Source organism: Procambarus clarkii, chromosome 75, assembly GCF_040958095.1.
Source record: "Procambarus clarkii isolate CNS0578487 chromosome 75, FALCON_Pclarkii_2.0, whole genome shotgun sequence".
NCBI classification, from domain to species: domain Eukaryota; kingdom Metazoa; phylum Arthropoda; class Malacostraca; order Decapoda; family Cambaridae; genus Procambarus; species Procambarus clarkii.
In genome coordinates, this window is record NC_091224.1 from 2,381,991 (window position 1) to 2,526,169 (window position 144,179).

The 144,179-nt window shown below is 46.7% G+C and overlaps 2 protein-coding genes across 2 annotated transcripts; one reads left to right on the forward strand and one right to left on the reverse strand.

Annotated features, from left to right (window-relative positions):
• Window positions 1–19,517: 19,517 nt before the first annotated feature.
• LOC138356927 (coiled-coil domain-containing protein 86-like) lies at window positions 19,518–87,371 on the reverse strand. The gene is made up of 3 exons (XM_069313460.1): window positions 87,230–87,371; window positions 86,797–87,039; window positions 19,518–20,386 (listed from the first exon to the last, which is right to left on the reverse strand). The coding sequence occupies exons 1-3, from the start codon at window positions 87,369–87,371 to the stop codon at window positions 19,518–19,520; spliced, it is 1,254 nt and encodes a 417-aa protein (XP_069169561.1).
• A 48,053-nt stretch (window positions 87,372–135,424) lies between these two features.
• LOC138356928 (mucin-22-like) lies at window positions 135,425–138,262 on the forward strand. Its single transcript, XM_069313461.1, has one exon. It carries the CDS (start codon window positions 135,425–135,427, stop codon window positions 138,260–138,262), a length of 2,838 nt encoding a protein of 945 aa, XP_069169562.1.
• The last annotated feature ends 5,917 nt before the right edge of the window (window positions 138,263–144,179 follow it).

Below are 144,179 nucleotides of genomic sequence, written 5' to 3' on the forward strand. Positions count from 1 at the left end.
CCTCACTACCAGTCACTGTGAGTACTGTGAAGTATGGTACATCACTACCAGTCACTGTAGGTACTGTGAAGCATGGTACATCACTACCAGTCACTGTGGGTACTGTGAAGTATAGTACATCACTACCAGTCACTGTAGGTACTGTGAAGTATGGTGCCTCACTACCAGTCACTGTGGCTACTGTGATGTATGGTGCATCACTACCAGTCACTGTGGGTACAGTGAAGTATGGTGCATCACTACCAGTCACTGTAGGTACTGTGAAGTATGGTACATCACTACCAGTCACTGTAGGTACTGTGAAGTATGGTACATCACTACCAGTCACTGTGGGTACTGTGAAGTATGGTGCATCACTACCAGTCACTGTAGGTACTGTGAAGTATGGTACATCACTACCAGTCACTGTAGGTACTGTGAAGTATGGTACATCACTACCAGTCACTGTGGGTACTGTGAAGTATGGTACATCACTACCAGTCACTGTAGGTACTGTGAAGCATGGTACATCACTACCAGTCACTGTGGCTACTGTGAAGTATGGTACATCACTACCAGTCACTGTGGGTACTGTGAAGTATGGTGCATCACTACCAGTCACTGTGGCTACTGTGAAGTATGGTACATCACTACCAGTCACTGTGAGTACTGTGAAGTATGGTGCCTCACTACCAGTCACTGTGGGTACTGTGAAGTATGGTGCCTCACTACCAGTCACTGTGGGTAATGTGAAGTATGGTGCCTCACTACCAGTCACTGTGAGTACTGTGAAGTATGGTGCATCACTACCAGTCACTGTGGGTACTGTGAAGTATGGTGCCTCACTACCAGTCACTGTGGGTAATGTGAAGTATGGTGCCTCACTACCAGTCACTGTAGGTACTGTGAAGTATGGTACATCACTACCAGTCACTGTGGGTACTGTGAAGTATGGTGCATCACTACCAGTCACTGTAGGTACTGTGAAGTATGGTACATCACTACCAGTCACTGTAGGTACTGTGAAGCATGGTACATCACTACCAGTCACTGTGGCTACTGTGAAGTATGGTACATCACTACCAGTCACTGTGGGTACTGTGAAGTATGGTACATCACTACCAGTCACTGTGGGTACTGTGAAGTATGGTGCATCACTACCAGTCACTGTGGCTACTGTGAAGTATGGTACATCACTACCAGTCACTGTGAGTACTGTGAAGTATGGTGCCTCACTACCAGTCACTGTGGGTACTGTGAAGTATGGTGCCTCACTACCAGTCACCGTGGGTAATGTGAAGTATGGTGCCTCACTACCAGTCACTGTGAGTACTGTGAAGTATGGTGCATCACTACCAGTCACTGTGGGTACTGTGAAGTATGGTGCCTCACTACCAGTCACTGTGGGTAATGTGAAGTATGGTGCCTCACTACCAGTCACTGTAGGTACTGTGAAGTATGGTACATCACTACCAGTCACTGTGGGTACTGTGAAGTATGGTGCATCACTACCAGTCACTGTAGGTACTGTGAAGTATGGTGCCTCACTACCAGTCACTGTGGCTACTGTGAAGTATGGTGCCTCACTACCAGTCACTGTGGCTACTGTGAAGTATGGTGCCTCACTACCAGTCACTGTGGGTAATGTGAAGTATGGTGCACCACTACCAGTCACTGTGGCTACTGTGAAGTATGGGGCCGGACACTGTAGTGAGATAATACTGTGACCCATATATAATCAGCCTCAATAAGTACAGTAATATATATTGTAATATCCGTATTAAATAATGTTTGTCGGATGTGTAATAATTTGAGATTTACCAAAACTGTTATTGAGCAACTAATCGGTATGTAATACAGTCAACCTTTAGAATTGTTCCCATTTGTCAATAATGAACTAATTATGTGTAAATAGATGGCAGTCAAAATGAATAAATTAACGTGTTTTTATACACTGTCCCAGTGAAGAAGTATTTGTTATATAAATGAACATTAATGTGAAGTTCAAGCATGTTTATATTCTTTATTTAGTCCGTCCTCCTAAGGTTTCCCAACGTCAAGAAACTGTCGTACTAAAGTGCCCTTATCCTAGCCTACCAGAGGACCCAAAACACAAAACGGGACAGTATGTCAATTTCGGGAGCTGGTGCCATTTTCTAGTACGACAACTTTTAGCCTTAGGGCGAGTATACGTCAAAATGCGACGTTCTGTTAGGAGGACGGCTTGCTTTATTACCTCTGAGAAATTACAATAATACAATTATTAAGATTTTGTCTTCATTATTATACCTGGTTACCTGGTTGATGGGGTTCTGGGAGTTCTTCTACTCCCCAAGCCCGGCCCGAGGCCAGGCTCGACTTGTGAGAGTTTGGTCCACTAGGCTGTTGCTTGGAGCGGCCCGCAGGCCCACATACCCACCACAGCCCGGTTGGTCCGGCACTCCTTGGAGGAATAAATCTAGTTTCCTCTTGAAAATGTCCACGGTTGTTCCGGCAATATTTCTTATGCTTGCTGGGAGGACGTTGAACAACCGCGGACCTCTGATGTTTATACAGTGTTCTCTGATTGTGCCTATGGCACCTCTGCTCTTCATTGGTTCTATTCTACATCCCTCATTGGGATGAGGGATGTAGGGATGTCTTATCCCTCATTGAGTTATATATATTTAAAAATACTATTTTATCATGTTATTTTATCATGTTATTCTTTCATAATTATGTTTCCAAATATAAATCAGGAATAGTTTGAGTATGCTTCAATATTACGGCCTTAATGACTGGCGTGTTGGTATACTTTTATTGGCATTGTTTCATTCTGTGTATTGAAACATTATTATTGCTGGCATTGTGCTAGTAAATTGTTAGTGAGTTGAGGGATCAACTTTTGTAAATATTCTTACGTGGGAGTTGAGGGAGCAGATGGGTTTACTCTGAGTACTTTGGTGTCTCTAAGTTTACGACCGTAGGTGTAAACCTCTTGCCCCGGGGCCAGACTCACGAAGCAGTTACGCAAGAACTTACGAACCTGCACATCTTTCCTCAATCTTTGACGGCAATCTTACATTTATTAAACAGTTTACAAGCATGAAAACTTGCCAATCAACTGTTGTTATTGTTATAAACAGCCTCCTGGTGCTTCGCAGTTCATTAACTGTTTAATAATTGTAAACAAAGCCGCCAAAGATTGAGAAAAGATGTACAGGTTCGTAAGTGCTTGCGTAACTGCTTCATAAATCTGGCCCCTGGCGCCTAAAAATCTTCAATGTACATTATCTTGAGGTTATCTTGAGGTGATTTCGGTGCTTGGCGTCCCCGTGGCCAGGTCCTCGACCAGGCCTCCTTTTTGTTACACACCCTCCCCAGGCCCGTAGCAGCTGTCTAACTTCCAGGGGCCAGATTTACGAAGCAGCCACGCAAGCACTTACGAACCTGTACATCTTTTCTCAATCTTTGGCGGCTTTGTTTGCAATTATTCAACAGTTAATGAGCTCCGAAGCACCAGGAGGCTGTTTATAACAATAACAACAGTTGAATGGGACGTTTTCATGCTTGTAAACTGTTTAATAAATGTAATCAAAGCCGTCAAAGATTGAGGAAAAATGTACAGGTTCGTAAGTTCTTGCGTAACTGCTTCGTGAATCTAGCCCCAGGTACCTATTTACTGCTAGGTGAACAGGTACATTAGGGTGAAAGAAACTCTGCCCATTTGTTTCCTCCTCTGCCGGGTATTTAAATGAGTGTGGGAGCGATAAGTGCCAACTTACTAAGGGTAAGCATGTCGTGGTACAGGGGCTAGGTGGGCGGCTGGGAGCATCCAGATCGCTGGTTCGAGTCACCCTGTCATTACACACCAGGTCAAGGATGATGGGCCATATAAGCGGGATATTGTTCACAGGTCTTTGGGTCTCCAGAGGTAATAAATAAATGACAGGACGCGTCTTTGCGTTTTCACTGCAAGGTTTGCAGTTCCTGTCAGTGTAATCCTGTAGTGTATTATAAAAATACATTCACTCAGGCATACAAGAATTATAAGAAGGTGATACGACACATAATTGACTGGACTTGCAAACCTTGCAGTGAAAACGCCAGGATGTGTCGTGTCATTTATTATAACAACCCTCGCACATCTTCCCTCATTATGAGGAATAACATCTCTGCCTCCTCTGACACACTGAGGTGTGCTAATGTAATGTATCATTACAAAGGCAACTCTGGACACTGTGCACTGCCAAACATAATCTACATTGTACACTCGACGAACACATTGAGTAGAAGTCTTACACTTCATTTGCAACACGGAGGCATTAAGCAACATCATTCTCAATACCACAACACCATCCTTAATCGTGAAGACATGGTGAAAGATACGACACTAATCGCACGCACCGACGACCGTAGGAGGCTTCATATGCTTGAAGCCGTGTTCATTCTGGAGCTACCACCAGTAATCATCATCCAGATGAATTCGGCATCGAGCATACAACTGTTCGATGGTCCTCCATTGACCCAGAAGGAAGATGTAGGACCTGGCGGACAGCTAGAAGCCGGAGTCAGGCAACAATCACGTTACCTTATCCTTCGCCGCTCTCTACGAATAATGGGAGTAGGTGAATCGTAGAGTGAAGTGTCCTCGGCCTTATAAATGTCTTGAGTTCTCCTTGTAAGTTTAGGGGCTCACTATAGCCCGTGCTACATGGACACTTCATTCTGAGTGGCTAAATCTAGAGCAACAACAACTTTGTAAGTTCAGTATAGCTGTGTTAGTGCAACATAATGTACTCCTGAAGATGTCACATTGTTGACGAAACGTCGAAATAATAAAAATGGAAAGATTAAGTGATCTAATGTTTCTTCACCCCCTAGATGGTAGAAGATATTTGCGTAGAATGGAAAATATCTAAATGAAAATTAATAATGTCACTATTAAAATTATTAGTCAAAATGCTGTTGTGTTTAATGGCATGTGTATTAGAAAAAAAACGGCTCCCAAAATATTTATATAAATAAAAATGTAAATGTTTATTTACATGTGATTTTTTTTTAACTGAAAAAATAATCTCTTCTCACAACCAGACCATCACCACAGAAATCTTAACAAACAACACAGAAATCATCGATAGATACAGCGATAACAGGCGGCTCGACATCAGCGAGGCACTACACATAAAGTCAACACCCGCAATCAATACCCAATTAATGCACAACTAAATTCTACCCACTTCAAGACTCCGAACCAATATAGAAGGATCAAGAGGAAGTGGTGATGCTATAGGTCAATAGGCCTTCTGCAGTTCCCTTCGTATGTTTTTATACCCATTGGTTTGTGTTCTGTCTTGTGTAAATGTCAATCACCTTACTCAAAACTTTTATATCACCTTACCCAAATGCGAGTATAAGTATAGATGTGTTTACAGGTTACAGTTGTGTGTGTAAACTAAAGGCTTTGAAAATGTAATAAGTTATTAGGAAACGCGTTCAGGCGTCACTTCAGACTAGAAATAAAGATGAATTTTGGAGAACTGATTTTTCAATTACCATCGACAGTGAAAAGAAACATTAGAAATATTGAGAAAATTCGTGTTAGAATTATTAATCTTACTTTTTCGGTCATATTCCACAACATATATTTACAAGAGAGACTACAATATACAATATATTATATTATATATATATAATATATATAATATTATATTATATATATATATATATATATATATATATATATATATATATATATATATATATATATATAATATATTATATATATATATATTATATATATATATATATATATATATGTCGTACCTAATAGCCAGAACGCACTTCTCAGCCTACTATTCAAGGCCCGATTTGCCTAATAAGCCAGGTTTTCATGAATTAATGTTTTTTCGTCTACCTAACCTACCTAACCTAACCTAACCTAGCTTTTTTTGGCTACCTAACCTAACCTTACCTATAAATATAGGTTAGGTTAGGTTAGGTAGGGTTGGTTAGGTTCGGTCATATATCTACGTTAATTTTAACTCCAATAAAAAAAAATGACCTCATACATCGAGAAAAGGGTTGCTTTATCATTTCATAAGAAAAAAATTATAGTAAATATATTAATTCAGGAAAACTTGGCTTATTAGGCAAATCGGGCCTTGAATAGTAGGCTGAGAAGTGAGTTCTGGCTACTAGGTACGACATATATATATATATATATGTCGTACCTAATAGCCAGAACGCACTTCTCAGCCTAGTATGCAAGGCCCGATTTGCCTAATAAGCCAAGTTTTCATGAATTAATTGTTTTTCGTCTACCTAACCTACCTAACCTTACCTAACTTTTTCGGCTACCTAACCTAACCTAACCTATAAAGATAGGTTAGGTTAGGTTAGGTTAGGTAGGGTTGGTTAGGTTCGGTCACATATCTACGTTAATTTTAACTCCAATAAAAAAAAATTGACCTCATACATAATGAAATTGGTAGCTTTATCATTTCATAAGAAAAAAATTAGAGAAAATATATTAATTCAGGAAAACTTGGCTTTTTAGGCAAATCGGGCCTTGCATAGTAGGCCGAGAAGTGCGTTCTGGCTACTAGGTACGACATATATATTATATATATATATATATATATATATATATATATATATATATATATATATATATATATATATATATATAGGGGGGTACCACCTCTGGTGCAATTATAGGGACCTACAGCCTCAGAGAAGGGAACACAGAGCATTCTGGGAAAAACTTGCCATTTAACTCTGAATACGTAAGAGTGTTCGCTTCTCCTACCACCCCCCTTTTTTATGGTGTACACTTTATTATGCAAGGTTATACAATTACATATCTGATTTTATTAAAAAAATTAACATTAAGAGGACAAAAAAAAAGTTCGCTTTCTAGAGGCTGTAGATTTCCTCGAACTCCTCCGACGCCGGGCAGGAACCGAGGATGCAGCGAGCATTCCCCCTCTGGATCGCGACACTGAGGCGCTGAAAGAGAAAACTTGCTGCTCTAGGGTCTCTTGTGGTGTCAATGAGCTTGGAACCAAGATCCTTAAGAAACCTTCTTGCACTCTCTCCCCATGGGCCTAGGGTCTCAGACCCTATTGGAACAAAGTTGTACTGATGATCTAATTGCCTGTACTTGGCTGAATTGTCTCTTTCTCTGCGTGTCGCCGCGGCTCCTGCTGTGCCGGCAGAGAGGTTGATGTATGTGGTTGTCAGGGTGGATACACAAGTATAGTCCCATGCCAACTGTCTGCCACCATTCCACGGTCGCAGTGTGATTCCGTCTGGTCGGCCGACAAAGCTAACAGAGTCATGGTTCAGTAGGTTGCGGGGCTCTCTCTCCGCTGGACACTGAGCAGAGGCAAGGCTTCTTTTAATGATGTCAGTGACTTCGTCATGTCTAGTGTGCCAACCACCAGATTTTCCACAGTGCAGGCCATGCAATCCATATTCGTCAGCATCTGCCTCGCCGCAAATACACCTGTGAACAGTGTGGATAGGGGCAGCAAGGCGGAGAGCGACTGCAATACGGAACTCCTGCGGATCAAGACGTGTGCCTGTCGCAGACATAGGGACTGCTAAAAGGAAGTCCCCTGCATGGGGAGCCTGCACAGCTGTGAGGCGTGCACGATCACTGGGGGTTGATGCTGCCTCCAGCAAAGCTGTGGATGCTTTGTCTACAATGGGGCTGTCCCAACTGGATTGTTTCTTGGCTTTCGGCATGGCTGGTCTGAGTGCTGGGTCTGTCATGGCACCCCATTTCGTGTCGCATTCCGTGTAGAGGGGGTCCTGTATCCCCGCTACATCACTCAGGGTGTCAGGTAGAATTTCCTTATCCAGGTCATCTGATGCTGAGGAGGAAGACAGAAAGGCTGGGACAGCAATATATATATATATATATATATATATATATATATATATATATATATATATATATATATATTATTAAATATGACCGAAAAAGTAAGATTAATAATTCTAACACGAATTTTCTCAATCTTTCGTACATTACGCTTCACTGTTGGAGGTAAATCAAAAATCAATTCTCCAAAATTCATTTTTATTTCTAGTCTGACGCGACACGGGCGCGTTTCGTAAAACTTATTACATTTTCAAAGACTTTAGTTCACAAATACACAACTGAATAGAACTTATGTATCTCCGATTTTATATCTACATTTGAGTGAGGTGGAAGGGGTGATGTGGCATTAACACAAGACAGAACAAAATGTGGTATTAATTTCATCAACACAAGACAGAACAAGAGTATTAATAGGGTATTAATTTCATCAACACAAGACAGAACACGAAACAATGGATATTGAATAGAAGTGTTTGTAGAAAGCCTATTGGTCCATATTTCTTGATGCTTCTATATTGGAGCGGAGTCTTGAGGTGGGTAGAATATAGTTGTGCAATAATTGGCTGTTGATTGCTGGTGTTGACTTCTTGATGTGTAGTGCCTCGCAAACGTCAAGCCGCCTGCTATCGCTGTATCTATCGATGATTTCTGTGTTGTTTACTAGGATTTCTCTGGCGATGGTTTGGTTGTGGGAAGAGATTATATGTTCCTTAATGGAGCCCTGTTGCTTATGCATCGTTAAACGCCTAGAAGGAGATGTTGTTGTCTTGCCTATATACTGGGTTTTTTGGAGCTTACAGTCCCCAAGTGGGCATTTGAAGGCATAGACGACGTTAGTCTCTTTTAAAGCGTTCTGTTTTGTGTCTGGAGAGTTTCTCATGAGTAGGCTGGCCGTTTTTCTGGTTTTATAGTAAATCGTCAGTTGTATCCTCTGATTTTTGTCTGTAGGGATAACGTTTCTATTAACAATATCTTTCAGGACCCTTTCCTCCATTTTATGAGCTGTGGAAAAGAAGTTCCTGTAAAATAGTCTAATAGGGGGTATAGGTGTTGTGTTAGTTGTCTCTTCAGAGGTTGCATGGCTTTTCACTTTCCTTCTTATGATGTCATAAGAAGGAAAGTGAAAAGCCATGCAACCTCTGAAGAGACAACTAACACAACACCTATACCCCCTATTAGACTATTTTACAGGAACTTCTTTTCCACAGCTCATAAAACGGAGGAAAGGGTCCTGAAAGATATTGTTAATAGAAACGTTATCCCTACAGACAAAAATCAGAGGATACAACTGACGATTTACTATAAAACCTGAAAAACGGCCAGCCTACTCATGAGAAACTCTCCAGACACAAAACAGAACGCTTTAAAAGAGACTAACGTCGTCTATGCCTTCAAATGCCCACTTGGGGACTGTAAGCTCCAAAAAAAACAGTATATAGGCAAGACAACAACATCTCTTTCTAGGCGTTTAACGATGCATAAGCAACAGGGCTCCATTAAGGAACATATAATCTCTTCCCACAACCAAACCATCGCCAGAGAAATCCTAGTAAACAACACAGAAATCATCGATAGATACAGCGATAGCAGGCGGCTTGACGTTTGCGAGGCACTACACATCAAGAAGTCAACACCAGCAATCAACAGCCAATTATTGCACAACTATATTCTACCCACCTCAAGACTCTGCTCCAATATAGAAGCATCAAGAAATATGGACCAATAGGCTTTCTACAAACACTTCTATTCAATATCCATTGTTTCGTGTTCTGTCTTGTGTTGATGAAATTAATACCCTATTAATACTCTTGTTCTGTCTTGTGTTGATGAAATTAATACCCTATTAATACCACATTTTGTTCTGTCTTGTGTTAATGCCACATCACTCCTTCCACCTCACTCAAATGTAGATATAAAATCGGAGATACGTAAGTTCTATTCAGTTGTGTATTTGTGAACTAAAGTCTTTGAAAATGTAATAAGTTTTACGAAACGCGCCCGTGTCGCGTCAGACTAGAAATAAAAATGAAGGCGATGAGTCACAATAACGTGGCTGAAGTATGTTGACCAGACCACACACTAGAAATTGAAGGGACGACGACGTTTCGGTCCGTCCTGGACCATTCTCAAGTCGATTCAATTTCTAGTGTGTGGTCTGGTCAACAATCAATAAAAATGAATTTTGGAGAATTGATTTTTGATTTACCTCCAACAGTGAAGCGTAATGTACGAAAGATTGAGAAAATTCGTGTTAGAATTATTAATGTTACTTTTTCGGTCATATTTAATAATATATGTCTACAGGAAAGACTGCTACCAAAATATACTAATATATATATATATATATATATATATATATATATATTGTCGGAAAATCCGACACCATTTAATATATCATACAGATAATAGCTGTGTTGTATAAACAAGTTACCCATAGAAAACGTAACTTGTAGTGGAATTACCGTCTATAGAAAACGGGATATCATCACCACATACTATTATAATTCACCAGCTATTCTGCTGGGAATTATTCTTAAATACATTAGTCTTTGGACTTTACCATCATAAAAACATCTTATATAAATTAACTTAATTATCAATATTAAAGTAGAGTAAATGTGACCCTTCTATCACGTTCTGAAATCTGGACAATGTAAGCCAGGCGTCGGAGGGAGGAAGGAGGGGCCATTGTTGTGTCACCTCCGAGACGTGTGGAGCAAATTTGGCTCCTATCATTCTGGACAATGTCGGCCAGTAACGTCAATAGTATGGAGTGTTAAACAGCCATTGTTTATATTGAGACCAGAGGCTCACACGGGAGCAAATTCGGCTCCTGTTAAATTTACTTGGACGTAGTGTTATGGAAACCAAAGGTGTACCATTTTTCAACACGCTGTCTACATATCAAGTTAAGTGTTCTTTCCGAAACCCATTATCTATCATTAGTGGCCATTAATGTCATTATATAGGGTGACTCGGTTAGAACGCGAAATCGCCTCATACTAAAGGTAATTAAGCCAGGTCTTTATTGTTCCATGTACTGTATAGTGTTTTCTCTGAAATACTTGTCATATATAGGATTCTGGCTTCACAGCTAGCGCACTTTTGACAGGTCAAGACGAGGAAGCAAGATTTGTGCACCAGTTACTGGGTGATATGGAAGCTACCTCAAAGAGGATAATTTGGTGTCTACACCCTAGTTATACCTGGTGGACTAGCCTGCTGTACTATAAGATAAGGAACCTCTTCAATGTATGTAGTTAATTCTGTAGTTTGATTGGCTGCATATATATTAATTTATAAACCCCCCCCTAATGTGTAGAGGATCGATTTGTGAGATTATGAGATTATTGCAGAAATACAGTCCACTCATTATTATACAAATTGCTATCGAAGTATATAAATTAACGTAAATATAAATTCATATAAATTAAATAAATATAAATCTCACAAGTCGGTCCCCACATTATTTGGACCTTCGGAACCGGAATATTCGGTCCTATGAACCCACATTTGGTCATCTTAGTACCGGATGAATCAGTTAACCAGTGGATTCATTAAATATACTAGTGCAGTGTTATTTAAACAAAGCCAGCAGTCAAGACGGCAGCGTAGCCTCGAGGGAGCTCAGGAGCCTCCCTCAGCCCAGTTCAGCTTCGTCAGCGGTTTCATGCACACCCACAGATATTTGGTGGCGTGTTATTTCGTGAAATGACAGCGCTAATATTGAAGCCAGCCTAATTAGTGACTGTGTCTTCGCGAGATTGTTCACGGATTTCGTGGTGTTACATTTCGCGAGAGATTATCTACGAATTTTGTGGAGTTTATTTCGCGAGGTCACTAATAATATTTAATACTTCTAGATAATATTAGAAGTTTCATAGAGGCTAATTAAGAGGCTATTATCAATAATTGTGTATATTATTTCTCCAAAATAGAGAATTATTTAATATATATTGCACTAGTGATCACAGTATAATATTTACTAATTGCCAACCCACAACAGGGTAGGATATTAACCATTGACTAGTTGAACTATTATCGTTCATCCTAGTCCCATTATTACCATAGTCAGTTGTACTATATTGAACAACCTACACCATTAATGAATGGTCCAGACCCTATTTTGGGTGTAATTTTTATCAACTCGAATTGAGTTGTGTATATATAATAATTTACTTATGATCATTACACCTTTGAGTGATTAATTAGTGTCTCTACCATCCTAGGGTGATATAGAAGAGCTAACCTAAAGGTACTTCCATGACACTGGTTTATCACTCAAATCATTAGTGTGTATGATTGTATATATATAATGTGTATTAATTTTAAGTGCTAACCTCTAGTAGAGGTAGGATTATTGCCTAGTGAGTGCAGAATTTGACCCTAGGCTATCATTAGAGTTTGTTCAGTATTATGAGCGACCCAAGTACAAGTCCCACAAGGCTTCACCAACTAGCCAGTATGGATAATGCAGGGAGAATGAAAAGAACCCTTGCAGGTCTTAAAGGCCACTTAACAAGACAGATCAAGAAATGTGAAGATTTGTCACAACAATCAACAGTTGATTATGCTGACCTGGAAAGCTATTATCAAGCAGCTGCAGGTAAATTTAAGCAAATCAAATGTCAAATAGCAACATATGTGGCTGAACTTGCCAACACCAATTTATCAGAAACAGAAATAGACGACATTATGGTTGATCTTGCGAATTATGAAGAAGAAACTCAAGCCAGGTTGGAACATTTACACAGGATAATTGAATCAGAACAAATAGCAAGTACACCAAATAAAGTAGATAATGTTATGGATGATCTGGATCTTTTTGAGAATAAATGTAAAGCCAGATTAGATCCTTTAATCAACAAGGATAAAGCTTCACCCAGTAAAGCTTCACCCACTACAGCTTCACCCAATATTATACCACCAGAAATTAAGCAGTTCTCAGACAATTTATCCACAGTCTCTGTGGTTTCTGAAAACCCAATACCTGAAGCTACTAAGTTAACATGCCTCCAAACTAGAGGTGAAGCTGAACCAGTAGTAGAAAATGTAAATGAAAATAGCGACAGCACTAATTTCCCAGTCCAGCCTCCTAGGAATAATGCTGGCAATGAGAAAACTGTCATACATCTAGTACTACAATTGCTGGATTTACCTCAACCTGATCAGACTGCTGACTCATTACAATCCTTCAGCATGGAGTTTGAGTCACTACTAAGAATATTCAGTCTTAAGGTTGATATAACTACTAGTGAATGGATGACCAAAGTAGTCCTTCAACGAAAATTGTCCAGCGATATACTAGATGAATTATATGCACATCAACATAACACCATCCTGACAGTACAGGACATCACTGAAGGTTTACATTCCATCATAAACAAACGACGAGCAAATGAGGAAGTTAAAGCCTCTTGCAAGCCTTCAGAAATAGAAAATAAGAGTCAATTAAAGGGTAAAACAACTACCCTAAATAAACATCAGTCAATTACTCAAACATCAATTTGCAGAAAATCTGACAATGCAGCAGCATCCTCCAAGCCTACTGTTACTAGTTCACCCAAACCGGTAACTTCCAAACGTGCAGTAGGCTGGGGGACATGTATGTTCTGCAAAAAGAAACATTCAACATACTGTTGTGCTAATTATCCAACCAGAGACACTCGTATGGAGCGACTCCAGGAATTAGGGAGATGTGCAAGGTGTCTCAAGTCACACAACATAGACTATTGTGATACCCAATTCAACACCTGCAACAGGTGTAGAAGAGGTAGGCACCATGCAGCACTGTGCAAATATACGAAATTAACGTATTCAAGACCCAAGGTGGAAGATAGCATTCCCACCACAGTACAGTACTGCAAGGTGCAACAAACAAAGAGTGTCCAATCGGCAAAGTCTAAAGGTAATACGACTTTGCCTACTGCCCAAATTACCATCCTGAATAAGAGGGCCAAGGTCCATACCCGTGGGTTGTTTGACCAAGGATCCCAGAGAACATATATCACTAAAAAGCTGGCAGATGAACTACAATTAAGGCCTGTAGCCCAGATGTCATTCAACATCTCAGGGTTTGTAACAGATGCAGGACCTCAAGTCTACCAGGTGGTACAGCCATCAGTACGCTTAGGCAGGTACGTCTGTCGAGTACAAGCCATTGTGGTGGACAAAATACCAGTAGACCTACAAGTTCAAGGTCTGAGAGCAACAGCCAAATTCCTGAGAAATAGAGGAATAAAATTGGCAGATAATATTAAGTCTGATCACCTCACTGACTTCGGTCTCCTTGTTGGGACAGACTATTGCCATCGATTCATTGGTAGCCCTACTAAATATCAGGGTATAACCATGTTAAACTCTGCAGGAGGTAAATTACTCTCAGGCCCAGTATCAAGCCTGAGGAGACCTATGCCTGCAGATAAACAATACCAATAGAAATCTAAATTTGTCAGCTGATTATATTTCTCCAGTAGCATTATACTAAGGAGATTACAGCTGACTATAGTAACAGAGGTTGATGTTAGTATCATCATTTGAAGCTGGAGATGAGTTCATGAGGCCTCAGTGGCAAATCAGTGAACAGTAGCTTAAACAGCTACAAGTCACTGCGACCAATGTCACTGAACCCACTGCAGTCTCAGAACCATACTTTACTTTAATGATGAGCTATTCAATCTTCTGAATCAATTAACTAAATTAAAACCCAATAAATCTGATGACTGATTTGATACATTTATTATTTAATCAAGATGTATTCCATGGGCCTCAGTGTTTATATATCAGTGACCAGTTACCTGAAGAAACTTCAAGTTATATCTAAGGTCACTGATCTCACTGCAGTCCCTGAATCATACTTGACTGTAGTACTTGATCACATTCAGTCTTCTGGGTTAAATAATATGTAATAAGGCTTGAATATTAGCCTTTCAAGAGTTAACAGGGAAATGAAATCGCATTAGACTTCTAACCCCTGCAACTCTAGTACGGGACATCCGTCCTGTACGAACAGACACACAAATGTGTGATTATTAACTACTAACATCAAATTAATCTAATAATTCAAAGGAGGAGTATCGGTGTGCGTCTGTTCTAATTAGGACTTCGACCCGTGAGCAGCCCCTGGGGAATTATGTCGGAAAATCCGACACCATTTAATATATCATACAGATAATAGCTGTGTTGTATAAACAAGTTACCCATAGAAAACGTAACTTGTAGTGGAATTACCGTCTATAGAAAACGGGATATCATCACCACATACTATTATAATTCACCAGCTATTCTGCTGGGAATTATTCTTAAATACATTAGTCTTTGGACTTTACCATCATAAAAACATCTTATATAAATTAACTTAATTATCAATATTAAAGTAGAGTAAATGTGACCCTTCTATCACGTTCTGAAATCTGGACAATGTAAGCCAGGCGTCGGAGGGAGGAAGGAGGGGCCATTGTTGTGTCACCTCCGAGACGTGTGGAGCAAATTTGGCTCCTATCATTCTGGACAATGTCGGCCAGTAACGTCAATAGTATGGAGTGTTAAACAGCCATTGTTTATATTGAGACCAGAGGCTCACACGGGAGCAAATTCGGCTCCTGTTAAATTTACTTGGACGTAGTGTTATGGAAACCAAAGGTGTACCATTTTTCAACACGCTGTCTACATATCAAGTTAAGTGTTCTTTCCGAAACCCATTATCTATCATTAGTGGCCATTAATGTCATTATATAGGGTGACCCGGTTAGAACGCGAAATCGCCTCATACTAAAGGTAATTAAGCCAGGTCTTTATTGTTCCATGTACTGTATAGTGTTTTCTCTGAAATACTTGTCATATATAGGATTCTGGCTTCACAGCTAGCGCACTTTTGACAGGTCAAGACGAGGAAGCAAGATTTGTGCACCAGTTACTGGGTGATATGGAAGCTACCTCAAAGAGGATAATTTGGTGTCTACACCCTAGTTATACCTGGTGGACTAGCCTGCTGTACTATAAGATAAGGAACCTCTTCAATGTATGTAGTTAATTCTGTAGTTTGATTGGCTGCATATATATTAATTTATAAACCCCCCCCCTAATGTGTAGAGGATCGATTTGTGAGATTATGAGATTATTGCAGAAATACAGTCCACTCATTATTATATAAATTGCTATCGAAGTATATAAATTAACGTAAATATAAATTCATATAAATTAAATAAATATAAATCTCACAAGTCGGTCCCCACATATATATATATATATATATATATATATATATATATATATATATATATATGTGTGTGTGTGTGTGTGTGTGTGTGTGTGTGGTGTGTGTGTGTGTGTGTGTGTGTGTGTGTATGTGTGTGTGTGTGTGTGTGTGTGTGTGTGTATTAGAATATTTTGGTAGCAGTCTCTCTTGTAAACATATGTTGTTGAATATGACCGAAAAGGTAAGATTAATAATTCTAACACGAATTTTCTCAATATTTCTTGTTTTTCTTCACTGTCGGTGGTAATGGAAATATTAATTCTCCAAAATTCATTTTTATTTTTGGTCTGACGCCTGAACACGTTTCGTAATGGCTTATTACATTTTCAAAGACTTAATTTACAGACAATTTCATCGTACTTATACTCTATTTTGTGAGGTGATATGGTACAAATGTTGTGGGTGAGGTGAACAAACTTGTGACAAATACCAAACAGAACATGTTACAATAGGTATAACTTGGATATGAGAACATAAGAATGTAAGTAACTGCAAAAGGCCTATTGGCCCATACTTCCTCTTGCTGCTTCCATAGTGGTTCGGGGTCTTGAAGTGGGTAGAATATAGTTGTGCATTAATTGGCTGTTGATTGCTGGTGTTGACTTCTTGATGTGTAGTGCCTCGCTGATGTCGAGCCGCCTGCTATCACTGCACCTATCAAAGATTTCTGTGTTGTTTGTTAAGATTTCTCTGGTGATGGTCTGGTTGTGAGAATATATTATATGTTCCTTTATGGAGCCCTGTTGTTTATGCATTGTTAGTCGCCTGGAAAGAGACTTTGTTGTCTTGCTTATATACTGAGTTCATTGGGGCTTACAGTCCCCAAGTGGGCATTTGAAGGCATAGACGACGTTGGTCTCTTTTAAGGCGTTCTGCTTGGTGTCTGGGGAGTTTTTCATGAGTAGGTTGGCCGTTTTTTGGTTTTATAGTAAATTGTCAACTGTATTTTCTGATTTTTGTCTGTAGGGATAACGTTCCTATCAACAATATCTTTTAGGACACTTTCCTCCGTTTTATGAGCTGTCGAAAAGAAGTTCCTGTAAAATAGTCTACTAGGGGGTATAAGTGTTGTGTTGGTTGACTCTTCAGAGGTTGCATGACGTTTCATCTTTCTTTTTATGATATCTTCAACAAAATCTTTTATCTTATATCTATCTTTTGTTGAAGATATCATAAAAAGAAAGGAAAAACGCTATGCAACCTCTGAAGAGGCCACCAACACAACACCTGTACCCCCTATTAGACTATTTTACATGAACTTCTTTTCGACGGCTCATAAAACGGAGGAAAGTGTCTAAAAGATATTGTTGATAGGAATGTTATCCCTACAGACAAAAATCAGAAAATACAGTTGACAATTTACTATAAAACCTAAAAATCGGCCAATCTACTCTATCTTACATAATTGTCACTATGTGAGGGAAAAATGGACTCAGTCAAAAAACATACATAGGGAATATGGTAAATAAAGTCAATAAAGGGTTTGATTGCAAATATAAAGAATAGAGTATTAAAGGGGGACGATGCAAGAGATGTGGACGCCATCTTGACGTGAGGGGAGCTGGATACGTTGACGACCAGACCTTGCTATCGGGGGGGGGGGATTTTCTCCGTCTGTATAGTCAGATAAGTCATCATTACTTGTTATCAGGGATGCAAGATATTGTAGAGTAGTTATGCAGACTTTGGAGATGTTTTATAAGAGAGTCCAGGTTTCCCAGAGGTGTAAATATATGTGAAATTGGTTGACAGCTGTGGTGGGTGTGTGCACGGTTCCAGGTTTGGCACGATGAGCCTCAGGGTATCTAGAGCCCCGCTAGGGACTTATATTAATTCATAATGACCTTGTGTAGTAAGGAACAACATTTAATGTATGTAATATAGTTTGTCTTATACATATAAATTTGTCTTTGAACTAGGCTGTTTTCCTTACTCCTTGATGTTCTCCGAGGCTCAAGTAAAATCATATATTTTCCCTAGACAACATTTAAAGGTCCACCACCACCAAATTCTTGACAGGTCTCTGAGACAACAAAATCATCTTCTCGAGGTTATCTTGAGATGATTTCGGGGCTTTAGTGTCCCCGCGGCCCGGTCCTCGACCAGGCCTCCACCCCCCAGGAAGCAGCCCGTGACAGCTGACTAACACCCAGGTACCTATTTTACTGCTAGGTAACAGGGGCATAGGGTGAAAGAAACTCTGCCCATTGAGTTTCATGACACAATTGATGACAAAAATAAGACACAACACGTGACACCCCCCCCCCCCCACAGTACACGTCTGCAGAAGGCGTAGATTACCTTGATGATATTCTTACCTCTTACCTTGATGATATTCTTACCTCTTACCTTGATGATATTCTTACCTCTTACCTTGATGATATTCTTACCTCTTACCTTGATAATATTCTTACCTCTTACCTTGATAATATTCTTACCTCTTACCTTGATAATATTCTTACCTCTTACCTTGATGATATTCTTACCTCTTACCTTGATAATATTCTTACCTCTTACCTTGATAATATTCTTACCTCTTACCTTGATAATATTCTTACCTCTTACCTTGATAATATTCTTACCTCTTACCTTGATAATATTCTTACCTCTTACCTTGATAATATTCTTACCTCTTACCTTGATAATATTCTTACCTCTTACCTTGATAATATTCTTACCTCTTACCTTGATGATATTCTTACCTCTTACCTTAATATTACTGTAGACAACACTAACACCATTCCCTAAACATGAGTCACCACTCTCCTCTCACAACTCATCATTTACTCACTATTCACTTCTCAGTTATTCAGTTTTTAACTCATAACATCTTACAAGCATCGCAAGTGTTCTTAATATGTATAATGTTATAAATACTCCAACCCTTCCATAAGTGCATAATGCCTGCAGGTGCTTGAGGTAATCCCAGGATTAATATACTGGGAGTAATGAACATTACTCCCAGGATTAATATACTGGGAGTAATGAACATTACTCCCAGGATTAATATACTGGGAGCAATGAACATTACTCCCAGGATTAATATACTGGGAGTAATGAACATTACTCCCAGGATTAATATACTGGGAGCAATGAACATTACTCCCAGGATTAATATACTGGGAGTAATGAACATTACTCCCTGGATTAATATACTGGGAGCAATGAGCATTACTCCCAGGATTAATATACTGGGAGTAATGAACATTACTCCCAGGATTAATATACTGGGAGTAATGAACATTACTCCCAGGATTAATATACTGGGAGTAATGAACATTACTCCCAGGATTAATAGACTGGGAGTAATGAACATTACTCCCAGGATTAATATACTGGGAGTAATGAACATTACTCCAGCAGCTTATGAACACTTATATATAATTGTGCTTTAATACACACTTGAGAAGCTCATTTGGGGGAATATTTTGTTTCTTCAGAATATTGGTGGTGACCGGAGGAGTATACGGCCCTCATACCTGAGCCCTCACTACCAGAGATGGTGAGGCGACCCTTGTGAGGCCTTGGCTGGTTGTGAGGCGACCCTTGTGAGGCCTTGGCTGGTTGTGAGGCGACCCTTGTGAGGCCTTGGCTGGTTGTGAGGCGACCCTTGTGAGGCCTTGGCTGGTTGTGAGGCGACCCTTGTGAGGCCTTGGCTAGTTGTGAGGCGACCCTTGTGAGGCCTTGGCTGGTTGTGAGGCGACCCTTGTGAGGCCTTGGGTGGTTGTGAGGCGACCCTTGTGAGGCCTTGGGTGGTTGTGAGGCGACCCTTGTGAGGCCTTGGGTGGTTGTGAGGCGACCCTTGTGAGGCCTTGGGTGGTTGTGAGGCGACCCTTGTGAGGCCTTGGGTGGTTGTGAGGCGACCCTTGTGAGGCCTTGGCTGGTTGTGAGGCGACCCTTGTGAGGCCTTGGCTGGTTGTGAGGCGACCCTTGTGAGGCCTTGGCTGGTTGTGAGGCGACCCTTGTGAGGCCTTGGGTGGTTGTGAGGCGACCCTTGTGAGGCCTTGGGTGGTTGTGAGGCGACCCTTGTGAGGCCTTGGCTGGTGGTGAGGCGACCCTTGTGAGGCCTTGGCTGGTTGTGAGGCGACCCTTGTGAGGCCTTGGGTGGTTGTGAGGCGACCCTTGTGAGGCCTTGGGTGGTTGTGAGGAGATGGTGAGGCGACCCTTGTGAGGCCTTGGGTGGTTGTGAGGCGACCCTTGTGAGGCCTTGGGTGGTTGTGAGGAGATGGTGAGGTGACCCTTGTGAGACCTTGGGAGGTTGTGAGGAGATGGTGAGGCGACTGTTGTGATGTAGAGAGTTGGTTGTGAGGGAGATAATGAGGAGAAACAGTAAACTTTAACCCCCTAGATCATGTCACTTGGTCAACGGTATATGTGACTCTTATCAGGGCTCTGACATTACACAGTTAAACAATGGGGTAAATGTGAGACATTTAGGAAACACATTACAGTTGCATGCACAAGGTAATCCCAGTAACGTGAGGTATCTGTGAGAAGATCATTAGGAGCCGTGACCAGGGTTCGAGCCTATGTTGTGGGTACTCCCCAGCACACGCCCTAGACCACTGCCCCACGACATGGTACTGGAAACACGGTACTTATGGGTTTGGTGGTGATGGGGGAAGAGCAGGGGATGGTAATAGAGGAAGAGCAGGGGGATGGTGATGGGGAAGAGCAGTGGGATGGTGATGGGGGAAGAGCAGGGGGATGGTGATGGGGGAAGAGCAAGGGGATGGTGATGGGGTAAGAGCAGGGGGATGGTGATGGGGTAAGAGCAGGGGGATGGTGATGGGGGAAGATCAGGGGATGGTGATGGGGAAAGAGCAGGGGATGGTGATGGGGAAATGCAGGGGGATGGTGATGGGGGAAGAGCAGGGGGATGGTGATGGGGGAAGAGCAAGGGGATGGTGATGGGGTAAGAGCAGGGGGATGGTGATGGGGGAAGATCAGGGGATGGTGATGGGGGAAGAGCAGGGGATGGTGATGGGGGAAATGCAGGGGGATAGTGATGGGGAAGAGCAGGGGGATGGTGATGGGGGAAGAGCAAGGGGATGGTGATGGGGTAAGAGCAGGGGGATGGTGATGGGGGAAGATCAGGGGATGGTGATGGGGGAAGAGCAGGGGATGGTGATGGGGGAAATGCAGGGGGATAGTGATGGGGAAGAGCAGGGGGATGGTGATGGGGGAAGAGCAAGGGGATGGTGATGGGGTAAGAGCAGGGGGATGGTGATGGGGGAAGATCAGGGGGATGGTGATGGGGGAAGAGCAGGGGATGGTGATGGGGGAAATGCAGGGGGATAGTGATGGGGGAAGAGCAGGGGTGTGGGGATGGGGGAAGAGCAGGGGATGGTGATGGGAAGAGCAGGGGATGGTGATGGGGGAAGAGCAGGGGATGGTGATGGGGGAAGAGCAGGGGATGGTGATGGGGGAAGAGCAGGGGATGGTGATGGGGGAAGAGTAGGGGATGGTGATGGGGGAAGTGCAGGGGATGGTAATGGGGTAAGAGCAGGGGGATGGTGATGGGGTAAGAGCAGGGGGATGGTGATGGGGGAAGAGCAGGGGATGGTGATGGGGGAAGAGTAGGGGATGGTGATGGGGGAAGTGCAGGGGATGGTAATGGGGTAAGAGCAGTGGGATGGTGATGGGAAAGAGCAGGGGGATGGTGATGGGGTAAGAGCAGGGGGATGGTGATGGGGGAAGAGCAGTGGGATGGTGATGGGGTAAGAGCAGGGGGATGGTGATGTGGTAAGAGTAGGGGGATGGTGATGGGAAAGAGCAAAGGCATAGTAATGGGGGAAGATCAGGGTGATGGTGATGGGGGAAGAGCAGTGGGATGGTGATGGGGTAAGAGCAGGGGGATGGTGATGGGGTAAGAGTAGGGGGATGGTGATGGGAAAGAGCAAAGGGATAGTAATGGGGGAAGAGCAGGGTGATGGTGATGGGGGAAGAGCAGGGGATGGTGATGGGGGAAGAGCAGGGGGATGGTGATGGGGAAGAGCAGGGGATGGTGATGGGGGAAGAGCAGGGGGATGGTGATGGGGGAAGAGCAGGGGGATGGTGATGGGGGAAGAGCAGGGGATGGTGATGGGGGAAGAGCAGGGGGATGGTAGAAATGATCCATGGTATACATTACTGCAACATGACAAATATCTTAGCAGTTAAATGACACAAATAAGGTCACAAAACCCGGACCGTAGCGCCAACACACGCGCTCGACTGAGACGATCAAAGAGTGAGACCGCCCAGAGCCAAGCTGGCCGGGAGCGTCACTAACTCTGAGTCAGCTGACTCCTCTCTCTCAAATATCTCAAACTCATATACAGACATATATCTCGATCAAGAACTTATAATTCAATATATAACTACACAAAGATTATAATACACAAACTTACATAATAATACATATCAATAATTCAGTACATTAAAGATTATATCATGATATATAAATATGTGAACAAAAAATTCATATGAGCACGACATGGTAACACTGGCGCGAGTCGGTACTCAGGGGGGGGGGGCTAAGGGAGGATTTCAAAACGCCCTCCAGCCGTTATACATAAGTATACATGGATACAATATAAAGTATATATACATACAACATGAGTATCAAAACCTTGTCTACGTGGAATACATCTCACAATGCCATAATCTAATTTAATGTCATGACAAGACGACAATGCAATGAACAATCATGAGATGGATATTACACAGTATATGTGAATAATACATCAGAGACCTAAATGTATACATTCTCCATCATAGTTCACATAATATTTCCTATACAGCATTATGTAGCATTCCACACTATAAGTATATAAGGATGTTTCTTTAAGCTACATGACATTAGGCTACTGCTATTCACTAGACTTCTAATATATATCCACAAATACATGGCAAGGACCTATTGTACATAAATATAATATAAGTAGATATATGTGTCATACATCAGCCAAGATATCACTATGCAGTTTGAGCACAGATGTTTGTTTGTTTGAGATGTGCAGTTTGAGATGTGCCATACTGTGGCACATCATACACCAGCCACAGTATGATCATATTGGTGTATGTGTGGTCATAACACCACGTAACCCAGTATCATACACAGCACCATGACACCAGAGCTGCCAGGTAACACAGTATCATACACAGCACCATGACACCAGAGCTGCCAGGTAACACAGTATCATACACAGCATCATGACACCAGAGCTGCCAGGTAACACAGTATCATACACAGCATCATGACACCAGAGCTGCCAGGTAACACAGTAACATACACAGCATCATGACACCAGAGCTGCCAGGTAACACAGTATCATACACAGCATCATGACACCAGAGCTGCCAGGTAACACAGTATCATACACAGCATCATGACACCAGAGTTACCAGGTAACACAGTAACATACACAGCATCATGACACCAGAGCTGCCAGGTAACACAGTATCATACACAGCATCATGACATCAGAGCTGCCAGGTAACACAGTATCATACACAGCATCATGACACCAGAGCTGCCAGGTAACACAGTATCATACACAGCATCATGACACCAGAGCTGCCAGGTAACACAGTAACATACACAGCATCATGACACCAGAGCTGCCAGGTAACACAGTATCATACACAGCATCATGACACCAGAGCTGCCAGGTAACACAGTATCATACACAGCATCATGACACCAGAGTTACCAGGTAACACAGTAACATACACAGCATCATGACACCAGAGCTGCCAGGTAACACAGTATCATACACAGCATCATGACACCAGAGCTGCCATGTAACACAGTATCATACACAGCATCATGACACCAGAGCTGCCAGGTAACACAGTATCATACACAGCATCATGACACCAGAGCTGCCAGGTAACACAGTATCATACACAGCACCATGACACCAGAGCTGCCATGTAACACAGTATCATACACAGCATAATGACACAAGAGCTGCCAGGTAACACAGTATCATACACAGCATCATGACACCAGAGCTGCCAGGTAACACAGCATCATGACACCAGAGCTGCCAGGTAACACAGCATCATACACAGCATCATGACACCAGAGCTGCCAGGTAACACAGTATCATACACAGCATCATGACACCAGAGCTGCCAGGTAACAGAGTACCATACACAGCACCATGACACCAGAGCTGCCAGGTAACACAGTCATACACAGCACCATGACACCAGAGCTGCCAGGTAACACAGTATCATACACAGCACCATGACACCAGAGCTGCCAGGTAACACAGCACCATGACACCAGAGCTGCCAGGTAACACGGTATCATACACAGCATCATGACACCAGAGCTGCCAGGTAACACAGTATCATATACAGCATCATGACACCAGAGCTGCAAGGTAACACAGTATCATACACAGCACCATGACACCAGAGCAGCCAGGTAACCTAGTATCATACACAGCACCATGACACCAGAGCTGCCAGGTAACCTAGTATCATACACAGCACCATGACACCAGAGCTGCCTGGTAACACAGTATCATACACAGCACCATGACACCAGAGCTGCCAGGTAACACAGTATCATATACAGCATCATGACACCAGAGCTGCCAGGTAACACAGCATCATGACACCAGAGCTGCCAGGTAACACAGCATCATGACACCAGAGCTGCCAGGTAACACAGTATCATACACAGCATCATGACACCAGAGCTACCAGGTAACACAGTATCATACACAGCACCATGACACCAGAGCTGCCAGGTAACACAGCATCATGACACCAGAGCTGCCAGGTAACACAGCACCATGACACCAGAGCTGCCAGGTAACACAGCACCATGACACCAGAGCTGCCAGGTAACACAGTATCATACACAGCACCATGACACCAGACCTGCCAGGTAACACAGCACCATGACACCAGAGCTTCCAGGTAACACAGTATCATACACAGCACCACGACACCAGACCTGCCAGGTAACACAGTATCATACACAGCACCATGACACCAGAGCTGTCAGGTAACACAGTATCATACACAGCACCATGACACCAGAGCTACCAGGTAACACAGTATCCTACTCAGCATCATGACACCAGAGCTGCCAGGTAACACAGTATCATACACAGCACCATGACAACAGAGCTGCCAGGTAACACAGCATCATGACACCAGAGCTGCCAGGTAACACAGTATCATACACAGCATCATGACACCAGAGCTGCCAGGTAGCACAGTATCATACACAGCACCATGACACCAGAGCTGCCAGGTAACACAGTATCATACACAGCATCATGACACCAGAGCTGCCAGGTAACACAGTATCATGCACATCATCATGACACCAGAGCTGCCAGGTAACACAGTATCATACACTGCATCATGACACCAGAGCTGCCAGGTAACACAGCATCATGACACCAGAGCTGCCAGGTAACACAGTATCATACAAAGCATCATGACACCAGAGCTGCCAGGTACCACAGTATCATACACAGCACCATGACACCAGAGCTGCCAGGTAACACAGTATCATACACAGCATCATGACACCAGAGCTGCCAGGTAACAGTATCATACACAGCACCATGACACCAGAGCTGCCAAGTAACACAGCACCATGACACCAGAGCTGCCAGGTAACACAGTATCATACACAGCACCATGACACCAGAGCTGCCAGGTAACACAGTACCATACACAGCACCATGACACCAGAGCTGCCAGGTAACACAGTACCATACACAGCATCATGACACCAGAGCTGCCAGGTAACACAGTGTCATACACAGCAACATGACACCAGAGCTGTCAGGTAACACAGTACCATACACAGCACCATGACACCAGAGCTGCCAGGTAACACAGTATCATACACAGCACCATGACACCAGACCTGCCAGGTAACACAGTATCATACACCGCACCATGACACCAGAGCTGCCAGGTAACACAGTATCATACACAGCACCATGACACCAGAGCTGCCTGGTAACACAGTATCGTACACAGCACCATGACACCAGACCTGCCAGGTAACACAGTATCATACACAGCACCATGACACCAGAGCTGCCAGGTAACACAGTATCATACACAGCACCATGACACCAGAGCCGCCAGGTAACACAGCATCATGACACCAGAGCTGCCAGGTAACACAGTATCATACACAGCACCATGACACCAGAGCTGCCAGGTAACACAGTATCATACACAGCACCATGACACCAGAGCTCCCAGGTAACACAGCACCATGACACCAGAGCTGCCAGGTAACACAGTATCATACACAGCATCATGACACCAGAACTGCCAGGTAACACAGTATCATACACAGCACCATGACACCAGAGCTGACAGGTAACACAGCATCATGACACCAGAGCTGCCAGGTAACACAGTATCATACTCAGCATCATGACACCAGAGCTGCCTGGTAACACAGTATCATACACAGCACCATGACACCAGAGCTTCCAGGTAACACAGCATCATGACACCAGAGCTGCCAAGTAACACAGTATCATACACAGCATCATGACACCAGAGCTGCCAGGTAACACAGTATCATACACAGCATCATGACACCAGAGCTGCCAGGTAACACAGTATCATGCACATCATCATGACACCAGAGCTGCCAGGTAACACAGTATCATACACTGCATCATGACACCAGAGCTGCCAGGTAACACAGCATCATGACACCAGAGCTGCCAGGTAACACAGCATCATGACACCAGAGCTGCCAGGTAACACAGTATCATACACAGCATCATGACACCAGAGCTGCCAGGTAACACAGTATCATACACAGCACCATGACACCAGAGCTGCCAGGTAACACAGTATCATGCACATCATCATGACACCAGAGCTGCCAGATAACACACTATCATACACTGCATCTTGACACCAGTGCTGCCAGGTAACACAGCATCATGACACCAGAGCTGCCAGGTAACACAGCATCATGACACCAGAGCTGCCAGGTAACACAGTATCATACACAGCATCATGAAACCAGAGCTGCCAGGTAACACAGTATCATACACAGCACCATGACACCAGAGCTGCCATGTAACACAGTATCATACACAGCATCATGACACCAGAGCTGCCAGGTAACACTGCATCATGACACCAGAGCTGCCAGGTAACACAGTATCATACACAGCATCATGACACCAGAGCTGCCAGGTAGCACAGTATCATACACAGCACCATGACACCAGAGCTGCCAGGTAACACAGTATTATACACACCATCATGACACCAGAGCTGCCAGGTAACACAGTATCATACACAGCACCATGACACCAGAGCTGCCAGGTAACACAGAATCATACACAGCATCATGACACCAGAGCTGCCAGGTAACACAGTATCATACACAGCATCATGACACCAGAGCTGCCAGGTAACACAGTATCATACACAGCATCATGACACCAGAGCTGCCAGGTAACACAGTATCATACACAGCATCATGACACCAGAGCTGCTGCGAGGTAACAGAGTACCATACAAAGCACCATGACACCAGAGCTGCCAGGTAACACAGTCATACACAGCACCATGACACCAGAGCTGCCAGGTAACACAGTATCATACACAGCACCATGACACCAGAGCTGCCAGGTAACACAGCACCATGACACCAGAGCTGCCAGGTAACACGGTATCATACACAGCATCATGACACCAGAGCTGCCAGGTAACACAGTATCATATACAGCATAATGACACCAGAGCTGCCAGGTAACACAGTATCATACACAGCACCATGACATCAGAGCTGCCAGGTAACCTAGTATCATACACAGCACCATGACACCAGAGCTGCCAGGTAACCTAGTATCATACACAGCACCATGACACCAGAGCTGCCTGGTAACACAGTATCATACACAGTACCATGACACCAGAGCTGCCAGGTAACACAGTATCATACACAGCATCATGACACCAGAGCTGCCAGGTAACACAGCATCATGACACCAGAGCTGCCAGGTAACACAGCATCATGACACCAGAGCTGCCATGTAACACAGTATCATACACAGCATAATGACACCAGAGCTACCAGGTAACACAGTATCATACACAGCATCATGACACCAGAGCTGCCAGGTAACACAGTATCATACACAGCACCATGACACCAGAGCAGCCAGGTAACACAGCATCATGACACCAGAGCTGCCAGGTAACACAGCACCATGACACCAGAGCTGCCAGGTAACACAGCACCATGACACCAGAGCTGCCAGGTAACACAGTATCATAAACAGCACCATGACACCAGACCTGCCAGGTAACACAGTATCATACACAGCACCATGACACCAGAGCTGCCAGGTAACACAGTATCATACACAGCACCATGACACCAGAGCTGCCAGGTAACACAGTATCCTACTCAGCATCATGACACCAGAGCTGCCAGGTAACACAGTATCATACACAGCACCATGACACCAGAGCTGCCAGGTAACACAGCATCATGACACCAGAGCTGCCAGGTAACACAGCATCATGACACCAGAGCTGCCAGGTAACACAGTATCATACACAGCATCATGACACCAGAGCTACCAGGTAACACAGTATCATACACAGCACCATGACACCAGAGCTGCCAGGTAACACAGCATCATGACACCAGAGCTGCCAGGTAACACAGCACCATGACACCAGAGCTGCCAGGTAACACAGCACCATGACACCAGAGCTGCCAGGTAACACAGTATCATACACAGCACCATGACACCAGACCTGCCAGGTAACACAGCACCATGACACCAGAGCTTCCAGGTAACACAGTATCATACACAGCACCACGACACCAGACCTGCCAGGTAACACAGTATCATACACAGCACCATGACACCAGAGCTGTCAGGTAACACAGTATCATACACAGCACCATGACACCAGAGCTACCAGGTAACACAGTATCCTACTCAGCATCATGACACCAGAGCTGCCAGGTAACACAGTATCATACACAGCACCATGACAACAGAGCTGCCAGGTAACACAGCACCATGACACCAGAGCTGCCAGGTAACACAGTATCATACACAGCATCATGACACCAGAGCTGCCAGGTAGCACAGTATCATACACAGCACCATGACACCAGAGCTGCCAGGTAACACAGTATCATACACAGCATCATGACACCAGAGCTGCCAGGTAACACAGTATCATGCACATCATCATGACACCAGAGCTGCCAGGTAACACAGTATCATACACTGCATCATGACACCAGAGCTGCCAGGTAACACAGCATCATGACACCAGAGCTGCCAGGTAACACAGTATCATACAAAGCATCATGACACCAGAGCTGCCAGGTACCACAGTATCATACACAGCACCATGACACCAGAGCTGCCAGGTAACACAGTATCATACACAGCATCATGACACCAGAGCTGCCAGGTAACAGTATCATACACAGCACCATGACACCAGAGCTGCCAAGTAACACAGCACCATGACACCAGAGCTGCCAGGTAACACAGTATCATACACAGCACCATGACACCAGAGCTGCCAGGTAACACAGTACCATACACAGCACCATGACACCAGAGCTGCCAGGTAACACAGTACCATACACAGCATCATGACACCAGAGCTGCCAGGTAACACAGTGTCATACACAGCAACATGACACCAGAGCTGTCAGGTAACACAGTACCATACACAGCACCATGACACCAGAGCTGCCAGGTAACACAGTATCATACACAGCACCATGACACCAGACCTGCCAGGTAACACAGTATCATACACCGCACCATGACACCAGAGCTGCCAGGTAACACAGTATCATACACAGCACCATGACACCAGAGCTGCCTGGTAACACAGTATCGTACACAGCACCATGACACCAGACCTGCCAGGTAACACAGTATCATACACAGCACCATGACACCAGAGCTGCCAGGTAACACAGTATCATACACAGCACCATGACACCAGAGCCGCCAGGTAACACAGCATCATGACACCAGAGCTGCCAGGTAACACAGTATCATACACAGCACCATGACACCAGAGCTGCCAGGTAACACAGTATCATACACAGCACCATGACAACAGAGCTCCCAGGTAACACAGCACCATGACACCAGAGCTGCCAGGTAACACAGTATCATACACAGCATCATGACACCAGAACTGCCAGGTAACACAGTATCATACACAGCACCATGACACCAGAGCTGACAGGTAACACAGCATCATGACACCAGAGCTGCCAGGTAACACAGTATCATACTCAGCATCATGACACCAGAGCTGCCTGGTAACACAGTATCATACACAGCACCATGACACCAGAGCTGCCAGGTAACACAGCATCATGACACCAGAGCTGCCAGGTAACACAGCATCATGACACCAGAGCTGCCAGGTAACACAGTATCATACACAGCATCATGACACCAGAGCTACCAGGTAACACAGTATCATACACAGCACCATGACACCAGAGCTGCCAGGTAACACAGCATCATGACACCAGAGCTGCCAGGTAACACAGCACCATGACACCAGAGCTGCCAGGTAACACAGCACCATGACACCAGAGCTGCCAGGTAACACAGTATCATACACAGCACCATGACACCAGACCTGCCAGGTAACACAGCACCATGACACCAGAGCTTCCAGGTAACACAGTATCATACACAGCACCACGACACCAGACCTGCCAGGTAACACAGTATCATACACAGCACCATGACACCAGAGCTGTCAGGTAACACAGTATCATACACAGCACCATGACACCAGAGCTACCAGGTAACACAGTATCCTACTCAGCATCATGACACCAGAGCTGCCAGGTAACACAGTATCATACACAGCACCATGACAACAGAGCTGCCAGGTAACACAGCACCATGACACCAGAGCTGCCAGGTAACACAGTATCATACACAGCATCATGACACCAGAGCTGCCAGGTAGCACAGTATCATACACAGCACCATGACACCAGAGCTGCCAGGTAACACAGTATCATACACAGCATCATGACACCAGAGCTGCCAGGTAACACAGTATCATGCACATCATCATGACACCAGAGCTGCCAGGTAACACAGTATCATACACTGCATCATGACACCAGAGCTGCCAGGTAACACAGCATCATGACACCAGAGCTGCCAGGTAACACAGTATCATACAAAGCATCATGACACCAGAGCTGCCAGGTACCACAGTATCATACACAGCACCATGACACCAGAGCTGCCAGGTAACACAGTATCATACACAGCATCATGACACCAGAGCTGCCAGGTAACAGTATCATACACAGCACCATGACACCAGAGCTGCCAAGTAACACAGCACCATGACACCAGAGCTGCCAGGTAACACAGTATCATACACAGCACCATGACACCAGAGCTGCCAGGTAACACAGTACCATACACAGCACCATGACACCAGAGCTGCCAGGTAACACAGTACCATACACAGCATCATGACACCAGAGCTGCCAGGTAACACAGTGTCATACACAGCAACATGACACCAGAGCTGTCAGGTAACACAGTACCATACACAGCACCATGACACCAGAGCTGCCAGGTAACACAGTATCATACACAGCACCATGACACCAGACCTGCCAGGTAACACAGTATCATACACCGCACCATGACACCAGAGCTGCCAGGTAACACAGTATCATACACAGCACCATGACACCAGAGCTGCCTGGTAACACAGTATCGTACACAGCACCATGACACCAGACCTGCCAGGTAACACAGTATCATACACAGCACCATGACACCAGAGCTGCCAGGTAACACAGTATCATACACAGCACCATGACACCAGAGCCGCCAGGTAACACAGCATCATGACACCAGAGCTGCCAGGTAACACAGTATCATACACAGCACCATGACACCAGAGCTGCCAGGTAACACAGTATCATACACAGCACCATGACAACAGAGCTCCCAGGTAACACAGCACCATGACACCAGAGCTGCCAGGTAACACAGTATCATACACAGCATCATGACACCAGAACTGCCAGGTAACACAGTATCATACACAGCACCATGACACCAGAGCTGACAGGTAACACAGCATCATGACACCAGAGCTGCCAGGTAACACAGTATCATACTCAGCATCATGACACCAGAGCTGCCTGGTAACACAGTATCATACACAGCACCATGACACCAGAGCTGCCAGGTAACACAGTATCATACACAGCACCATGACACCAGAGCTGCCTGGTAACACAGTATCGTACACAGCACCATGACACCAGACCTGCCAGGTAACACAGTATCATACACAGCATCATGACACCAGAGCTGCCAGGTAACACAGTATCATGCACATCATCATGACACCAGAGCTGCCAGGTAACACAGTATCATACACTGCATCATGACACCAGAGCTGCCAGGTAACACAGCATCATGACACCAGAGCTGCCAGGTAACACAGTATCATACAAAGCATCATGACACCAGAGCTGCCAGGTACCACAGTATCATACACAGCACCATGACACCAGAGCTGCCAGGTAACACAGTATCATACACAGCATCATGACACCAGAGCTGCCAGGTAACAGTATCATACACAGCACCATGACACCAGAGCTGCCAAGTAACACAGCACCATGACACCAGAGCTGCCAGGTAACACAGTATCATACACAGCACCATGACACCAGAGCTGCCAGGTAACACAGTACCATACACAGCACCATGACACCAGAGCTGCCAGGTAACACAGTACCATACACAGCATCATGACACCAGAGCTGCCAGGTAACACAGTGTCATACACAGCAACATGACACCAGAGCTGTCAGGTAACACAGTACCATACACAGCACCATGACACCAGAGCTGCCAGGTAACACAGTATCATACACAGCACCATGACACCAGACCTGCCAGGTAACACAGTATCATACACCGCACCATGACACCAGAGCTGCCAGGTAACACAGTATCATACACAGCACCATGACACCAGAGCTGCCTGGTAACACAGTATCGTACACAGCACCATGACACCAGACCTGCCAGGTAACACAGTATCATACACAGCACCATGACACCAGAGCTGCCAGGTAACACAGTATCATACACAGCACCATGACACCAGAGCCGCCAGGTAACACAGCATCATGACACCAGAGCTGCCAGGTAACACAGTATCATACACAGCACCATGACACCAGAGCTGCCAGGTAACACAGTATCATACACAGCACCATGACAACAGAGCTCCCAGGTAACACAGCACCATGACACCAGAGCTGCCAGGTAACACAGTATCATACACAGCATCATGACACCAGAACTGCCAGGTAACACAGTATCATACACAGCACCATGACACCAGAGCTGACAGGTAACACAGCATCATGACACCAGAGCTGCCAGGTAACACAGTATCATACTCAGCATCATGACACCAGAGCTGCCTGGTAACACAGTATCATACACAGCACCATGACACCAGAGCTTCCAGGTAACACAGCATCATGACACCAGAGCTGCCAAGTAACACAGTATCATACACAGCATCATGACACCAGAGCTGCCAGGTAACACAGTATCATACACAGCATCATGACACCAGAGCTGCCAGGTAACACAGTATCATGCACATCATCATGACACCAGAGCTGCCAGGTAACACAGTATCATACACTGCATCATGACACCAGAGCTGCCAGGTAACACAGCATCATGACACCAGAGCTGCCAGGTAACACAGCATCATGACACCAGAGCTGCCAGGTAACACAGTATCATACACAGCATCATGACACCAGAGCTGCCAGGTAACACAGTATCATACACAGCACCATGACACCAGAGCTGCCAGGTAACACAGTATCATGCACATCATCATGACACCAGAGCTGCCAGATAACACACTATCATACACTGCATCTTGACACCAGTGCTGCCAGGTAACACAGCATCATGACACCAGAGCTGCCAGGTAACACAGCATCATGACACCAGAGCTGCCAGGTAACACAGTATCATACACAGCATCATGAAACCAGAGCTGCCAGGTAACACAGTATCATACACAGCACCATGACACCAGAGCTGCCATGTAACACAGTATCATACACAGCATCATGACACCAGAGCTGCCAGGTAACACTGCATCATGACACCAGAGCTGCCAGGTAACACAGTATCATACACAGCATCATGACACCAGAGCTGCCAGGTAGCACAGTATCATACACAGCACCATGACACCAGAGCTGCCAGGTAACACAGTATCATACACACCATCATGACACCAGAGCTGCCAGGTAACACAGTATCATACACAGCACCATGACACCAGAGCTGCCAGGTAACACAGAATCATACACAGCATCATGACACCAGAGCTGCCAGGTAACACAGTATCATACACAGCATCATGACACCAGAGCTGCCAGGTAACACAGTATCATACACAGCATCATGACACCAGAGCTGCCAGGTAACACAGTATCATACACAGCATCATGACACCAGAGCTGCTGCGAGGTAACAGAGTACCATACAAAGCACCATGACACCAGAGCTGCCAGGTAACACAGTCATACACAGCACCATGACACCAGAGCTGCCAGGTAACACAGTATCATACACAGCACCATGAAACCAGAGCTGCCAGGTAACACAGCACCATGACACCAGAGCTGCCAGGTAACACGGTATCATACACAGCATCATGACACCAGAGCTGCCAGGTAACACAGTATCATATACAGCATAATGACACCAGAGCTGCCAGGTAACACAGTATCATACACAGCACCATGACATCAGAGCTGCCAGGTAACCTAGTATCATACACAGCACCATGACACCAGAGCTGCCAGGTAACCTAGTATCATACACAGCACCATGACACCAGAGCTGCCTGGTAACACAGTATCATACACAGTACCATGACACCAGAGCTGCCAGGTAACACAGTATCATACACAGCATCATGACACCAGAGCTGCCAGGTAACACAGCATCATGACACCAGAGCTGCCAGGTAACACAGCATCATGACACCAGAGCTGCCATGTAACACAGTATCATACACAGCATAATGACACCAGAGCTACCAGGTAACACAGTATCATACACAGCATCATGACACCAGAGCTGCCAGGTAACACAGTATCATACACAGCACCATGACACCAGAGCAGCCAGGTAACACAGCATCATGACACCAGAGCTGCCAGGTAACATAGCACCATGACACCAGAGCTGCCAGGTAACACAGCACCATGACACCAGAGCTGCCAGGTAACACAGTATCATAAACAGCACCATGACACCAGACCTGCCAGGTAACACAGTATCATACACAGCACCATGACACCAGAGCTGCCAGGTAACACAGTATCATACACAGCACCATGACACCAGAGCTGCCAGGTAACACAGTATCCTACTCAGCATCATGACACCAGAGCTGCCAGGTAACACAGTATCATACACAGCACCATGACACCAGAGCTGCCAGGTAACACGGCATCATGACACCAGAGCTGCCAGGTAACACAGTATCATACACAGCATCATGACACCAGAGCTGCCAGGTAGCACAGTATCATACAAAGCACCATGACACCAGAGCTGCCAGGTAACACAGTATCATACACAGCATCATGACACCAGAGCTGCCAGGTAACACAGTATCATGCACATCATCATGACACCAGAGCTGCTAGGTAACACAGTATTATACACTGCATCATGACACCAGAGCTGCCAGGTAACACAGCATCATGACACCAGAGCTGCCAGGTAACACAGTATCATACAAAGCATCATGACACCAGAGCTGCCAGGTAACACAGTATCATACACAGCACCATGACACCAGAGCTGCCAGGTAACACAGTATCATACACAGCATCATGACACCAGAGCTGCCAGGTAACAGTATCATACACAGCACCATGACACCAGAGCTGCCAGGTAACACAGCACCATGACACCAGAGCTGCCAGGTAACACAGTATCATACACAGCACCATGACACCAGAGCTGCCAGGTAACACAGTATCATACACAGCATCCTGACACCAGAGCTGCCAGGTAACACAGTACCATACATAGCACCATGACACCAGAGCTGCCAGGTAACACAGTACTATTCACAGCATCATGACACCAGAGCTGCCAGGTAACACAGTGTCATACACAGCAACATGACACCAGAGCTGCCAGGTAACACAGTACCATACACAGCACCATGACACCAGAGCTGCCAGGTAACACAGTATCATACACAGCACCATGACACCAGAGCTGCCAGGTAACACAGTATCATACACAGCACCATGACACCAGAGCTGCCAGGTAACACAGTATCATACACAGCACCATGACACCAGAGCTGCTTGGTAACACAGTATCGTACACAGCACCATGACACCAGACCTGCCAGGTAACACAGTATCATACACAGCACCATGACACCAAAGCTGCCAGGTAACACAGTATCATACACAGCACCAGGACACCAGAGCTGCCAGGTAACACAGCATCATGACACCAGAGCTGCCAGGTAACACAGTATCATACACAGCACCATGACACCAGAGCTGCCAGGTAACACAGTATCATACACAGCATCATGACACCAGAGCTGCCAGGTAACACAGTATCATACAGTGCATCATGACACCAGAGCTGCCAGGTAACACAGCATCATGACACCAGAGCTGCCAGGTAACACAGTATCATACAAAGCATCATGACACCAGAGCTGCCAGGTAACACAGTATCATACACAGCACCATGACACCAGAGCTGCTAGGTAACACAGTATCATACACAGCATCATGACACCAGAGCTGCCAGGTAACACTATCATACACAGCACCATGACACCAGAGCTGCCAGGTAACACAGCATCATGACACCAGAGCTGCCAGGTAACACAGTATCATACACAGCACCATGACACCAGAGCTGCCAGGTAACACAGTATCATACACAGCATCATGACACCAGAGCTGCCAGGTAACACAGTATCATACAGTGCATCATGACACCAGAGCTGCCAGGTAACACAGCATCATGACACCAGAGCTGCCAGGTAGCACAGTATCATACACAGCACCATGACACCAGAGCTGCCAGGTAACACAGTATCATACACAGCATCATGACACCAGAGCTGCCAGGTAACACAGTATCATGCACATCATCATGACACCAGAGCTGCCAGGTAACACAGTATCATACACTGCATCATGACACCAGAGCTGCCAGGTAACACAGCATCATGACACCAGAGCTGACAGGTAACACAGTATCATACACAACATCATGACACCAGAGCTACCATGTAACACAGTATCATGCACATCATCATGACACCAGAGCTGTCAGGTAACACAGTATCATACACTGCATCATGACACCAGAGCTGCCAGGTAACACAGCATCATGACACCAGAGCTGCCAGGTAACACAGTATCATACAAAGCATCATGACAACAGAGCTGCCAGGTAACACAGTATCATACACAGCACCATGACACCAGAGCTGCCAGGTAACACAGTATCATACACAGCATCATGACACCAGAGCTGCCAGGTAACACCTTCATACACAGCACCATGACACCAGAGCTGCCAGGTAACACAGCACCATGACACCAAAGCTGCCAGGTAACACAGTATCATACACAACACCATGACACCAGAGCTGCCAGGTAACACAGTATCATACACAGCATCATGACACCAGAGCTGCCAGGTAACACAGTATCATACACAGCACCATGACACCAGAGCTGCCAGGTAACACAGTATCATACACAGCATCATGACACCAGAGCTGCCAGGTAACAGTACCATACACAGCACCATGACACCAGAGCTGCCAGGTAACACAGTACCATACACAGAATCATGACACCAGAGCTGCCAGGTAACACAGTGTCATACACAGCAACATGACACCAGAGCTGCCAGGTAACACAGTACCATACACAGCACCATGACACCAGAGCTGCCAGGTAACACAGTATCATACACAGCATCATGACACCAGAGCTGCCAGGTAACCTAGTATCATACACAGCACCATGACACCAGAGCTGCCAGGTAACCTAGTATCATACACAGCACCATGACACCAGAGCTGAATGGTAACACAGTATCATACACAGCACCATGACACCAGAGCTACCAGGTAAAACAGTATCATACACAGCATCATGACACCAGAGCTGCCAGGTAACACAGCATCATGACACCAGAGCTGCCAGGTAACACAGCATCATGACACCAGAGCTGCCAGGTAACACAGTATCATACACAGCATCATGACACCAGAGCTACCAGGTAACACAGTATCATACACAGCACCATGACACCAGAGCTGCCAGGTAACACAGCATCATGACACCAGAGCTGCCAGGTAACATAGCACCATGACACCAGAGCTGCCAGGTAACACAGCACCATGACACCAGAACTGCCAGGTAACACAGTATCATACACAGCACCACGACACCAGACCTGCCAGGTAACACAGTATCATACACAGCACCATGACACCAGAGCTGCCAGGTAACACAGTATCCTACTCAGCATCATGACACCAGATCTGCCAGGTAACACAGTATCATACACAGCACTATGACACCAGAGCTGCCAGGTAACACAGCATCATGACACCAGAGCTGCCAGGTAACACAGTATCATACACAGCATCATGACACCAGAGCTGCCAGGTAGCACAGTATCATACACAGCACCATGACACCAGAGCTGCCAAGTAACACAGTATCATACACAGCATCATGACACCAGAGCTGCCAGGTAACACAGATTCATGCACATCATCATGACACCAGAGCTGCCAGGTAACACAGTATCATACACTGCATCATGACACCAGAGCTGCCAGGTAACACAGCATCATGACACCAGAGCTGCCAAGTAACACAGTATCATACAAAGCATCATGACACCAGAGCTGCCAGGTAACACAGTATCATACACAGCACCATGACCCCAGAGCTGCCAGGTAACACAGTATCATACACAGCATCATGACACCAGAGCTGCCAGGTAACAGTATCATACACAGCACCATGACACCAGAGCAGCCAGGTAACACAGCACCATGACACCAGAGCTGCCAGGTAACACAGTATCATACACAGCACCATGACACCAGAGCTGCCAGGTAACACAGTATCATACACAGCATCATGACACCAGAGCTGCCAGGTAACACAGTACCATACACAGCACCATGACACCAGAGCTGCCAGGTAACACAGTACCATACATAGCATCATGACACCAGAGCTGCCAGGTAACACAGTGTCATACACAGCAACATGACACCAGAGCTGTCAGGTAACACAGTACCATACACAGCACCATGACACCAGAGCTGCCAGGTAACACAGTATCATACACAGCACCATGACACCAGACCTGCCAGGTAACACAGTATCATACACAGCACCATGACACCAGAGCTGCCAGGTAACACAGTATCATACACAGCACCATGACACCAGAGCTGCCTGGTAACACAGTATCGTACACAGCACCATGACACCAGACCTGCCAGGTAACACAGTATCATACACAGCACCATGACACCAGAGCTGCCAGGTAACACAGTATCATACACAGCACCATGACACCAGAGCCGCCAGGTAACACAGCATCATGACACCAGAGCTGCCAGGTAACACAGTATCATACACAGCACCATGACACCAGAGCTGCCAGGTAACACAGTATCATACACAGCACCATGACACCCGAGCTCCCAGGTAACACAGCACCATGACACCAGAGCTGCCAGGTAACACAGTATCATACACAGCATCATGACACCAGAGCTGCCAGGTAACTGTATCATACACAGCACCATGACACCAGAGCTGCCAGGTAACACAGCATCATGACACCAGAGCTGCTAGGTAACACAGTATCATACACAACACCTTGACACCAGAGCTGCCATGTAACACAGCATCATGACACCAGAGCTGCCAGGTAACAGTATCATACACAGCACCATGACACCAGAGCTGCCAGGTAACACAGCACCATGACACCAGAGCTGCCAGGTAACACAGTATCATACACAGCACCATGACACCAGAGCTGCCAGGTAACACAGTATCATACACAGCATCCTGACACCAGAGCTGCCAGGTAACACAGTACCATACACAGCACCATGACACCAGAGCTGCCAGGTAACACAGTACTATTCACAGCATCATGACACCAGAGCTGCCAGGTAACACAGTGTCATACACAGCAACATGACACCAGAGCTGCCAGGTAACACAGTACCACACACAGCACCATGACACCAGAGCTGCCAGGTAACACAGTATCATACACAGCACCATGACACCAGAGCTGCCAGGTAACACAGTATCATACACAGCACCATGACACCAGAGCTGCCTGGTAACACAGTATCGTACACAGCACCATGACACCAGACCTGCCAGGTAACACAGTATCATACACAGCACCATGACACCAAAGCTGCCAGGTAACACAGTATCATACACAGCACCAGGACACCAGAGCTGCCAGGTAACACAGTATCATACACAGCATCATGACACCAGAGCTGCCAGGTAGCACAGTATCATACAAAGCACCATGACACCAGAGCTGCCAGGTAACACAGTATCATACACAGCATCATGACACCAGAGCTGCCAGGTAACACAGTATCATGCACATCATCATGACACCAGAGCTGCCAGGTAACACAGTATCATACACTGCATCATGACACCAGAGCTGCCAGGTAACACAGCATCATGACACCAGAGCTGCCAGGTAACACAGTATCATACACAGCATCATGACACCAGAGCTACCATGTAACACAGTATCATGCACATCATCATGACACCAGAGCTGTCAGGTAACACAGTATCATACACTGCATCATGACACCAGAGCTGCCAGGTAATACAGCATCATGACACCAGAGCTGCCAGGTAACACAGTATCATAAAAAGCATCATGACAACAGAGCTGCCAGGTAACACAGTATCATACACAGCACCATGACACCAGAGCTGCCAGGTAACACAGTATCATACACAGCATCATGACACCAGAGCTGCCAGGTAACACTATCATACACAGCACCATGACACCAGAGCTGCCAGGTAACACAGCACCATGACACCAAAGCTGCCAGGTAACACAGTATCATACACAACACCATGACACCAGAGCTGCCAGGTAACACAGTATCATACACAGCATCATGACACCAGAGCTGCCAGTTAACACAGTATCATACACAGCACCATGACACCAGAGCTGCCAGGTAACACAGTATCATACACACCATCATGACATCAGAGCTGCCAGGTAACACAGTATCATGCACATCATCATGACACCAGAGCTGCCAGGTAACACAGTATCATACACTGCATCATGACACCAGAGCTGCCAGGTAACACAGCATCATGACACCAGAGCTGCCAGGTAACACAGTATCATACACAGCATCATGACACCAGAGCTACCATGTAACACAGTATCATGCACATCATCATGACACCAGAGCTGTCAGGTAACACAGTATCATACACTGCATCATGACACCAGAGCTGCCAGGTAACACTGCATCATGACACCAGAGCTGCCAGGTAACACAGTATCATACAAAGCATCATGACAACAGAGCTGCCAGGTAACACAGTATCATACACAGCACCATGACACCAGAGCTGCCAGGTAACACAGTATCATACACAGCATTATGACACCAGAGCTGCCAGGTAACAGTATCATACACAGCACCATGACACCAGAGCAGCCAGGTAACACAGCACAATGACACCAGAGCTGCCAGGTAACACAGTATCATACACAGCACCATGACACCAGAGCTGCCAGGTAACACAGTATCATACACAGCATCATGACACCAGAGCTGCCAGGTAACACAGTACCATACACAGCACCATGACACCAGAGCTGCCAGGTAACACAGTTCCATACATAGCATCATGACACCAGAGCTGCCAGGTAACACAGTGTCATACACAGCAACATGACACCAGAGCTGTCAGGTAACACAGTACCATACACAGCACCATGACACCAGAGCTGCCAGGTAACACATTATCATACACAGCACCATGACACCAGACCTGCCAGGTAACACAGTATCATACACAGCACCATGACACCAGAGCTGCCAGGTAACACAGTATCATACACAGCACCATGTCACCAGAGCTGCCTGGTAACACAGTATCGTACACAGCACCATGACACCAGACCTGCCAGGTAACACAGTATCATACACAGCACCATGACACCAGAGCTGCCAGGTAACACAGTATCATACACAGCACCATGACACCAGAGCCGCCAGGTAACACAGCATCATGACACCAGAGCTGCCAGGTAACACAGTATCATACACAGCACCATGACACCAGAGCTGCCAGGTAACACAGTATCATACACAGCACCATGACACCAGAGCTCCCAGGTAACACAGCACCATGACACCAGAGCTGCCAGGTAACACAGTATCATACACAGCATCATGACACCAGAGCTGCCAGGTAACAGTATCATACACAGCACCATGACACCAGAGCTGCCAGGTAACACAGCATCATGACACCAGAGCTGCTAGGTAACACAGTATCATACACAACACCTTGACACCAGAGCTGCCAGGTAACACAGCATCATGACACCAGAGCTGCCAGGTAACAGTATCATACACAGCACCATGACACCAGAGCTGCCAGGTAACACAGCACCATGACACCAGAGCTGCCAGGTAACACAGTATCATAGACAGCACCATGACACCAGAGCTGCCAGGTAACACAGTATCATACACAGCATCCTGACACCAGTGCTGCCAGGTAACACAGTACCATACACAGCACCATGACACCAGAGCTGCCAGGTAACACAGTAATATTCACAGCATCATGATACCAGAGCTGCCAGGTAACACAGTGTCATACACAGCAACATGACACCAGAGCTGCCAGGTAACACAGTACCATACACAGCACCATGACACCAGAGCTGCCAGGTAACACAGTATCATGCACATCATCATGACACCAGAGCTGCTAGGTAACACAGTATTATACACTGCATCATGACACCAGAGCTGCCAGGTAACACAGCATCATGACACCAGAGCTGCCAGGTAACACAGTATCATACAAAGCATCATGACACCAGAGCTGCCAGGTAACACAGTATCATACACAGCACCATGACTCCAGAGCTGCCAGGTAACACAGTATCATACACAGCATCATGACACCAGAGCTGCCAGGTAACAGTATCATACACAGCACCATGACACCAGAGCTGCCAGGTAACACAGCACCATGACACCAGAGCTGCCAGGTAACACAGTATCATACACAGCACCATGACACCAGAGCTGCCAGGTAACACAGTATCATACACAGCATCCTGACACCAGAGCTGCCAGGTAACACAGTACCATACACAGCACCATGACACCAGAGCTGCCAGGTAACACAGTACTATTCACAGCATCATGACACCAGAGCTGCCAGGTAACACAGTGTCATACACAGCAACATGACACCAGAGCTGCCAGGTAACACAGTACCATACACAGCACCATGACACCAGAGCTGCCAGGTAACACAGTATCATACACAGCACCATGACACCAGAGCTGCCAGGTAACACAGTATCATACACAGCACCATGACACCAGAGCTGCCTGGTAACACAGTATCGTACACAGCACCATGACACCAGACCTGCCAGGTAACACAGTATCATACACAGCACCATGACACCAAAGCTGCCAGGTAACACAGTATCATACACAGCACCAGGACACCAGAGCTGCCAGGTAACACAGTATCATACACAGCATCATGACACCAGAGCTGCCAGGTAGCACAGTATCATACAAAGCACCATGACACCAGAGCTGCCAGGTAACACAGTATCATACACAGCATCATGACACCAGAGCTGCCAGGTAACACAGTATCATGCACATCATCATGACACCAGAGCTGCCAGGTAACACAGTATCATACACTGCATCATGACACCAGAGCTGCCAGGTAACACAGCATCATGACACCAGAGCTGCCAGGTAACACAGTATCATACACAGCATCATGACACCAGAGCTACCATGTAACACAGTATCATGCACATCATCATGACACCAGAGCTGTCAGGTAACACAGTATCATACACTGCATCATGACACCAGAGCTGCCAGGTAACACAGCATCATGACACCAGAGCTGCCAGGTAACACAGTATCATAAAAAGCATCATGACAACAGAGCTGCCAGGTAACACAGTATCATACACAGCACCATGACACCAGAGCTGCCAGGTAACACAGTATCATACACAGCATCATGACACCAGAGCTGCCAGGTAACACTATCATACACAGCACCATGGCACCAGAGCTGCCAGGTAACACAGCACCATGACACCAAAGCTGCCAGGTAACACAGTATCATACACAACACCATGACACCAGAGCTGCCAGGTAACACAGTATCATACACAGCATCATGACACCAGAGCTGCCAGTTAACACAGTATCATACACAGCACCATGACACCAGAGCTGCCAGGTAACACAGTATCATACACACCATCATGACATCAGAGCTGCCAGGTAACACAGTATCATGCACATCATCATGACACCAGAGCTGCCAGGTAACACAGTATCATACACTGCATCATGACACCAGAGCTGCCAGGTAACACAGCATCATGACACCAGAGCTGCCAGGTAACACAGTATCATACACAGCATCATGACACCAGAGCTACCATGTAACACAGTATCATGCACATCATCATGACACCAGAGCTGTCAGGTAACACAGTATCATACACTGCATCATGACACCAGAGCTGCCAGGTAACACAGCATCATGACACCAGAGCTGCCAGGTAACACAGTATCATACAAAGCATCATGACAACAGAGCTGCCAGGTAACACAGTATCATACACAGCACCATGACACCAGAGCTGCCAGGTAACACAGTATCATACACAGCATTATGACACCAGAGCTGCCAGGTAACAGTATCATACACAGCACCATGACACCAGAGCAGCCAGGTAACACAGCACAATGACACCAGAGCTGCCAGGTAACACAGTATCATACACAGCACCATGACACCAGAGCTGCCAGGTAACACAGTATCATACACAGCATCATGACACCAGAGCTGCCAGGTAACACAGTACCATACACAGCACCATGACACCAGAGCTGCCAGGTAACACAGTACCATACATAGCATCATGACACCAGAGCTGCCAGGTAACACAGTGTCATACACAGCAACATGACACCAGAGCTGTCAGGTAACACAGTACCATACACAGCACCATGACACCAGAGCTGCCAGGTAACACATTATCATACACAGCACCATGACACCAGACCTGCCAGGTAACACAGTATCATACACAGCACCATGACACCAGAGCTGCCAGGTAACACAGTATCATACACAGCACCATGTCACCAGAGCTGCCTGGTAACACAGTATCGTACACAGCACCATGACACCAGACCTGCCAGGTAACACAGTATCATACACAGCACCATGACACCAGAGCTGCCAGGTAACACAGTATCATACACAGCACCATGACACCAGAGCCGCCAGGTAACACAGCATCATGACACCAGAGCTGCCAGGTAACACAGTATCATACACAGCACCATGACACCAGAGCTGCCAGGTAACACAGTATCATACACAGCACCATGACACCAGAGCTCCCAGGTAACACAGCACCATGACACCAGAGCTGCCAGGTAACACAGTATCATACACAGCATCATGACACCAGAGCTGCCAGGTAACAGTATCATACACAGCACCATGACACCAGAGCTGCCAGGTAACACAGCATCATGACACCAGAGCTGCTAGGTAACACAGTATCATACACAACACCTTGACACCAGAGCTGCCAGGTAACACAGCATCATGACACCAGAGCTGCCAGGTAACAGTATCATACACAGCACCATGACACCAGAGCTGCCAGGTAACACAGCACCATGACACCAGAGCTGCCAGGTAACACAGTATCATAGACAGCACCATGACACCAGAGCTGCCAGGTAACACAGTATCATACACAGCATCCTGACACCAGAGCTGCCAGGTAACACAGTACCATACACAGCACCATGACACCAGAGCTGCCTGGTAACACAGTAATATTCACAGCATCATGATACCAGAGCTGCCAGGTAACACAGTGTCATACACAGCAACATGACACCAGAGCTGCCAGGTAACACAGTACCATACACAGCACCATGACACCAGAGCTGCCAGGTAACACAGTATCATGCACATCATCATGACACCAGAGCTGCTAGGTAACACAGTATTATACACTGCATCATGACACCAGAGCTGCCAGGTAACACAGCATCATGACACCAGAGCTGCCAGGTAACACAGTATCATACAAAGCATCATGACACCAGAGCTGCCAGGTAACACAGTATCATACACAGCACCATGACTCCAGAGCTGCCAGGTAACACAGTATCATACACAGCATCATGACACCAGAGCTGCCAGGTAACAGTATCATACACAGCACCATGACACCAGAGCTGCCAGGTAACACAGCACCATGACACCAGAGCTGCCAGGTAACACAGTATCATACACAGCACCATGACACCAGAGCTGCCAGGTAACACAGTATCATACACAGCATCCTGACACCAGAGCTGCCAGGTAACACAGTACCATACACAGCACCATGACACCAGAGCTGCCAGGTAACACAGTACTATTCACAGCATCATGACACCAGAGCTGCCAGGTAACACAGTGTCATACACAGCAACATGACACCAGAGCTGCCAGGTAACACAGTACCATACACAGCACCATGACACCAGAGCTGCCAGGTAACACAGTATCATACACAGCACCATGACACCAGAGCTGCCAGGTAACACAGTATCATACACAGCACCATGACACCAGAGCTGCCAGGTAACACAGTATCATACACATTACCATGACACCAGAGCTGCCTGGTATTACAGTATCGTACACAGCACCATGACACCAGACCTGCCAGGTAACACAGTATCATACACAGCACCATGACACCAAAGCTGCCAGGTAACACAGTATCATACACAGCACCAGGACACCAGAGCTGCCAGGTAACACAGCATCATGACACCAGAGCTGCCAGGTAACACAGTATCATACACTGCACCATGACACCAGAGCTGCCAGGTAACACAGTATCATACACAGCATCATGACACCAGAGCTGCCAGGTAACACAGTATCATGCACATCATCATGACACCAGAGCTGCCAGGTAACACAGTATCATACAGTGCATCATGACACCAGAGCTGCCAGGTAACACAGCATCATGACACCAGAGCTGCCAGGTAATACAGTATCATACAAAGCATCATGACACCAGAGCTGCCAGGTAACACAGTATCATACACAGCACCATGACACCAGAGCTGCCATGTAACACAGTATCATACACAGCATCATGACACCAGAGCTGCCAGGTAACACTATCATACACAGCACCATGACACCAGAGCTGCCAGGTAACACAGCATCATGACACCAGAGCTGCCAGGTAACACAGTATCATACACAGCATCATGACACCAGAGCTGCCAGGTAACACAGTATCATACACAGCACCATGACACCAGAGCTGCTAGGTAACACAGCATCAAGACACCAGAGCTGCCAGGTAACACAGTATCATACACAGCATCATGACACCAGAGCTGCCAGGTAGCACAGTATCATACACAGCACCATGACACCAGAGCTGCCAGGTAACACAGTATCATACACAGCATCATGACACCAGAGCTGCCAGGTAACACAGTATCATGCACATCATCATGACACCAGAGCTGCCAGGTAACACAGTATCATACACTGCATCATGACACCAGAGCTGCCAGGTAACAAAGCATCATGACACCAGAGCTGACAGGTAACACAGTATCATACACAACATCATGACACCAGAGCTACCATGTAACACAGTATCATGCACATCATCATGACACCAGAGCTGTCAGGTAACACAGTATCATACACTGCATCATGACACCAGAGCTGCCAGGTAACACAGCATCATGACACCAGAGCTGCCAGGTAACACAGTATCATACAAAGCATCATGACAACAGAGCTGCCAGGTAACACAGTATCATACACAGCACCATGACACCAGAGCTGCCAGGTAACACAGTATCATACACAGCATCATGACACCAGAGCTGCCAGGTAACACTATCATACACAGCACCATGACACCAGAGCTGCCAGGTAACACAGCACCATGACACCAAAGCTGCCAGGTAACACAGTATCATACACAACACCATGACACCAGAGCTGCCAGGTAACACAGTATCATACACAGCATCATGACACCAGAGCTGCCAGGTAACACAGTATCATACACAGCACCATGACACCAGAGCTGCCAGGTAACACAGTATCATACACAGTATCATGACACCAGAGCTGCCAGGTAACAGTACCATACACAGCACCATGATACCAGAGCTGCCAGGTAACACAGTACCATACACAGAATCATGACACCAGAGCTGCCAGGTAACACAGTGTCATACACAGCAACATGACACCAGAGCTGCCAGGTAACACAGTACCATACACAGCACCATGACACCAGAGCTGCCAGGTAACACAGTATCATACACAGCATCATGACACCAGAGCTGCCAGGTAACCTAGTATCATACACAGCACCATGACACCAGAGCTGCCAGGTAACCTAGTATCATACACAGCACCATGACACCAGAGCTGCCTGGTAACACAGTATCATACACAGCACCATGACACCAGAGCTGCCAGGTAACACAGTATCATACACAGCATCATGACACCAGAGCTGCCAGGTAACACAGCATCATGACACCAGAGCTGCCAGGTAACACAGCATCATGACACCAGAGCTGCCAGGTAACACAGTATCATACACAGCATCATGACACCAGAGCTACCAGGTAACACAGTATCATACACAGCACCATGACACCAGAGCTGCCAGGTAACACAGCATCATGACACCAGAGCTGCCAGGTAACACAGCACCACGACACCAGACCTGCCAGGTAACACAGTATCATACACAGCACCATGACACCAGAGCTGTCAGGTAACACAGTATCATGCACAGCACCATGACACCAGAGCTGCCAGGTAACACAGTATCCTACTCAGCATCATGACACCAGAGCTGCCAGGTAACACAGTATCATACACAGCACTATGACACCAGAGCTGCCAGGTAACACAGCATCATGACACCAGAGCTGCCAGGTAACACAGTATCATACACAGCATCATGACACCAGAGCTGCCAGGTAGCACAGTATCATACACAGCACCATGACACCAGAGCTGCCAAGTAACACAGTATCATACACAGCATCATGACACCAGAGCTGCCAGGTAACACAGATTCATGCACATCATCATGACACCAGAGCTGCCAGGTAACACAGTATCATACACTGCATCATGACACCAGAGCTGCCAGGTAACACAGCATCATACAAAGCATCATGACACCAGAGCTGCATGGTAACAGTATCATACACAGCACCATGACACCAGAGCAGCCAGGTAACACAGCACCATGACACCAGAGCTGCCAGGTAACACAGTATCATACACAGCACCATGACACCAGAGCTGCCAGGTAACACAGTATCATACACAGCATCATGACACCAGAGCTGCCAGGTAACACAGTACCATACACAGCACCATGACACCAGAGCTGCCAGGTAACACAGTACCATACATAGCATCATGACACCAGAGCTGCCAGGTAACACAGTGTCATACACAGCAACATGACACCAGAGCTGTCAGGTAACACAGTACCATACACAGCACTATGACACCAGAGCTGCCAGGTAACACAGTATCATACACAGCACCATGACACCAGACCTGCCAGGTAACACAGTATCATACACAGCACCATGACACCAGAGCTGCCAGGTAACACAGTATCATACACAGCACCATGACACCAGAGCTGCCTGGTAACACAGTATCGTACACAGCACCATGACACCAGACCTGCCAGGTAACACAGTATCATACACAGCACCATGACACCAGAGCTGCCAGGTAACACAGTATCATACACAGCACCATGACACCAGAGCCGCCAGGTAACACAGCATCATGACACCAGAGCTGCCAGGTAACACAGTATCATACACAGCACCATGACACCAGAGCTGCCAGGTAACACAGTATCATACACAGCACCATGACACCAGAGCTCCCAGGTAACACAGCACCATGACACCAGAGCTGCCAGGTAACACAGTATCATACACAGCATCATGACACCAGAGCTGCCAGGTAACAGTATCATACACAGCACCATGACACCAGAGCTGCCAGGTAACACAGCATCAAGACACCAGAGCTGCCAGGTAACACAGTATCATACACAGCACCATGACACCAGAGCTGACAGGTAACACAGCATCATGACACCAGAGCTGCCAGGTAACACAGTATCATACTCAGCATCATGACACCAGAGCTGCGTGGTAACACAGTATCATACACAGCACCATGACACCAGAGCTTCCAGGTAACACAGCATCATGACACCAGAGCTGCCAGGTAACAGTATCATACACAGCACCATGACACCAGAGCTGCCAGGTAACACAGCACCATGACACCAGAGCTGCCAGGTAACACAGTATCATACACAGCACCATGACACCAGAGCTGCCAGGTAACACAGTATCATACACAGCATCCTGACACCAGAGCTGCCAGGTAACACAGTACCATACACAGCACCATGACACCAGAGCTGCCAGGTAACACAGTACTATTCACAGCATCATGACACCAGAGCTGCCAGGTAACACAGTGTCATACACAGCAACATGACACCAGAGCTGCCAGGTAACACAGTACCATACACAGCACCATGACACCAGAGCTGCCAGGTAACACAGTATCATACACAGCACCATGACACCAGAGCTGCCAGGTAACACAGTATCATACACAGCACCATGACACCAGAGCTGCCAGGTAACACAGTATCATACACAGCACCATGACACCAGAGCTGCCTGGTAACACAGTATCGTTCACAGCACCATGACACCAGACCTGCCAGGTAACACAGTATCATACACAGCACCATGACACCAAAGCTGCCAGGTAACACAGTATCATACACAGCCCCAGGACACCAGAGCTGCCAGGTAACACAGTATCATACACAGCATCATGACACCAGAGCTGCCAGGTAGCACAGTATCATACACAGCACCATGACACCAGAGCTGCCAGGTAACACAGATTCATACACAGCATCATGACACCAGAGCTGCCAGGTAACACAGTATCATACACTGCATCATGACACCAGAGCTGCCAGGTAACACAGCATCATGACACCAGAGCTGCCAGGTAACACAGTATCATACAAAGCATCATGACAACAGAGCTGCCAGGTAACACAGTATCATACACAGCACCATGACACCAGAGCTGCCAGGTAACACAGTATCATACACAGCATTATGACACCAGAGCTGCCAGGTAACAGTATCATACACAGCACCATGACACCAGAGCAGCCAGGTAACACAGCACCATGACACCAAAGCTGCCAGGTAACACAGTATCATACACAGCACCATGACACCAGAGCTGCCAGGTAACACAGTATCATACACAGCATCATGACACCAGAGCTGCCAGGTAACACAGTACCATACACAGCACCATGACACCAGAGCTGCCAGGTAACACAGTACCATACATAGCATCATGACACCAGAGCTGCCAGGTAACACAGTGTCATACACAGCAACATGACACCAGAGCTGTCAGGTAACACAGTACCATACACAGCACCATGACACCAGAGCTGCCAGGTAACACAGTATCATACACAGCACCATGACACCAGAGCTGCCAGGTAACACAGTATCATACACAGCACCATGAAACCAGAGCTGCCAGGTAACACAGTATCATACACAGCACCATGACACCAGAGCTGCCTGGTAACACAGTATCGTACACAGCACCATTACACCAGACCTGCCAGGTAACACAGTATCATACACAGCACCATGACACCAAAGCTGCCAGGTAACACAGTATCATACACAGCACCAGGACACCAGAGCTGCCAGGTAACACAGTATCATACACAGCATCATGACACCAGAGCTGCCAGGTAGCACAGTATCATACACAGCACCATGACACCAGAGCTGCCAGGTAACACAGTATCATACACAGCATCATGACACCAGAGCTGCCAGGTAACACAGTATCATGCACATCATCATGACACCAGAGCTGCCAGGTAACACAGTATCATACACTGCATCATGACACCAGAGCTGCCAGGTAACACAGCATCATGACACCAGAGCTGCCAGGTAACACATTATCATACACAGCATCATGACACCAGAGCTACCATGTAACACAGTATCATGCACATCATCATGACACCAGAGCTGTCAGGTAACACAGTATCATACACTGCATCATGACACCAGAGCTGCCAGGTAACACAGCATCATGACACCAGAGCTGCCAGGTAACACAGTATCATAAAAAGCATCATGACAACAGAGCTGCCAGGTAACACAGTATCATACACAGCACCATGACACCAGAGCTGCCAGGTAACACAGTATCATACACAGCATCATGACACCAGAGCTGCCAGGTAACACTATCATACACAGCACCATGACACCAGAGCTGCCAGGTAACACAGCACCATGACACCAAAGCTGCCAGGTAACACAGTATCATACACAACACCATGACACCAGAGCTGCCAGGTAACACAGTATCATACACAGCATCATGACACCAGAGCTGCCAGGTAACACAGTATCATACACAGCACCATGACACCAGAGCTGCCAGGTAACACAGTATCATACACAGCATCATGACACCAGAGCTGCCAGGTAACACAGTATCATGCACATCATCATGACACCAGAGCTGCCAGGTAACACAGTATCATACACTGCATCATGACACCAGAGCTGCCAGGTAACACAGCATCATGACACCAGAGCTGCCAGGTAACACAGTATCATACACAGCATCATGACACCAGAGCTACCATGTAACACAGTATCATGCACATCATCATGACACCAGAGCTGTCAGGTAACACAGTATCATACACTGCATCATGACACCAGAGCTGCCAGGTAACACAGCATCATGACACCAGAGCTGCCAGGTAACACAGTATCATACACAGCATCATGACACCAGAGCTGCCAGGTAACACAGTATCATACACAGCACCATGACACCAGAGCTGCCAGGTAACACAGCACCATGACACCAAAGCTGCCAGGTAACACAGTATCATACACAACACCATGACACCAGAGCTGCCAGGTAACACAGTATCATACACAGCATCATGACACCAGAGCTGCCAGGTAACACAGTATCATACACAGCACCATGACACCAGAGCTGCCAGGTAACACAGTATCATACACAGCATCATGACACCAGAGCTGCCAGGTAACAGTACCATACACAGCACCATGACACCAGAGCTGCCAGGTAACACAGTACCATACACAGAATCATGACACCAGAGCTGCCAGGTAACACAGTGTCATACACAGCAACATGACACCAGAGCTGCCAGGTAACACAGTACCATACACAGCACCATGACACCATAGCTGCCAGGTAACACAGTATCATACACAGCATCATGACACCAGAGCTGCCAGGTAACCTAGTATCATACACAGCACCATGACACCAGAGCTGCCAGGTAACCTAGTATCATACACAGCACCATGACACCAGAGCTGCCTGGTAACACAGTATCATACACAGCACCATGACACCAGAGCTGCCAGGTAACACAGTATCATACACAGCATCATGACACCAGAGCTGCCAGGTAACACAGCATCATGACACCAGAGCTGCCAGGTAACACAGCATCATGACACCAGAGCTGCCAGGTAACACAGTATCATACACAGCATCATGACACCAGAGCTACCAGGTACCACAGTATCATACACAGCACCATGACACCAGAGCTGCCAGGTAACACAGCATCATTACACCAGAGCTGCCAGGTAACACAGCACCATGACACCAGAGCTGCCAGGTAACACAGCACCATGACACCAGAACTGCCAGGTAACACAGTATCATACACAGCACCACGACACCAGACCTGCCAGGTAACACAGTATCATACACAGCACCATGACACCAGAGCTGTCAGGTAACACAGTATCATACACAGCACCATGACACCAGAGCTGCCAGGTAACACAGTATCCTACTCAGCATCATGACACCAGAGCTGCCAGGTAACACAGTATCATACACAGCACTATGACACCAGAGCTGCCAGGTAACACAGCATCATGACACCTGAGCTGCCAGGTAACACAGTATCATACACAGCATCATGACACCAGAGCTGCCAGGTAGCACAGTATCCTACTCAGCATCATGACACCAGAGCTGCCAGGTAACACAGTATCATACACAGCACTATGACACCAGAGCTGCCAGGTAACACAGCATCATGACACCTGAGCGGCCAGGTAACACAGTATCATACACTGCATCATGACACCAGAGCTGCCAGGTAACACAGCATCATGACACCAGAGCTGCCAGGTAACACAGTATCACACAAAGCACCATGACACCAGAGCTGCCAGGTAACACAGTATCATACACAGCACCATGACCCCAGAGCTGCCAGGTAACACAGTATCATACACAGCATCATGACACCAGAGCTGCCAGGTAACAGTATCATACACAGCACCATGACACCAGAGCAGCCAGGTAACACAGCACCATGACACCAGAGCTGCCAGGTAACACAGTATCATACACAGCACCATGACACCAGAGCTGCCAGGTAACACAGTATCATACACAGCATCATGACACCAGAGCTGCCAGGTAACACAGTACCATACACAGCACCATGACACCAGAGCTGCCAGGTAACACAGTACCATACACAGCATCATGACACCAGAGCTGCCAGGTAACACAGTGTCATACACAGCAACATGACACCAGAGCTGTCAGGTAACACAGTACCATACACAGCACCATGACACCAGAGCTGCCAGGTAACACAGTATCATACACAGCACCATGACACCAGACCTGCCAGGTAACACAGTATCATACACAGCACCATGACACCAGAGCTGCCAGGTAACACAGTATCATACACAGCACCATGACACCAGAGCTGCCTGGTAACACAGTATCGTACACAGCACCATGACGCCAGACCTGCCAGGTAACACAGTATCATACACAGCACCATGACACCAGAGCTGCCAGGTAACACAGTATCATACACAGCACCATGACACCAGAGCCGCCAGGTAACACAGCATCATGACACCAGAGCTGCCAGGAAACACAGTATCATACACAGCACCATGACACCAGAGCTGCCAGGTAACACAGTATCATACACAGCACCATGACACCAGAGCTCCCAGGTAACACAGCACCATGACACCAGAGCTGCCAGGTAACACAGTATCATACACAGCATCATGACACCAGAGCTGCCAGGTAACAGTATCATACACAGCACCATGACACCAGAGCTGCCAGGTAACACAGCATCATGACACCAGAGCTGCTAGGTAACACAGTATCATACACAACACCTTGACACCAGAGCTGCCAGGTAACACAGCATCATGACACCAGAGCTGCCAGGTAACACAGTATCATACACAGCATCATGACACCAGAGCTGCCAGGTACCACAGTATCATACACAGCACCATGACAAAAGAGCTGCCAGGTAACACAGTATCATACACAGGATCATGACACCAGAGCTGCCAGGTAACACAGTATCATGCACATCATCATGACACCAGAGCTGCCAGGTAACACAGTATCATACACTGCATCATGACACCAGAGCTGCCAGGTAACACAGCATCATGAAACCAGAGCTGCCAGGTAACACAGTATCATACACAGCATCATGACACCAGAGCTGCCAGGTAACACAGTATCATACACAGCACCATGACACCAGAGCTGCCATGTAACACAGTATCATACACAGCATAATGACACCAGAGCTGCCAGTTAACACAGTATCATACACAACATCATGACACCAGAGCTGCCAGGTAACACAGCATCATGACACCAGAGCTGCAAGGTAACACATTATCATACACAGCATCATGACACCAGAGCTGCCAGGTAGCACAGTATCATACACAGCACCATGACACCAGAGCTGTCAGGTAACACAGTATCATACACAGCACCATGACACCAGAGCTGCCAGGTAACACAGTATCCTACTCAGCATCATGACACCAGAGCTGCCAGGTAACACAGTATCATACACAGCACTATGACACCAGAGCTGCCAGGTAACACAGCATCATGACACCTGAGCTGCCAGGTAACACAGTATCATACACAGCATCATGACACCAGAGCTGCCAGGTAGCACAGTATCATACACAGCACCATGACACCAGAGCTGCCAGGTAACACAGTATCATACACAGCATCATGACACCAGAGCTGCCAGGTAACACAGATTCATGCACATCATCATGACACCAGAGCTGCCAGGTAACACAGTATCATACACTGCATCATGACACCAGAGCTGCCAGGTAACACAGCATCATGACACCAGAGCTGCCAGGTAACACAGTATCATACAAAGCATCATGACACCAGAGCTGCCAGGTAACACAGTATCATACACAGCACCATGACCCCAGAGCTGCCAGGTAACACAGTATCATACACAGCATCATGACACCAGAGCTGCCAGGTAACAGTATCATACACAGCACCATGACACCAGAGCAGCCAGGTAACACAGCACCATGACACCAGAGCTGCCAGGTAACACAGTATCATACACAGCACCATGACACCAGAGCTGCCAGGTAACACAGTATCATACACAGCATCATGACACCAGAGCTGCCAGGTAACACAGTACCATACACAGCACCATGACACCAGAGCTGCCAGGTAACACAGTACCATACACAGCATCATGACACCAGAGCTGCCAGGTAACACAGTGTCATACACAGCAACATGACACCAGAGCTGTCAGGTAACACAGTACCATACACAGCACCATGACACCAGAGCTGCCAGGTAACACAGTATCATACACAGCACCATGACACCAGACCTGCCAGGTAACACAGTATCATACACAGCACCATGACACCAGAGCTGCCAGGTAACACAGTATCATACACAGCACCATGACACCAGAGCTGCCTGGTAACACAGTATCGTACACAGCACCATGACGCCAGACCTGCCAGGTAACACAGTATCATACACAGCACCATGACACCAGAGCTGCCAGGTAACACAGTATCATACACAGCACCATGACACCAGAGCCGCCAGGTAACACAGCATCATGACACCAGAGCTGCCAGGTAACACAGTATCATACACAGCACCATGACACCAGAGCTGCCAGGTAACACAGTATCATACACAGCACCATGACACCAGAGCTCCCAGGTAACACAGCACCATGACACCAGAGCTGCCAGGTAACACAGTATCATACACAGCATCATGACACCAGAGCTGCCAGGTAACAGTATCATACACAGCACCATGACACCAGAGCTGCCAGGTAACACAGCATCATGACACCAGAGCTGCTAGGTAACACAGTATCATACACAACACCTTGACACCAGAGCTGCCAGGTAACACAGCATCATGACACCAGAGCTGCCAGGTAACACAGTATCATACACAGCATCATGACACCAGAGCTGCCAGGTACCACAGTATCATACACAGCACCATGACACCAGAGCTGCCAGGTAACACAGTATCATACACAGGATCATGACACCAGAGCTGCCAGGTAACACAGTATCATGCACATCATCATGACACCAGAGCTGCCAGGTAACACAGTATCATACACTGCATCATGACACCAGAGCTGCCAGGTAACACAGCATCATGAAACCAGAGCTGCCAGGTAACACAGTATCATACACAGCATCATGACACCAGAGCTGCCAGGTAACACAGTATCATACACAGCACCATGACACCAGAGCTGCCATGTAACACAGTATCATACACAGCATAATGACACCAGAGCTGCCAGGTAACACAGTATCATACACAACATCATGACACCAGAGCTGCCAGGTAACACAGCATCATGACACCAGAGCTGCCAGGTAACACATTATCATACACAGCATCATGACACCAGAGCTGCCAGGTAGCACAGTATCATACACAGCACCATGACACAGGAGCTGCCAGGTAACACAGTATCATACACACCATCATGACACCAGAGCTGCCAGGTAACACAGTATCATACACAGCACCATGACACCAGACCTGCCAGGTAACACAGTATCATACACAGCATCATGACATAAGAGCTGCCAGGTAACACAGTATCATATACAGCATCATGACACCAGAGCTGCCAGGTAACACAGTATCATACACAGCATCATGACACCAGAGCTGCCAGGTAACAGAGTACCATACACAGCACCATGACACCAGAGCTGCCAGGTAACACAGTCATACACAGCACCATGACACCAGAGCTGCCAGGTAACACAGTATCATACACAGCACCATGACACCAGAGGTGCCAGGTAACACAGCATCATGACACCAGAGCTGCCAGGTAAAACGGTATCATACACAGCATCATGACACCAGAGCTGCCAGGTAACACAGTATCATATACAGCATAATGACACCAGAGCAGCCAGGTAACACAGTATCATACACAGCACCATGACACCAGAGCTGCCAGGTAACCTAGTATCATACACAGCACCATGACACCAGAGCTGCCAGGTAACCTAGTATCATACACAGCACCATGACACCAGAGCTGCCTGGTAACACAGTATCATACACAGTACCATGTCACCAGAGCTGCCAGGTAACACAGTATCATACACAGCATCATGACACCAGAGCTGCCAGGTAACACAGCATCACGACACCAGAGCTGCCAGGTAACACAGTATCATGCACAGCATCATGACACCAGAGCTACCAGGTAACACAGTATCATACACAGCACCATGACACCAGAGCTGCCAGGTAACACAGCATCATGACACCAGAGCTGCCAGGTAACACAGCACCATGACACCAGAGCTGCCAGGTAACACAGCACCATGACACCAGACCTGCCAGGTAACATAGTATCATACACAGCACCATGACACCACACCTGCCAGGTAACACAGCACCATGACACCAAAGCTGCCAGGTAACACAGTATCATACACAGCACCATAACACCAGAGCTGCCAGGTAACACAGAATCCTACTCAGCATCATGACACCAGAGCTGCCAGGTAACACAGTATCATACACAGCACTATGACACCAGAGCTGCCAGGTAACACAGCATCATGACACCAGAGCTGCCAGGTAACACAGTATCATACACAGCATCATGACACCAGAGCTGCCAGGTAGCACAGTATCATACACAGCACCATGACACCAGAGCTGCCAGGTAACACAGTATCATACACAGCATCATGACACCAGAGCTGCCAGGTAACACAGTATCATGCTCATCATCATGACACCAGAGCTGCCAGGTAACACAGCATCATGACACCAGAGCTGCCAGGTAACACAGTATCATACACAGCACCATGACACCAGAGCTGCCAGGTAACACAGTATCATACACAGCATCATGACACCAGAGCTGCCAGGTAACAGTATCATACACAGCACCATGACACCAGAGCTGCCAGGTAACACAGCACCATGACACCAGAGCTGCCAGTTAACACAGTATCATACACAGCACCATGACACCAGAGCTGCCAGTTAACACAGTATCATACACAGCACCATGACACCAGAGCTGCCAGGTAACACAGTATCATACACAGCATCATGACACCAGAGCAGCCAGGTAACACAGTAACATACACAGCACCATGACACCAGAGCTGCCAGGTAACACAGTACCATTCACAGCATCATGACACCAGAGCTGCCAGGTAACACAGTGTCATACACAGCAACATGACACCAGAGCTGCCAGGTAACACAGTACCATACACAGCACCATGACACCAGAGCTGCCAGGTAACACAGTATCATACACAGCACCATGACACCAGAGCTGCCAGGTAACACAGTATCATACACAGCACCATGACACCAGAGCTGCCAGGTAACACAGTATCATACACAGCACCATGACACCAGAGCTGCCTGGTAACACAGTATCGTACACAGCACCATGACACCAGACCTGCCAGGTAACACAGTATCATACACAGCACCATGACACCAGAGCTGCCAGGTAACACAGTATCATACACAGCACCATGACACCAGAGCTGCCAGGTAACACAGTATCATACACAGCACCATGACAACAGAGCTGCCAGGTAACACAGCATCATGACACCAGAGCTGCCAGGTAACACAGCATCATGACACCAGAGCTGCCAGGTAACACAGTATCATACACAGCACCATGACACCAGAGCTGCCAGGTAACACAGTATCATACACAGCACCATGACACCAGAGCTGCCAGGTAACACATCACCATGACACCAGAGCTGCCAGGTAACACAGCACCATGACACCAGAGCTGCCAGGTAACACAGTATCATTCACAGCATCATGACACCAGAGCTGCCAGGTAACACAGTATCATACACAGCACCATGACACCAGAGCTGCCAGGTAACACAGCATCATGACACCAGAGCTGCCAGGTAACACAGTATCATACTCAGCATCATGACACCAGAGCTGCCAGGTAACACAGTATCATACACAGCACCATGACACCAGAGCTGCCACGTAACACAGCATCATGACACCAGAGCTGCCAGGTAACACAGTATCATACACAGCATCATGACACCAGAGCTGCCAGGTAGCACAGTATCATACACAGCACCATGACACCAGAGCTGCCAGGTAACACAGTATCATACACAGCATCATGACACCAGAGCTGTCAGGTAACACAGTATCATGCACATCATCATAACACCAGAGCTGCCAGGTAACACAGCATCATGACACCAGAGCTGCCAGGTAACACAGCATCATGACACCAGAGCTGCCAGGTAACACAGTATCATACACAGCACCATGACACCAGAGCTGCCAGGTAACACAGTATCATACACAGCACCATGACACCAGAGCTGCCAGGTAACACATCACCATGACACCAGAGCTGCCAGGTAACACAGCACCATGACACCAGAGCTGCCAGGTAACACAGTATCATTCACAGCATCATGACACCAGAGCTGCCAGGTAACACAGTATCATACACAGCACCATGACACCAGAGCTGCCAGGTAACACAGCATCATGACACCAGAGCTGCCAGGTAACACAGTATCATACTCAGCATCATGACACCAGAGCTGCCAGGTAACACAGTATCATACACAGCACCATGACACCAGAGCTGCCACGTAACACAGCATCATGACACCAGAGCTGCCAGGTAACACAGTATCATACACAGCATCATGACACCAGAGCTGCCAGGTAGCACAGTATCATACACAGCACCATGACACCAGAGCTGCCAGGTAACACAGTATCATACACAGCATCATGACACCAGAGCTGTCAGGTAACACAGTATCATGCACATCATCATAACACCAGAGCTGCCAGGTAACACAGCATCATGACACCAGAGCTGCCAGGTAACACTATCATACACAGCACCATGACACCAGAGCTGCCAGGTAACACAGCATCATGACACCAGAGCTGCCAGGTAACACAGTATCATACACAGCATCATGACACCAGAGCTGCCAGGTAACACAGTATCATACACAGCACCATGACACCAGAGCTGCTAGGTAACACAGCATCATGACACCAGAGCTGCCAGGTAACACAGTATCATACACAGCATCATGACACCAGAGCTGCCAGGTAGCACAGTATCATACACAGCGCCATGACACCAGAGCTGCCAGGTAACACAGTATCATGCACATCATCATGACACCAGAGCTGCCAGGTAACACAGTATCATACGCTGCATCATGACACCAGAGCTGCCAGGTAACACAGCATCATGACACCAGTGCTGCCAGGTAACACAGTATCATACACAGCATCATGACACCAGAGCTGCCAGGTAAAACAGTATCATGCACATCATCATGACACCAGAGCTGCCAGGTAACACAGTATCATACACTGCATCATGACACCAGAGCTGCCTGGTAACACAACATCATGACACCAGAGCTGTCAGGTAACACAGTATCATACAAAGCATCATGACACCAGAGCTGCCAGGTAACACAGTATCATACACAGCACCATGACACCAGAGCTGCCAGGTAACACAGTATCATACACAGCACCATGACACCAGAGCTGCCAGGTAACACAGCACCATGACACCAAAGCTGCCAGGTAACACAGTATCATACACAGCACCATGACACCAGAGCTGCCAGATAACACAGTATCATACACAGCATCATGACACCAGAGCTGCCAGGTAACACAGTACCATACACAGCACCATGACACCAGAGCTGCCAGGTAACACAGTATCATACACAGCATCATGACACCAGAGCTGCCAGGTAACACAGTATCATACACAGCACCATGACACCAGAGCTGCCAGGTAACACAGTATCATACACAGCACTATGACACCAGAGCTGCCAGGTAACACAGTATCATACACAGCATCATGACACCAGAGCTGCCAGGTAACACAGTACCATACACAGCACCATGACACCAGAGCTGCCAGGTAACACAGTATCATACACAGCATCATGACACGTGAGCTGCCAGGTAACACAGTACCATACACAGCACCATGACACCAGAGCTGCCAGGTAACACAGTACCATACACAGAATCATGACACCAGAGCTGCCAGGTAACACAGCATCATGACACCAGTGCTGCCAGGTAACACAGTATCATACACAGCATCATGACACCAGAGCTGCCAGGTAACACAGTATCATGCACATCATCATGACACCAGAGCTGCCAGGTAACACAGTATCATACACTGCATCATGACACCAGAGCTGCCTGGTAACACAACATCATGACACCAGAGCTGTCAGGTAACACAGTATCATACAAAGCATCATGACACCAGAGCTGCCAGGTAACACAGTATCATACACAGCACCATGACACCAGAGCTGCCAGGTAACACAGTATCATACACAGCACCATGACACCAGAGCTGCCAGGTAACACAGCACCATGACACCAAAGCTGCCAGGTAACACAGTATCATACACAGCACCATGACACCAGAGCTGCCAGATAACACAGTATCATACACAGCATCATGACACCAGAGCTGCCAGGTAACACAGTACCATACACAGCACCATGACACCAGAGCTGCCAGGTAACACAGTATCATACACAGCATCATGACACCAGAGCTGCCAGGTAACACAGTATCATACACAGCACCATGACACCAGAGCTGCCAGGTAACACAGTATCATACACAGCACCATGACACCAGAGCTGCCAGGTAACACAGTATCATACACAGCATCATGACACCAGAGCTGCCAGGTAACACAGTACCATACACAGCACCATGACACCAGAGCTGCCAGGTAACACAGTACCATACACAGAATCATGACACCAGAGCTGCCAGGTAACACAGTGTCATTCACAGCAACATGACACCAGAGCTGCCAGGTAACACAGTACCATACACAGCACCATGACACCAGAGCTGCCAGGTAACACAGTATCATACACAGCACCATGACACCAGACCTGCCAGGTAACACAGTATCATACACAGCACCATGACACCAGAGCTGTCAGGTAACACAGCATCATGACACCAGAGCTGCCAGGTAACACAGTATCATACACAGCACCATGACACCAGAGCTGCCAGGTAACACAGTATCATGCACATCATCATGACACCAGAGCTGCCAGGTAACACAGCACCATGACACCAGAGCTGCCTGGTAACACAGTATCATACACAGCACCATGACACCAGAGCTGCCAGGTAACACAGTATCATACACAGCACCATGACACCAGGGCTGCCAGGTAACACAGCATCATGACACCAGAGCTGCCAGGTAACACAGTATCATACACAGCACCATGACACCAGAGCTGCCAGGTAACACAGCATCATGACACCAGAGCTGCCAGGTAACACAGTATCATACACAGCACCATGACACCAGAGCTGCCAGGTAACACAGCACCATGACACCAGAGCTGCCAGGTAACACAGCACCATGACACCAAAGCTGCCAGGTAACACAGCATCATGACACCAGAGCTGCCAGGTAACACAGCACCATGACACCAGAGCTGCCAGGTAACACAGCACCATGACACAGAAGGGTCGAGACAGAGACGCAGCAATAGACGCCACAAACAAAGAGGTCAGACACCAGGAAGGAAGAGTGTCAATAATGGAGTCTGCATATGTCAGCTTCCTCAGGAATTACGTGACAAGAATCTAAGGTGAGCGACAGACAAATGTTATCTTGAGGTTATCTTGAGATGATTTCAGGGCTTAGCGTCCCCGCGGCCCGGTCCTCGACCAGGCATTCTTTTTGTTACTCATCCCCAGGAATCCCGATATTGCCAGAGAACGACAAGGGGCGAGGGGGAGAGGGGACGAAAAGGGGTGAGGGGGAGAGGGGACGACAACGGGCGAGGGGGAGAGGGGACGACAAGGGGCGAGGGGGAGAGGGGACGACAAGGGGCGTGGGGGAGAGGGGACGACAAGGGGCGAGGGGGAGAGGGGACGACAAGGGGCGTGGGGGAGAGGGGACGACAGGGGGCGAGGGGGAGAGGGGACGACAACGGGCGAGAGGGAGAGGGGACGACAAGGGGCGAGGGGGAGAGGGGACGACAAGGGGCGAGGGGGAGAGGGGACGACAAGGGGCGTGGGGGAGAGGGGACGACAAGGGGCGAGGGGGAGAGGGGACGACAAGGGGCGAGGGGGAGAGAGGACGACAGGGGGCGAGGGGGAGAGGGGACGACAAGGGGCGAGGGGAAGAGGGGACGACAAGGGGTGTGGGGGAGAGGGGACGACAAGGGGCGTGGGGAGAGGGGACGACAAGGGGCGAGGGGGAGAGGGGACGACAAGGGGTGAGGGGGAGAGGGGACGACAAGGGGCGAGGGGGAGAGGGGACGACAAGGGGCGAGGGGGAGAGGGGACGACAAGGGGCGAGGGGGAGAGGGGACGACAAGGGGCGTGGGGGAGAGGGGGCGACAAGGGGCGAGGGGAAGAGGGGACGACAAGGGGCGAGGGGGAGAGGGGACGACAAGCTTCACAGTAAAAGTCAGAGCAGAAGTCTTGGTTGTAGCGTACATGAGAGCATCGATCATCAGTGGCCCAGGTCGACACATTACCATTCCCAAGTTGGAGCTGGTGTTGTGGGGGAGACAGTGGTCACCACCACAGCTGGTGTTGTGGGGGAGACAGTGGTCACCACCACAGCTGGTGGTGTGGGGGAGACAGTGGTCACCACCACAGCTGGTGGTGTGGGGGAGACAGTGGTCACCACCACAGCTGGTGGTGTGGGGGAGACAGTGGTCACCACCACAGCTGGTGGTGTGGGGGAGACAGTGGTCACCACCACAGCTGGTGGTGTGGGGGAGACAGTGGTCACCACCACAGCTGGTGGTGTTGGGGAGACAGGGGAGTGGTCACCGCCACAGCTGATGTTGTGGGGGAGACAGGGGAGTGGTCACCACCACAGCTGGTGTTGTGGGGGAGACAGGGGAGTGGTCACCGCCACAGCTGGTGTTGTGGGGGAGACAGGGGAGTGGTCACCACCTCAGCTGGTGTTGTGGGGGAGACAGTGGTCACCACCACAGCTGGTGTTGTGGGGGAGACAGGGGAGTGGTCACCACCACAGCTGGTGTTGTGGGGGAGACAGTGGTCACCACCACAGCTGGTGGTGTGGGGGAGACAGTGGTCACCACCACAGCTGGTGTTGTGGGGGAGACAGTGGTCATCACCACAGCTGGTGTTGTGGGGGAGACAGTGGTCACCACCACAGCTGGTGTTGTGGGGGAGACAGTGGTCACCACCACAGCTGGTGTTGTGGGGGAGACAGTGGTCACCACCACAGCTGGTGTTGTGGGGGAGACAGTGGTCACCGCCACAGCTGGGAGTGAGATGTCAACATAAGGCTGAGACAAGGCCAGGGAGAAGGGAGGATGGAAGGCAGTTTAGTGCAAACAGAAAAAATAATAATGCTCGCAACACTACTTGTGGAACTTCTTCAAAAGAGAGGAAGAATGCAGTACCAAGCCTCACTTTAACGAGGAAGTGTTGAGGGAAGATTGGCAGATGTCCACCAAGACCGAGAGAGTTTAGTTCGGCTAAAATACTGTATCTCCAGATAGTGCCATAAGCCTTTTCCAGTTCATAAAGAAGGGCAACAATGGCATTATTTGCAGCAAAGGCTGTACGAATGTAGACATCCAAGTCCACTCAAATATTACTCATGCTGCGAAATTTAGGAAAGCCAGAGAGGATGTGGAGGTAACGATGGCGGTCCCAGAGTCACACGACACATACGTTAACCATACATTCAAAAAGTTTGCAGACACTACTCTAAAGGGCAATGGTGCAAAAATTCTTAGAAAAAGTCAGAAAATACATCCAGATACACTTAGGGAGATGTGAATCATGGTGAAGTAGGACAATAGGATGTCTGAAAATAGTTTACCGCCAATCTTTTGGACTCTCTTCAGGACCTGTGGGAGAGGGGCGGCCACAGTAATGGTGGACACACAGCCTTTACGACTCTCACTTCGTGGTGTACGGACAGACCCGCGGCTCACCAGCAGTACTTTTCCGAAACAGAAACATAAAATTCCAGTGTGTCTCGGCGCCGGTGTTTTTTCCCAGGCCAAATGGTAACAGTGGACAGCCAGAACACAGTCGGAATTCCAGCAGGGATTTCCACCTCGTCTGGTGTCTGAATAGCCGTTCTGATTAGTATTGAAATTAAATCATTGCTTAATTAAAGCATGTGAAGCTGATAATTATATTTTACTCAAAATTATCGAAATGAATGGCGTGTTTAACCGGAGGCCAACTAGATTTTATTCTGAATTTATCGGTGAAATTTGTATGGTAATGGATGAGAGTATGCATAAGATATATATATATATATATATATATATATATATATATATATATATATATATATATATATATATATATATATATATATTTTCAGCGCCACAGTGGCCTGCACTGTGGAAAATCGGGTGGTTGGCACACTAGACACGACGAAGTCAACGACATCATTAAAAGAAGCCTTGCCTCTGCTCAGTGTCCAGCGGAGAGAGAGCCCCGCAACCTACTGAACCGTGACTCTGTTAGCTTTGCCGGCCGACCAGACGGAATCACACTGCGTCCGTGGAAGGGTGGCAGGCAGTTAGCATGGGACTATACTTGCATATCCACCCTGGCAACGACATACATCACCCTCTCTGCCGGCACGGCAGGAGCCGCAGCGACACACAGAGAAAAACAAAAGTCAGTCAAGTACAGGCAATTAGATCAAAGGTACAATTTCGTTCCAATAGGGTCTGAGACCCTAGGCCCATGGGGTGAGAGTGCAAGAAGGTTTCTTAAGGATCTTGGTTCCAAGCTCATTGACACCACAAGAGACCCTAGAGCAGCAAGTTTTCTCTTTCAGCGCCTCAGTGTCGCGATCCAGAGGGGAAATGCCCGCTGCATCCTCGGTTCCTGCCCGGCGTCGGAGGAGTTCGAGGAAATCTACAGCCTCTAGGAAGCGAACTTTTTCTTGTGTCCTCTTAATGTTTATTTTTTGTATAAAATCAGATATGTAACTGTATAACCTTGCATAATAAAGTGTACATCATAATAAATAAATAAAAAAAAAAAGGGGGTGGTAGGAGAAGTGAACACTCTTTCGCATTCAGAGTTAAATGTCAAGTTTTTCCCTGAGTGCTCTGTGTTCCCTTCTCTGAGGCTGTGGGTCCCTATAAATGCACCAGTGGTGGTACCCCCCTATATATATATATATATATATTATTAAATATGACCGAAAAAGTAAGATTAATAATTCTAACACGAATTTTCTCAATCTTTCGTACATTTCGTTTCACTGTTGGAGGTAAATCAAAAATCAATTCTCCAAAATTCATTTTTATTTCTAGTCTGACGCGACACGAGCGCGTTTCGTAAAACTTATCCATTGTTTCGTGTTCTGTCTTGTGTTGATGAAATTAATACCCTATTAATACTCCTGTTCTGTCTTGTGTTGATGAAATTAATACCCTATTAATACCACATCTTGTTCTGTCTTGTGTTAATGCCACATCACCCCTTCCACCTCACTCAAATGTAGATATAAAATCGGAGATGCGTAAATTCTATTCAGTTGTGTATTTGTGAACTAAAGTCTTTGAAAATGTAATAAGTTTTACGAAACGCGCTCGTGTCGCGTCAGACTAGAAATAAAAATGAATTTTGGAGAATTGATTTTTGATTTACCTCCAACAGTGAAACGAAATGTACGAAAGATTGAGAAAATTCGTGTTAGAATTATTAATCTTACTTTTTCGGTCATATTTAATAATATATGTCTACAGGAAAGACTGCTACCAAAATATACTAATATATATATATACAGAGAGAGAGAGAGAGAGAGAGAGAGAGAGAGAGAGAGAGAGAGAGAGAGAGAGTGAGTGAGTGTGTGTGTGAGAGTGAGTGAGTTACATACAAGATGAGTTACAAGCAGAAAGTTGGGTTTCTAGAACATAACATTTCTAGAACATGCTCTATGACTTGACGGATTTTGGAAACTGGATATGTAATCCTAGATGGAGTGATTAGTGGTGCCTGGAGTCTCTGTTTCTCTCCTTCCTTATTTCGCATTCTCTCTCCCTTCCTCCTTACCTCTACTTCTCTCTCTCTTCTTCTCTTCCGTTCTTCCTCCCCCTTTTCCTCTTTCCCTAGCTTCTGTCCTTTTTCATTCAATCCACCTCATTCTTTTTTACCATTCTCTCTCACTTCTTCCCATTCATTCTCTATTCCCTCCTACCTAACATTCTTTCTTTTTCACACTCTCCTTCTCTGCCAATTCTCTCTCCTTCTCTGCCAATTCTCTCTCCTTCTCTGCCAATTCTCCCTCCCTCCCGTTCTCTCTCCCAGAACATGCAATACTTGCTCCCAACAAGCACACAATGCAATCAAAAAAATGTTTTCACTATTGTGACTATAATGGAACATTGTACCAAACGTTGCGGTTATGTTTGTCTGGAAAAAATCTGAAAAACTCATAAAATTTCTCTGTTTATATTGTCAGACAATTCCCCTGTATAGCCCGGTAAACTGTCCCCTTCCCTCTCACCCTCGTCGTTGACATCTCCATCACGACGAAAATTGATCGCCAGCAAGTATGAAGTATAATGTGACATCACCGGGAGGGGGAATATATAGCCCTGGACCGGCTACCATCGTCAGTCTCTCCGGGTGCACTACGGGTGTCTTCCCTGTAAGCTGTCCACGATCCAGCTCCCAGCTGTTTCGTGACCAGTTGGTGGTGTGTGATATAACTCTTCGTAAGGCCTTATTTTGTTTATATTGTTTACCGTACCTTTAAATTTGATGTGTTCTTTTATTATTTCTATTGTATAACAGCCAAGATTATTGTATGTTAAGTTTGAAGTCGTGTTGTTTCTTTTTGACACATAACTTCAACACAACAAAATACACATTTGTTGTGTTTCTTTTTTGAAAGTAAATTTGTTATATTTTTGCTTGAGTTTACTTTAATGCTTAACCATATTTTCACACTGCTAAGGTCAAATGTGTTTTGTTTAATGTTGGTTAAACTTAGTACCTGCTGGGTGACCACATTACCTTCCCCCGTAACACTATAACCAGAGTACCCGGCTGTGTCTGGGTCACTACCCGCCATCCTCTCTTGCTTCACCACACTCCCTATCTCTCTCACCTCTTCATCTATCCTCTCTCTACTTTCTATCCTATCTCTTCTCTTCCTTTCCCTCCCTTTTCCTCTCAATCTTCATCCCTCCCATTCTCTTTCCTATTTTCATTCTCTCTCCCTCCTTCCCTACATTACTCTCTCTCTCTCCCATTCTCTCTCATTACCGTCCCACCACTTGGGGTGGACGGTAGAGCGACGGTCTCCAGTTGCCTTTGATGAGGTCAGCGTAAGGTCACACTGGTGGACAATATGATGTTCTGCAGTGAGCAAGATGTTCTAGGGAACAGGTAGATAAACATTAAACGCGAGATGTTCTAAAGAACATCTTGTTACTTGCTGAACAAGATCTTCCATAGAACAAGCCTCTCACACTCTCCCGAGACTCGAGTCCATCCTGCTGTTTAACAAGTACTTACAGTAACGGTGTGAACCATCGTTCATATTTTGACGTAGTGACCAATTAGTAAGTGGAACTTGGTGCTACTGAATTTGGACAAACCTGGAAGACTTTTTTTGTTATTTATGCTGCTAATAAAACCTAACCAAATCTACCCATCCAAGGCCTAAGCACGCGACCTGAGGCCAAATATAACACATATATGTGCTATATTAGGCCTAGGAATATTTAGGTCTGGTTTTTAACTCTGGGAGTTTGAAGATCTGTTGATGAAGATTTGACTAAATGTAAATTGTGTTAGCATAACTACTCGGATACTTTGCGTCATTATATAATGGGATGAGAAAAAAATCGCGGAATTAAGAGATAAAAACATCAATATTGTCCAAGAAATGTATAAGTACTTTATTCATAATGATCCACTGCCAGGAATCTTAGCGAAGTATTCACAATTAGCTTACTGTAGGTGCAGCCTGCACATGACTGTAAAGCTGCCACCCAGTTGGGTGGGTGTGGAGCACATGACTGTAAAGCTGCCGCCCACTTGGGCGGGTGAGGAGCACATGACTGTAAAGCTGCCGCCCAGTTGGATGGGGGAGGAGCACATGACTGTAAAACTGCCGCCCAGTTGGGTGGGTGAGGAGCACATGACTGTAAAACTGCCGCCCAGTTGGGTGGGTGAGGAGCACATGACGGTAAAGCTGCCGCCCAGTTGGGTGGGTGAGGAGCACATGACTGTAAAACTGCCGCCCAGTTGGGTGGGTGAGGAGCACATGACTGTAAAGCTGCCGCCCAGTTGGGTGGGTGAGGAGCACATGACTGTAAAACTGCCGCCCAGTTGGGTGGGTGAGGAGCACATGACTGTAAAACTGCCGCCCAGTTGGGTGGGTGTGGAGCACATGACTGTAAAGCTGCCGCCCAGTTAGGTGGGGGTGGAGCACATGACTGTAAAGCTGCCGCCCAGTTGGGTGGGTGAGGAGCACATGACTGTAAAGCTGCCGCCCAGTTAGGTGGGTGAGGAGCACATGACTGTAAAGCTGCCGCCCAGTTAAGTGGGTGTGGAGCACATGACTGTAAAGCTGCCGCCCAGTTGAGTGGGTGTGGAGCCCATGACTGTAAAGCTGCCGCCCAGTTAGGTGGGGGTGGAGCACATGACTGTAAAGCTGCCGCCCAGTTGAGTGGGTGTGGAGCACATGACTGTAAAGCTGCCGCCCAGTTAGGTGGGGGTGGAGCACATGACTGTAAAGCTGCCGCCCAGTTAGGTGGGGGTGGAGCACATGACTGTAAAGCTGCCGCCCAGTTGAGTGGGTGTGGAGCACATGACTGTAAAGCTGCCGCCCAGTTGGGTGGGTGTGGAGCACATGACTGTAAAGCTGCCGCCCAGTTAGGTGGGGGTGGAGCACATGACTGTAAAGCTGCCGCCCAGTTGGGTGGGTGTGGAGCACATGACTGTAAAGCTGCCGCCCAGTTGAGTGGGTGTGGAGCACATGACTGTAAAGCTGCCGCCCAGTTGGGTGGGTGAGGACCACATGACTGTAAAACTGCCGCCCAGTTGGGTGGGTGAGGAGCACATGACTGTAAAGTTGCCGCCCAGTTGGGTGGGTGAGGAGCACATGACTGTAAAGTTGCCGCCCAGTTGGGTGGGTGAGGAGCACATGACTGTAAAACTGCCGCCCAGTTGGGTGGGTGAGGAGCACATGACTGTAAAGTTGCCGCCCAGTTGAGTGGGTGTAGAGCAAGACTAGTAACTGTGTAACTCACCATTGATAAAGTGCCTTGTATAGTGACTGTTGTGAGCCTCTTGTTGAATCACTTGTGATTACAATTGTATTATTGATATGTATATGTATTTGTGAACATGGGTGTATATATATATATATATATATATATATATATATATATATATATATATATATATATATATATATTTATATATATATATATATATATATATATATATATATATATATATATATATATATATATATATATATATATATATATGAACATGTGTATGTAACATTAACAAAGCTGGATCTAGCATCAAAAGATTGTCACTCTCTTAGCTAAACGAACTATGGGGTTCAGTTCCTGAACCATTATGTGCCTCTGTAACCCATTCCACGGAATTGGTATTGGGGGTCCACCACCGCCCACGGGATGGGTATGGGGTGCATAGTAAAGAAATGATAATCTCAGTATACCTTACACACGACAGTATATCATACACCAGAGTATAACTACACTGACACACTAGCAGTATACCATGCACCAGAGTATGGCTACACTGACACACTAGCAGTATACCATACACCAGAGTATGGCTACACTGACACACTAGCAGTATACCATACACCAGAGTATGGCTACACTGACACACTAGCAGTATACCATGCACCAGAGTATGGCAACACTGACACACTAGCAGTATACCATACACCAGAGTATGGCTACACTGACACACTAGCAGTATACCATACACCAGAGTATAGCTACACTGACACACTAGCAGTATACCATGCACCAGAGTATGGCTACACTGACACACCAGCAGTATACCATGCACCAGAGTATGGCTACACTGACACACCAGCAGTATACCATACACCAGAGTATGGCTACACTGACACACCAGCAGTATACCATACACCAGAGTATGGCTACACTGACACACTAGCAGTATACCATACACCAGAGTATGGCTACACTGACACACTAGCAGTATACCATACACCAGAGTATGGCTACACTGACACACTAGCAGTATACCATACACCAGAGTATGGCTACACTGACACACTAGCAGTATACCATACACCATAGCATGGCTACACTGACACACTAGCAGTATACCATACACCAGAGTATGGCTACACTGACACACCAGCAGTATACCATACACCAGAGTATGGCTACACTGACACACCAGCAGTATACCATACACCAGAGTATGGCTACAGTGACACACCAGCAGTATACCATACACCAGAGTATGGCTACACTGACACACTAGCAGTATACAATACACCAGAGTATGGCTACACTGACACACTAGCAGTATACCATACACCAGAGTATGGCTACACTGACACACCAGCAGTATACCATACACCAGAGTATGGCTACACTGACACACCAGCAGTATACCATACACCAGAGTATGGCTACACTGACACACCAGCAGTATACCATACACCAGAGTATGGCTACACTGACACACCAGCAGTATACCATACACCAGAGTATGGCTACACTGACACACCAGCAGTATACCATACACCAGAGTATGGCTACACTGACACACTAGCAGTATACCATACACCAGAGTATGGCTACACTGACACACTAGCAGTATACCATACACCAGAGTATGGCTACACTGACACACCAGCAGTATACCATACACCAGAGTATGGCTACACTGACACACCAGCAGTATACCATACACCAGAGTATGGCTACACTGACACACCAGCAGTATACCATACACCAGAGTATGGCTACACTGACACACTAGCAGTATACAATACACCAGAGTATGGCTACACTGACACACTAGCAGTATACCATACACCAGAGTATGGCTACACTGACACACCAGCAGTATACCATACACCAGAGTATGGCTACACTGACACACCAGCAGTATACCATACACCAGAGTATGCCTACACTGACACACCAGCAGTATACCATACACCAGGGTATGGCTACACTGACACACCAGCAGTATACCATACACCAGAGTATGGCTACACTGACACACTAGCAGTATACCATACACCAGAGTATGGCTACACTGACACACTAGCAGTATACAATACACCAGAGTATGGCTACACTGACACACTAGCAGTATACCATACACCAGAGTATGGCTACACTGACACACCAGCAGTATACCATACACCAGAGTATGGCTACACTGACACACCAGCAGTATACCATACACCAGAGTATGGCTACACTGACACACCAGCAGTATACCATACACCAGAGTATGGCTACACTGACACACCAGCAGTATACCATACACCAGAGTATGGCTACACTGACACACCAGCAGTATACCATACACCAGAGTATGGCTACACTGACACACTAGCAGTATACAATACACCAGAGTATGGCTACACTGACACACTAGCAGTATACCATACACCAGAGTATGGCTACACTGACACACCAGCAGTATACCATACACCAGAGTATGGATACACTGACACACCAGCAGTATACCATACACCAGAGTATGGCTACACTGACACACCAGCAGTATACCATACACCAGAGTATGGCTACACTGACACACCAGCAGTATACCATACACCAGAGTATGGCTACACTGACACACCAGCAGTATACCTTACACCAGAGTATGGCTACACTGACACACTAGCAGTATACCATACACCAGAGTATGGCTACACTGACACACTAGCAGTATACCATACACCAGAGTATGGCTACACTGACACACTAGCAGTATTCACTAGAGAGTGTTACCTCACCTCAATAATTACAGGAACAAATCCATAGGAGCCGTGATGAGGGATCGAACCCATGCGTTGAGGGTTCCCAGACGCCCTCCAGTTGACTGCACCACCACATGGTAAACTAGTCGACTTGCGCGCGCCTGGAAACACCCAGCGCGTAGGTTCGAACCCTCATCAAGGCTTCTGTGGATTTGTTCATTGATATCACGATAATATGATTTCTCTGTGGAATAATTAGACGGCCCAATCGGATAAGTAATCCTGATAAATATATTTACATATAAACTCATAAAGGCTTCAACAACATGTCAAGCATCACTTGAAGCAAGATTGTCCAATTCTTCGTGTTATCTTTGACCAAACTTTACCATATATCACCCATATAATACAAAACATTTCATATATCAATTGATATAAACCAAATATTGCTTTATATTGCAAATTATTTGGTATTTAATTTTGTATATTTCACAGGTGGAAAATCTAATTTTAATATGATTAAAAATCTCTCAAAATGTATAAATGAGGCTTTTAAAGTCAGCTCGTTAGACAAACCCTTTTATAATATATTCAAAATACATGGCCGCCAAGGTGACCGGGGGTGGCTCTGGTGTGGCTCTGGTGTGGCTCTGGTGTGGCTCTGGTGTGGCCTCGTTATCTGGCTAACGAGGACACACAAGGCAATAGTGGACGATGCTTCAGACTTACAGTAACACGTCCTCCACCGACCCCCAAGGAGACAAGTTATCAGCAGTGTGTATACCAACACTTTGTCAACCGACTCAACAGGTAAATTAACAACAGACGAAGTGCTAACACGTAACTGTCTTGAGACTAACAACACAAACTATCAACAGACAGAACACTAACTCACAAACTATTAACAGACAGAAATGTAACACACAAACTAGCAACAGATAGGGTGGTAACACACAAACTATCAACAGACAGAATACTAACTCACAAACTATTAACAGACAGAAATGTAACACACAAACTAGCAACAGATAGGGTGGTAACACACAAACTAGCAACAGACAGAATAGTAACACACAAACTAGCAACAGATAGTGTGGTAACACACAAACTAGCAACAGATAGTGTGGTAACACACAAACTAGCAACAGATAGGGCGGTAACACACAAACTAGCAACAGATAGGGTGGTAACACACAAACTAGCAACAGATAGTGTGGTAACACACAAACTAGCAACAGATAGGGCGGTAACACACAAACTATCAACAGATAGTGTGGTAACACACAAACTAGCAACAGATAGTGTGGTAACACACAAACTAGCAACAGATAGTGTGGTAACACACAAACTAGCAACAGATAGTGTGGTAACACACAAACTAGCAACAGATAGGGCGGTAACACACAAACTAGCAACAGATAGTGTGGTAACACACAAACTAGCAACAGATAGGGCGGTAACACACAAACTAGCAACAGATAGTGTGGTAACACACAAACTAGCAACAGATAGTGTGGTAACACACAAACTAGCAACAGATAGGGCGGTAACACACAAACTAGCAACAGATAGTGTAGTAACACACAAACTAGCAACAGATAGAGTAGTAACACACAAACTAGCAACAGATAGTGTAGTAACACACAAACTAGCAACAGATAGAGTAGTAACACAAACACTAGCAACAGATAGGGCAGTAACACACAAACTAGCAACAGATAGTGTGGTAACACACAAACTAGCAACAGATAGGGTGGTAACTCACAAACTAGCAACAGATAAGGTAGTAACACAAACTAGCAACAGATAAGGTAGTAACACAAACTAGCAACAGATAGGGCGGTAACACACAAACTAGCAACAGATAGGGCGGTAACACACAAACTATCAACAGATAGGGCGGTAACACACAAACTAGCAACAGATAGTGTAGTAACACACAAACTAGCAACAGATAGTGTAGTAACACACAAACTAGCAACAGATAGTGTAGTAACACACAAACTAGCAACAGATAGAGTAGCAACACACAAACTAGCAACAGATAGGGCAGTAACACACACAAACTAGCAACAGATAGTGTGGTAACACACAAACTAGCAACAGATAGGGTGGTAACACACAAACTAGCAACAGATAGGGCGGTAACACACTAACTAGCAACAGATAGTGTAGTAACACAAACTAGCAACAGATAGGGCGGTAACACACTAACTAGCAACAGATAATGTAGTAACACACAAACTAGCAACAGATAGAGTAGTAACACACAAACTAGCAACAGATAGGGTGGTAACACACAAACTAGCAACAGATAGAGTAGTAACACACAAACTAGCAACAGATAGGGTGGTAACACACAAACTAGCAACAGATAGTGAGGAAAACGCACGCAACATAAAGGAAAATAACATAGACTAGCAACAGACGAGATGCTGAGCAAACAGAATCGCAAGAGACATAACAGACAAGGAAACACAAATAGACTCCGAGCACCAGACAACAGACTCCTAGCAACAGACTCCCAACAACAGACAACAGACAACAGACTCCTAGCAACATACAACATAATACTAACAACAGACGCCTAGCAACAACAGACTCCTAGCAACAGACAACATACTCCATGCAACAGACAACAGACTCCTAACAACAGAAAACATACTCCTAGGAACAGACAACAGACGCCTATCAACAGACAACATAATCCTAGCAAGAAACAACAGACTCCTACCAACAGACTCCCTGCAACAGACTCCTAGCAACAGACAACATACTCCTAACAACAGACAACATACTCCTAGCAACAGACAACATACTCCTAGCAACAAACAACAGACTGCCAGCAACAGACAACAGACTCCTAGCATCAGACAACAGACTCCTAGCAACAGACAACAGACTCCTAGCAACAGACAACAGACTCCCAGCAAAACACAACGGACTGCCAGCAACAGACAACAGTCTCCTAGCAACAGATAACAGACTCCTAGCAACAGACAACAGACTCCTAACAACAGACAACAATCTCCTAGCAACAGACAACAGACTCCTAGCAACAGACAACAGACTCCCAGCAAAAGACAACGGACTGCCAGCAACAGACAACAGTCTCCTAGCAACAGATAACAGACTCCTAGCAACAGACAACAGACTCCTAACAACAGACAACAATCTCCTAGCAACAGACAACAGACTCTTAGCAACGGACAACAATCTCCTAACAACGGACAACAGACTCCTAGCAAGAGACAACAATCTCCTAACAAGAGACTCCTAACAACAGACTCCTAGCAACAGACAACAGACTCCTAGCAACAGACAACAGACTCCTAGCAACAGACAACAGACGCCTAGCAACAGACAACAGTGCCCCAGACACCACCATGTCTGCCTCTTCTAAAAAGAATGGAAAATCTTGTCTCTCTGAAGCTGAGATATTGGATGAAATTTTATCGGTAAATCATTGAACTATATTTCTTGTTCTTGAGAGCGTGAAGTATGGCGCGAGGAGCCATGAATGAGAGCGTGAAGTATGGCGCGAGGAGCCATGAATGAGAGCGTGAAGTATGGCGCGAGGAGCCATGAATGAGTGCGTGAAGTATGGCGCTAGGAGCCATGAATGAGAGCGTGAAGTATGGCGCGAGGAGCCATGAATGAGAGCGTGAAGTATGGCTCGAGGAGCCATGAATGAGAGCGTGAAGTATGGCGCGAGGAGCCATGAATGAGAGCGTGAAGTATGGCGCTAGGAGCCATGAATGAGAGCGTGAAGTATGGCGCTAGGAGCCATGAATGAGAGCGTGAAGTATGGCGCGAGGAGCCATGAATGAGAGCGTGAAGTATGGCGCGAGGAGCCATGAATGAGAGCGTGAAGTATGGCGCGAGGAGCCATGAATGAGAGCGTGAAGTATGGCGCGAGGAGCCATGAATGAGAGCGTGAAGTATGGCGCGAGGAGCCATGAATGAGAGCGTGAAGTATGGCGCGAGGAGCCATGAATGAGAGCGTGAAGTATGGCGCGAGGAGCCATGAATGAGAGCGTGAAGTATGGCGCGGGGAGCAATGAATGAGAGCGTGAAGTATGGCGCGAGGAGCCATGAATGAGAGCGTGAAGTATGGCGCGAGGAGCCATGAATGAGAGCGTGAAGTATGGCGCGAGGAGCCATGAATGAGAGCGTGAAGTATGGCGCGAGGAGCCATGAATGAGAGCGTGAAGTATGGCGCGAGGAGCCATGAATGAGAGCGTGAAGTATGGCGCGGGGAGCAATGAATGAGAGCGTGAAGTATGGCGCGAGGAGCCATGAATGAGAGCGTGAAGTATGGCGCTAGGAGCCATGAATGAGAGCGTGAAGTATGGCGCTAGGAGCCATGAATGAAAGCGTGAAGTATGGCGCGAGGAGCCATGAATGAGAGCGTGAAGTATGGCGCGAGAAGCCATGAATGAGAGCGTGAAGTATGGCGCGAGGAGCCATGAATGAGAGCGTGAAGTATGGCGCGAGGAGCCATGAATGAGAGCGTGAAGTATGGCGCGAGGAGCCATGAATGAGAGCGTGAAGTATGGCGCGAGGAGCCATGAATGAGAGCGTGAAGTATGGCGCGAGGAGCCATGAATGAGAGCGTGAAGTATGGCGCTAGGAGCCATGAATGAGAGCGTGAAGTATGGCGCTAGGAGCCATGAATGAGAGCGTGAAGTATGGCGCGAGGAGCCATGAATGAGAGCGTGAAGTATGGTGCGAGGAGCCATGAATGAGAGCGTGAAGTATGGCGCGAGGAGCCATGAATGAGAGCGTGAAGTATGGCGCGAGGAGCCATGAATGAGAGCGTGAAGTATGGCGCGAGGAGCCATGAATGAGAGCGTGAAGTATGGCGCGAGGAGCCACGAATGAGAGCGTGAAGTATGGCGCGAGGAGCCATGAATGAGAGCGTGAAGTATGGCGCGAGGAGCCATGAATGAGAGCGTGAAGTATGGCGCGAGGAGCCATGAATGAGAGCGTGAAGTATGGCGCGAGGAGCCATGAATGAGAGCATGAAGTATGGCGCGAGGAGCCATGAATGAGAGCGTGAAGTATGGCGCGAGGAGCCATGAATGAGAGCGTGAAGTATGGCGCGAGGAGCCATGAATGAGAGCGTGAAGTATGGCGCGAGGAGCCATGAATGAGAGCGTGAAGTATGGCGCGAGGAGCCAAGAATGAGAGCGTGAAGTATGGCGCGAGGAGCCATGAATGAGAGCGTGAAGTATGGCGCGAGGAGCCATGAATGAGAGCATGAAGTATGGCGCGAGGAGCCATGAATGAGAGCGTGAAGTATGGCGCGGGGAGCAATGAATGAGAGCGTGAAGTATGGCGCGAGGAGCCATGAATGAGAGCGTGAAGTATGGCGCGAGGAGCCATGAATGAGAGCGTGAAGTATGGCGCTAGGAGCCATGAATGAGAGCGTGAAGTATGGCGCTAGGAGCCATGAATGAAAGCGTGAAGTATGGCGCGAGGAGCCATGAATGAGAGCGTGAAGTATGGCGCGAGGAGCCATGAATGAGAGCGTGAAGTATGGCGCGAGGAGCCATGAATGAGAGCGTGAAGTATGGCGCGAGGAGCCATGAATGAGAGCGTGAAGTATGGCGCGAGGAGCCTTGAATGAGAGCGTGAAGTATGGCGCGAGGAGCCATGAATGAGAGCGTGAAGTATGGCGCGAGGAGCCATGAATGAGAGCGTGAAGTATGGCGCTAGGAGCCATGAATGAGAGCGTGAAGTATGGCGCGAGGAGCCATGAATGAGAGCGTGAAGTATGGCGCGAGGAGCCATGAATGAGAGCGTGAAGTATGGCGCGAGGAGCCATGAATGAGAGCGTGAAGTATGGTGCGAGGAGCCATGAATGAGAGCGTGAAGTATGGCGCGAGGAGCCATGAATGAGAGCGTGAAGTATGGCGCGAGGAGCCATGAATGAGAGCGTGAAGTATGGCGCGAGGAGCCATGAATGAGAGCGTGAAGTATGGCGCGAGGAGCCATGAATGAGAGCGTGAAGTATGGCGCAAGGAGCCATGAATGAGAGCGTGAAGTATGGCGCGAGGAGCCATGAATGAGAGCGTGAAGTATGGCGCGAGGAGCCATGAATGAGAGCGTGAAGTATGGCGCGAGGAGCCATGAATGAGAGCGTGAAGTATGGCGCGAGGAGCCATGAATGAGAGCGTGAAGTATGGCGCGAGGAGCCATGAATGAGAGCGTGAAGTATGGCGCGAGGAGCCATGAATGAGAGCGTGAAGTATGGCGCGAGGAGCCATGAATGAGAGCGTGAAGTATGGCGCGAGGAGCCATGAATGAGAGCGTGAAGTATGGCGCGAGGAGCCAAGAATGAGAGCGTGAAGTATGGCGCGAGGAGCCATGAATGACAGCGTGAAGTATGGCGCGAGGAGCCATGAATGAGAGCGTGAAGTATGGCGCGAGGAGCCATGAATGAGAGCGTGAAGTATGGCGCGAGGAGCCATGAATGAGAGCGTGAAGTATGGCGCGAGGAGCCATGAATGAGAGCGTGAAGTATGGCGCGAGGAGCCATGAATGAGAGCGTGAAGTATGGCGCGAGGAGCCATGAATGAGAGCGTGAAGTATGGCGCGAGGAGCCATGAATGAGAGCGTGAAGTATGGCGCGAGGAGCCATGAATGAGAGCGGGGAAAGAATAGAGAAATAATACATTGCGGAGAAAAGAATGACACTCAAAGTGGAGCAGAAAATGGGGAAAGGGAAAGACAATAAATTGAGCAATATAAACCTGTGGTAATGACTGGAGGAGCAGGCAGGAAGTAAGCGAGGAGACGGTGCAATATCGTGGCAAGTGATGAGAGGAAGGAAGGAAGGAATACACAACTGATGTGAAGGTTGTGTGTGTGTGGAGGAGGGGCTGTGTGGGTGTGTGTGGGTGTGTATTGAGGGTGTGGGTGTGTGTGTGGGGGGGGGTGTACTCACCTAGTTGTGCTTGCGGGGGTTGAGCTTTGGCTCTTTGGTCCCGCCTCTCAACTGTCAATCAACTGGTGGACAGATTCCTGAGCCTACTGGGCTCTATTATATCTACATTTGAAACTGTGTATGGAGTCAGCCTCCACCACATCACTTCCTAGTGCATTCCATTTGTTATCTACTCTAACACTGAAAAAAATTCTAATGTCCCTGTAGCTCATTTGGGTACTAAGTTTCCACCTGTATCCCCTTGTGGAAACTGAAAAAATTCCCCTGAGAGTTTTGTAGGTGGTTATCATGTCTATCCTTATTATTCTGTTTTCCAGGGACGTGAGGTTCAGCTCCCTTAGCCTTTCCTCGTAGCTCATATCTCTGAGTTCCGGGACGAGTCTGATGCCATACCTCTGAATCTTTTTTCTAACTTTGGTCCATACCTTAACTAGATATGGACTCCAATCAGGAGATGTATATTCCAGAAATATTCATCTCTATATATAAATATATACTTTCTGGTAAGTCTCCTGTTTCCAGTGACCTGTTATACACCATAGAGAGTGGCACACTTAGTGCCTTCTTTTAGTATCCGCGGTGAATATTCTGTCAGGCCTAACAGCCTCTGTCACATTCAGCTCCAACAGATTCATTTTGACCTCATCACTAGGAAAGTCAGATTCATCCAAGGTTGCCTAGTTTGCCTCCTCCTCATTTAGTGCAGGGACCTCTCCTTGTTCTAGTGTGAAGACCTCCTGCAATCTCTTGTTGAGTTCTTCACACGCCTTATCTTTCTCGGTGTATCTGTTCTCCCCTTTTCTCATTTTCATCACTTGTTCCTTCACTGTTGTTTTCCTCCTGATTTGTGTGTGTGTATTCAGCTAGTTTTGCTTGCGGGGGTTGAGCTTTGCTCTTTCGGCCCGCCTCTCAACTGTCAATCAATCATCTGTTACTAACTACTAACTAATTTTTTTTCACACACACAACTCACCAGGAAGCAGCCCGTAACAGCTGTCTAACTCCCAGATACCTATTTTCTGCTAGGTAACATGGGCATCAGGGTGAAAGAAACTTCCCATTTGTCTCTGCCTAGCCCGGGAATCAAACCCGGGCCACAGGATTACGAGTCACGCACGCTGTCCACTCAGCTACCAGAACCTATTCACTCAGCTACCAGACCCTGTGTGTGTGTGTGTGGGTGTGTATGTATGTGTGTGTATGTGGTGGGTGGGTGTGTGTGGGGGGGGGAGGGGATGTGTACAGGCCTAGTTGTACTCACCTAGATGTGCCAGCGGGGGTTGACCTCTAGCTTTTTGGTCCCGCCTCTCAACTGTCAATCAACTGATGTACAGGTTCCTGAGCCTATTGGGTTCTATCATATCTATACTTGAAGCTGTGTATGGAGTCAGCCTCCACCACAACACTGACTATTGCATTCCATTTGTCAACTACTCTCACTAAAAACGTTCTGTCTAATATCACAGTGGCTCATTTGGGTTTTCAATTTCCACCAGAGTCCCCTAGTGCGTGTGCCCTTGTGTTAAATTGCCTGTCTTTATCTACCCTATCAATTCCATTGTGAATCTTGTATTCGGTGATCATGTCCCTCCTTTAGCTCTTTTGTTTTCCAGCGACGTGAGGTTTAATTCCAGTAGTCTCTCCTCGTAGCTCATACCCTTCAGTTCGGGAACTAGTCTGGTAGCAAACCTTTGAACCTTTTCAAGTTTAGTCTTATCCTTGACTAGATATGGACTCCATGCTAGAGCTGCATACTCCAGCATTGGTCTGGCACATGTGGTATAAAAGTTCTGAACGATTTCTTACACAAGGTTCTAAAGGCCGTTCTTATGTTGGCCAACCTGGCATATGTCGCTGATACTTTTCTCTTGATACGAACTTCAGGGGACGAGTTTGGCGTGATATCAACCCCAAAGTCAGTCAGTCAGTCTGTCTCAGTGTCTGTCTCAGTGTCTGTCTCAGTGTCTGTCTCAGTGTCTGTCTGTCTGTCTGTCTGTCTGTCTGTCTGTCTGTCTGTCTGTCTGTCTGTCTGTCTGTCTCTCTCTCTCTCTCTCTCTCTCTCTCTCACTCACTCTTGAAGAATTTAATTTCTCTAATGATACCTTGGATGTGGCCTCCTGATCTCTACACCTATCTTCATTACATTATATTACATTTGCTTGGATTAAACTCTAACAACCATTTGTTCGACCATTCCTTCAGTTTGTCCAAGTCTTCTTGAAGACTCAAGCAGTCCTACTCTGTCCTAATCCTTCTCATAATTTTGGCATCGTCAACAAACATTGAGAGGAATGAGTCTATCCCCTCTGGGAGATCATTTACGTATATCAGAAACAGCATAGGTCCGAGTACAGACCCTTGTGGGACTCCACTGGTTACTTCACGCCAATCTGAGATCTCACCCCTCACTGTAACTGCTTCGTATTGCTTAGGTACTCCCTTATATATAGGTTATTCCTGCCTATTTTTGCAGCTTATGTACCAGCCTTTTATGGGGTACTATATCAAAGGCTTTCCGACAGTTAAAAAAAAAATTCCGTCAGTCCTTCTCTTTCTTGCATAATCTTTGTCACCTGATCGTAGAATTCTATTAAGCCAGTGAGGCAAGATTTACCCTTCCTGAACTCATGTTGGTAGTTTGTCACAAAGTCCCTTCTCTCCAGATGTGTTACTAGGTTTTTCCTCACGATTTTCGTCATCACCTTACATGGTATACAAGTTAAGGACACTGGCCTGTAGTTCAGTGCCTCTTGTCTGTCACCCTTTTTGTATATTGGGCCTACATTAGCCATCTTCCATATTTCTGGTAGGTCTCCCGTCTCCAGTGACCTACTATACAGTATGGAGAGTGGCAAGCAAAGCGCTCCTGCACAATCTTTCAGTACCCATGGTGAGATTCCGTCTGGGCCAACAGCCTTTCTCACGTCCAAATATAACAGGTGATTCTTGACCTCATCTCTTGTAATTTCGAATCCTGCCAACGCCGCCTGGTTTACTGCCATCTCTCCTAGTGCAGTGACCTCTCCTCGTTCTGTTGTGAAGACCTCCTGGAACTTCATGTTATGTTCTTCACACACTTCTTTGTCATTCTCTGTGTACCTGTCTTCACCCGTTTTAATTTTCATCACCTGTTCTTTCACTGTTTTTTCCTCCTGATGTGACTGTGGAGTGGCTTTGGTTCGGTCTTGGCTTTATTTGCTATATCATTTTCATACTTTTTGTCTGCCTCTCTTCTCATACAAAGCTACTCATTCCTGGTTCTCTGGTATCTCTCTCTGCTTTCTGGTGTTCAGTTATTTGGGAAGTTTCTCCACGCCTTTTTATTCAGCTCCTCTGCTTCCATACATGCCCTATTAAACCACGGATTCTTGTTTTGCTTTTCGGATTTTTAATTTTGGGGCAGGATGAACCTCTTTACTGCCTCCTGACACTTTTGGGTGACATAGTCTATCCATGTCTTGTGCGGACTTAGCTTTGATTTCTGTGTTCCATGGTATATCCCTTAGGAAACTTCTCATCTCATAATTTCCCTTTCGGTACGCTAGCCCTTTATTTCCCAGTTCTTTTCGGGGGAGATAAATCTTAGTTCTACCAGATACTCGAAGATCAATACACTTTGATCACTCATTCCCAAGGGGGCTTCCAACTTAACTTCCCTTATATCCCACTCATTTAAGGTGGATAGCAGATCAATCAAAGCTGTTTCATCCTCTCCTCTCATTCTCTGTTCTCCCAATCTATCTTCCCGTGGTAGAAGTCTCCCATGATTAGTAGTCTGGATTAGTTCCTGCTAGCAACAAAAGCTGTCCTCTCTATTATATTAAAGGTGGCCACGTTGTTTTTATCATATTCCTGTCTGGATCTTCTGTCATTTGGTTGGTTGTTATATATTACGACGACTATAATTTTAAGTCCTCCAATCGCTATGGTACCTGTTATATAGCCACTGAAACCTTCACAACCCTGGATAATCCTTTCCTCAATACTCCAACCTTTTCTTACCAGCAGAGCTATACCACCACCACCTCTTCTCTCTCTTTCCTCGCAACAAAGTAGTCCTGTGGAAACACTGCCTTTGTTATACTTTTTGTCTTGATTTTCTTGTAGTACCCATACTCCAAGTTCATTTGTTTTATTTGTAATCCCATCTATGTTAGTGTACATTGCCTTGAGACTCACTTTCTTCTGTTCATTCTCATGTCTCCTTGGTGAGAGTTCTGCTGATGGAGGAAGCTGTTCCATAGGTGTGAGGATTTGTGAAGTGGTTAACAGGGCCTCAGAGGATACTGGATTGAGGGGGGGGGGGTGGGGGGGGGTAATGAGAAGGGGGACAGGGAGAGAGATGGGGGGAGGGGGTACATGGTAGGAGTGGATAGCAGGGTGGGAATGAGGTGAGGGGGAAGGGATGGTTGACTGAACATGTGAGTGGGGACATGAAAGGTTCGGGATAAGGGGGGAGGAGGGTTCTATGCAGAGAAGGTTGGTGGTGTTACCCTCCACTCTGGTGTTACTGGGTTACTGGTTGTGGGTTTCCCCCTCACCCACTGGGGATGTTGTGTTTGGGGCGGTGATTTCCTGGTTTTCTCCTCTCACCCTGAACTTCTTCCTTGCCTCTGCTGCCGTGGCTCTCTCCATCCTCGTCATGTCCCTTTGAATTAATACTTTTTTGTATTCCTCCACATATTGCTGTTGGGTCTTCCTTTCTAGAATATTCTCCTTTGTGGTCTCGTTTGCAAACACTATCTTCATCAGGTGGTCTCTGTCCTTGCTGTACCTGGGCTCTATCATATCTACATTTGAAACTATGTATGGAGTCAGCCTCCACCACATCACTGCCTAATGCATTCCATTTGTAAACTACTCTGAGAGTAAAAAAGTTCTTTCTAACGTCCCTGTGGCTTATTTGGGTACTCAGTTTCCAACTGTGTCCCCTTGTTTGCATAACACTCGTGCTAAACAGTTTATCTTTACTTACCCTGTCAATTTCTCTGATAATTTTATAGGTAGTGACCACGTCTCCCCTAACTATTCTGTCTTCCAGTGTCCTGAGGTTTAGTTGCAGTAATCTTTCCTCGTAGATCATACCTCTCAGCTCGGGGACTAGTCTGGTGACATACTTCGGAACTTTTTCCAACTTCGTTTGGAATTTCATTAGATATGGACTCCATGCTGGAGCCGCATATTCCAATGTTGGTCTGGCATATGAGTAACAAGGCCTCCAATCACAGAAAAAGCATAGTTGTCACAGATGTGGCATCTATACTTATACTTACGAAATGAACGGTATGGTAAACAACACAGCTCAATTCCAACACAATGTCGTACAAAATAATTTAATAAAAAATAAATAAATCGAAATCTATGAAAATAAAATTTATCAATGCAATCGGAAACATTGAAATGGAATTCGTGACATATTTAGTATTACGTGTATGTTGCTATTATGTGCAACAGATGGCGCTGTTTTTCAAAAACGCATGTTTTTACCTGTCACAGGGTTGGCATCTATATAGTAGGTATATAAAAAGATGCGCCCATTCGAATGCAACGTTGTGTCAAAATTTTAAAGCAATCGGTGAAGAACTTTCAGAGATAACAGCGTGTGTTGCTCGTACGTCCAAGGATGGCGTTGTTTTTCAAAAAAACATGTTTTTTCCTGTTTCATGTGAGACATGTATATAGTAGATATATAAAAAGACGCGCCTATTCGAATGCAACGTTGTGTCAAGGTTACGTCAACAACACAATGTTGTTTTCAAGGTTTTCACCTTGAAAACAACATGACTTTTGGTGAACTCCTCTTCTAGCTGAACCCTGATGCAAGAGCATTAGTAAGAGGGATCAACACATTAGCGGAACATTATGAGGAGAAGAAGAGTCGTTGTGGTACAAGTGCCGCAGACCAGCCCAGCATCTTGGCAGGGTTCCCAGCCATGGTCAGGGAGGGTCGACGTCCCACTGATCCTTCCTCTTCCAGCCTGTTTACTCACCAGTAATGGCGGGATCTGGTTAGAAGTTGATTGACGGGTCTCGCTGCGTGAACAGTTAGTGAAATATGGCTTAAGGTGAAAAAATGGGAAGGGAAAGCTGTCAGCTTGATTTCATGACTCGGAAAAAAGTAAGTGTTGAAACTGTTGGTCTGGTACAGGTAGTTGGCTTTTGTGGTAGTTATTTAAGTAGACAAGAAGCCTCCTAGAAACGTAGCCCTTGACACACTTGTGGGAATAGTTAGCAAGTCAGACTTACATGGATATGGTGCCTTTTGTAAGACTTGTGTCGACTGTACCACGTAACTCTTGGGCCTGGTCGACGTGGGCCGTCCGGCCTCCAGCATAATACCAAGTTATCTCACTACTAAACATGTCTCAAATATCCTGAAAATTATGCTCGCTCTATAACATTGTTCCTGGATGGGGTTCTGGGAGTTGTTCTAATCCCCGAGCCCGGCCTGGGGCCAGGCTTGACTTGTGAGAGTTTGGTTCAACAGGCTGGTTGGATGTTACTTGGTTCAACAGGCTGTTGCTTGGTCCAACAGGCTGTTGCTTGGCGCGGCCCGCAGCATTGTAACAACTCCCAAACCTTTAAGACAAACTTTAACAAGAATTATGCGCAATACATTTCGTGAAAGGGGTTGCCAGGAATGAATTATTTGCTATACTAGGCCTAGGAATATTTAAGTTTGATTTTTAGCTTAATTTTCCCGTACTCTGTAAAATTAAAAGTACAAAAGTTAACTCTTAGGTGGTTAAATTTTTTGATACATATGAATAATTTCGACCAATTAGTTACTATAATTACTGTCATTTAAGTAGGCTGGGTTGTTACAGCTATAATGAATATGCTATAAGTTCTATGTATCCCAGAGGTTGTGTAAATTTCAAGAAATTCAAGAAATATTTAATCAAAGTGAGTCTCATCTTTCTAAATCAGTTAATTACATTCTTTCTGTACCAACATATAAGACACTAATCAAAGTGTAAACATAATGGGCTCCCCGCTGGGTGTCTTGCTCGCGAACTTTTACATGGGTACTATTGAGCAGAGTTCGGGTCGGGTTAGATGTAAAACCCGCCATCTACTGCAGGTATGTCGACGACATATTTGTACAAGTTCCGGATACCGAACGACTGTTGCAGATGAAGAGAAACTTCCTTTCTCAGATGTGGCAGTCATGGAAAGGAACGGAAGCTTTCATCGTGCAGTATATACTAAGGAGACAAACATAGGGATGTGCCTTAACGCTGACAGCGACTGCCCGCAGGGATACAAACGGAGTGTTGTGAACGCTTATGTCGACCGAGCTCTCACTCACCGCTCTGGGTGGAAGCAGGTGGATGAGGAGTTATGTAGAATAAGGCAGATTTTGGTCAACAATGGTTTATTCATTGGTTATGTCGAAGACATAATAAAAAGGAAGGTGGCGAGGTGTGGAACAGGTTATGGAGCCACTAATACCACAATACCCGCACTTCCAATAACATTGTTATAGAGAAACTTCTTCTCCACGGCGGCGTACAAAGCACAGGAAAGAGCCCTAAAAGAGATCACTGAGAGCGACGTTACCCCAACGGACGTCAACCAGAAGATAAAACTAACAATATATTATAAGAGTAGGAAAACCGTCGACCAACCTGCTAATGAAGAATTATCCCGACACCAAAAAAAACAGTCTTGAACGAGACCAACGTTGTTTACGCCTTCACGAGCCCACTTGGAATTGTCAGCCCCAACCATCTCAGTATATAGGCAAGACAACAACGCCTCTCTCTAGGCGCTTAACAGTGCACAAACAACAGGACTCCATCAAGGAACATATAATCGCCACACACAACGAGACGATCACCCGGGATATTTTGACCAGCAACACCGAAATAATCGATAGATACAATGACAATAGAAGATTTGACATCTGTGAAGTGCTGCATATCAAAAAATCTTGACCAGCAGACAATAACCAGCTAATGCACAGTTACACGCTACCCACTTCAAGACCCCGGGTCAATGCAGAAGCTGGACCGAATGACCCGGTAACAGGAACGGAAGCAGCCAGAATATAAGCTGCTAACATGTTATACTCTTAATTTACTACCCCATTAAAACCCCATTATATAGGACCCCCATTAATACCCCATGTATGTCATTCATCCATGTCACCTACCACCTCACCATTAGAGGATATAATCAGGTGCTAACACAGAAGAATTAAGAGTGTCATATCTGTAGAACAGTAGCAGAGGCGCCACTATTGCACTACTTTACTGGAATATGAAGCTACTGAAGACCTGCGCATCAAAGTCAACATTAATCCAACGACAGCAGCTGCATTAAATGCACATTCCACAGCGACTACAATGATTAGAAAAGCCGTTGAGGAATGGGACTCACTAGTGAACATTCTGCACCTACATCTGCCACCAAGATAATGTTATTAAAACAAGACTAAAACCAGTGCACTGAAACAGAATAAAAAAAGAAACAGGGAAAAAGGAGGAAACCCAACCTCCATTTTAAACTTTGACCCAAATATCAGAGTAACAAGGTTGTCGTGAATAACCGAACTCAGTCACGGGCTCACCATAGTCCGTGCTACATGGACATTTTGTTCTGAGTAGCTAAATCTAAAACAACAACAACAACAGAAGAATTTGTCTTAGAGAATGTGAGGTGAGACCTTACGAAACGCATCACTAGGCCTCAGACCCAAATAATAAGTACAAATAAACTTTTGAGAGTTATTTTTTAATCTTCCTGCTTCAGTGAAGAAAAACATAAGGAATATCGAGAAGATTCGCGCCAAAATCATAATTCTAAAACTAATCTTGAAAACATTACCGAATAATTAGTGTTTACCTTGAGAGACTGAGAGTGAGAGGCGGTGGTTGTATCAGGGATAATAGTAGACGATAAAGATGGGAATGGTGAGAGGAGAGAGTGGAGGGGAGAGTGTGGATGCTGTTGGGCCTGTGAGAGAGGGGTCGGCAGCGGCCAGGGAGGGGAGAGTAAGCACCCAGAGCGGCCAGGGAGGGATGAGTAAGCACCCAGAGCGGCCAGGGAGGAGAGAGTAAGCACCCAGAGCGGCCAGGGAGGGGAAGAATAAGCACCCAGAGCGGCCAGGGAGGGGAGAGTAAGCACCCAGAGCGGCCTGGGAGGGGAGAGTAAGCACCCAGAGCGGCCAGGGAGGAGAGAGTAAGCACCCAGAGCGGCCAGGGAAGAGAGAGTAAGCACCCAGAGCGGCCAGGGAGGGGGAGAGTAAGCACCCAGAGCGGCCAGGGAGGAGAGAGTAAGCACCCAGAGCGGCCAGGGAGGGGAGAGTAAGCACCCAGAGCGGCCAGGGAGGGGAAGAATAAGCACCCAGAGCGGCCAGGGAGGGGAGAGTAAGCACCCAGAGCGGCCTGGGAGGGGAGAGTAAGCACCCAGAGCGGCCAGGGAGGAGAGAGTAAGCACCCAGAGCGGCCAGGGAGGAGAGAGTAAGCACCCAGAGCGGCCAGGGAGGGGGAGAGTAAGCACCCAGAGCGGCCAGGGAGGAGAGAGTAAGCACCCAGAGCGGCCAGGGAGGGGAAGAATAAGCACCCAGAGCGGCCAGGGAGGAGAGAGTAAGCACCCAGAGCGGCCAGGGAGGGGAAGAATAAGCACCCAGAGCGGCCAGGGAGGAGAGAGTAAGCACCCAGAGCGGCCAGGGAGGGGAAGAATAAGCACCCAGAGCGGCCAGGGAGGAGAGAGTAAGCACCCAGAGCGGCCAGGGAGGGGAGAGTAAGCACCCAGAGCGGCCAGGGAGGGGAGAGTAAGCACCCAGAGCGGCCAGGGAGAGGGAGAGTAAGCACCCAGAGCGGCCAGGGAGGGGAGAGTAAGCACCCAGAGCGGCCAGGGAGGGGAGAGTAAGCACCCAGAGCGGCCAGGGAGGAGAGAGTAAGCACCCAGAGCGGCCAGGGAGAGGGAGAGTAAGCGGCCAGGGAGGGGAGAGTAAGCACCCAGAGCGGCCAGGGAGGGGAGAGTAAGCACCCAGAGCGGCCTGGGAGGGGAGAGTAAGCACCCAGAGCGGCCAGGGAGGAGAGAGTAAGCACCCAGAGCGGCCAGGGAGGAGAGAGTAAGCACCCAGAGCGGCCAGGGAGGGGGAGAGTAAGCACCCAGAGCGGCCAGGGAGGAGAGAGTAAGCACCCAGAGCGGCCAGGGAGGGGAAGAATAAGCACCCAGAGCGGCCAGGGAGGAGAGAGTAAGCACCCAGAGCGGCTAGGGAGGGGAAGAATAAGCACCCAGAGCGGCCAGGGAGGAGAGAGTAAGCACCCAGAGCGGCCAGGGAGGGGAAGAATAAGCACCCAGAGCGGCCAGGGAGGAGAGAGTAAGCACCCAGAGCGGCCAGGGAGGGGAGAGTAAGCACCCAGAGCGGCCAGGGAGGGGAGAGTAAGCACCCAGAGCGGCCAGGGAGAGGGAGAGTAAGCACCCAGAGCGGCCAGGGAGGGGAGAGTAAGCACCCAGAGCGGCCAGGGAGGGGAGAGTAAGCACCCAGAGCGGCCAGGGAGGAGAGAGTAAGCACCCAGAGCGGCCAGGGAGAGGGAGAGTAAGCGGCCAGGGAGGGGAGAGTAAGCACCCAGAGCGGCCAGGGAGGGGAGAGTAAGCACCCAGAGCGGCCTGGGAGGGGAGAGTAAGCACCCAGAGCGGCAGGGAGGAGAGAGTAAGCACCCAGAGCGGCCAGGGAGGAGAGAGTAAGCACCCAGAGCGGCCAGGGAGTGGGAGAGTAAGCACCCAGAGCGGCCAGGGAGGAGAGAGTAAGCACCCAGAGCCGCCAGGGAGGAGAGAGTAAGCATCCAGAGCGGCCAGGGAGGGGAGAGTAAGCACCCAGAGCGGCCAGGGAGGAGAGAGTAAGCACCCAGAGCGGCCAGGGAGAAGAGAGTAACCACCCAGAGCGGCCAGGGAGGGGAGAGTAAGCACCCAGAGCGGCCAGAGAGGGGGAGAGTAAGCACCCAGAGCGGCCAGGGAGAGGGAGAGTAAACACCCAGAGCGGCCAGGGAGAGGGAGAGTAAACACCCAGAGCGGCCAGGGAGGAGAGAGTAAGCACCCAGAGCGGCCAGGGAGGGGAGAGTAAGCACCCAGAGCGGCCAGGGAAGAGAGAGTAAGCACCCAGAGCGGCCAGGGAGGAGAGAGTAAGCACCCAGAGCGGCCAGGGAGGAGAGAGTAAGCACCCAGAGCGGCCAGGGAGGGGAGAGTAAGCACCTAGAGCGGCCAGGGAGGGAAGAGTAAGCACCCAGAGCGGCCAGGGAGGAGAGAGTAAGCACCTAGAGCGGCCAGGGAGGGGGAGAGTAAGCACCCAGAGCGGCCAGGGAGGGGAGAGTAAGCACCCAGAGCGGCCAGGGAGGGGAGAGTAAGCACCCAGAGCGGCCAGGGAGGGGGAGAGTAAGCTCCCAGAGCGGCCAGGGAGGAGAGAGTAAGCACCCAGAGCGGCCAGGGAGGAGAGAGTAAGCACCCAGAGCGGCCAGGGAGGAGAGAGTAAGCACCCAGAGCGGCCAGGGAGGGGAGAGTAAGCACCCAGAGCGGCCAGGGAGGGGAGAGTAAGCACCCAGAGCGGCCAGGGAGGAGAGAGTAAGCACCCAGAGCGGCCAGGGAGGGGAGAGTAAGCACCCAGAGCAGCCAGGGAGGAGAGAGTAAGCACCCAGAGCGGCCAGGGAGGGGAGAGTAAGCACCCAGAGCGGCCAGGGAGGAGAGAGTAAGCACCCAGAGCGGCCAGGGAGGGGAGAGTAAGCACCCAGAGCGGCCAGGGAGGAGAGAGAGTAAGCACCAAGAGCGGCCAGGGAGGGGAGAGTAAGCACCCAGAGCGGCCAGGGAGGAGAGAGTAAGCACCCAGAGCGGCCAGGGAGGGGAGAGTAAGCACCCAGAGCGGTCAGGGAGGAGAGAGTAAGCACCCAGAGCGGCCAGGGAGGAGAGAGTAAGCACCCAGAGCGGCCAGGGAGGAGAGAGTAAGCACCCAGAGCGGCCAGGGAGGAGAGAGTAAGCACCCAGAGCGGCCAGGGAGGGGAGAGTAAGCACCCAGAGCGGCCAGGGAGGGGAGAGTAAGCACCCAGAGTGGCCAGGGAGGAGAGAGTAAGCACCCAGAGCGGCCAGGGAGGGGGAGAGTAAGCACCCAGAGCGGCCAGGGAGGAGAGAGTAAGCACCCAGAGCGGCCAGGGAGGGGGAGAGTAAGCACCCAGAGCAGCCAGGGAGGAGAGAGTAAACACCCAGAGCGGCCAGGGAGGAGAGAGTAAGCACCCAGAGCGGCCAGGGAGGAGAGAGTAAGCACCCAGAGCGGCCAGGGAGGGGAGAGTAAGCACCCAGAGCGGCCAGGGAGGGGGAGAGTAAGCACCCAGAGCGGCCAGGGAGGGGGAGAGTAATCACCCATTGCGGCCAGGGAGGGGGAGAGTAAGCACCCAGAGCCGCCAGGGAGGGGGAGAGTAAGCACCCAGAGCGGCCAGGGAGGGGAGAGTAAGCACCCAGAGCGGCCAGGGAGGGGAGAGTAATCACCCATTGGGGCCAGGGAGGGGGAGAGTAAGCACCCAGAGCGGCCAGGGAGGGGGAGAGTAAGCGGCCAGGGAGGGGAGAGTAAGCACCCAGAGCGGCCAGGGAGGGGGAGAGTAAACACCCAGAGCGGCCAGGGAGAGGGAGAGTAAACACCCAGAGCGGCCAGGGAGGAGAGAGTAAGCACCCAGAGCGGCCAGGGAGGGGAGAGTAAGCACCCAGAGCGGCCAGGGAAGAGAGAGTAAGCACCCAGAGCGGCCAGGGAGGAGAGAGTAAGCAACCAGAGCGGCCAGGGAGGAGAGAGTAAGCACCCAGAGCGGCCAGGGAGGGGAGAGTAAGCACCTAGAGCGGCCAGGGAGGGGGAGAGTAAGCCCCAGAGCGGCCAGGGAGGGGAGAGTAAGCACCCAGAGCGGCCAGGGAGGGGGAGAGTAAGCACCCAGAGCGGCCAGGGAGGAGAGAGTAAGCTCCCAGAGCGGCCAGGGAGGAGAGAGTAAGCACCCAGAGCGGCCAGGGAGGAGAGAGTAAGCACCCAGAGCGGCCAGGGAGGAGAGAGTAAGCACCCAGAGCGGCCAGGGAGGGGAGAGTAAGCACCCAGAGCGGCCAGGGAGGGGAGAGTAAGCACCCAGAGCGGCCAGGGAGGAGAGAGTAAGCACCCAGAGCGGCCAGGGAGGGGAGAGTAAGCACCCAGAGCAGCCAGGGAGGGGAGAGTAAGCACCCAGAGCGGCCAGGGAGGAGAGAGTAAGCACCCAGAGCGGCCAGGGAGGGGAGAGTAAGCACCCAGAGCGGCCAGGGAGGAGAGAGTAAGCACCAAGAGCTGCCAGGGAGGGGAGAGTAAGCACCCAGAGCGGCCAGGGAGGAGAGAGTAAGCACCCAGAGCGGCCAGGGAGGGGAGAGTAAGCACCCAGAGCGGCCAGGGAGGGGAGAGTAAGCACCCAGAGCGGCCAGGGAGGAGAGAGTAAGCACCCAGAGCGGCCAGGGAGGAGAGAGTAAGCACCCAGAGCGGCCAGGGAGGAGGAGAGTAAGCACCCAGAGCGGCCAGGGAGGAGAGAGTAAGCACCCAGAGCGGCCAGGGAGGGGGAGAGTAAGCACCCAGAGCGGCCAGGGAGGAGAGAGTAAGCACCCAGAGCGGCCAGGGAGGGAGAGAGTAAGCACCCAGAGCGGCCAGGGAGGAGAGAGTAAGCACCCAGAGCGGCCAGGGAGGAGGAGAGTAAGCACCCAGAGCGGCCAGGGAGGGGAGAGTAAGCACCCAGAGCGGCCAGGGAGGAGAGAGTAAGCACCCAGAGCGGCCAGGGAGGGGGAGAGTAAGCACCCAGAGCGGCCAGGGAGGGGGAGAGTAAGCACCCAGAGCGGCCAGGGAGGGGAGAGTAAGCACCCAGAGCGGCCAGGGAGGGGAGAGTAAGCACCCAGAGCGGCCAGGGAGGGGGAGAGTAAGCACCCAGAGCGGCAGGGAGGAGAGAGTAAGCACCCAGAGCGGCCAGGGAGGGGAGGAGTAAGCACCCAGAGCGGCCAGGGAGGAGAGAGTAAGCACCCAGAGCGGCCAGGGAGGGGGAGAGTAAGCACCCAGAGCGGCCAGGGAGGGGAGAGTAAGCACCCAGAGCGGCCAGGGAGGGGGAGAGTAAGCACCCAGAGCGGCCAGGGAGGAGAGAGTAAGCACCCAGAGCGGCCAGGGAGGGAGAGAGTAAGCACCCAGAGCGGCCAGGGAGGAGAGAGTAAGCACCCAGAGGCGGCCAGGGAGGGAGAGAGTAAGCACCCAGAGCGGCCAGGGGAGGGGGAGAGTAAGCACCCAGAGCGGCCAGGGAGGGGAGAGTAAGCACCCAGAGCGGCCAGGGAGGGAGAGAGTAAGCACCCAGAGCGGCCAGGGAGGGGAGAGTAAGCACCCAGAGCGGCCAGGGAGGGGGAGAGTAAGCACCCAGAGCGGCCAGGGAGGAGAGAGTAAGCACCCGAAGGCCAGGGAGGGGAGAGTAAGCACCCAGAGCGGCCAGGGAGGGGAGAGTAAGCACCCAGAGCGGCCAGGGAGGGGAGAGTAAGCACCCAGAGCGGCCAAGGGAGGGGGAGAGTAAGCACCCAGAGCGGCCAGGGAGGGGGAGAGTAAGCACCCAGAGCGGCCAGGGAGGGGAGAGTAAGCACCCAGAGCGGCCAGGGAGGGGGAGAGTAAGCACCCAGGAGCGGCCAGGGAGGGGAGAGTAAGCACCCAGAGCGGCCAGGGAGGGGGAGAGTAAGCACCAGGCGGTCCAGGGAGGGGAGAGTAAGCACCCAGAGCGGCAGGGAGGAGAGAGTAAGCACCCAGAGCGGCCAGGGAGGGGAGAGTAAGCACCCAGAGCGGCCAGGGAGGGGGGAGTAAGCACCCAGAGCGGCCAGGGAGGGGGAGAGAGTAAGCACCCAGAGCGGCCAGGGAGGGGAGAGTAAGCACCCAGAGCGGCCAGGAGGAGAGAGTAAGCACCCAGAGCGGCCAGGGAGGGGAGGAGTAAGCACCCAGAGCGCCAGGGAGGGGAGAGTAAGCACCCAGAGCGGCCAGGGAGGCGAGAGTAAGCACCCAGAGCGGCCAGGGAGGAGAGAGTAAGCACCAGAGCGGCCAGGGAGGGGGAGAGTAAGCACCCATGATCAGCCAGGGAGGAGAGAGTAAGCACCCAGAGCGGCCAGGGAGGTGGAGAGTAAGCACCAGAGCGGCAGGGAGGGGAGAGTAAGCACCCAGAGCGGCCAGGGAGGGGGAGAGTAAGCACCCAGAGCGGCCAGGGAGGGGAGAGTAAGCACCCAGAGCGGCCAGGGAGGAGAGAGTAAGCACCCAGAGCGGCCAGGGAGAAGAGAGTAAGCACCCAGAGCCGCCAGGGAGGGAGAGAGTAAGCACCCAGAGCGGCCAGGGAGGGGAGAGTAAGCACCCAGAGCGGCCAGGGAGGGGGAGAGTAAGCACCCAGAGCGGCCAGGGAGGGGAGAGTAAGCACCCAGAGCGGCCAGGGAGGAGAGAGTAAGCACCCAGAGCGGCCAGGGAGGAGAGAGTAAGCACCCAGAGCGGCCAGGGAGGAGAGAGTAAGCACCCAGAGCGGCCAGGGAGGGGGAGAGTAAGCACCCAGTGCGGCCAGGGAGGGGGAGAGTAAGCACCCAGAGCGGCCAGGGAGGGGAGAGTAAGCACCCAGAGCGGCCAGGGAGGGGAGAGTAAGCACCCAGAGCCGCCAGGGAGGGGGAGAGTAAGCACCCAGAGCGGCCAGGGAGGAGAGAGTAAGCACCCAGAGCGGCCAGGGAGGGGGAGAGTAAGCACCCAGAGCGGCCAGGGAGGAGAGAGTAAGCACCCAGAGCGGCCAGGGAGGGGGAGAGTAAGCACCCAGAGCGGCCAGGGAGGGGGAGAGTAAGCACCCAGAGCGGCCAGGGAGGGGGAGAGTAAGCACCCAGAGCGGCCAGGGAGGAGAGAGTAAGCACCCAGAGCCGCCAGGGAGGGGGAGAGTAAGCACCCAGTGCGGCCAGGGAGGAGAGAGTAAGCACCCAGAGCGGCCAGGGAGGGGGAGAGTAAGCACCCAGAGCGGCCAGGGAGGGGGAGAGTAAGCACCCAGAGCGGCCAGGGAGGGGGAGAGTAAGCACCCAGAGCGGCCAGGGAGGGGGAGAGTAAGCACCCAGAGCCGCCAGGGAGGGGGAGAGTAAGCACCCAGAGCGGCCAGGGAGGAGAGAGTAAGCACCCAGAGCGGCCAGGGAGGGGAGAGTAAGCACCCAGAGCGGCCAGGGAGGGGAGAGTAAGCACCCAGAGCGGCCAGGGAGGGGAGAGTAAGCACCCAGAGCGGCCAGGGAGGGGGAGAGTAAGCACCCAGAGCGGCCAGGGAGGGGGAGAGTAAGCACCCAGAGCGGCCAGGGAGGGGGAGAGTAAGCACCCAGAGCGGCCAGGGAGGGGGAGAGTAAGCACCCAGAGCGGCCAGGGAGGGGGAGAGTAAGCACCCAGAGCGGCCAGGGAGGGGGAGAGTAAGCACCCAGAGCGGCCAGGGAGGGGGAGAGTAAGCACCCAGAGCGGCCAGGGAGGGGGAGAGTAAGCACCCAGAGCGGCCAGGGAGGGGGAGAGTAAGCACCCAGAGCGGCCAGGGAGGGGAGAGTAAGCACCCAGAGCGGCCAGGGAGGGGGAGAGTAAGCACCCAGAGCGGCCAGGGAGGGGAGAGTAAGCACCCAGAGCCGCCAGGGAGGGGGAGAGTAAGCACCCAGAGCGGCCAGGGAGGGGGAGAGTAAGCACCCAGAGCGGCCAGGGAGGGGGAGAGTAAGCACCCAGAGCGGCCAGGGAGGGGAGAGTAAGCACCCAGAGCGGCCAGGAGGGGAGAGTAAAGCACCCAGAGCGGCCAGGGACGCCGTACAAGAAAGTGATGGCCGGCTACAACCCGGAACATCCAGAGAGCCGGACCAATAAGTCCCGGACGCGAGAAGACTCTCCAAGGCCAGTGGCTGAGGCCACATTATGGTCAAGTGACTTAGAAATATAAGTCTGGCAAGATTTTCACTTATGGAAGTGTTTGGATGTGATCATCATTGATGAGAAGTGTTGATACTCCACAGTCAAGGAGGCCCGGAGGGCAGCACAACCACCAACCATTCATTGGTTAAACTTGAATAATTTACTCCTAACGCGAAGGCTGACTCACTTGCCACTATGATGACACAAACATATCATAAGTACTACTACTCACTTGCACTATGATGACACAAACATATCATAAGTACTACTACTCACTTGCACTATGATGACACAAACATATCCCTCTACAATGTTTATTGATGTAGAATATATTAAAACACAAAGAACTTTACAGTCTGGTTGGGTATAACTGGCTGTTTTAACTTGGACCAAATTTCTCTCTGTAACTTGGTCTGCCAAACGGCTTTCACCTATGTAATAACGGTAGAATGGGCGGAACAACAGAAACGGTGTTGAAACAACCATTATAAGAGGACGTCAACGATTACGAATAAATTTATTTACGAGAAATAAATGTGTATGAGATACATGAATATTTAAATTTTGTCATGACTACTCAAAGAAAAGCTTGAATATTCCATTTATGAAATAAAAATAATAATTCTTATAAAATTGAAATATATTAATTGTCAATTAAAATTACTCCAAACATATTTTCTGACATGCGATATTTACGTAATCTAATTTCTCTTATGACGATTTAGCATTTGAAATTTAACTTATTTTGCGCCCTATTGTTGTATCGTTAGGAAATTTGCAAATGTTGCAGTTTAATGTAGTATATATATATATACTACATTAAACTATATATATATATATATATATATATTATTATATATATATATATATATATATATAGATATATATATATATATATATATATATGAATGAAAACTCACACCCCAGAAGTGACTCGAACCCATACTCCCAGGAGCAACGCAACTGGTAACTACAGGGCGCCTTAATCCACTTGACCATCACGGCCGTCAAAAGGAAGTGATAGCCAAGGCTATTTGAGCCACTTCCCCGACGGCAACTCGGATGGTAATCTTGGGCATAGCATTTCAACAAATCACCTCATTCTTTGGGGCACACGTGAGGAACACAAATGCGAACAAGCCTGAATGGTCCCCAGGACTATATGCGAATGAAAACTCACACCCCAGAAGTGACTCGAACCCATACTCCCAGGAGCAACGCAACTGGTAACTACAGGGCGCCTTAATCCACTTGACCATCACGGCCGTCAAAAGGAAGTGATAGCCAAGGCTATTTGAGCCACTTCCCCGACGGCAACTCGGATGGTAATCTTGGGCATAGCATTTCACCAAATCACCTCATTCTTTGGGGCACACGTGAGGAACACAAATGCGAACAAGCCTGAATGGTCCCCGGGACTATATGCGAATGAAAACTCACACCCAGAAGTGACTCGAACCCATACTCCCAGGAGCAACGCAACTGGTAACTACAGGGCGCCTTAATCCACTTGACCATCACGGCCGTCAAAAGGAAGTGATTGCCAAGGCTATTTGAGCCACTTCCCCGACGGCAACTCGGATGGTAATCTTGGGCATAGCATTTCACCAAATCACCTCATTCTTTGGGGCACACGTGAGGAACACAAATGCGAACAAGCCTGAATGGTCCCCAGGACTATATGCGAATGAAAACTCACACCCCAGAAGTGACTCGAACCTATACTCCCAGGAGCAACACAACTGGTAACTACAGGGCGCCTTAATCCACTTGACCATCACGGCCGTCAAAAGGAAGTGATAGCCAAGGCTATTTGAGCCACTTCCCCGACGGCAACTCGGATGGTAATCTTGGGCATAGCATTTCAACAAATCACCTCATTCTTTGGGGCACACGTGAGGAACACAAATGCGAACAAGCCTGAATGGTCCCCAGGACTATATGCGAATGAAAACTCACACCCCAGAAGTGACTCGAACCCATACTCCCAGGAGCAACGCAACTGGTAACTACAGGGCGCCTTAATCCACTTGACCATAGCGGCCGTCAAAAGGAAGTGATAGCCAAGGGTATTTGAGCCACTTCCCCGACGGCAACTCGGATGGTAATCTTGGGCATAGCATTTCACCAAATCACCTCATTCTTTGGGGCACACGTGAGGAACACAAATGCGAACAAGCCTGAATGGTCCCCAGGACTATATGCGAATGAAAACTCGCACCCCAGAAGTGACTCGAACCCATACTCCCAGGAGCAACGCAACTGGTAACTACAGGGCGCCTTAATCCACTTGACCATCACGGCCGTCAAAAGGAAGTGATAGCCAAGGCTATTTGAGCCACTTCCCCGACGGCAACTCGGATGGTAATCTTGGGCATAGCATTTCAACAAATCACCTCATTCTTTGGGGCACACGTGAGGAACACAAATGCGAACAAGCCTGAATGGTCCCCAGGACTATATGCAAATGAAAACTCACACCCCAGAAGTGACTCGAACCCATACTCCCAGGAGCAACGCAACTGGTAATTACAGGGCGCCTTAATTCACTTGACCATCACGGCCGTCAAAAGGAAGTGATAGCCAAGGCTATTTGAGCCACTTCCCCGATGGCAACTCGGATGGTAATCTTGGGCATAGCATTTCACCAAATCACCTCATTCTTTGGGGCACACGTGAGGAACACAAATGCGAACAAGCCTGAATGGTCCCCAGGACTATATGCGAATGAAAACTCACACCCCAGAAGTGACTCGAACCCATACTCCCAGGAGCAACGCAACTGGTAACTACAGGGCGCCTTAATCCACTTGACCATCACGGCCGTCAAAAGGAAGTGATAGCCAAGGCTATTTGAGCCACTTCCCCGACGGCAACTCGGATGGTAATCTTGGGCATAGCATTTCACCAAATCACCTCATTCTTTGGGGCACACGTGAGGAACACAAATGCGAACAAGCCTGAATGGTCCCCAGGACTATATGCGAATGAAAACTCACACCCCAGAAGTGACTCGAACCCATACTCCCAGGAGCAACGCAACTGGTAACTACAGGGCGCCTTAATCCACTTGACCATCACGGCCGTCAAAAGGAAGTGATAGCCAAGGCTATTTGAGCCACTTCCCCGATGGCAACTCGGATGGTAATCTTGGGCATAGCATTTCACCAAATCAAATAGTCCTGGGGACTATTCAGGCTTGTTCGCATTTGTGTTCCTCACGTGTGCCCCAAAGAATGAGGTGATTTGGTGAAATGCTATGCCCAAGATTACCATCCGAGTTGCCGTCGGGGAAGTGGCTCAAATAGCCTTGGCTATCACTTCCTTTTGACGGCCGTGATGGTCAAGTGGATTAAGGCGCCCTGTAGTTACCAGTTGCGTTGCTCCTGGGAGTATGGGTTCGAGTCACTTCTGGGGTGTGAGTTTTCATTCGCATATAGTCCTGGGGACCATTCAGGCTTGTTCGCATATATATATATATATATATATTATATATATATATATATATATATATATATATATATATATATATATATAAACCTAGAAAGGGTACCACCACTGGTGCAAGTGTAGGGACCCATAGCCTTGGAGAAGAAAATAAAGAGTACTCAGAGAAGACCTTGTGGATCCTCACTGAACACTTTGATATTTTCTTCTCCTACCACCCCTATTCTTTTGGTATGTGTGTATATTTATCTAACTTTATTTGAAAATGTCATTACACAAAAAATTTACAATATTGATTACATGCAGGGTACAAGGCTGCTTGTCACAAGTTGAACAGCTCCTCCAGCTTCTCAGATGGTGGGCAGGAACCATGTATGCAGTGAGCATTTCCTCTCTGGATCGCCACACTAAGGCGCTGAAAAAGAAAACTGGCAGCTCTAGGGTCTCTAGTTGTTTCGATTAGCTTAGACCCCAACTCCTTCAAAAAGCTAGCAGCACTTTTACCCCAGGCACGAAGTGTCTCTGAGGCAATGGGGACAAAATTGTAGTGGTGCTCAAGGTCTCTGTATTTACGTGACTTGGCCGCTTCCCGGTGATTGGCAGCTCCTCCTGCTTGTGTAGCGCTGAAGTCAACATAGGTATTGGCTAAAGTTGAAACGCAAGTGTAGTCCCACACCAACTGTCTACCATTCTTCCATGGGTTCACCGTGATTCCGTCTGGGTAACCGACAGGCTCATCAGAGTTGCGGGACATTAGGTAACGGGGCTCTCTCTCTGCTGGACAACCGGCTGTGGTAAGGCTTCTCTTAATAATGTCATTGACCTCGCCGTGTCTTGCATGCCATCCTCCTGTCCTTTGGCAGAGAAGGCCATGCCGTCCGTATCTGTCGGCCTCTGCCTCGCCGTAAGTACACCTGTATTCGGTGTGGATTGGGGCAGCGAGGCAGAGAGCCACGGCAATTCGGAGGGCCTGCGGTGTGAGACGGGTGCCGGTTGCTGACATTGGGGTTGCTAATAGGAAATCACCTGCATGGGGAGCTGCTACAGCTCTAAGTCGGGCAGTGTCATGTGGTGTTGTCGCAGCTTCTTGGTCGACAATGGGGCGATCCCAGCTGGATTGCTTATGGGCTTCAGAAGGCGGTGGTTGGGGTGCTGGTCCTGTGAGAGAGACCCATTTGGTTGTGCAGTCTGTGAAGCTGGGATCATGTACCCCTGCCTGTTGAACTAGGTGCTCAGGTAGGATTTCCTTCACCAAGTTGTCAGACGCCACTGAAGAGGACAGGAACGCTGGTACAGCAATTTGTGTTGCTGTGCGCACGCCAAGGCCCCCCAAGTCTGACAGGAAAGGTGGCCTGTTTCCACTGTGAGTCGCTGAGGGAAAGATTGAGCGCTTTTTCTAGTGTTGATTTCAGCAAGCTGTCGTACTCTTCTAATTTAATATTGTTGAAAGATGGCGAACATCTTAGAAAGTAGGTCAGCCTGGGGAGGGACAAGCATCTGGTGATGAGGTAAAGTGCATCATGAGCATCAATGTCTTCAATCCTCTCGTTCATCCTCTTCAGGTCAGTGATCTTCTTACCAAGGACCCCGTCGATGACATTCCTTCCAAGAGGAGCACCTAGGAGTGTGCTGTTCTCAGGGTTGGTTGTATGAATGTCAGGCAAAACAACTTTTATTTGCTCTATTATGCGCTGGTTGGTGGAGGTTATTTCGCACTTGGAAGGGTTCAGGGTGAGGCCTAGGCTTGCTCCTTGCTCCTGAATTATTCTTATGTCGTCCAAGAGTGAAGCTGGGGAGCCGGCTAGAGTACCATCGTCCAAAAACCAAATGTTGAGCTCACTGGACAGGTTATCGGTGACTTTCTTGATAACTAGGCAGAAAATAAAAGGAGCAAGGGGTCACCCTGTTGGACACCTTCTTGTGATTCAATTTCATGTTCCCCAAAAAGCAGAGTTAGATTCTTGCTGTAGCATGAGATTACAAACAGGTAGAGGGAAGGAAAAAGGCGATGAACCGCTTTGAGTACTGCATCCCTTCTAACCAGATTGAAAGCATTTTTGAACTCCAGCTTTATCAGGGCTTTTTCATCCGTAATGTTGGCAATGTAGGCTCTAGCTGCATGAGCCGCTGCCTCACACCCTTGGGGAATGCCAAACCCAAGCTGTTTTGGCTTCAGCATGTCGGCTGCTGCCTGACTAACTGCTCTAGCAGCAGCCTTAGCGACGAGACGCTGGAGTGAATTGCCCACAGCTATCGGTCTGATTCCTCCATCTTTTTTCCTCAAGACACAGAGGGTAGCGCCAAAAGTGAGAGGCCGTATGGTCTCTGGTATGTTGCCAGCTAGACATGTGTTGGTGAATCTAGTTAGTTCCACCAGGAGGCCCTGTGCAATGTCTCCCAGTGCAGGGTTGAGCATTTGTTTGATGTGGTTGGGTTCTTAGTCCTGTGAACCCACCTGCTGATCCTGGGGAAGGATAAAGCTGCTTTATGCACCATGGATTCGAGCACACACAGGGGTTCTGCTCTGGTGACACCGACTAGGGGAACACTGTCGTCACGAGGAGCTCTGGGTGGGTGTTTTTCGCTCAGGGCTTGTGCTGTATCGGCATCCCTGGTGGCAACTGTGTCTTCACTGGTGATGACTCTGATCGCCCCTATTGTGTTGCCTTCTTCTATTTCTTGCTGACTGTTGCTCTGATTTGGATGCCTCGGTTCTGCTGTTGATACCTTTCCTGCCGTGGGTGTTTTTGGCATGGGTGGGGAGGGGTGCCTGGTTGTCCTCTCTAGGAAAACTATTTATAGCCATAATGACCGAGGAAGCTAGTGATTTGTCTCCCTTGCAGGGACAGCTAGGCATATGTTTCCAAGTAGGAGAAGGTTGAACCATGCTTGGATGGTTCCGGGGGAGTCATTGACCTTTTTCAAGAGGCTGGATAGTTTGGCTGCTGCCTGGGGCCGGGGCAGCTTTGGGGATGTGCTGCAAGGTTCCAACCGATGTTGCTTTGATGGCTTCTAGTAGATTCTCAGTCAAAATGAGGCTGTTGGAGGTGTTTTCCGTGACTGCTGGAGAGGGGCCTTGATTGATACCCTCCTTGGGAGGGCGCCACATACCCGGACAATCGGTTCCGTTGTGAGCATGCTTGTGCACATCTCCGTTACGCTTGAATCTCCACACTTGTCACACACTTGGCATGTGCCATACCTGTCGTCGATTGATGGCTCCTCTTGGCTGAGAGAAGCTTGGCTGTCAGTCGTGACCTGCGACATCGGCGGGCGCTGGGCGGGCACTGGGCAGGGGCTGGGTGGGCGCCGGACAGGCGCTGGGTGGGCGCTGGTGGGCGCTGTGGGGGTTGGGGGGCCCGCTGGGTGGACGTGCGACGTACGTGAGGGGGGTGGACACAGGGAGGTAGGGGTCGCGGTTGGGGTGGGGCAGGGGGGGGGGGTGACTCGTGGGTTGGATGACGGTTCACACTAGCGGGTATGGGGAGGGAGGGGGGGGGGGGGGTGACACTAACACGTTTGTATAATTTCGTGATATATCACTGCACAATATAATCTGGTTCACTGTGAGCTCGATGCACTTAAAACACGATACCTGTTTCCCGAGAGCCGAGGTATCTATTTTTCAGGGATATTTCATAAACACTTACACACTGGTCACCCCCCTCGACTGATCGCACAACAACACCCCATCCCCCACCCCCACCACCATAACCGAGGGAGCCCCTCAGGGCGCCCTTGTTGGCCCTCACTGCAGTTCAAACGATTCCACACTGCCAATCCACTTGTTTGATTGTTTTTGGTTGCGATAGTTCACCCTGGACACTTCCCGCCACCCTCACACCTTCCCAGGATGTTCACACTGCACACTGTTGAGTCTGGGCCCGGTGGGGTCAGGATGTCACAAGATAATGGCACATGGCCGGCAGAGCCTCCTCCCAGTATCCGTTCCCTGTGGCGCCCACAGGGGAATCTGTGGATATATATATATATATATATATATATATATATATATATATATAATATATATATATATATATATATATATATATATATTATTATATTAGTATATTTTGGTAGCAGTCTTTCCTGTAGACATATATTATTAAATATGACCGAAAAAGTAAGATTAATAATTCTAACACGAATTTTCTCAATCTTTCGTACATTACGCTTCACTGTTGGAGGTAAATCAAAAATCACTTCTCCAAAATTCATTTTTATTTCTAGTCTGACGCGACACGGGCGCGTTTCGTAAAACTTATTACATTTTCAAAGACTTCACAAATACACAACTGATTAGAACTTACGTCTCTCTGATATTATATCTACATTTGAGTGAGGTGGGAAGGGTGATGTGGCATTAACACAAGACAGAACAGGAGGGGATATTAATAGGGTATTAAAAGTATCAACACAAGACAGAACAGAAACAATGGGTATTGAATAGAAGTGTTTGTAGAAAGCCTATTGGTCCATATTTCTTGATGCTTCTATATTGGCAATTCCACGACCAAGAGATCGCTTCCTGAACCTTGCAGGAATTAACCTCACTGAGGACCAAGTCACTCTCCTAAATCTGGGCATAAACTGTCATGTTATGTCCAGACCGAGTGAAATGGCCCGGAAAGTAGAGTTGGAAATTCTGTTGGACGACATATTCGACCTCGAGACACAAAAGAAGGTCACTACCAAAGATACCTTACAAGCAGAACTTATTGCAGAAGGAGGAAAGAATCGAGGCAACTACAGAAGCACCATACTGTCCCCCGAGCTTAAAGCGGCAGCTAAAAGCCTTCGTGAGAACAAGGAGATAGTTGTCAGGAGAGGTGACAAGTCGCCAATATATGTCATTCTTAAAAAAGACGAATATCTGGCGAAAATGAACATCATACTCTCTGACCAAACTAAGTTCCAAAGGGTAACGAAGGACACTACAGCCGAATTAAAAGCAAAGGTCAACAAACTGATCGAAACTGTGAACGCCAAGAAATCCGGACTCCACCTGCCAAAGATCATTGGGGAATATAAACCTGGATATGCGTATGGAAATGTCAAGACGCACAAGCCTGGAAACCCACTTCGGCCAATCATTAGCCAGATACCCACACCCACGTACAGACTGGTGAAGCGACTCAACGGCCTGCTGACTCCTTATGTTCCTTGCGCCTTCAGCCTGAAGTCTCCAAAGGAATTTGTGGACTTACTGCGGGGCACACGGGCCACAGGGATAAGAGCCTCGTTGGACGTAGAATCGCTGTTTACCAACGTACCTGTGGACGAGACAATCGGAATGATAGCCGACAGAGTGTATCGTGATCCAGCCTGTACTCCTCTTGACATGCCAGAAAGTATTCTGAGGAAACTACTCCAAGCTTGTACTAAAGAGGCACCCTTCTTGAGCCCGGATGGGCACATGTATAAGCAAGTAGATGGGGTCGCCATGGGTTCTCCCCTAGGTGTCCTGTTTGCAAACTTCTACATGGGTACCATCGAGCAAAAAGTCTTAGTCGACATGAACTTGAAACCGGCCATATACTGCAGGTATGTTGACGACATTTTTACACAGGTACCCGATGTCAGACATCTGCAGGAGCTGAAGGAGGCATTTGAGCAGAATTCTGTGTTGCGTTTCACTTACGAGATGGAGAAGGATGGGAAGCTGCCCTTTCTAGATGTAACAGTCATGGAAAGGAGCGGCGTTTTCTACACTGCAGTCTACACTAAGGAAACAAACATAGGAATGTGCCTAAATGCCAACAGTGACTGCCCAGACAGGTACAGCTTCCCATCCTTCTCCATCTCGTAAGTGAAACGCAACACAGAATTCTGCTCAAATGCCTCCTTCAGCTCCTGCAGATGTCTGACATCAGGTACCTGTGTAAAAATGTCGTCAACATACCTGCAGTATATGGCCGGTTTCAAGTTCATGTCCACTAAGACTTTTTGCTCGATGATACCCATGTATAAGTTTGCAAACAGGACATCTAGGGGAGAACCCATGGCGACCCATCTACTTGCTTATACATGTGTCCATCCGGGCTCAAGAAGGGTGCCTCTTTAGTACAAGCTTGGAGTAGTTTCCTCAGAATGTTTGAAATGAACTTGAAACCGGCCATATACTGCAGGTATGTTGACGACATTTTTACACAGGTACCTGATGTCAGACATCTGCAGGAGCTGAAAGAGGCATTTCAGCGGGATTCTGTGTTGCGTTTCACTTACGAGATGGAGAAGGATGGGAAGCTGCCCTTTCTAGAAGTAACGGTCATGGAAAGAAGCGTAGAGTTCCACACTGCAGTCTAAACTAAGGAAACAAACATAGGAATGTGTCTCAGTGCCAACGGTGATTGCCCAGACAGGTACAAGAGGAGTGTTGTAAACGCTTATGTCGACCGTGCTCTCAGCCACAGCTCAGGATGGAAGCAAGTCGATGAAGAACTCTGTAGGATAAGGCAGGTCCTAGTCAACAACGGCTTCTCCAATGGTTTCGTTGAAGACATCATAAGAAGGAAGGTGAAACGCATGCAACCTCTGAAGAGACAACTAACTCAACCCCTTTACCCCTATTAGACTATTTTACAGGAACTTCTTTTCCACAGCTCATAAAATGGAGGAAAAGGTCCTGAAAGATATTGTTGATAGGAACGTTATCCCTACAGACAAAAATCAGAAGATACAATTCACGATTTACTATAAAATAAAAAAACGGCCAACCTACTCATGAGAAACTCTCCAGACACAGAGAAGAACGCTTTAAAGGAAACCAACGTCGTCTATGCCTTCAAATGCCCACTTGGGGACTGTAAGCCTGAAAGAACTCAGTATATAGGCAAGACAACAACATCTCTTTCCAGGCGATTAACGATGAATAAGCAACAGGGCTCCATTAAGGAACATATAATCTCTTCCCACAACCAGACCATCACCATTGAAATCTTAACAAACAACACAGAAATCATCGATAGATACAGCGATAGCAGGCGGCTTGACATCTGCGAGGCACTACACATCAAGAAGTCAACACCAGCAATCAACAGCCAATTAATGCACAACTATATTCTACCCACTTCAAGACTCCGCACCAATATAGAAGCATCAAGAAATATGGGCCAATAGGCCCTTTGCAGTTACTTCCATCCTTCCCTTTAATTTACCCAATTTATATACATTGTTTCGTGTTCTATCTTGTGTTGAAAGTTTTGTTCACCTCATCCAAAACTGGTTTAACATATCACCTCACCCAAATGCGGGTATATAAGATGAAAGCTGTTTTAATGGTAACATAGAACTCTGTTTAGTGTTTACAGGTTATAGTTGAGTGTGTGTTTAACTAAAGTCTTTGAAAATGTAATAAGTTATTACGAAACGCGTTCAAGTGTCGCGTCAGACTAGAAATAAAGATGAATTTTGGAGAATTGATTTTTCAATTACCATCGACAGTGAAAAGAAACATAAGAAATATTGAGAAAATTCGTGTTAGAATTATTAATTTTACTTTTTCGTTCATATTTAATAATATATGTCATATTTAATAATATATGTGCCACAGAGTGGGCCTCTCGTGCAGGCCCATCACCTCAACCACCATCCCCGAAAGCCCACAAGCAATCTAGCTGGGATGGCCCCACTGTAGACCAAGTTGCTGCAGAGTGCCTGGGTGCTGCAACAACACAACACGCCATTGCTCGCCTCACAGCAGTAGCAGCACCACATGCAGGGGATTTCCTGTTAGCAACCCCAATGTCGGCAACTGACACTCGTCTCACACCACATGCCCTCCGAAATGCTGTGGCCTTCCGCCTTGCTGCCCCAATCCACACCAGATATAGGTGTATTTGTGGCGAGGTGGTGGCTGACAGGTACGGCCACCATGGCCTACTCTGCCAAAGCACAGGGGGATGGCACTCGAGGCACAGTGAAGTTAACGACATCATCAAGAGGAGTCTCACCACAGCTGGATGCCCAGCTGAAAGAGAGCCCCGTTACCTAACGCCCCGTAACTCTGATGCTCTTATTGATCGCCCGGATGGTATCACAGTGAACCCCTGGAAGAATGGCAAGCAGTTGGTATGGGACTACACTTGCGTATCAACCCTGGCTAACACCTACATTGATCTTAGTGTTGCACAACCAGGTGGCGCTGCCACCCACAGGGAAGCAGCCAAATCCCGTAAGTATAGAGAACGAGATCACCACTACAATTTTGTCCCCATTGCTTCTGAGACACTCGGCGCCTGGGGTAAAAGTGCTACCAGTTTTTTGAAGGAACTGGGTTCTAGGCTCATTGAAACAACAAGGGACCCTAGAGCTGCCAGCTTTCATTTCCAGCACCTCAGCGTGGCGATACAGAGGAGAAATGCGCACTGCATTCAAGGTTCCTGCCCGCCATCTGAGGAGCTGGAGGAACTCGTCAACCTATGATAACCATCTTTGTACCCTATATGTAACTCCTTTTTTGTAACAAAGTTCAAATAAAACAAATATATATATGTACATACAAAAGAATGGGGGTGGTAGGAGAAGATAATATTAGTGTTCAGTGAGAAACCACAAGGTCTCCTCTGAATACTTTTTATTTTCTTCTCCGAGGCTATGGGTCCCCACATTGGCACCAGAGGTGGTACCCTCACAAACTATATATATATATATATATATATATATATATATATATATATATATATATATATATATATATATATATATATATATATATATATATACATATATATATACATATATATAACATTTTTATAGACTTTAGTTTACACACACACAGCTATAACCTGCAAACACTAAACAGAGTTCTACTATGCTATCATTTAACTGTTGTTGTTGTTTCAGATTTAGCTACTCAGGACGAAGTGTCCATGCAGCACGGGCTATGGTGAGCCCGTAATTGAGTTTGGTTATACATGATAACCTTTTTCCTGTGATATTTGGGTCTAAGTTTAAAATGGAGGAGGGGATTTCTCCTTTTTCCCTGCTTATTTATCGTTTCTGTTTTAGTGCACTGGTTTTAATCTTGTTTTATTAACATTATCTTGGTGGCAGATGTAGATGCAGAATGCTCACTAATGAGTCCCATTCCTCAACAGCTTTTCTAATCATTGAAGTCGCGGTGGAATGTGCATCTAATGCAGCTGCTGTCGTTGGATTAATGTTGAGTTTGATGCGCAGGGCTTCAGTAGCTTCGCATTCCAGTAAGTAGTGCAATAGTGGCGCCTCTGCTTCAGTTTCACAGATGTGACACTCTTTAACTATTGGGTTCATTACCTCCCAGCAGCACTTGTAACCAAGTCTGAGTCTGTGTATGGCTACTGCAATGTCTCTGGATATCTTTTTGCCAGGTTTGAAAGAGGAGTAACCAGTGGCTTGTTCGTACCATATCGCAGTAGATCTTCGTTCCGCTACTATGGCTCTGTGGCGACTTTTGATAGTTGAGAATATTTTCTTCTTGATTTGCTCCTTTATCTGTAAGAAACTTGGAGGTATTTGAACCTGTACAATGAGCAGTGGCAGTTTTTGCTAGTGAGTCTGCCTTTTCATTACCATCTATGCCAATGTGACTTGGTATCCAATTTAGGGTGATTGACAGCCCTCGATTATGGGCTTCTTTTCCTATATGTTGAATTTCTGTGAGGAGTTGTATATTATCTCTGTGCTGACTGGATAACAATGCCTGGAGCGAAGATTTAATGTCTGTATGAATGATGACATCATGTAAATTATTCTCAATTGTATAGTTTATTGCCTCCTTCAGGGCATATAATTCTGTTTGCAATGTTGAGCACCCACTATTCATGCTCCAGTAAGCTTCATGGTTGGTAGTGTAAACTGCTGCCCCAGCAGAACATTTTTCTTGATCAACTGATCCGTCTGTGAAGATGTGAGTCGTTTTGGGTCTAGAGATAGTTTCCATTTGTTGTTCTATTACTTCCTTGAGCCTCTGCGGGTCACATGCTGATTTTTTAACTGGTAATCTTTCAATGATTATCTTTAGATTCGATTCTTCCCATGGAGGAGGCTGTCGAAAGTGTTGATATGGTCTATCTTCCCCCTTGTTTTTAATGGTCTATTTCAGGTCCATTTTCTCTAAAATCTTGACCACATTATCCATCCATGAGCTTGTTCTATACTGTAGGTTTTTCTGAAAGGATCTCTGTATGCTGTCTTTGATTGACAGTCTGGCGGTTGTTCCAGTAAGTTTTCCTATAATGGTGGCTAACCTTTGTTTCATCCTGTTTTCTAATGCTGGTAAATTTGTTTCCATTCTAAGGTTCTCTCTACGCGTCCATATAGGTGCTCCCAGCATTGTTCTCAGAGCATCATTTTGAGACACTTCCAGTTTCTCCCATTGGTTATCACTGAGGGGTGTAAGAGTAGGAGCAGCATAGTCGATGAGTGACCTAACTGCTTGAACGTAGTACATTTTGAGTACTGGTAGAGATGCACCCTCTCTAAGACTGGTCAGAGAGCGCAAAGCTGAGTTTCTGGCTTTACAGCGTTGCCGAAGATATTCAATTTCTTGAGTGAATTTCAACTGGTTGTCTATTATGACTCCTAGGTATTGAAAAGAGGTAACCCACTCAATTTCTTGTCCTTGTATTGTTAGTCTGATGTCTTGAGTTCTCATTTTAACCGCCATTGCTTTTGTTTTATTGCTGTTTATTTTCACTGCTGTGTTCCGCTTCCCTGCTGATAATGTCTAGGCATTTTTGTGCATGGTTCCTTGCACCTTTACCATTGATGATGACCACAAAGTCGTCTGCATAGTTAAGAAGTTTGGCTTTTGGTAGCTTGAGCTTCATGAATTGTTCCATGAGACAATTGAAGAGGAAGGGGCTTAGTATTCCTCCCTGCGGAGTTCCATTTTCCAGCCTCTTTGAGGTTGATGTTTTTCCTTGGAATTTGACTTTAGCTTCTCGGTTAAGCAGGCTTCCTTTGGCAAAAGCAAGAGAGTGTCCTTTGAATTCCTTATCCACAAGGCAGCACAGTGTAGCTGGAGCACTGGCTAGCTCGAAGGCTTTTTCAAGGTCTAGAAAAATAAGGCTTCCATGTTTGTCATTGATTTTATCCAGGAGGGAGATAAGGCATTCTGTAGTTCCAACACCTTTTCTGTAAGCAAACATATTTTGGTGTAGTGGATTGGCTTTCCATTCAATTCGATTAAGGGCCATTCTTTCTGCAGTTTTGGCCAGACAGCTTGTTAATGAGATGGGTCTTGGATTTCCTGGGTCTTTAGGTTTTGGAATGAACTATAATTGCCCTGTTCCAAGAGAGTGGTCGGGTTCTTGTCACCCATACTCTGCTGATGAGATTCAAGAAGGTTTCTTCACTCTTTTCTCCTAGCTTGGCTAGCATGTTGTAAGTGATTTTGTCCTCGCCTGGAGCTGTATTTTTAGTTTTCTTTGTAGCACTTCTGAGTTCTTTCAGACTGAAAGGTTGGTCTAGTTCGTCATGTAAGGCTAAAGCATCATCTATTTCTTTCCATCTTGCTGCTTGAAGTCTTTGTTGGTGAGTCAGAGTTGCTTGAGGAAGTTGAGTGGAAGTGGCTCTTGAAGCAAATAGATTTGCTAGCATTTCTGCTTCTTGCTCTGGATGAACATTATGCGGCGGAGCAGGAGGCGATTTTCCTTGGGCCTTGTTGATCTGCCTCCAGATGTCGCCCAAGGACGTATGCTGATTTAGCTTGGCACACCACTCGAGCCATTTTTCTTCTCTGATTTTTGTTGTTTCTTCGTGCACATGATCGCGGACAGCTCTAAGAAGTCCTGGATTTGCTTCGGTTCTATCTCTTCTGAAATTCTTTCGTGCACGATTTAGTCTGTTATGTAGCTCTTTGATCCTATCACAGTAATACTAATGGTCCTTGTGTTGTTGGGTAATTGTTTTCCTCTTGGGGATGGCGTGATTTGCTGCTCTATGTATTGCATTTACTAAATCTTTTTCCATTTCTTCAGTGTTGTCAGGAGGAGTGTAGTTTTGGTGCCAAGTTTCGAGAGCTTCTTGAAACTTCGTCCAATCTGCCTTGATAAAGTCCCATCCGGGCTCGGGAGCTGGAGGTCTGGGAGGTAGTACTATATTAATAACTGTTTTTGTAGCAAAGTTGTCACTAGTCAGCACATGATCCACTGACCAATGACACAACTCATAAATACTGGTGGAAACAAACGTGAGATCCAACTTTCCCCCACCAGTGTGGGTTGGTTCCGTCGAATTAAGCAGACTGATTTCTGGCACTTTATCCAAAAGGTGTTCAATATGTCTTCCGTTGGCGTCGGTTCTTGGTGAATCAAGAAGTAATTCACTATGAGCGTTGAAGTCGCCAGAGATGATAGTAGGTGTAGTGACTGCTATTTCAAAGATTGTTGAGAGATCCATGTCATGTTCTCTCTGGCTCTTGTATACATTGAAGATGGACAGCGTTGAGTTCCTCATAGTGAGCTTAATTCCCATAATTTCGACGTTCTCGCCACAGTTGGGCAGCTCTGTAATTGCCGTGGCATTGATATGATTTCTTACTAGAATTGAAATGCCTCTGGTGCCACCTTGTGCCATAGGGCAGTGGAATCCTTGATATCCTGGGATATTGATATTTCTGCCAGTCCTCGTGAGTGTTTCTTGAAGTAGAACAATATCAATGCTGTCCTTGAGAAGCACTGCTCTGAGTGTTTGTGCTTTGCTTTTGAATCCTTGAATATTCCATTGTATAATTGTGAGATTGTCCATTTTTCCGTTATAGTGGAATCATTGAGTCCATGGATTTTATAGTACTGGTTTTCCCGACGGTTTGTGTCTTCTTGGCTGGAGTGGAGACTTTCTTCTTGGTGGGTGAGAAGACTCTTGGTTGGGTTGAAGCGTCTTTGCTACATCCAGCTACTGGGGCATTTGATGATGCAGGGATCATCATTTCTGCTTGGGAGGTCTTGGAGGCAACGGCAGGTATGTTCGTTTTGCTGCCTTGATCTATTCTGTTGCTGTTTCTTAGTGGAGTAGTGCTTCATTGTTTCCTCCAGTTGTTGGAGGCCCTGTCCTTGCTCAGACTAGAAGGATTTGGTGCGTCAGACTGTTGCTGATCTTCATTTATTCGGACTTGCCGAGGGGTGTACCACTGGCTTTTTACCGAGGGTCTGGTCGATTGGGGTTTAGATGTTATTGCTTTGGGTTGCTGGGTTGATCCGAAAGCTAGTATTCTTTTTACCCTTTCTGGACATCGTTTGTTCCAGGCGTGATGTGTATCCCCGCAGTTCGGGCATTTTGCTTTCGTTTATTTGCCTTCTTTGTGCAGATTCTTGCAAACGTCGGTATTGTGGTGCTCGCTACATACACCACATCGTTCTGGGCCTCTGCAACCATCTTTGTGGAGGCTGAAGCGCTGACATCAGTAACAGCGCATGGGTTCTGGGTTGTACAGTCTCAGTCTGAATTGACCATAGATCCCAACACTCAGAGTGTTGATGCGAGGTCCTTTTATTGTTACAAGAACCTGTCTTGTTTCAATATTGTTGTGCTTGCATCTTTCTGCTGTTGTGACATTTGGGCATTCTAGGAGTTTGTTAGTTCAAAATTTCCCGGTCGAAATTCATGCAATCATTTTGGTGATTTTTTCTTCTGGTTTCAGTTCCACTAGGTGTTCTGTGTTCCTGAGGTTTGTGATTATATCCGGATTAGCTGTGGATATGTTATATCTACCTCTAATGTCGGGCTTGGCTCTAAGATCTGATCCTGGATTATTCTTTTCCAGTGCGGCAATGTAAGCATAAGTGGGACCATCCACTGGTTTTTTGGTTTTGAATATTGTCCTTGGCATTGGTTTGGGTGCTGCTCTTGAGTTCTGGTTGGCTTCTAGTTTTTTTTTTTTGGACGTTTCTTCGGTTCTTCTTCGTTTGTTTGCCTTTCCGTTGCCTACAAGTTGCCACGGTGCTTCGTTTAGGGTTGGGTCGTCTTCAGCAGTTTTCCTTGCTCCTGCTACTAGATCACTGTGTCCTTCTGACGTTAATAATTCAAGAAGGATGGTTAGGAAAGTCATATCCTGGGGAGACATGGTTACACTGTATTAAAAGAGTAACTGAGGGAGTGACTGTAACTGTGTACTTCTACACTCAGAGACTGAGTGTGTATCATTTAATGTTGTTGTTGTTGTTTCAGATTTAGCTACTGAAGACGAAGTGTCCATGCAGCACGGGCTATGGTGAGCCCGTAATTGAGTTTGGTTATACATGATAACCTTTTTCCTGTGATATTTGGGTCTAAGTTTAAAATGGAGGAGAGGATTTCTCCTTTTTTCCCTGCTTATTTATCGCTTCTGTTTTAGTGCACTGGTTTTAATCTTGTTTTATTAACATTATCTTGGTGGCGGATGTAGATGCAGAATGCTCACTAATGAGTCCCATTCCTCAACAGCTTTTCTAATCATTGTAGTCGCGGTGGAATGTGCATCTAATGCAGCTGCTGTCGTTGGATTAATGTTGAGTTTGATGCGCAGGGCTTCAGTAGCTTCACATTCCAGTAAGTAGTGCAATAGTGGCGCCTCTGCTTCAGTTTCACAGATGTGACACTCTTTAACTATTGGGTTCATTACCTCCCAGCAGCACTTGTAACCAAGTCTGAGTCTGTGTATGGCTACTGCAATGTCTCTGGATATCTTTTTGCCAGGCTTGAAAGAGGAGTAACCAGTGGCTTGTTCGTACCATATCACAGTGGATCTTCCTTCCGCTACTTTGGCTCTGTGGCGACTTTTGATAGTTGAGAATATTTTCTTCTTGATTTGCTCCTTAATCTGTAAAAAACTTGGAGGTATTTGAACCTGTACAACAGGTAGAGCAGTGGCAGTTTTTGCTAGTGAGTCTGCCTTTTCATTACCATCTATGCCAATGTGACTTGGTATCCAATTTAGGGTGATTGACAGCCCTCGATTATGGGCTTCTTTTCCTATATGTTGAATTTCTGTGAGGAGTTGTATATTATCTCTGTGCTGACTGGATAACAATGCCTGGAGCGAAGATTTAATGTCTGTATGAATGATGACATCATGTAAATTATTCTCAATTGTATAGTTTATTGCCTCCTTCAGGGCATATAATTCTGTTTGCAATGTTGAGCACCCACTATTCATGCTCCAGTAAGCTTCATGGTTGGTAGTGTAAACTGCTGCCCCAGCAGAACATTTTTCTTGATCAACTGATCCGTCTGTGAAGATGTGAGTCGTTGTGGGTCTGGAGATAGTTTCCATTTGTTGTTCTATTACTTCCTTGAGCCTCTGAGGGTCACATGCTGATTTTTTAACTGGTAATCTTTCAATGATTATCTTTAGATTCGATTCTTCCCATGTAGGAGGTTGTCGAAAGTGTTGATATGGTCTATCTTCCCCCTTGTTTTTAATGGTCCATTTCAGGTCCATTTTCTCTAAAATCTTGACCACATTATCCATCCATGAGCTTGTTCTATACTGTAGGTTTTTCTGAAAGGATCTCTGTATGCTGTCTTTTATTGACCGTCTGGCGGTTGTTCCAGTAAGTTTTCCTATTATGGTGACTAACCTTTGTTTCATCCTGTTTTCTAATGCTGGTAACCTTCTGCAGTTACCTTTATTATTTAGCCATGCCACCTTTGGTGTAGCCTTTACGTCGGGTGACATAACCATACCACCCATTTACGGGTGACATGATAGAGGTTTACAAGTGATTGACATGATTGATGAATCTAGTTGGAACTCTGAGAGCAGAAATGGATCCCCTACGAGAGTAGGTACGACAGCTGAAACATCGGGAAGAAACGAAGGAGGAGACCAATATTAACAAGACCTCGTCGTGGAAAGTCGTTAAAGACAGGGGTCTTAAGAAGACCTTGACAAGGCCGTCTACAGACGTCCTAAGGACAGCAAACTCATTTACCGTGTTGGAGGACGAGTGCTGTGGTGAGCCTGCAGTTCACTCAGAACGGAATTCAGCGAAGAGCGGCGGAGTGCGGGCCCCTCAGGGCGCTCAGAAAGTTAAGGAGATACCGAAGCGAATTTTGGTTGTGGGAGATTCCCAGGTGAGGTATTTAGACAGGACGTTTTGTGCCAGAGATAGGGGGAACAGGTTAAGGGTCTGCTATCTGGGAGCTGGAATTGGAGATATTGTTGACAACATGAAAGATATTATGACGGGAAATGAGAACAAACCCATTATTTGTATTAGTGCAGGGGGTAATGATGTTGGACGAGTTAGGAGTGAGGAACTGATAAAGAAATTTAGCAAAGCCATAGAAAGGGAGGAATCCCGATCATATGTGGCATTCTTCCAAGAAAGAGCGTTGGGAATGAATGGTTGTCGAGGGCACTGGGCGTCAATTGCCGGCTGGAAAGATTTTGCAAATCAAATGCAATATCTTTCATAGACAACTGGGAACACTTCTATGGAAGAAATGAAATGCATGCTCGTGATGGAGTGCATCTATCGAGGGCTGGGGTTGTTGCTGTTGCGAACTCGTTGAAACCAGTGGTTAGAGGCATTTGTTTGGGTTTAAACTGTTAGTAGATAGTGGTATGGGAATTGATAGGGAGGAAGGAGGTAATAAAAATATGTGTTTGTTGGAGAAACAAATTGGCAAAATAATCAGGGAAAGAGAAGGGCCTCAAAATAACAATTCACTTACGGTATTACACTAAAAGTAGAAGTCTAAGAAACAAAATAAACGAGTTAAATGCTCTTATTTGTACAGAAGAAATAGATATTATTGCACTTACCGAAACGTGGATGAATGTAGAAAATAGAGAACTATTAGCTGAATATCAAATAAATGGATTTAAACTATTTCACACAGATAGATATATTAGACGAGGAGGGGGAGTAGCCATATATGTTAGGGACAATTTGAAATGTAGTCTCAAAGAGGGAATCAAAACTGAGCCACACACAGAAACTATTTGGATAGAATTAAACGAAAAAGCAAATATTATTATAATAGGAGTTATATATAGGCCACCAAATTTAGACAGAATGGAACCAAAGCACCTATGGGATGAAATATCTAGAGCATCTAGATCTAACAGTATTTATGTCATGGGTGACTTTAATTTTAGTGGAATAAACTGGGTGAACAAAACAGGGAATAATGAAGCAGAAAACTTTCTAGAATTAATTGACGATTGCTTTCTTACGCAACATATTAAGGAACCAACGCGGGGAAATAATATTTTAGATTTAGTGTTAACTAACAGGGAAACATAAATTAAGGACATAGAAATAGGGAGTGAGCTAGGGAACAGTGATCATAAAGAAATCAGATTTAGTATAGAATGGAATAGATATGTAGGAGAAAATTCTGTAAAAGTGCCTGATTTTCGAAAAGCTGATTTCAATAGCCTAAGAAATTTTTTGCGACAAATAGATTGGAATGTGTTGGGGATGGGGTGTGGGCTAGACGTGAACCCAGCGACAAGTGACGTAAAAGGGGATTTCGATGAGGACTCAAAATATAACCTATTTAAAAATATTCTAAACAAAGCCCAGGAACGTAGTAGTCCATATAAACTGAATAGATCGAATACTAATGATCTAAAGTGGATAACAAATGATCTGAAGAACCTTATAGGTAAAAAGAGAGCGTGGTACAAAAGGATTAAGAATGGGGAAGATAGTTTAGAACAAGAATTCGTACAACTGATTAGAAATGTTAAAAAAGAGATAAGGAAAGCAAAAAGAAACTACGAAGTTCGCATAGCAGGGCAAGCGATGACAAATGCTAAAGGTTTTTTTCAGTTATATCGAACTAAGACTAGGGAAAGGATAGGTCCATTAAAAACTGAGACAGGTCAAATAACGGATAATGACGAGAAGATAAGTAGCATTTTTAATAAATATTTTTATTTCGAAAAGCTAATTTCAATAACCTAAGAAATTTATTGGGTCAAATAGATTGGAAAGTCTTGGGTATGGGGTGTGGGCCGGTATTGGAGCTAGACGTGAACCCAGCGATAGGTGACGTAAAAGGGGTTTTCGATGTGGACTCAAAATATAACCTATTTAAAAATATTCTAAGCGAAGCCGAGGAATGTAGTATACCATATAAATTGAATAGATCGAATACTAATGACCCAAAGTGGATAACAAAGGATCTGAAGAACCTTATTGGTAAAAAGAGAGCGTGGTACAAAAGGATTAAGAATGGGGAAGTCAGTTTAGAACAGGAATTTGTACAACTGGTTAGAAATAATAAAAAACAGATGGAAAAGGGAAAGCAAAAAGAAACTATGAAGTTCGCATAGCAGAGCAAGCAAAGACAAATCCTAAAGGGTTTTCCAGTTATACCGGACAACGATTAGGGAGAGGATAGGTCCATTAAAAACTGAGACAGGTCAAATAACAGATAATGATGAAGAGAGGAGTAGTATTTTTAATAAATATTTTATATCTGTATTTACTAAAGAGGAACTTAACAATATGCCTTCAGCCGAACAAGTATATGTGGGTGAGGACGAGGACAGGTTGACTAGTTTAGCAGTTACCAGGGAGGATGTAATTAAAGAACATAAGAACAAAGGCAACTGCAGAAGGCCTGTTGGCCCGTACGAGGCAGCTCCTATTTATAAAAACCCAATCCCACTCATATACATGTCCAAAACATGCTTGAAACAATCGAGGGACCCCACCTCCACAATGTTACGCGGCAATTGGTTCCACAAATCAACAACCCTGTTACTGAACCAGTATTTACCCAAGTCTTTCCTAAATCTAAACTTATCCAATTTATACCCATTGTTTCGTGTTCTGTCTTGTGTTGATACTTTTAATACCCTATTTATATCCCCTTTGTTATGTCCATTCACCCACTTGTAAACCTCTATCATGTCACCCATAACTCTTCGCCTTTCCAGTGAATGCAACTTAAGCTTTGTTAATCTTTCTTCATATGAAAGATTTCTAATTTGGGGAATAAACTTAGTCATCCTACGCTGGACACGTGTAAGTGAATTTATATCCATTCTATAATATGGCGACCAAAACTGAACTGCATAATCTAAATGGGGCCTAACTAGAGCAAGATATAGCTTGAGAACCACACCAGGTGTCTTGTTACTAACGCTGCGATTAATAAATCCAAGGGTCCGATTTGCCTTATTACGAACATTTATGCATTGATTCTTTTGTTTTAAATTCTTGCTAATCATAACTCCCAGATCCCTTTCGCAATTCGAATTCGCAATCTCAACACCATCTAGCTCGTATCTTGTAACCCTATCATCATTACCTAACCTCAGAACTTTACATTTATCAGCATTAAACTGCATCTGCCAATCCTTAGACCATTTCAAAACCCTATCTGGATGAACTTGAAGTGATAGTGAGTCCTCCTCCGAATTAATTTCCCTACCGATTTTCGTATCATTGGCAAATTTGCAAATGTTGCTACTCAAACCTGAATCTAAATCATTTATATATATTATAAACAACAGAGGACCCAGGACAGAGCCCTGAGGCACCCCACTTACAACATTTTCCCACTCTGACTTGACTCCATTTATACTAACTCTCTGTTTCCTTTGGTATAGCCATGCCCTAATCCAGCTTAATATAGCACCCCCAATACCATGAGACTCTAACTTTTTAATCAGTCTTTCATGTGGCACTGTATCAAAAGCTTTGCTAAAGTCAAGGTACACAACATCGCAATCCTTACCACTATCAACTGCCTCAACAATGCTAGAATAAAAAGATAACAAATTTGTTAAACATGAACGGCCATTTATAAAACCATGTTGCGACTCATTTATTAATTTATGTAAACAAATAGTTAAACTCAAACCAAACAAATCCCCAGGGCCGGATGAAGTGTTTGCCAGGGTGCTTAAAGAATGCAAAGAGGAGTTTTGCGACCCACTGTCTACCATATTTAAAAAATCAATAGAGTTAGGCAGAGTGCCAGAGTTATGGAACGTTGCTAATGTGATACCAATTTTTAAGAAAGGAGATAGATCACTTGCGTCAAACTATAGACCAATTAGTCTAACGTCTATTGTGGGAAAGTTACTCGAATCGATAATTGCAAATAAAATTCGTCTTCATCTTGAAAAACACAAATTAATAAATGAGTCGCAACATGGTTTTACAAATGGCCGTTCATGTTTAACAAATTTGCTATCTTTTTATTCCAGCATAGTTGAGGCAGTTGATAGTGGTAAGGATTGTGATGTTGTGTACCTTGATTTTAGCAAAGCTTTTGATACAGTGCCACATGAAAGACTGATTAAAAAAAATAGAGGCTCATGGTATTGGAGGTGCTATATTAAGTTGGATTAGGGCATGGCTATTCCAAAGGAAACAGAGAGTTAGTATAAATGGGGTTAAGTCAGGGTGGGAAAATGTTGTAAGTGGAATGCCTCAGGGCTCTGTCCTGGGACCTCTGTTTATAATATATATCAATGACTTAGATTCAGGTTTGAGTAGCAACATTTGCAAATTTGCCGATGATACTAAAATCAGCAGGGAAATTAACACGGAAGAAGACTCACTATCACTTCAATTTGATCTAAATAGGGTTTTGAAATGGTCAAAGGATTGGCAGATGCAGTTTAATGCTGATAAATGTAAAGTTTTGAGGCTAGGTAATGATGATAGAGTTACAAGATACGAGCTAGATGGTGTTAAGAACATAAGAACATAAGAACATAAGAACAAAGGTAACTGCAGAAGGCCTATTGGCCCATACGAGGCAGCTCCTATTCTATAACCACCCAATCCCACTCATATACTTGTCCAACCCGCGCTTGAAACAATCGAGGGACCCCACCTCCACCACGTTACGCGGCAATTGGTTCCACAAATCTACAACCCTGTTACTGAACCAGTATTTACCCAAGTCTTTCCTAAATCTAAACTTCTCCAATTTATACCCATTGTTTCGTGTTCTGTCCTGTGTTGATACTTTTAATACCCTATTAATATCCCCCTTGTTATGTCCATTCACCCACTTGTAAACCTCTATCATGTCGCCCCTAACTCTTCGCCTTTCCAGTGAATGCAACTTAAGCTTTGTTAATCTTTCTTCATATGAAAGATTTCTAATTTGGGGAATTAACTTAGTCATCCTACGCTGGACACGTTCAAGTGAATTTATATCCATTCTATAATATGGCGACCAAAACTGAACTACATAATCTAAATGGGGCCTAACTAGAGCAAGATATAGCTTGAGAACCACACCAGGTGTCTTGTTACTAACGCTGCGATTAATAAATCCAAGTGTCCGATTTGCCTTATTACGAACATTTATGCATTGATCCTTATGTTTTAAATTCTTACTAATCATAACTCCCAGATCCCTTTCGCAATCCGACTTCGCAATCACAACACCATCTAGCTCGTATCTTGTAACTCTATCATCATTACCTAACCTCAGAACTTTACATTTATCAGCATTAAACTGCATCTGCCAATCCTTTGACCATTTCAAAACCCAATCTAGATCAACTTGAAGTGATAGCGAGTCCTCCTCCGAATTAATTTCCCTACCGATTTTCGTATCATCGGCAAATTTGCAAATGTTGCTACTCAAACCTGAATCTAAATCATTTATATATATTATAAACAACAGAGGTCCCAGGACAGAGCCTTGAAGCACTCCACTTACAACATTTTCCCACTCTGACTTGATTCCATTTATACTAACTCTCTGTTTCCTTTGGTATAGCCATGCTCTAATCCAGCTTAATATAGCACCCCCAATACCATGAGACTCTATCTTTTTAATCAGTCTTTCATGTGGCACTGTATCAAAAGCTTTGCTAAAGTCAAGGTATACAACATCGCAATCCTTACCACTATCAACTGCCTCAACAATGCTAGAATAAAAGGATAACAAATTTGTTAAACATGAACGGCCATTTATAAAACCATGTTGCGACTCAATTATTAATTTATGTTTTTCAAGATGAAGACGAATTTTATTTGCTATTATGGATTCGAGTAACTTTCCCACAATAGACGTTAGGCTAATTGGTCGATAGTTAGACGCAAGTGATCTATCTCCTTTCTTAAAAACTGGTATCACATTAGCAACTTTCCAAAACTCTGGCACTCTGCCTGACTCTATTGATTTATTAAATATGGTTGACAGTGGGTCACAAAGCTCCTCTTTGCATTCTTTAAGCACCCTGGCAAACACTTCATCCGGCCCTGGGGATTTGTTTGGTTTGAGTTTTACTATTTGTTTAAGAACAGCCTCCCTGGTAACTGCTAAACTCGTCAACCTGTCCTCGTCCCCACCCACATAGACTTGTTCGGCTGAAGGCATATTGTTAAAGATTGCCTTCAATGTTGTTAAAGTGTTGAGATTGCGAAGTCGGATTGCAAAAGGGATCTGGGTGTTATGATAAATAAGAATTTAAAACAAAAGGATCAATGCATGAATGTTCGCAATAAGGCAAATAGGACACTGGGATTTATTAATCGAAGCGTTAGTAACAAGACACCTGGTGTGGTTCTTCAGCTATATCTTGCTCTGGTTAGGCCCCATTTAGATTATGCAGTTCAGTTTTGGTCGCCGTACTATAGAATGGATATAAATTCACTTTGAACATGTCCAGCGTAGGATGACTAAGTTAATTCCCCAAATTAGAAATCTTTCATATGAAGAAAGATTAACAAAGCTTAAATTGCATTCACTGGAAAGGCGGAGAGTTAGGGGTGACATGATAGAGGTTTACAAGTGGATGAATGGACATAACAAAGGAGATATTAATAGGGTATTAAAAGTATCAACACAAGACAGAACACGAAACAATGGGTATAAATTGGATAAGTTTAGATTTAGGAAAGACTTGGGTAAATACTGGTTCGGTAACAGGGTTGTTGATTTGTGGAACCAATTACCGCGTAACTTGGTGGAGGTGGAGTACCTCGATTGTTTCAAGCGCAGGTTGGACAAGTATATGAGTGGGATTGGGTGGTTATAGATAGGAGCTGCCTCGTATGGGCCAATAGGCCTTCTGCAGTTACCTTGTTCTTGTGTTCTTAAGTGGATGAATGGACATATCAAAAGGGGATATTAATAGGGTATTAAAAAGAATCAACACAAGACAGAACACGAAACAATGGGTATAAATTGGATAAGTTTAGATTTAGGAAAGCCTTTAGTAAATACTGGTTCGGTAACAGGGTTGTTGATTTGTGGAACCAATTACCACGTGACGTGGTGGAGGTGGGGTCCCTCGATTGTTTTAAACGTGGGTTGGACATGAATATGAGTGGGATTGGGTGGTTATAAATTGGAGCTGCCTCGTGTGGGCTAATAGGCCTTCTGCAGTTACCTATGTTCATATGTTCTTATTTATAAACAGGACCTGCTTCTTATGGGCCAGTAGGCTTTCTGTAGGTTCCTTTATTCATATGTTCTTATATTCAGTTCAGTTTTGGTCGCCGTTTGTTTATGCGGTAATTATAACCAATTACCGCATATTATGCGGTAATTATAACCAATTACCGCATAACATTATAGAAGTTGGATCCCTTGATTGTTACAATCGTAGGTTAAAAATTCATATGAATGAAATTGGATCTAAATAAATAGGAGCTGCCACGCATGGGGCCAATAGTCCTTCTGCAGTTATCTTTATTCTTATGTTCTTATGAAACGTCGTCGGTTCTTAATTTTCTGCAGAGTGGTGAGGTCATCACGCAGGTCTTCACCTCACTCACCCACCTGATGTGTCCTATAAAAGGGCTCAAATAATAGGACGTTTTTGTTTACGGGCTCACCATAGCTCGTGCTACATAGACACTTCGTTCTGAGAAGCTAAATCTGATACAACAGTTTTACATAACGCTCTCATCATTAAGTTGGCCTTCGTCAAAATTGTTAACCTCGTTCACGAATGGACGCCACACAAAGTTTTGCTGCCTTAAAGAAGGCTTCACTCTATAACTTCAATCAATTCCTCATAGCCGTGTCGAAGATCGACAGCTCAAGAATCATTGTTGCGCAATTAGCACAAGCAATGAAATTGATGGAAAACAATCTTGATGTTTTTGCATATCAAAATCTCAACCGAGAACATTTTGCCTTAATGAAAGCTGAACTAGGATTATTTTGGGCTATAACTATCGCCACGTGTCTGAATCACAAGCCTGTTACGATGACAGGCCAATGGGAGAGCGTCCTCTTGAATATTATCAATCTTATAAAACACTGGGATCAGAAAACAAAATTTAACTTGGATTTAAGTTTAATATTTTCAGATGCATTGAAACCCTGGGCACTACGACTGTTTTCTGATCGCAAGTTATGTCCAAACGTGGACCTTCGTCTGGAAATTCTTCGTTTAATTAGTATATGGCCCGGACATTATCTGCAGGATACTGTATCGGGTAGGCAGGTAGCTGCTGGGTTGGTTAATATGAGCACTTACCTTAATTTAAATCATCACAGATTCGTGACCGGTGGCTCTCGAACCAGTCTCTTTTATCCTCTTCACAAAGTGCTGATCCACCTTCATAAATACGGTCACCTAAATGATGTTGTTGTGACCGCCGTCCGCCAGGTGAGGAATTTACAAGTCGGACCAGAAGTAATTTTCTTCAACCGCCTGGTACTGCTCCTGAGCCAAGAAACAGAGGAAACTCAAAAGATGTATCTTAAATTGAATATGAGTGCTTCGAACACTGCAAGTACGTATTATGCTATCGTCAACCTGTTCCAGCTTTTGGTTGTTGCACCACCTACCATGTCGGCTTATGCGTGTCCTGGTCTGGCCCAAGCTGCTATAAATTCCTTGGTTACAATTACAACTTCTTTTGTTGCAGTAAGTAATATGTTACAAGTTGAAGATCAAAACACTTACAGTCACCTCTTCTCAAATATCGATAACATTTATCAAGTGCTGTCAGTTCTAGGGAAATCAACATATATTTATCGAGTTCTGATATCTAACTACGCTCAAAGTTTGGCTAATATCAACCTCAGAGCGGCAGAGTCTGGGATCTCGTTCCACAACTTCCCAACACCATGTGAGGGTTCGATGGAGGAGTGTCCAGAGGAGTTTGTGGACAGCTTGACACAGTGTGTGATGGAGTCGCCGGTGCTGCTACATTCGTCCAAGATGGTGGTGGATGATTCGACACTGGTGCATTTGCTGCTGGTGTCTCCCTCAGACCCCTTCACACGGTGTCCTCTGGACATGGGCTCTTACAGTCGCCTGCCGAACCTCCAAGCAGACATTGCTGCCTGGAGGAACACCACCAGTGGCATCCTCCCTACATCTACTGAAGAGGATGGTGAGGATGCTAAAGAGGTAATAGAAAACGCTGCCTATGAGAGTGAAAATTCAACAAACGTGAGCGAGAATATTACTGACATGACCCAGAGCACAACAGTCATGAGCTCAAGTCCTACTGACAGGGAACGATGCCCGTTATGTATCTTGCTGTTTCAATTTAATTATATTTGATTTTGATAATTTACAATTTATTTTTATTATGTATTTGAAATACAAGTATTTGTATTTCTGTATATATAATTTTTAGTTTTAATAAGTATATGTATATAATGAATAATTATATAAAAATATTTTAAATACAACCTAGAAATAAAATTGTGTTGAATTTTTGTAATATCATTATCCTGTATTTGTTAAATCAGAACATGGCTTTACTGATTATGGGTAACTTGCACGATGTACAGGTAACACTATATGAATAAAAAGATATAGTCATTTTACTCTTTTTCTGTTAGAAATAAAAGAAATATGTTGCTTGTTAACCAGGCCTCATTCTACAAAGACAGCTGAGCCTCTCTATTTATAAGTTTATTCTTAAAATAATTTAATTTTGGTTAGGTAGAACAAATAGAAATAGAATCTGTGAACCTGCGTCATGATTATGCTTCACAAATGAACCAGTACAAATGACCATTTTCGAAAAATTTTGACACATAATTCAATATTTTTTTCTCCCTTCCTATTTATGCTACGATGCTGAGACTTGGACCAGATGAAACTCTTTTTCATTTTCAACTAGTCAAAAAAGTTTGATTCAAATCGAACTAGTTTTCATTTATTGCATATATTATTCATTTTTGGAAATTTGGAACCCATGTCCCATAAGGAATCTTATCATAAACAGCAACCTCAACAAAAATCACATCATTCTGGGAGGTGACCAATATTGACCTAGGGCAACAAAATAACTCTAAATTCGACTATTTCCTTAACAGCATGAACTCCTGTATGCTCATCCCCGCAATAACCAGGCCCACCCGATTCACTCAAACATCCGCTACTACCCTGGATCATTTATGGACCAACAAATCATCTCCCCCTACATCAGGTATTATCACTGACAGAACAACTGACCAATATCCTACCTTCCTCGTAGCGAACATGGCCATAACACCACCAGATAACAAGAAAATTACCAAGTAGATTAAATATCGTAATACAATATGGCACTAGCACCCCAAAACATTCCAATATCTATTTGACCCCAAAAATTCTTAGGCTATTGAAATCAGCTTTTCGAAAATCAGGCACTTTAACAGAATTTTCACCTACATATCTAATCCATTCTATGCTAAATCTGATTTCTTTATGATCACTGTTCCCTACCTCACTCCCTATTTCCATGTCCTTAATTTGTGTTTCACAGTTAACTAACAGGGAAACACAAATTAATGACATCGAAATAGGGAGTGAGCTAGGGAACAGTGATCATAAAGAAATCAGATTTAGCATTGAATGGACTAGATCTGTAGGAGAAAACTCTGTTAAAGTGCCTGATTTTCGAAAAGCTGATTTCAGTAGTCTAAGAAATTTTTTGGGTCAAATAGATTGGAAAGTCTTGGGTATGGGATGTGGGCCGGTATTGGAGCTAGACGTGAATCCAGCGATAGGTGACGTAAAAGGGGATTTCGATGTGGATTCAAAATATAACCTATTTAAAAATATTCTAACCAAAGCCCAGGAATGTAGTAGTCCATATAAATTGAATAGATCGAATCCTAATGATCCTAAGAGGATAACAAAGGATCTGAAGAACCTTATAGGTAAAAAGAGAGCGTGGTACAAAAGGATTAAGAATGGGGAAGTCTGTTTCGAACAGGAATTCGTACAACTGGTTAGAAATACTAAAAAAGAGATAAGGAAAGCAAAAAGAAACTATGAAGTTCGCATAGCAGAGCAAGCAAAAATAAATCCTAAAGGGTTTTTCCAATTATACCGGACAAAGATTAGGGAAAGGATAGGTCCATTAAAAACTGAGACAGGTCAAATAACAGATAGTGATGAAGAGATGAGTAGTATTTTTAATAAATTTTTTGTATCTGTATTTACTAAAGAGGAACTTAACAATATGCCTTCAGCCGAACAAGTCTATGTGGGTGGGGACGAGGAAAGGTTGACGAGTTTAGCAGTTACCAGGGAGGATGTTCTTAAACAAATAGTAAAAATCAAACCAAACAAATCCCCAGGGCCGGATGAAGTGTTTGCCAGGGTGCTTAAAGAATGCAAAGAGGAGCTTTGTGACCCACTGTCAACCATATTTAATAAATCAATAGAGTTAGGCAGAGTGCCAGAGTTATGGAAAGTTGCTAATGTGGTACCAATTTTTACGAAAGCAGATAGATCACTTGCGTCTAACTATCGACCAATTAGCCTAACGTCTATTGTGGGAAAGTTACTTGAATCGATAATTGCAAATAATATTCGTCTTCATCTTGAAAAACATAAATTAATAAATTAGTCGCAACATGGTTTTACAAATGGCCGTTCATGTTTAACAAATTTGCTATCTTTTTATTCCAGCATAGTTGAGGCAGTTGATAGTGGTAAGGATTGTGATGTTGTGTACCTTGACTTTAGCAAAGCTTTTGATACAGTGCCACATGAAAGACTGATTAATAAAATAGAGTCTCATGGTATTGGCTGTGCTATATTAACTTGGATTAGGGCATGGCTATTCCAAAGGAAATAGAGTTAGTATAAATGGGGTTAAGTCAGAGTGGGATAATGTTGTTAGTGGAGTACCTCAGGGCTCTGTCCTGGGAACTCTGTTGTTTATAATATATATAAATGATTTAAATTCAGGTTTGAGTAGCAAAATCTGCAAATTTGCAGATGATACAAAAATCGGTAGGGAAATTAACACGAAAGAAGACTCGCTATCACTTCAAGTTGATCTAAATAGGGTTTTAAACTGGTCAAAAGACTGGCAGATGCAGTTTAATGCTAATAAATGTAAAGTTTTGAGGCTAGGTAATGATGATAGTTACAAGATAAAAGCTAGATGGTGTTGAGATTGCGAAGTCGGATTGCGAAGGGAATCTGGGACTTATGATTAGTAAGAATTTAAAACAAAAGGATCAATGTATGAATGTTCGTAATAATGCGAATAGGACACTGCGATTTATTAATCGAAGCGTTAGTAACAAGACACCTGGTATGGTTCTTCAGCTATATCTTGCTCTGGTTAGGCCCCATTTAGATTATGCAGTCCAGTTTTGGTCGTCGTACTCTAGAATGAATATAAATTCACTTGAACGTGTCCAGCGTAGGATCTTCTTGAGGTTATCTTGAGATGATTTCGGGGCTTTAGTGTCCCCGCGGCCCGGTCCTCGACCAGGCCTCCACCCCCAGGAAGCAGCCCGTGACAGCTGACTAACACCCAGGTACCTATTTACTGCTAGGTAACAGGGGCATTCAGGGTGAAAGAAACTTTGCCCATTTGTTTCTGCCTCGTGCGGGAATCGAACCCGCGCTACAGAATTACGAGTCCTGCGCGCTATCCACCAGGCTACGAGACCCCTCTGTAGGGGTCTTTAATGACTGGGTCTTAGGATGACTAAGTTAATTCCCCAAATTAGAAATCTTTCATATGAAGAAAGATTAATAAAGCTTAAGTTGCATTCACTGGAAAGGCGAAGAGTTAGGGGAGACATGATAGAGGTTTACAAATGGATGAATGGACATAACAAAGGAGATATTAATAGGGTATTAAAAGTATCAACACAAGACAGAACACGAAACAATGGGTACAAATTGGATAAGTTTAGATTTAGGAAAGACTTGGGTAAATACTGGTTCGGTAACAGGGCTGTTGATTTGTGGAACCAATTACCGCGTAACGTGCTGGACGTGGGGTCCCTCGATTGTTTCAAGCGCGGGTTGGACAAGTACATGAGTGGGATTGGGTGGTTATAGACAGGAGCTGCCTCGTGTGGGCCAATAGGCCTTCTGCAGTTACATAAGAACATAAGAACAAAGGTAACTGCAGAAGGCCTATTGGCCCATACGAGGCAGCTCCTATTCTATAACCACCCAATCCCACTCATATACTTGTCCAACCCGTGCTTGAAACAATCGAGGGATCCCACCTCCACAATGTTACGCGGCAATTGGTTCCACAAATCAACAACCCTGTTACTGAACCAGTATTTACCCAAGTCTTTCCTAAATCTAAACTTATCCAATTTATATCCATTGTTTCGTGTTCTGTCCTGTGTTGATACTTTTAATACCCTACTAATATCCCCCCGGTTATGTCCATTCATCCACTTGTAAACCTCTATCATGTCACCCCTAACTCTTCGCCTTTCCAGTGAATGCAACTTAAGCTTTGTTAATCTTTCTTCATATGAAAGATTTCTAATTTGGGGAATTAACTTAGTCATCCTACGCTGGACACGTTCAAGTGAATTTATATCCATTCTATAATATGGCGACCAAAACTGAACTGCATAATCTAAATGGGGCCTAACTAGAGCAAGATATAGCTTGAGAACCACACCAGGTGTCTTGTTACTAACGCTGCGATTAATAAATCCAAGTGTCCGATTTGCCTTATTACGAACATTTATGCATTGATCCTTTTGTTTTAAATTCTTACTAATCATAACTCCCAGATCCCTTTCGCAATCCGACTTCGCAATCACAACACCATCTAGCTCGTATCTTGTAACTCTATCATCATTACCTAACCTCAGAACTTTACATTTATCAGCATTAAACTGCATCTGCCAATCCTTTGACCATTTCAAAACCCTATCTAGATCAACTTGAAGTGATAGTGAGTCCTCCTCCGAATTAATTTCCCTACCGATTTTCGTATCATCGGCAAATTTGCAAATGTTGCTACTCAAACCTGAATCTAAATCATTTATATATATTATAAACAACAGAGGTCCCAGGACAGAGCCTTGAGGCACTCCACTTACAACATTTTCCCACTCTGACTTGATTCCATTTATACTAACTCTCTGTTTCCTTTGGTATAGCCATGCCCTAATCCAGCTTAATATAGCACCCCCAATACCATGAGACTCTATCTTTTTAATCAGTCTTTCATGTGGCACTGTATCAAAAGCTTTGCTAAAGTCAAGGTATACAACATCGCAATCCTTACCACTATCAACTGCCTCAACAATGCTAGAATAAAAAGATAACAAATTTGTTAAACATGAACGGCCATTTATAAAACCATGTTGCGACTCAATTATTAATTTATGTTTTTCAAGATGAAGACGAATTTTATTTGCTATTATAGATTCGAGTAACTTTCCCACAATAGACGTTAGGCTAATTGGTCGATAGTTAGACGCATGTGATCTATCTCCTTTCTTAAAAACTGGTATCACATTAGCAACTTTCCAAAACTCTGGCACTCTGCCTGACTATTGATTTATTAAATATGGTTGACAGTGGGTCACAAAGCTCCTCTTTGCATTCTTTAAGCACCCTGGCAAACACTTCATCCGGCCCTGGGGATTTGTTTGGTTTGAGTTTTACTATTTGTTTAAGAACATCCTCCCTGGTAACTGTTAAACTCGTCAACCTGTCCTCGTCCCCACCCACATAGACTTGTTTGGCTGAAGGCATATTGTTAAGTTCCTCTTTAGTAAATACAGATACAAAATATTTATTAAAAATACTACTCATCTCTTCATCACTATCTGTTATTTGACCTGTCTCAGTTTTTAATGGACCTATCCTTTCCCTAGTCTTAGTACGATATAACTGAAAAAAACCCTTTAGGATTTGTCTTTGCTTGCCCTGCTATGCGAACTTCATAGTTTCTTTTTGCTTTCCTTATCTCTTTTTTAACATTTCTAACCAGTTGTACGAATTCCTGTTCTAAAGTGACCTCCCCATTTTTAATCCTTTTGTACCAAGCTCTCTTTTTACCTATAAGGTTCTTCAAATTCTTTGTTATCCACTTTGGGTCATTAGTATTCGATCTATTCAATTTGTATGGTATACTACGTTCCTGTGCTTTGTTAGAATATTCTTAAATAAGTTATATATTGAATCCACATCGAAATCCCCATTTAAGTCACCTATCGCTGGGTTCATGTCTCGCTCCAAGACCGGCCCACACCCCATACCCAAGACTTTCCAATCAATTTGACCCAAAAAATTTCTTAGGCTATTAAAATCAGCTTTTCGAAAATCTGGCACTTTAACAGAATTTTCTCCTACTGGTCTATTCCATTCTATGCTAAATCTGATTTCTTTGTGATCACTGCTCCCTAGCTCACTCCCTATTTCGATGTCATTAATTTGCGTTTCCCTGTTAGTTAACACTAAATCTAAAATATTATTTTCCCGTGTTGGTTCCTTAATGTGTTGCGTAAGAAAGCAATCGTCAATTAATTCTAGAAAATCTTCTGCTTCACTATTCCCTGTTTTGTTCAACCAGTTTATTCCGCTAAAATTAAAGTCACCCATGACATAAATACTGTTAGATCTAGATGCTCTAGATATTTCATCCCATAGATGCTTTGCTTCCATTCTGTCTAAATTTGGTGGCCTATATATTACTCCTATTATAATATTATTAGCTTTTTCGTTTAATTCAATCCAAATAGTTTCTGTGTGTGGCTCTGTTTTGATTCCCTCTTTGAGACTGCATTTCAAATTGTCCCTAACATATATGGCTACTCCACCTCCTCGTCTAATATATCTATCTGTGTGAAATAGTTTAAATCCATTTATTTGATATTCAGCTAATAGTTCTCTATTTTCTACATTCATCCACGTTTCGGTAAGTGCAATAATATCTATTTTTTCTGTGCAGACAAGAGCATTTAATTCGTTAATTTTATTTCTTAGACTTCTACTGTTAGTGTAATATACCCTAAGTGAATTGTTATTTTGCGGACCTTCTCTTTCCCTGATCGTTTTGCCAATTCCTTTCTCCCACAAACACATACTTTTATTACCTCCTTCCTCCAAATCAATTCCCATACCTCTATCTACTAACAGTTTAAACCCAAACAAACACCTCTAACCACTTCTTCTAACGAGTTCGCAACAGCAACAACCCCAGCTCTCGATAGATGCACCCCATCACGAGCATACATTTCATTTCTTCCATAGAAGTGTTCCCAGTTGTCTATGAAAGATATTGCATTTGATTTGCAATATCTTTCCAGCCGGCAATTGACACCAAGTGCCCTCGATATCCATTCATTTCCCACTCCCTTTCTTGGAAGAATGCCACATATAATCGGGATTCCTCCCTTGCTCCTAACTAACTCTATGGCTGTTTTATACCTCTGAATCAGTTCCTCACTCCTAACTCGACCAACATCATTTCCTCCCACGCTAATGCAAATAATGGGATTGTTCCCATTACCAGCCATAATATCATTCATGTTGTTTATAATATCACCAATGCCAGCTCCGGGATAGCAAACCCTTAACCTGTTCCCCCTATCTCTAGCACAAAACGTTCTATCCAAATACCTTATCTGGGAATCTCCCACAACTAATGTTTGCTTAGGTACTTCCTTTACTTTCTGAGGGGCCTGCGCTTCCTTTCTCTTCGTTGCTTTCCCTTTTGCGCGATCCACAGTCTCCTTTACCTTTGTTCTTATGTTCTTATGTTCTTAGTGAGGATCATGAAGCATCAGAGCTCACTAGTGTGGATCATGAAGCACCAGAGCTCACTAGTGTGGATCATGAAGCATCAGAGCTCACTAGTGAGGATCATGAAGCGTCAGAGCTCACTAGTGTGGATCATGAAGCACCAGAGCTCACTAGTGTGGATCATGAAGCATCAGAGCTCACTAGTGTGGATCATGAAGCATCAGAGCTCACTAGTGTGGATCATGAAGCATCAGAGCTCACTAGTGTGGATCACTAGTGTGGATCATGAACCATCAGAGATCCCTAGTGTGGATCATGAACCATCAGAGCTCACTAGTGTGGATCACGAAGCATCAGAGCTCACTAGTGTGGATCATGAACCATCAGAGCTCACTAGTGTGGATCACGAAGCATCAGAGCTCACTAGTGTGGATCATGAAGCATCAGAGCTCACTAGTGTGGATCATGAAGCACCAGAGCTCACTAGTGTGGATCATGAAGCGTCAGAGCTCACTAGTGTGGATCATGAAGCATCAGAGCTCACTAGTGTGGATCATGAAGCATCAGAGCTCCCTAGTGTGGATCATGAAGCATCAGAGCTCACTAGTGTGGATCATGAAGCGTCAGAGCTCACTAGTGTGGATCATGAAGCATCAGAGCTCACTAGTGTGGATCATGAAGCATCAGAGCTCCCTAGTGTGGATCATGAAGCGTCAGAGCTCCCTAGTGTGGATCATGAAGCATCAGAGCTCACTAGTGTGGATCATGAAGCGTCAGAGCTCACTAGTGAGGATCATGAAGCATCAGAGCTCACTAGTGTGGATCATGAAGCGTCAGAGCTCACTAGTGTGGATCATGAAGCATCAGAGCTCACTAGTGAGGATCATGAAGCATCAGAGCTCACTAGTGTGGATCATGAAGCGTCAGAGCTCCCTAGTGTGGATCATGAAGCACCAGAGCTCACTAGTGTGGATCCTGAAGCATCAGAGCTCACTAGTGTGGATCATGAAGCATCAGAGCTCCCTAGAGTGGATCATGAAGCATCAGAGCTCACTAGTGTGGATCATGAAGCGTCAGAGCTCACTAGTGAGGATCATGAAGCATCAGAGCTCACTAGTGTGGATCATGAAGCGTCAGAGCTCCCTAGTGTGGATCATGAAGCACCAGAGCTCACTAGTGTGGATCATGAAGCGTCAGAGCTCCCTAGTGTGGATCATGAAGCATCAGAGCTCACTAGTGTGGATCATGAAGCGTCAGAGCTCACTAGTGTGGATCATGAAGCATCAGAGCTCACTAGTGTGGATCATGAAGCGTCAGAGCTCCCTAGTGTGGATCATGAAGCACCAGAGCTCACTAGTGTGGATCATGAAGCATCAGAGCTCACTAGTGTGGATCATGAAGCATCAGAGCTCCCTAGAGTGGATCATGAAGCATCAGAGCTCACTAGTGAGGATCATGAAGCATCAGAGCTCACTAGTGTGGATCATGAAGCGTCAGAGCTCACTAGTGTGGATCATGAAGCATCAGAGCTCACTAGTGTGGATCATGAAGCATCAGAGCTCACTAGTGTGGATCATGAAGCATCAGAGCTCCCTAGTGTGGCTCATGAAGCATCAGAGCTCACTAGTGTGGATCATGAAGCACCAGAGCTCACTAGTGAGGATCATGAAGCATCAGAGCTCACTAGTGTGGATCATGAAGCGTCAGAGCTCACTAGTGTGGATCATGAAGCATCAGAGCTCACTAGTGTGGATCATGAAGCATCAGAGCTCACTAGTGTGGATCATGAAGCATCAGAGCTCCCTAGTGTGGATCATGAAGCATCAGAGCTCACTAGTGTGGATCATGAAGCATCAGAGCTCCCTAGTGTGGATCATGAAGCATCAGAGCTCACTAGTGTGGATCATGAAGCATCAGAGCTCACTAGTGAGGATCATGAAGCATCAGAGCTCACTAGTGTGGATCATGAAGCATCAGAGCTCCCTAGTGTGGATCATGAAGCATCAGAGCTCACTAGTGTGGATCATGAAGCATCAGAGCTCCCTAGTGTGGATCATGAAGCATCAGAGCTCACTAGTGAGGATCATGAAGCATCAGAGCTCCCTAGTGTGGATCATGAAGCATCAGAGCTCACTAGTGTGGATCATGAAGCATCAGAGCTCACTAGTGTGGATCATGAAGCATCAGAGCTCACTAGTGTGGATCATGAAGCATCAGAGCTCACTAGTGAGGATCATGAAGCATCAGAGCTCCCTAGTGTGGATCATGAAGCATCAGAGCTCACTAGTGAGGATCATGAAGCATCAGAGCTCCCTAGTGTGGATCATGAAGCATCAGAGCTCACTAGTGTGGATCATGAAGCATCAGAGCTCACTAGTGTGGATCATGAAGCATCAGAGCTCCCTAGTGTGGATCATGAAGCATCAGAGCTCCCTAGTGTGGATCATGAAGCATCAGAGCTCACTAGTGAGGATCATGAAGCATCAGAGCTCCCTAGTGTGGATCATGAAGCATCAGAGCTCACTAGTGAGGATCATGAAGCATCAGAGCTCACTAGTGAGGATCATGAAGCATCAGAGCTCACTAGTGAGGATCATGAAGCATCAGAGCTCACTAGTGTGGATCATGAAGCGTCAGAGCTCACTAGTGTGGATCATGAAGCATCAGAGCTCACTAGTGTGGATCATGAAGCATCAGAGCTCCCTAGTGTGGATCATGAAGCATCAGAGCTCACTAGTGTGGATCATGAAGCATCAGAGCTCCCTAGTGTGGATCATGAAGCATCAGAGCTCACTAGTGGGGATCATGAAGGGACACTAGGGGTGAGGCAGCGACGCAGCAACCTCCCTCCCCCCCTAAGGCTTTCCTGAATTCCCGGAAAGAATTGTGTTGAGTGCAGGAGAACAATACGGGGCAACAGACGAGCAGGAACGACACAGAAGGATTACCAAACAGCGGACGATAAGGCCACAAGCTGCAACAGAGTAAACATTACAAAAATGACAAAGATAACTACTTCAAATTAGCTTAAACTAACTGATATTGTTATTTAAGAAGGTCGTATGTAAGAGAACGAAGCTAAGAGTTAGAATACCTGGTCGTATCTCACTTGGTGAGTATCAAGGAGCTCTACGACGCCGAGTACGTGTTGTTTACAAGCTTACTTGAGTCAGGTGTGTGGCCTCCAGGACACTGAGGTCACTTGTCCTTGGGAGGGTTGGAACCCACCTGTGTAGAAGTCTGTCTTCCACGACAGGTTTGGCTCTGTTGTCAGGAGTCAGCGGACTTATCGCGGACAATACCCTCATTACTGACTCCCTTCGACCATTACCTGGACAATATATAGATTGGACAATAGACAATAGATGGACAATTATCAATAGCTTCCCCCTCAGTTGTATTAGGTCTTTCTGATCTTTAGACAATAATGTCATTGAACTTCGATCGCACCTCTCACGGTAATAGATAGCTAAGATAGCTATCAGGAGAAAGCGCCAAGCCATTACGACTATATAGTACTTGGATGGGATGAGGATAAGGGGTTTACGGGCTATTCATGCCCGTGCCACCTCTTGGGTGGCTTTATCATCCCGTCACAAATGATAAGGATTAGGGATGGGATGGCGGAAAGGAATGGTGCCCAACCACTTGGACGGTCGGGGACTGATTGTCATATGTATTATAGCATTGTATGTACAGTACTCCATGATTTATTATAAACGAAGCTGGTGGGTTCAAAGGCTTTCAAATTTTAAACAAGAGCAAAGTGGTTGTTAAGTGTGAGACACTTGTGAGAACGATGATGACCTCGTCAGTATAAGTAATGGGAAACATTCGGTATGAGTGATTAACTAGAATAAGTAATTGTCGTATATAACTGTGAGAAATGCGGCCATTAACACTTATAATAAGACTACTATTAACATGCATGAGCACTATGGGAAAGCGGAAAGTGTTCACCTGGACAGACCTACTTTTGCACCAACCTAGGGGGAGGGGGGGGGAGGGGGAGGGCTTTAACAGCACTAAAACCATTATATGGAACTTTCCCCAAATATTCCTCCAGCAGTGTCAGTCGTGGACCATAACATAAAGTGCCTCGTCACTTGACGGGCCCAAACTTGGTGTAAGTGTGGACACGCTCATCACCTCGCTGCTGCCCTCCAGGTGAAGGCAGCCCAGCATTTAACATTTTCAGTGAAGATGACGTCCCTCCGTAACACTGAGAGTGTGTACCTTAGAGCTTAGAGCTTCAGCCTCACACACCTGTGGGTCCCCGTCTCGAGTCTCCTAGTGCCCAGGTGAATGGTACCATGCTATGGCACAATGCTGGTGTGTGTGTGGCACCATGCTAGGGTATGTGTGTGGCACCATGCTGGAGTATGTGTGTGGCACCATGCTGGAGTATGTGTATGGCACCATGCTGGGGTATGTGTGGCACCATGCTGGGGTATGTGTGGCACTATGCTGGGGTGTGTGTGGCACCATGCTGGGATATGTGTGTGGCACCATGCTGGGGTATGTGTGGCACCATGCTGGGGGTATGTGTGGCACTATGCTGGGGTGTGTGTGGCACCATGCTGGGGTATGTGTGGCACCATGCTGGGGTATGTGTGGCACCATGCTGGGGAATGTGTGGCACCATGCTGGGGTATGTGTGGCACCATGCTGGGGAATGTGTGGCACCATGCTGGGGTATGTGTGTGGCACCATGCTAGGGTATGTGTGTGGCACCATGCTGGGGTGTGTGTGGCACCATGCTGGGGTATGTGTGTGGCACCATGCTGGGGTATGTGTGGCACCATGCTGGGGTATGTGTGGGGCACTATGCTGGGGTGTGTGTGGCACCATGCTGGGGTATGTGTGTGGCACCATGCTGGGATATGTGTGTGGCACCATGCTGGGGTATGTGTGGGGCACCATGCTGGGGAATGTGTGGCACCATGCTGGGGTATGTGTGGTACCATGCTGGGGTATGTGTGGTACCATGCTGGGGTATGTGTGGCACCATGCTGGGGTATGTGTGGCACCATGTGTGTGTGTTGCACCATGCTGGGGTATGTGTGTGGTACCATGTTGGGGTATGTGTGGCACCATGCTGGGGTGTGCGTGGCACCATGCTGGGGTGTGTGTGGCACCATGCTGGGGTGTGTGTGGCACCATGTTGGGGTATGTGTAGCACCATACTGGGGTATGTGTGGCACCATGCTGGTGTATGTGTGGCACTATGCTGGGGAATGTGTAGCACCATGCTGGGGTATGTGTGGCACCATGCTGGGTTATGTGTGGCACCATGCTGGGGTATGTGTGGCACCATGCTGGGGTATGTGTAGCACCATGCTGGGGTATGTGTAGCACCATGCTGGAAGGGCAACACCAGAGCCCACAACAGGAAGGGCAACACCAGAGCCCACAACAGGAAGGGCAACACCAGAGCCCACAACAGGAAGGGCAACACCAGAGCAACACAACAGGAAGGGCAACACCAGAGCCCACAACAGAAAGGGCAACACCAGTGCCCTCAACAGCATCATACTGGGGTATGTGTGGCACCATGCTGGTGTATGTGTGGCACTATGCTGGGGTATCTGTGGCACCATGCTGGGGTATGTGTGGCACCATGCTGGGGTATGTGTAGCGCCATGCTGGGGTATGTGTAGCACCATGCTGGGGTATGAGTGGCACCATGCTGGGGTATGTGTGGAACCATGCTGGGGTGTGTGTGGCACCATGCTGGGGTGTGTGTGGCACCATGCTGGGGTGTGTGTGTGGCACCAGGCTGGGGTATGTGTGGCACCAGGCGTGGTATGTGTAGCACCATGCTGGGGTATGTGTGGCACCATGCTGGGGTATGTGTGGCACCATGCTGGGTATGTGTAGCACCATGCTGGGGTATGTGTAGCACCATGCTGGGGTATGAGTGGCACCATGCTGGGGAATGTGTGGCACCATGCTGAGGTATGTGTGGCACCATGCTGGGGTATTTTTAGCACCATGCTGGGGTATGTGTGGCACCATGCTGGGGTATGTGTGGCACCATGCTGGGGTATGTGTGGCACCATGCTGGGATATGTGTGGCACCATGCTGGGGTATGTGTGGCACCATGCTGGGGTATGTGTGGCACCATGCTGGGGTATGTGTGGCACGATGCTGGGGTATGTGTAGCACCATGCTGGGGTATGTGTAGCACCATGCTGGGGAATGTGTGGCACCATGCTGAGGTATGTGTGGCACCATGCTGGGGTATGAGTGGCACCATGCTGGGGAATGTGTGGCACCATGCTGGGGTATGTGTGGCACTAGGCGGGGGTATGTGTAGCACCATGCTGGGGTATGTGTGGCACCATGCTGGGGTATGTGTGGCACGATGCTGGGGTATGTGTAGCACCATGCTGGGGTATGTGTAGCACCATGCTGGGGAATGTGTGGCACCATGCTGAGGTATGTGTGGCACCATGCTGGGGTATGAGTGGCACCATGCTGGGGAATGTGTGGCACCATGCTGGGGTATGTGTGGCACCATGCTGGGGTATGAGTGGCACCATGCTGGGGAATGTGTGGCACCATGCTGAGGTATGTGTGGCACCATGCTGGGGTATTTTTAGCACCATGATGGGGTATGTGTAGCACCATGCTGGGGTATGTGTGGCACCATGCTGGGATATGTGTAGCACCGTGCTGCGGTATGTGTGGCACCATGCTGGGGTGTGTGTGGCACCATGCTGAGGTATGTGTGGCACCAGGCTGGGGTATGTGTGGCACCATGCTGGGGTATGTGTAGCACCATGCTACACATACACCATGCTTCAATTCCGCCCTAAAATACGTCGCGTCAAATAGTTTAACAAACAGGTACCCATTCACAGAGGGTGAACAGAGGCATTCGTTAAAGATTGGCGTCTAGTCAATCCTCCCCAACCAGGATACGAACCCTGGCCAAAGTGCTCGCGACGCATAGGCCGAGTGCTTTACCACAGCGCCACGGACTCGGCCGGACCCCTGGTCAGCAAGGCCAGGCCTCCGGGAGGAAGGAATGCATCACAATTGCTCTAGTATCGTCAAACACATATAAAATGGTTGTATGTTTTCCGGGGAATTAAATCATGATGTCATGCTATGATGTCAGGCTTACAGAAGGTCCCTCCATCCAGTATACGGACTTCAAGTTCCACCTCAAAACCTCTTTGCCGCAGGCGGCCGGCTACGAACCGGGTGATATCGTCATGACGTTTCACCCGAGCCCCGTGTGTCTTGTGGCATGCCTGGGATATGTGGCCCAGGGTTCCTGGCTTCCGACAAGCATCGCAGAGACCAGAAGCCTCGGGTCTACCCCTAACTGCCCTAGACAGCGTGGCTACAGCGTTTGCCCTAATCTGAATGGCGTGAGCAAAATCTCCTCCGCTTAGTAGACGGGTACCGGACGCGACCCACTTGTGGCAAGATGGAACCTCACAAGCGGACGCGAGGCCGGCACCATCGACCATGCTATACAGTTTTGCTTTCCACTTCCTAGAGAGCTCAGTCCTTCTGTTAGAAGGGGTTCCGGGCATGATGATAGTGTAGCAGCACCACCAGAGCAACACAACAGGAAGGGCAACACCAGAGCAACACAACAGGAAGGGCAACACCAGAGCAACACAACAGGAAGGGCAACACCAGAGCCCACAACAGGAAGGGCAACACCAGAGCAACACAACAGGAAGGGCAACACCAGAGCCCACAACAGGAAGGGCAACACCAGAGCCCACAACAGGAAGGGCAACACCAGAGCCCACAACAGGAAGGGCAACACCAGAGCAACACAACAGGAAGGGCAACACCAGAGCCCACAACAGAAAGGGCAACACCAGTGCCCTCAACAGGAAGGGCAACACCAGAGCAACACAACAGGAAGGGCAACACCAGAGCCCACAACAGGAAGGGCAATACCAGAGCAACACAACAGGAAGGGCAACACCAGAGCCCACAACAGGAAGGGCAACACCAGTGCCCTCAACAGGAAGGGCAACACCAGAGCAACACAACAGGAAGGGCAACACCAGAGCCCACAACAGGAAGGGCAACACCAGAGCAACACAACAGGAAGGGCAACACCAGAGCAACACAAAAGGAAGGGCAACACCAGAGCCCACAACAGGAAGGACAACACCAGAGCAACACAACAGGAAGGGCAACACCAGAGCCCACAACAGGAAGGACAACACCAGAGCAACACAACAGGAAGGGCAACACCAGAGCCCACAACAGGAAGGGCAACACCAGAGCCCACAACAGGAAGGGCAACACCAGAGCCCACAACAGGAAGGGCAACACCAGAGCAACACAACAGGAAGGGCAACACCAGAGCCCACAGCAGAAAGGGCAACACCAGTGCCCTCAACAGGAAGGGCAACACCAGAGCAACACAACAGGAAGGGCAACACCAGAGCCCACAACAGGAAGGGCAATACCAGAGCAACACAACAGGAAGGGCAACACCAGAGCCCACAACAGGAAGGGCAACACCAGTGCCCTCAACAGGAAGGGCAACACCAGAGCAACACAACAGGAAGGGCAACACCAGAGCCCACAACAGGAAGGGCAACACCAGAGCAACACAACAGGAAGGGCAACACCAGAGCAACACAAAAGGAAGGGCAACACCAGAGCCCACAACAGGAAGGACAACACCAGAGCAACACAACAGGAAGGGTAACACCAGAGCCCACAACAGGAAGGGCAACACCAGAGCCCACAACAGGAAGGGCAACACCAGAGCAACACAACAGGAAGGGCAACACCAGAGC

Excerpts from the sequence above, each read along its gene's own strand:
- LOC138356927 (XM_069313460.1), bottom strand. The coding sequence starts at position 87,371 with ATGGAGTCCATATCTAATGAAATTCCAAACGAAGTTGGAAAAAGTTCC. Across the intron at positions 87,040-87,229 it reads GGACACTGGAAGACAGAATA|GCAGTGATGTGGTGGAGGCT; the intron begins GTTAGGGGAGAC and ends GGAATGCATTAG. Across the intron at positions 20,387-86,796 it reads AGGCAAGGAAGAAGTTCAGG|TCGCCTCACCATCTCCTCAC; the intron begins GTGAGAGGAGAA and ends ACATCACAACAG.
- LOC138356928 (XM_069313461.1), top strand. The coding sequence starts at position 135,425 with ATGAAGCATCAGAGCTCACTAGTGTGGATCATGAAGCACCAGAGCTCA.